Source organism: Acomys minous, assembly GCF_964271855.1.
Source record: "Acomys minous genome assembly, chromosome: 18".
In the NCBI taxonomy this organism is placed as follows: domain Eukaryota; kingdom Metazoa; phylum Chordata; class Mammalia; order Rodentia; family Muridae; genus Acomys; species Acomys minous.
In genome coordinates, this window is record NC_140501.1 from 45,168,472 (window position 1) to 45,312,650 (window position 144,179).

General features: G+C 42.7%; 1 protein-coding gene and 2 pseudogenes across 4 annotated transcripts; 1 reads left to right on the forward strand and 2 right to left on the reverse strand.

Annotated features, from left to right (window-relative positions):
- Nucleotides 1-635: 635 nt before the first annotated feature.
- Nucleotides 636-71,038, reverse strand: HTR2A (5-hydroxytryptamine receptor 2A). 2 transcript variants are annotated; one of them, XM_084767886.1, is made up of 4 exons: nt 71,021-71,038; nt 68,351-69,617; nt 65,414-65,614; nt 636-4,599 (listed from the first exon to the last, which is right to left on the reverse strand). In XM_084767886.1, exons 2-4 carry the CDS (start codon nt 68,760-68,762, stop codon nt 3,794-3,796), a joined length of 1,419 nt encoding a protein of 472 aa, XP_084624012.1. In that variant the 5' UTR covers nt 68,763-69,617; nt 71,021-71,038; the 3' UTR covers nt 636-3,793. The 2 variants fall into 2 exon arrangements, with proteins under 2 accessions (XP_084624012.1, XP_084624013.1); XM_084767887.1 differs by lacking the exon at nt 71,021-71,038 and having other exon boundaries at nt 69,493-69,714.
- Nucleotides 34,567-50,593, forward strand: LOC311589555 (large ribosomal subunit protein uL11-like; annotated as a pseudogene). Its single transcript has 3 exons — nt 34,567-34,629; nt 35,195-35,328; nt 50,128-50,593. The product of its transcript is annotated as a large ribosomal subunit protein uL11-like (transcript).
- A 66,911-nt stretch (nt 71,039-137,949) lies between the features above and the next one.
- On the reverse strand, nt 137,950-139,098 carry LOC311589288 (14-3-3 protein theta-like; annotated as a pseudogene). Its single transcript has one exon. The product of its transcript is annotated as a 14-3-3 protein theta-like (transcript).
- Between the last annotated feature and the right edge of the window lie 5,081 nt (nt 139,099-144,179).

Sequence of the window (144,179 nt, forward strand, 5' to 3'; positions counted from 1 at the left end):
AAAACAGACAGGGTAACACCTGGAATACAGTAGGTAGGTGCTCAACACGAGGTCTAACAGCATGGGGGGGGGGAGCCACCTACTCTCCCTGTTTATAATTACTTCTATGCTTTCTTCATTTCAAAGTTTTTGGACATGGGGTGTCACGTAACTCAGGCTGACCTTGCAGTCTGTAGGCGTCACTCACCCTCCACTCCTGAGTGCTGGGGTTACTGCCTGTACCATAAAGCCCTGCTTTGCTCCTACATTTAAAGGTGAAGAAGTGAATCAGGTGACTTTCTGGTATATTTAATGATGCTATGTCCTTGGTTACCTGTGGCTCCTGTGAGGGAGTGTGTGTGTGTGTTCGTGCATATGTGGCAATGCACCTTGTATATGCACACCTGTGTGCATGCCCCTGTATTTCTTGCCCATATCAATAGGACGCGGAAGACAATACCTGTCTTCTGTACATGACTGGAAGCTGACTCATGACCATTAAGCCAATAAAATGAGTTCTAGCTTTGTGAGATGGCTGAAACCAGAAGCACAGGCTTTTACTACCCTCAACAACTTGAAGACCTAGAAGGTTTGAGGCAATTCCTTTTAGTAAAGACAGCTATCGACTCACTGTTTTTTTTTTTTTAGTATACTTTATTTGCAATTAATCATTCATTCATGAAATATTTCAGAATAGATTAAAATCAGTACATAAAATAAATCTTCACTGTATTTGTTACATATGGCACAGAATAACTTAACACTTTATAAATATGTTTCATCAGTGCACAAAACGGGACAAGAACCCCTTTGCTAAAAGCAGCCCGGTAGCGATTGGATTGGACTACGGTATAGCATTTCTCAAAACTGACCATGAGGTGGCGCTCTGGCCAAATAGATTATGTAAGCTTTAACTGAGTTTTCCTTAATTATGGAAATTATTATTTCCATATCCATTATATCCAATGGGACCCCTTAAGTCTAGAAGACTCTTTGAACTCACAGAAGAGTGAAGTTTGTTACTCTAGAAATGGACTCTTACATCGTGGATCCATAAATCATTCGATGGTTTTCTTCCCCCTAGTGGGGAGAGGACTGTATCTAAAAAGCCATAGAGGTCAGGAGTACCCAGACTAAAGAAAGGCCTAAAGTTACCACTCAATTGAAGACTAAATAAACTGAATACAGACTATTGTTGTCAACGCCCTGATAGAATTGTGTTAAAATTCTTTCCGTATAATTAAAACAACTTCCAGTTTATTTAAAGTGTATCTCTGCTACACAGAAACCTCCTTTGGCAGTCATGGAAGGTCATGGGAATATTAGAGCGTGATTCACATTTAGATCAACATGATTCAAACATGCACACGTCATCGACTTGCTCTTCTTCATATAAATATATAAATATTGAATAAAGTGCATGGGAACATGTCTGTACATATATACAGGGACGCTTTTCCTTATATACACTGTAATAGCTACTTACAGAGAGAAAAACCACATACACACTGGTAATATATGTGTAGTCAGAAGACCCCTTTCAGGCAGCACTCACGTCCATTTCGATGAATGGAGTCCATGGGATAGAAACTGTAATCTTTTCATCAGTACATATTGGCATGTGCAGAGTTTTAAACTAAGGCAAAACACATGAGAGCAGACTTCATAACACCTCCATTTTTTTTTATCAGTCAATATGGTCTAAACAGCAAGGACCAACTTCTTCCAAACATGACCTCAGTATTAGTGACATGTTATAAACTTTAGGTCTGAAACAATGACCATCACTCAATGTGTCTGTAAGGATGCACTTAGGAAGACCTTAACTTCCAGCTTACACAGAGAAGCTTTCCACCTGCTTCAGTTCCCGAACCTGTAACATTTCCCAAAGGCTCACAGCCAAACCCCGTTGTATTATGTAAAAACGCAGCATTTACCCTGTACCTATTGCCTGTTCTGGCTGCAATGTGCAACTCACCCTGTGTATCACAGTGTCAAGGAGGACGGACTAGAGCCGACCTTTGTTAGTCTGTGAAAGTCATTTCTAGAAAACGTTACGGGAACTGATATTCGCTATTCAATTGGGGGCTGGTACTCTGTCTGCCAGAGTAAAATGAATGTGGTTTCAGAGGGAGGAGACAAAAATATCGCTTTAAACCTTGGTAGTCATGAATTGGATTCAGTTTGAGGAGCTTGTTTCTATGCATTAGGCGTGGTCCTTGATCCAATTGCTCTTTTTCCCCATTTTCTTGCTTGCTTCGCATATATATATATCTCCAATGAGAAAAACTGGAAAAAAATTCTCAAGAGTTGATACAAACCCTTTTCTGATTCAGGTAAGAAAGAAATTGAACAAATTGATTCTCAAAATAAATCTGTTCATACTTTTTAACAACAACCAATTAAGTTGTCATTTTTAATGCAGAGATCTTATACATTTATTTTTATATCCCTAATAATTAAGAAACTGCTCCACTCATAAGATACAGTTAACAGATTACTGTGGAACCTAGCTAACCCATTTTTAATAAATAATATAAGCTCCTTAATCTGAAAGTATCATTTTTAAAAGCCTACATTTATTTATTCAGTTTTGGAGACAGGGCTTCATGTAGCCCACATTGTCCTCATACATGATGGATGGCTGAGAATGACTTGGAATTTCTGATCCTCCCACCTGCATCTCCCAAATGCTAGGATTACAAGCATGCACCACCCACGGTGCCCTGTTTATACAGTGCTGGAGATCCAAGCCAGGACTTCCTGTGTGCTAGGCAAGTGCTCCTATCAATGGAGCTACATCCCCAGGCCTGGAACAATATCACTCTTTCCTGATAAATGTCAATAGGAAAGTCACTTGATTTTTTTTTTTTTTTTAACAGAGATAGCCTAAGAAGCTACTGCGAGCAGCGAGAAACCTGAGTTTATTGTTCAGCGGTGACAGTCGACTAACTCATTGTACTGGTCACTGCTCAGAGAGCGCATGCGCAAAGCAGTCGTTCCGTAGTGTGCTACCAAATCCCTCCAGGATGCTGTTTCTTTGAAGCGAGTTCTAGAACCGTACTTGAAAAAAGTGAAATTATGCTTTGATAGTTTACAGAGAAGAAAATATATGAAACAAGACCACATTGCAAATTCAGGTAAAGCCCAAGAAGTAGAAGAGAAAGCAGCATGTTATTGAATAACATTTAAAACCCTCCACATCTGAGAATTAACAACAAATGCAGCAAATGCCAGCGATCTTGTGAACATTTCGAAATGGCATCTATGAAAAAGCAAGAATGAAAAATATTGTCAAGTATTCCAATGAGTTATATTAGCAATACAAATTTCATAATAATGTCTATTTTTTTTTCTTTTCAAAATATATGTCATGGTAAATTTGAAACACTTTTTTTTTTTTAAAAGAGGCTACTCATTATTTCTAGCTATTTTTATATACAACAGTGGGTTACGAACTCACTCCGTGCTACCCATCAACAACATGGCAGCAAGGTTTCTATTTCATAATAGAAGCTAATTACACTGATTTTTATGCCTCATTACAATTGTACAATAAAGGCGCACGATTTTAAAGCTCTCAGTGACAATGTTAAAAATGTCAGAACGCCCCTGTCTCAAATGCTGTCAGGACATTGTCCAAGCTCACACTTTGGGAAACACTGTTTTGCGCGCACAGAACACAACGAGGCCTATAGAGCTTGTTGGCTCACTGCAGTAGTCTAATTTGTTCCAGCCTCCTTAACCGTGCCCGTACACACGCGGGTATAAACTTGGTCGAGCGACCTGGGCAGTTGTCAGAGCATTCAGCTCCTCACACACAGCTAACCTTTTCATTCACGGTTTCAATATTGTCTGTACAAGTCTCTTCTGAGTGTTGTTTTCCTAGTGTAACCATAGAGCAGTCGTTACCCGTCGGCTCAGCGCTTTCCTGGGAATCCTTTTTTTGTCCCGCCTGGAGTTGACCGGACTTGTAGGCCAATGCTGGTATAGTGTTCACTAAAATCAACTGCAGTGGCTTTCTGTTTTCCTTGTACTGACACTGGATGTACCGTGAGAAGGCCGACCTATAAGTCTTATTGAACAGTGTGTAGACCAGTGGATTGACAGCTGAGGAGAGGTAACCGATCCACACGAACACATTGAGCAGGGCTCCGATGACGTCTTCATTGCAGGACTCTTTGCACATGACCGCCATGATATTGGTGATGAAAAATGGGCACCACATGACCACAAACAGGAAGAACACGATGCCCAGCACCTTGCACGCTTTTTGCTCATTGCTGATGGACTGCATCGTCCTCCTGCCTGTGTAGGAGGAGCCTGTCTCCCTGTGGATGGACCGTTGGAAGAGCTTTTCCGATGACAGAGAACTCTGAGGGAGGAAGCTGAAGGAGGTCAGTTTGGCACGAGTGCTCAGGTCACTCACACACAAGGTGGCTTCTTTCTGAAGTGACTTGATAGTGAGGAAGTAGGTGATGACCATGATGGTGAGGGGGATGAAAAACGACACAAAAGAGCCTATGAGGACAAAGTTGTCATCGGCGAGCAGGCAGCTCCCCTCCTTAAAGACCTTCGAATCATCCTGTAGTCCAAAGACCGGGATCGGCATGGATATCCCTGGGAAAGGATGGAAAGCGAAACAGGAGTTGAGTATACAAAGGAGGGAGAGTCACCACTTAATGCTGGCTGGGCAAAGACTTGACACCAGCTTGCTTTAAGAGTTTAAATATATTGCTGCAATGAAAGGTTGGGCTAATTCTTATTCTATGCGGTTTTATTTATTTATTTTTCCTGATTATATTTTACTTAGTAACTGCAGAAAGCACGCACAGAGGCAAAATGAAGCCAATGAAAATGATCACTAGCCACTGTCATCCAGAGATCAGCAGACTAGCCCCGTGGACAGTTGGCGGTGGCCATGGCGCATCTGCGGGGAACGGCATACGAGTGCTTCGCAGATGGGACTGTACTGTGACAAGGCCCTTGGCAAGGACCCGTGGTGAATTTAGTGGCTTCTGTGCTTGTGACCTAGATCGCGTGTGCTGCAAGCTCCCCTTGCTTTTGCTGTGCTGTTTATACTCATAGTGATACAGTGTCACTTTGTGGGTCATGGTCAAGGTCGGGATGACACAGGCTGAAAGCCCTGGGGATGATTCTATGTTTTCTTGATACCTTTTTGAAGGGAAAAACCCTCTTCTCTCTCTCTCTCTCTATGGATCCTCCAGCTGTGACCATTAGTCCTGGGAATCCTGGGACACGAAATCACATCCTTAGAGAAACAGGTGCAGTCACCCTGAGTAAGCTTGTGGCAGTTGTGGAGGGCGAGGGGTCCTGCTTCATGACCGTTCTGTCTGATCGGCAGAGACTTAAACAGCGGGGAGGCTGGGCCTGATCGATGGAGGCTTAGAACATGGCTCTTAGGAAGGTGGTATGAGAAATTGACGGGTGCATGTCAGGAAAGTGTGCTCGGTGCAATGCGCACGTCTCTGTCTATAGTTTAACAAGTCCTGAGGCGGAGGGATGCTATTTGATGAGGGGACTCACAGCCACAAATGGCTAACCTGTCTCTCACCTTGCACCACCATGTGACTGCATTTGTTGCCAGCTGGGTACGTGCTCATGTCCACAGACGTGCCTGGCTAGACACTTATTTTTTTGGCTTGCTGAAATTGTGCTCTGTAGGGCAAAGTATGGTTGGGGGAGTAACCCAGTGGGAGGGGGAAAGGAGCAAGGGAAACTATTGGGGGCTTTTCATAATGAGGGGCTCATGTAGTGGTGATGTTATGATTTCTTTAAGTAAAGTAACCAATGATGTCATCGCTCAGGTGAGCAGGATTGTGACTGTATAAATAAAGACGGCTCGAGCTATCTGAGGCCACTTGTTTGAGAGGCAACAGGTGGTCAGTGTCCTCACTTTACAGTGACACACTGGGAAACAGAACCACGTTCTACTTTATCTTCAGTTTTTTTTAAACTTTCCAAGTTCCATTATACTATCAGCATTCCTTACTTATTTTGTAAAGTTATAAGACTGACATATTGTCTTTGTAGCAAATTTAAAAAAATGTGAAAGAGTAACAATGAATAAAAATCGGATTTACTCTCATTGTCAAGGTGCATAGGCTACTTTTTTTTTATTTAATTAATTTATTCAGATTACAACTCAATTGTTATCCCATCCCTTGTATCCTCCCGTTCCTCCCTCCCTCCCCATTTCACCCGCATAGGCTGCTTTTGTTTATACATACTTCACGTGCAGTTTTGGATTTTCCTACCTTGTTTAATATTCATTTGAAATCATTTGCTTCTTGAGACAGGGTCTTTTTTTTTTTGTCTCCATTTTTATTTCATGTTTCAATGAACCACGCAAAGCTATTCTTGTACACAGTAACTGCTTCTTTCTTTCACCTTTTCTGCTGCATACAATGTGATTGACAAAAAACCTGGATGGCATGTACTTGGTAGAAAATGCCATTTCTTTACAAAAACACACAGGGCTTTTTCTTTATAAAAGAAACATTTTTAAACCCACAGATTGACATTTTCTATCAGTTGCCAATACTTTTTTTTTCCTCACAAAGCCCTGCAATTTCTTTACTACTAAACACAACGGACAAACTGGACTGTTTTGTATAGAATACTGCTTCCAGCTAATAAGCCATCACAAGTGTGTGGAGTTTATATGTACAAGATATTCTCAGAGGTAATGATGCATGAGCTTATTTGATAAACTCTGGACTGTGTATTGCCATGTAAAATATGTACAGTATTAATGTCAACCATCTCTTTAAAAGTCAGCCTATAAATATTGTTGTATAATTTCCTTGGTCAGAAACATTTTGGACTAAGTCAGATCACCTGGGTCAGGATTTTCTTCAGTGCCATTTAGCAAACTGTCTTTAGTCTATGCAACTGGCAAAGTATCTACAGCGTGCCACTGAATGCAGCTTCACTTAAATTTCACCCGCGGGTTCCTCATTATTCTAGAACCCAGACTTGCAAGATTATAGAGGAAAAGACCTAAGGCAATTGAGACAGGGTCTTACTAGCCTCAGAGCCCACATCGTTCCCCCTCCTTCAGCTTCATGAGTGTGTGAGCCACCATGGCGAGTTTTAACGTTGAACGTATTTTAATCTATTTTTGAAAAATATTTTCTAATACTAATTTCAAGTAATCCAAAACAAACTTGGGTTTGTTTGAAAAAGGTTTTTTTTTTTTTTTTTTTTTTGGAGAAATTTTAACCTCTGCAAACCCCCAAAAGAACAAAAGCAAATTCCATCCCAAGGAAGCTTTTTACAATTGTAAATTCAAGACAAATATTGTGTCTTTCAGGTCCTCAACTGGGGCTCCCCTCTTTCTTTCAAAGCAAACCTCAGACATCACACGATTAAACATGTACCCGTCTTATTATGCACATCTCAACGTGACACACTTCCCAGAGACCTGTGATCACGCACTGCCTTACTCCCTAAGAGGGATTTAGAGTGTATCTTCCTTTATATCTGAAATATAGAATTCGTGTTCAGATTTCCATTGTTCCGTAAAAGTCATATATTTTCATAGCAGAACTCCCGCTAGGATGAATTACCCAAAACAAGGCGGCTCTACAGGCTTCTATTGTTAAGTGTGTGAGCTAGATACAGAGTGCTGTAGGGCGTGGGACTCTGAGCTCACAGGCAGTCAGCTGCTGAATACTCAGATTTGGGGCAGCTAGAATGACCCTCCAGGCACTCGCCTCCGGCAGAGGAGTGCAGCGGTGACAAAGTGTCACGGTTGGCTTGGATCGTGCTAAGTTCTCCCAACGGAGATTTTACTCTCCTTAGTGAAGTTTAGCTTGACCATGATGTAAGGCTTTTGTTCCCTTTTTGGAGCTCAGGAGAGACTTGAGGGAGGCCGGCTAGGTCAAAGCAATCGGTGTATCCTTCTTATTCTCGTTGTTTTCTCTGCCACAAAGGCAGAATCAGAAGGGTGGGAAAGGAGAAGGAGCAACTAACTGTACAATGTAGTTCAAGTTCGAGTCTTCCACCGAAGGGTAAACAGAAGGCCTGCGTCCTTCCTACACTTGCCTATATTTTCAGTTTCCTGAGTGGCATGACAGAGGAACCCTGGCAGAGCTTCCGGCTACTCACTCTTTAACTCTTCCCTTGCCACCCAACAGGAAAATAGTTTCCTCTGAGGATGTGTAATACAAATGCTGTTGCTGCTGCAGCAGCAACGACAACAAAAACGAGAGAAAAATAGCCAAACTCTGCTGGTCAGAGCAGGTTGGTGCTCATCAAAACACAGGTGTGACTGCCCTGCCATTCCACTGGTGTGGGCGAAGGTAGCTGGAGCTTAAAGTAACATTGGACAAGAATCTGTCTCTGCTACATACCGCACGCGCATCTGCGTGTGTGTGTGTGTGTGTGTGTGTGTGCATGTGTGTGCATGCATGTGTGTATGTGCATGTACACCGTGCATGCATATGTGTGTGCATGCGTGTGTGTGTGTGTGTGTGTGTGTGTGTGTGTATGTGTGTGTGTGTGTGTGTGAAAGAGAGAGAGAGAGTGAGCTTGCCCACCATCTGGGCCCATATGGGAGCCAGAGGCTGACATCTTCCACCTCTTCTCTATCTTATGTTTTGTGACAGGGTCTCTCACTAAACCAAGATCTTGCTATTTCAGCTAGGCTGGCTATCCAGTGAGCCCCCAGGATCTGTCCTGTCTCCATCTTGCCCTTCTTTCTTGCTGCCATGCCATGCCCAAGATTTTCCATGAGTGCTTAAGATTCAAGGTTGGGCCCTCATGCTTGCTTGGCGTGACCTTTGCCCCGGAGCTGTTTTCCTAGTCGGACAAGACTCTTTCTGAGTGCCCCCTTGCTGATAACTCCACAGGCTTCAGTGATGGCATTTGTAGCTTGTCTATGCAAGGTCATCCCAGCTCTTGGTTTTGTTTTTGTCTTGTGTTTTGAAAGGTGAACATAGATGGCATCAGGGATCCTTTACTGAGGTAAATGACCTTTCATTCCTGTGTGGACCTGCCACACTGTTGAGAACATCCTCTGGGCTAAGAGTCGTGGCTGTAAGGGAGCCATCCTTTGAGACTCTCTGATGCCTCACCAAGTTTCAGTAACTTCAGAAAGCTAACCATAAACAGTAGCCCATGGTTTCTAAGAAGAGTACGTTCTTTTTCTGCCAGTATTTGAACTCATATTGGTGAGAGATGTTTCTTGAACCTCATCCAGCCTTACTCTGCAGGTTTCTTGCGTACTTGATCAGAGTGAATACACTGGACATCCATTTCAGATGAACTTAGATGTGCGTCTTGCCTATGGTTCTGGGCTCCTGGGGTGATGTCCAGTACTTCCATGCTATGAGGCTGGTGCCAACATGCCCCCATGGATGGAGCAAGGATAAAATGGATCAACTGTGCAGACCACCAGCATGGTGCCTGGCGTAACAAATGGCAAGGCAGGTGGGAATAATTTTCTTTGTGGAATTATTAAAAAAAAAAAGAATACCAACATGATTTTATCCTAATCTATTTTGCTCAGTTTCTCTATGCTAGCCTTTATATAATAGAGCTCATAAACCCAAAGGAACAAAATAGTATTTTGGCTGTTCACTATTGGCTACATAACGATGATGTAATTATCAGCTTCCGCCAGGGTCATGGGAGGCCTCAATCAATTTTAATTTGGTACAGCTAGCACTGTTGATTACTCCTCTAATGTGATGGATTATGACCATTACTATTAGTCATGATGCACATAAACAAAATATGAACTGCCCAAAAAGGTGTGTGATTTTGTTATTAAAGTCTTGGATGTTCGTTTTCTTGATTAATACAAAGGAAGTTCCTACCTTGAAAGCTTTTTTCCCCCCCTATTATTTAATTACCTGGTAATTTATAAAGGCTGGTCATTTTTACTTAGCCAGAATGTAGGACAGCCTAAAACACCGAATTCTTCAATCATTTGGAATTTGTAATTATGTCTTGGGTTGGGGAAATGCACACACTATACAACTGCTGTGAGATGCTTTGATTTCTGCAGCCATGGAAGGAAAAGGCACTGAGATTCTCCCTCTAAAAGGCCTGAGATAAAGAACTGCCTGACAGGAGGACATGGCAGGAGGTCATAGGCAGGATCGGTTTGTGCTCAAAGAGGACGCCTTGATTTGAGTGGGAGGAGCATCAAGCTCACGCATGGGTCCTTAAATGGCACCGATCTCCCCGAGTAGCCAAGCTATCTGACTACCTCTGTATACCGTCTGCTTTCAGTCTTTCTTCCTGAGTAAGTGGTCAGCAAATGCTTGTAAAAAGACGGGTGTAGGGAAGCCAAAACAACGCTCTAGAGAGAGGGAAAGAAAGGTATGGAGACAGGGCTTTGTGTGTCCAATAAGGAGTTCAGAAGCACAGTCCTGCCAAGAGAAACGAAGAACGCTGGCTGATAGCCAAGAGTATGGCCACAGTCATCTCAAGTGCATTACTTTTCTGGCACCTCTGTTTGGTAATAGTGGCTTTTGGAGACCTGACATCTTCTCTCGCTTTAATTTCTGCACATTAAGCATTTTGCTTTATGAACACACAGACAGTAGCTTGAACTACATGACTCTGCATTTTGTTTAATAAATTTTTTTTTCCTGAGGAATAGAAGACAACAAATCAAAATTCACTGGATCTCCTGTGCATATTTCTTATTTCTTTGCATTAAAATTCAGACAGTGAAGTGAACGGGGAACCGTGAACACTAAGAACACAAAGGGTTCTGTGGGTGCTCTCCTCGACTCTGCTCTCTGCCTTGCACACAAAGTTCTCACCTCTAGTTAGCACTGTACCGTGGGCTAAAGGGCTTTGTGAACTACCAGCTGTGACAGGCAGCCTTCCGTTTTAGTCCTACACTCTCATGATTTAGGATCTTGGAACTAATGATTCTTTTGTGGCAAGGACTTTCTTTTCTAATGAAGAAGTTTGAAATACTGGGGAGCAAGGGTCTCATGGGAGGTGAAACACTGAGAGTCGCGGTGTGGGGGGCTTTCAGTGGATAGAGAGCAGAGAAGATGGAAACAGATGATTGTAGGACCCTGAGGAAAGTTTTGAGTCATGGGCTTCAGTTTCCCTCAGATTGTTAACCTTTTCTTTGCATTTAAACACTTGCCTTAAAAAAAAAATTATAAGGGGATTTACTAGTGGTTTGACAGAAAGCACCAGATAAGCCAATAATCTTCATGCTGCAGGCAAAGGGGAATTGAAGATAGATAGAAAACAGGAAATAGCACTCACCAACCTGCCAAAGCCAGCACATGGCAACCTTTCAGGTTATTTTACACACAGGCATTCACTCTACATTGATTTTTTCACACATTGGATAAATATTACTCAGATTACCCTAAGGGATGATAAGGGAAACTTGGTCCTAGCAAGCGTATGCAACTTGTTTAGAATTGCACCGACATTTAGGGACAGAATTAAGGAGTATACTACTCTTAATTTTTATAGCTGATAGTTAAGAAAATGATTGTATATTCCTTTTGTAGTAGCTGTAAAAATCTATGACTATATCTGAGCTCATTAATGTTGGTTTCAGAAAGTCCCCAAACCCCTAAACAAATAAATACATATTTGTATACAGTTTATGAGAAAGAGAAAACTTTCCTTAGATTATCTGAAAACTATTAGCAAGCAACATTGCTAATTACCACTGAATTTCACTGATGTTGTACACACATATGCATGCACATATATCACACACCTATATGCATACATACATATTATACATATATACACACACACACACACACACACACACACACACACACACACACACACCCCTCTTCAATGGTTACCTGAACTTTGAATCTTTCTTCATTCTTAATCTCAAAATAAATTTCCTCCAGTGAGACATTGCATTTCAGGGGCTAGAAATTAGAAAGATAATTTAAAGCCCTCTGTCACGTGTCTCAGTCTAAAATGTCTCTTCTGTCACACATGTAACAATTGCTCTCAGTTTTGATTGCACATTAGAATCACCCAGGAAGCTTTTAAAAATTATGGCGCCTGGGCCTCATTCCCAGACTTTAAGAAATATGAATGACCAGGCCCTGTCTTGACGGTGGAACAAAAACCGTATTAGTGACCTCTGAGAGAAGTGGGGTGCAGTGCAGAGGTTAGCACCTACTGCTATAGCATCACAGATTCTTGGCTCAGGGGCTCCTGGAGCTGCTGGCCTCTCTGTAGTGAAGAGTCTGTGCTGGCAAACTCCGTCACAATCTCCCACTGAGAGCGAACGTGGATTCTGACTTGGAAATGCAGTTAGTTGGCTGCCGCTTCAGCACCCAGAAGCCCATCCGCGTGTTTCTTGTTCCAGGAAAGCTTTGTTTACAGTCGCCATTTCTGCCCCTCGACAATGTAAGTGTCTGAATCACAGCAGAGCGTTGAAAACATTGACAATTATTATTAAAAAGTTCATTCATTATTTTTATGGGGAGGGCACATATGTCACATCGTGTGTGTGTGTGTGTGTGTGTGTGTGTGTGTGTGTGTGTGTGTGTGTGGCAATCAGGGAACAATTTTGTGGAGTTGGTTCTCTCCTCACACTGTTCATTCTGGGGACCAAATTTAGGTCTCAGGCTTAGGCAGCAAGCACTTTCACCTGCTGAACCATTCCAGTGTCCCCAAAACAAAGTATTTTAACCTTGTTTTGCTGTTGGAGCCACAAATAATAAAGGGCCTTTGGGTTTTATGTATGTTATCCAGTGCTGCCAATTGTTCTTTTTCTCAGTTCAGTATTAATATTGTTTAGGCAAAGGTCATGCCTGGTTCACATTATTGGACCCCATCTTTTATTATAGCTTCCTAAATTCCTATTGGGGGCAGGTTTCTGGAATACGTTTTGCATGTGATACATCTAGTTTTTGGCAACTCCAGTCTACAAGCTATGGGTAGAAACAGTCCTGGTGTCTGGAAAGCTAGGGAGTGGCAGCCATGTGTTCACACCACCCGGGTCTATGGGAAGTCAAATCAGCCTGTGGGTTAATACACTGGATTACCTATGTTACACTAGAGAGAATCTACAATGTTCTTAGTGCTCAAGCAACTACCAATCAATCATTCAACTCAGCCTAGAAGGCCTTTGCAATTTGGCCTCCGTGTTGTTATTCACCATTCTTAAAATTTTCACATAATCACGTAGCCGTCTCTCCCTGTCTCTTCTTCATCATGTCTTGGAACTCGGAACGGCGTTGTGCACTCTTTGCCTGTTCAGTTAGCAGTATAGCGATCTGAGATGTTTCTGAGACTCCTCCACCCACAAGCGTCTTCTCCCAATCATTTGGTTGATACACTGCAGTGCTCTGCTGTTAGTATGAGATGTCCCTTTTATTGTATCTGGAATCCATTGGAGGGTTGGCTTTCACCCAAATTCAAGTGGCAGTGGCTAGAGGTAGGTCCATGTGGACCTCGGCTGACATGAAAGAGAAGCCACAGGGAATAGCGCTGGGGGTGCCAGTCTGAGAGTAAGATGATAAATATATCCTGGTATGTTATTAAAAGTCTAGAGCATCAAGGGGGCACTGTAAATAGTAACAGAGGATACAGAGACTCATCCCATTTCCTCTCTGATCCAATTCGGATGCTGCCTACTTCCCCAAATGCTTCACAAATGGCCCTTTGTGGGTCCAGGGTTTCTGCTGAGCAGCGACTCGGCGAAGGCAGTGTGTTGGGCATCTGTGGGTGGGTAACCAATCTCATGGCTGCATTTGCATAGAAAGCACATCTTTTACTCTATATGGTTAGCAGATATGCTATTGGGCTGCAGAGGGAGACCGTATCCCAAACTGCCTCCTCCATTTCTTTCCAGGCATTTCTCAAGGCATATCCTTTGTGAAAATTTTTAAATCATTCTCTCTCCAGTAAGAACTCCTTTCCTAACTCTGCACTCGACGTTGACTCTTTAATCATTTACATGGTGTTTCCAACACCTTAGCATATTTTTTTCTCTAGAAATTTCACTCACGGGATGGTAATCTCATTGGGTTTTCTTAAAATTTTATTATAACTTCAGATTTCAGATAAATGTCTATGGGCCTGGGGAGCAAGTGCAGGAAGGGGTCATGGTGGGAGATGAGTTAGGAGCTCCTTGTGGGGCTCCTAAACCCTCTGGGTCCTTCCATCCCCCTATTCTTCCATACCACTCTCCGCACTCCACCTGGAGACCCAGCAGAGAGTCCTAACATCTGTCCTGATTCCCTGCTGGGTGGAGTCTATCAGAAGATGTCTATGTTGAGCTAATATCCACTTATAAGTGAGTATTTACCATGTGTAGCCAATGGACAGTTTATCTCACACGGAGGCAGAGACTGCCTCCGACATGAACTCTGGTGCCCCTGATTTGATTGCTTCCCCTTGGTGGGGAGGCCCAGCGGTGCTCAGAGGAAGGGGAAGCAAGCTATCCAGGTGAGTCCTGATAGCTGTGGTTCTATGGTGGGGGAGGAGGGCACCTTCCGAGGTCTAGGGGAGGGGAATAGGGCCAGAAGAGGGAGGGAGGATGGGAACGGGAAGAGACAAGTGAGAGGGATAACATTCAGGATATAATCTGAATAAATTATAATAAGTTAAAATAAAAAAGAAAAATGAACAAGTTAGTCTCCTGACTGCTCATCACTAGCTGGGTGACCTTAGGCTGCAGAATTTTAATGACTCAACCTGCAAGGTAAGGGGTATAATGGAGAGAGATCCGCCCTAATTTTCATGCAGGACTTTGAGGAGGAAATAGTGATACGCTGGCTTAGAATTATTTTGTAAACTTCTAAGATTTATTTAAATGAAAGCAATTACAATTTGCTTCGTGCTGGGTGGGATTCTGTAGGTAACACAAAGGGCAGACGCGAAGCTTCAGGAAGCCCGAGATCTCACTGGGAAAATTCAATGTGCATACATGATTTATTAAGGAGGCGGCAAAGGAGGAGATGAGATCCAGAGGCAAAGCAGAAGGGCGGGGGATGAGCAAGGCTGAGTGATGGGGGAGTGAGATGCTCAGGGAGAGAGAGAGTTAGGTGGGAAACAGCTGCTGAGCTGGCCCTGTGGCTGTCTAACATCTGGATGGGATTCTGCACCAAGGCAGGAGGATCCAGGAGGGGGGGCGTCTGTGTGCTGAGGAACACCTGGCCCTGTGCATCCCAGGAGGCAAGCACCTGACTGTGTGTATCTTGGAATAGGTGTACCTAGCCTCACTGTGGGCTGAGGTAATCTCCAGTTTACTGTGCAGCTGTAGGCTCAGACGCAAACACGTACATTTCCCTTATTTTGTTTCTGTTTTCTTTCTTTTTTTTGTGCTGGAACCAAACTCAAGAATGTTCCCCTCCCCCTGCCTCCCAGCTACAAACATAGTTCCACACTCACGTCATGTTTTTATTATAGACACTGAGTAGGTCTGCCATCTGGGTCAGCAGTCAGTTCTGGTCATTTATCCATCAATCAAATATTTACTTAAATCCCCACCGAACGAGGTTACTTAGGAATTCAGGAGGAAGAAAGGTCTTTACTATAATCAGTTGCTTTATAATCCAGGACCTTTCCCTGTCATCAGTCCCAAAGAATGCTGTGGCAGGGAGAGGGCAAAGTAGGCAGTGCCAGGGTTACCACCAGTGTCACACTGCTGCTGAAAAAAAATCTCGACACATTCAGGGGAATCTGCACTTAAGTTGAACTCTGTTGTTATTGAAGGGTACTATAATGTACAGTAACAGTAGTTCTGGAATATTCCATTTTAAGACTTGTTAACACATTTAAAAATCACTAAAGGGTTCAGAAAGCTTTTGTTTTGGGGATTTTTAAGTATCTATTGTTTCAGAAATTAAAAAAACATTTTAAATATTAAATATCGAAATATTAAATATTAACATGAGTGGCATATTTTAAACCAAAAAAGCCCTTGCACTTCCCCCAAACAAATGGGAAGTGGCACTGTTTTGTAAGTGGGATCTCTTCACTGTCTGGTTTAATAGGACACAGTGGATTGGCATGGCTCCATCGGCTTCAGTCTTTTTGTTATCACTAATCCTTGTATCTGGAAACTTCACCCTGTCCTCATAAGAGGATAAGAGGGAAGAAGGCAAATGCCATCTTGAAAATATCACTGACCCCTCTAGACTTCCTGAAAGTGTCCCTGGGATTCCCAAAGACCTGCAAGGTGCTCTTGAGAGCCACCAGGGCAAGAGAGAAAGGCAATTAGCTTCTATCAGAAGAGCCCGGTTTGGCTCCCTGTTATTTGAAGCAGGCCTCTTCACTTCTCCGAGTTTCTTCTGCAAAATGAGGGTTGTTCAGTAATGTCCCTTGAAAGGGCTGCCATCAGGAATAGAAATGAGACTCGCTGTGCCATTAGCGGCAATTGTGGTACTGCCTAAGAGCTGGCAAAGAGAAGAATGCTCCATAGCCTCCCTTAATGCTCGGAGTTCTTAATTCTGACTGAGTTCCCTGTGGTAGCCCAAACCTCCAGCTGCCCTTGTTTTGTTCCAATGGGAATGCTGTCTTCCTTACAAGTTAGTTTGGAGATGTGTGCATGGCTTAACTCCCGCTTCTATTAACATCAAACCATTAACCCAAGATCAAGTCCCTGCAGAGCAAGACTGTTGTCTTAGCAGATGTGTTGAACATGATGTCTGGGGTGGGAACAGTGGAGTCAACTGCCAACACTAAACAATGGGTGTAGAAGTGGCTTTAGAGAACACATGAAGATTCCGATTCTCAGAGCAATGGTGAAAGATGTCCACTGTGGCCGTCCTTGGTGGGCCTCAGGACAGCTGAGATTCCTTGACTGGCATTGGAGTTCATGGGAAGTGGTATGAGTGACCCTCTTCCTACCTACGGAGCCCCCCCCCCAATAAAAGGTCTGCACTGTCTTCCCCTCAATAAAAGGTCTGCACTGTCTTCCCCTCAATAAAAGGTCTGCACTGCCTTCTTTGCTAATCATAGTCTTTGGATTTACGAAATGGTAGCTTATCCTGGCTGCTGTAGCAGAATAAAGTGATCCTGAGCATGTCAAAGGATGTTGGAGAGAGCTGGGCTCCAGGCTAAAATCTCAGAAGTAAAATTACACTGCAGATGCAACGGGTAGGGGAAGAGCATTTACTGCTCTTTGCCACTTAGTGCTTATGAGGCCACAGAGTGCCCCTCCTGTCATTGGGCCTTAGGGCTCAGTCCCTGGCAATATGCACCTTCTATGTGTGAACCAATACCAGGTAATAAGTGCGTCAGGCACGTGAACCAGCTAATACCTGGCCGCTTCTTCATCTTGTTGGTTCGCTTCACTCCTTCCCAAGTCAGATTTGACCAGAGCGTTCCTACTGGCTTCAAGTCCAAGTCTTAAGGAAAGTTAGCAATTAGAGTTCTGAGTTTTTTTTGGAATTCTCAAGAACCTCCTGTAAATATTGAAGTCACGGCAAGAGGAGCCATCACTCTGCAGTGCAGGGCTTGGCACCCGCTTTACTCAACACGACGGAAGATATGTGGCTGCTGTAATGGCCCGGTTCGGAAGTGCTGATGCTAAATGTCGGTTGCTCTTCCCCAGCATTTCCCACGTTTGCTGGGTTTTGCACTTAGCATAGGGTCAAGTATTTAATACTTAAAAAAAAAAGATATATATATATATATATATGTGTGTGTGTGTGTGTGTGTGTGTGTGTGTGTGTGTGTGTGTGTGTATTGGACTAGCAAGATGGCTCAGTTGGTAAAGTGCCTACCATACAAGTCTAAGAGCCTGAGTTAAGACACCTAGAGCTCACATGAAATATAGGCACCAGGGCCTCTGCACGTAGGTTACGGTTGTGTAGCTTGATCTTCCTGTGGGACTCCTCACAGTGGGAGCAGGAGCTGCCTCTGAGTCCATTGCCTGCCTTTGGGACACTTTTCCCCTACTGGGTTACCTTGTCCAGCCTTGATAGAAGAGGAGGCTTAGTCTTACTCTTGGTGGGTAAGTATACACCATGGCTGGTGGATACTCATCTAGGCTGGCCCTTTTCTGAAGAGAATCAGAGGAGGGGTGGATTGAGGGGCGTGGTGCATTGGAGGGGAGGCTGGGGGGCGGGCTGGAAGGGGAGGAGAGAGGGGCAACCTGCTGGGACATAAAATAAAATGGAACAAATCAAAAACTAGGCCCGGTGGCATACACCTGTAACCCCAGAACTGGAAGATTGGGCAGAGATGAGAACATCCTTGGAACTCATGGGTCAGGCAGCCTAGCTGAATCTGTGAACTCCAGGTTCAACGAGCGACTCCGGTGGTGGCAGCAGGGGTTGGAGTGGGGTCAGGGGTTGTGGGGGAAGGGTTGATTTTGGATGAAGATCTCAGTTCAATTCTTCAGTCCCCATCTGGAAAGCAGGGCTTGGTCATGCACACCTGTAATGCTGGCACAATATTGAGGATGGAGACAGGAGAATCTCTTGGGCTTTCTGGCCACTAGCCTAGCTTCAGGCTCTGTAAGAGACCTTGTCTCAAAGGAGTAAGGAGGAAACTGAAAAAGCCAGATGTCCAAGGTCCTCCTCTGACTTCTCCATATTCACATGGCATGCATACCTGTACAGACACACACACACACACACACACACACACACACACACACACACACACAAATAAGATGAAGAAAGATCAAAGAGGACACTTGACATAGATCTCTGGCCTCCACAGGCATCTGTACAGACACACACACACACACACACACACACACACACACACACACACACACAAATAAGATGAAGAAAGATCAAAGAGGACACTTGACATAGATCTCTGGCCTCCACAGGCATCTGTACAGACACACACACACACACACACACACACACACACACACACACACACACACACAAATAAGATGAAGAAAGATCAAAGAGGACACTTGACATAGATCTCTGGCCTCCACAGGCATCTGTACAGACATACACACACACATACACACACACATACACACACACATACACACACACACATACACACACACAGGCATATGACACACACACATCAGTCAATCTGGAAAGATAACCCACTTGATGACAACCATGAACTCAAATGCTTATGGAGGCAGTCTTTATATCTCAGCTTTGAGGTCTGTGGAGGATGGCTGGGAGACCAGAGCCTGGTAAAGGATAATAGCTGTACAATCGGGTTCAATTAAAAGGAAAACTGAGACACATTGTACAAGCAAAACAAAATGTGTCTGTGGGCTAGAGACACTTTTCCATTTTGTTATTAGCTTGGCAGGCTTAGAGCTTTAGAGAATTTCTCTTGAGTTCTTTTTTAATTCGCATCCCTCATGGGCTTTTCACCTTGGCCTTACTCTTGGGGGTCATTGTCTCTGTACTGATAAACTGACACCATTTCTACCATGAGGCTCAAAGTGACTTTTTATTTGGTTCCTAAACCCCAAGATCAGCCGGGCTTGTTCTCAGCTTCATTTCAGACTCATGCCCCGGGGCTCAAAAAAACACCACTTTACACAGATAGGTAAATCCTCAATTTGACAGTGCCTTCTGGGGCCATGAGTAGTCACTAACTAGCAACTTCATCTCCTAAGCCCAGCAACACTTCAGTACTTCCCTTCTGCCTTCACCGTGCTTGAGCTCCTAGAAATCCGGAAGCTTCCTTATGATTTCATCTTTCAGCAGCCGTCTAGTTGGCTGAAACCCTCGCATTCTCAATCCAGCTCAGGGAAGCTGAGGCTGAGGAACTCAGAATCCTGCTTGCTCCCAAGTGATACTTGCTGTGAGACGGGCAACAGGAAAGCTGCTACTCAGCAAAGAGTTTACAACCGCTGCCTTCAGACAAAGTTTTACATACCCTGACGTGTTAGCTCAGGCATTTGGAGGGAGAATTATTATTTTTTTTCTAGACCATTCTGGGCTGCTGTCCCTACTTATGCATGCTCTTTCTTCTTTAATCTAGGCATGCCTTTGTGTTTGCAGAGAGAGGAGCCGACTGCAAGTTCAAAGGCACCTTTGATGGAGTTGATTTAGTTGGTACCAAAAAGACCATGTACAGTTTTCTTGTGAAGAGCTCCAGTAGAGCGTGATGGTCACCAGACAAAGCAACTTTCCTTACACCCAAAGCTTCATGCCAATACACACTCAGAGGTAATGGTCTGGGATAGATGATCCAAACGGTCGGTACTAGACTTGTGTAGGTCATCACAGACGGTCTACCTAACAAAGCATGGATAAGGCAGGAGGAACTTTTTCCCAGTTTACAAAGCAAACACAGACGCCAATATAGTCTATGGTTTTCCATCAGCCTTAGAGCTAACAAACGAGTGGGTTAGAACTGCTGGCTAGATCTGATCCTTTTTTTTTTTTTCATAACTCAAGTGGTTTAGGACCTTGGCCTGGTGGATGCTAGTCTTGTCTGGATTAACTAGGCTCTTGTGTTCATAGGCTGATTGGAAGGAGTTTTCATAGGCCCCTTGACAAACTGAGGTTTATTAGCATTTTCATGACTTTCATTTTATAGCCAGTGCTCCTGGGTTGAGGATTGTGAGCATTCACCGTGGGAGCATTGAGATGCATATGGAAATTATTCAAGATCTCATAGTGCTTAAACACGGGTAAAGGAACAGAAAGAAGAGCTAGACAAATAGAAACAAACAAAACCTCCATCCCAAGGGCAGGGCACTGTCACAGTCAGTAAGATGCAAGTATGGAGTGCCTGCTTGGCCTCTCAGCTTTGCATCTGTCTCCTGGGCATCCCTACGTTTGCACAATTATAGCAGTGCTAGAGGCTGCATTCCATCACCTAGTCCCCTTAGCCCAGGAAATGGCATTGCTCTGTGTATACACTCCACTCAAGAACTTAGAGGAACATTTTCATTATGCACCCTGTGAGCATCCTAGGGATGCTAGGGACCTGTAGATACTCTACCCTGCCATGTATGTACCTAATGGCCAAGTCTATCTTTCTTTTCCCATCACTATGCCTGTCCTGCAAGCCCCTTGGACTCATGTTTGATCTTCTCCACTGTTCTTACTGCTTCCTTGGGCCTCCATGGCATGTACCGGCCTTCTTCTCTACCTCAACTACCACCACTCACTGCCTTTTGCAGGACACTAGAGCATCACTGTTAGCTTCTCTCTGTTCTTCAGCCCTATAAACTGCTTACCTCTTTATGGTTGTAGGACTTGCTGGTTGGTCCCACTGCCAGGACCCTTTCTCCACTGACAGTCACATGGCTGTGTACTTATGATTCCATATCCTCATAAGGACCTTCTCATCAGAGGTCCCCTCCTGACCACTTATTCTGAACTGGCCCGAGTCACCCGTGAGCTTGGTTTCTGGCTGGCTTTCCCTTTATCATTTGCCACATTCCGAAGCCACTTTACTGATGTGCTTATTTGCTGGGTGGGTGTCTGTGAGCTCCATTGGAACAGAGACTCTCCTTAAGGTCACGCCCAGCACACAGCACTCAAATAGAGTCTCTGGGATAAGTGACCAAGAAAATGCAGTCAAGCAGTTATGAGTAAATGGTGGACTTTTCATTATCCTAGCGATAGAGATAAGAAATTGCCCATATAGAGGCCATTTGAGGGTTAACAGTTTTGGCAGCTTGGGCTTGATAGAGGATGGAGGTAAAGATACTAATCTGTGAGCCCTCTGTTTGTGCTGTGCCTAATGTTCCAGTTGATAAAATTACCTTAGTGCTTCTGACGTAACATTGCATTGGGAGAAGGGTGTGGTAGGGGTGGTCATAGCAACCACTTCCACACATGAAAACAGAATGGGGGTGACTTAGGGCCCAGCAGGAGAGGACAAAAGACAGGGAAATAGAGGTGAATATGAGAAAAATAAAAAGACATATACATGTACAAAAATGTCATAACAAAACACATTACTTTATATGACTTAAATTAGTAAAAAAAAAAAATCAGATTAGTAGCAAATATTTATACAAAGTTTACTATACTCCATGCAAACTAGGTCACGTATTCCTCACAGTGAGCCTGTGTGATAGCATTATCTCTATTTGCTGGCGAGGAAACGGAGAGACAGAGAGGTCAAGCAACTTGCCCAAGGTCACACAGTGAGTGGTAGAAGTAGAATTTTGACCCACGCTCAATCTGGCTCTGCGGTCTTTGTTCTTCTATGCTGCGTGGCTTCAGGATAACAGCTGAGACACTAGGTGTGTGGCGCCGGGGTCAAGCCTTCTCCCGTTGAAGAGTTGAGCTGGTCAGGCATGGCTCTTGGGTCCTGAATACCCAGGTTATGGGGGCCTAGACGTCATATTGAGCACACATCTTCTTTTATGTGTGTTTGTGCCACGGGGACAATCATTTCAAATATAGAGCCATTAAGATGCAGCTGAGGTGAAAAGAGGCCATGGCTTCCCAGAGGAGACGCATAAAAGTGAAGGGGCCGAGGGATAGCTTCTGGACCTTAGTATGAAGGGATGGATGTCTTTTACTATAAGCCTTTAATGCACAACTTCCAGGCCAACATGTTTTTAAATGATCGTTTCCTCCACTCTTTCTGATTAATTGCTGGCAGTGAATTCCTGAGGATTGATGTCCTAGACCTGTACTGGTGTTGACTGCATGCCACCTTAACCTCCAGCGGATGTCATGGGCAGGGCCACAGAAAGCAGACACCCTTAGAGATGGCTGCAAACATTGATATTTATGTGTCTAAGTTTAGAAGAGCTAGGATCTGCCAGAACTCTAACACATAAGACATTTCAGATCACTGGGCCTAGATGCGCAGTGAATGCAGTGAATATGTGCGTGCTGTGTACACACATGCTCATGCCCGTTGGTATATCAGGCTCCCCAGCTTCCCAGTCCTGCTTTCTCTGGCCAGTGCTTCCCTGAGGATAGTCACAGTCAAAAGCAAGCGAGGCAGACCCTTCACGAGGAGACACAGAGCAGAGCGATGGTGGGAAGCTTCTGAGGGAACATCCCCGACATCCCGGAAGTACATTCGCTGGGTAGCTGTTACAGGTGTACATCAGAGCGCCTGTAAGCCAGGAAGGGCTCTGCCATGTGGGAAATTTGTAGGCTGGGAACAGAAACTTCTAGAAAGTTGCTATAGTTTTTCACTTCGCAGGAGCAGGTTTAGAAAGACACCATCCTTCTAGTGATAATGTATGTGTGTGTGTGTGGTTTGTGTGTATATGTGGTGTGTGTGTGTGTAGTGTGGTGTGTGTGTGTATCTGTGTGTGTGGTGGTGGTGGTGGTGGTGTGTGTATGTTTGGTGTGTGTGTGTAGTGTGGTGTCTGTGTGTATCTGTGTGTGGTATGGTGTGTGTGTATGTATGTGGTATGTGTGTCTATCTGTGTGTGGTGTGGTGTGTGTGTGTATGTATAGTGTGGTGTGTGTGTCTATCTGTGTGTGGTGGTGGTGGTGTGTGTATGTGTGTGTATCTGTGTGTGGTGTGGTGTGTGTGTGTGTGGTGTGGTGTGTGTGTGTATCTGTGTGGTGGTGGTGGTGGTGGTGGTGTGTGTGTGTGTGTGTGTGTGTGTGTGTGTGTGTGTGTGTGTGTGTATCCAGCTGGTCAAGTTGCCAACTTCTCTGTGATGTGCAAGCTAACGTTTAGATTTTATGACAATAATAGGAAATTGTTTAGTTTTCTGCAGCCACTAAACATTTGCACCAGATATATTTTGTGGTAGGCAGAATTATGATGTTCCAAAGATGCCCTTACCAGATGCCTGGCATGCATGACCATGTCCTATGTCATGTTTCACGGTAAAGAGGAATTAAAATGTTGGGCAGGAATAGAGCATCCAGATCAGTTGCTCTTAAAAACAGCTTCCTCTTCCGGGACCACCCAGGTGGGCCCAATGTAGTCACAGGCGTCTTTAGAAGTGAAAGAGGGAGTTGGGAGCATTTGATCAGAGGAGCTCGGGGAGAGGAAGGCCAGCCTGGTCTGACTGGCTTTGCAGACGGAGCAAGTACATTGGAGCAAGTAGCTCTTGTCTCTCCTATGGTTTGAAGGAGGAAGACTGGTTCCAGGGAGAACACTTCTAGCATTACTGCAGGCTAAAAGGTATTGCGTGCCCGTATCCTGCCTGGATATCTTCATGGACATCTGCATGGACTCTGGCGGTAGCTCAAAGCCTCCTAACCCTGTGTTTAGAAGCAAGGGAGAAAGCTCAGAGGCCCGGCTGGTGGCTTGTGTTCCGTTCTGTGCTATCGTTGGTTATTGGATACATGTCGGGACCAACAACCGACTTGAAAAACCCAAGCATCTGCCTGAATCCATGTGGAGTCTGACTCTATATCTTAGGTAAGGCTGAGGGCATGGGCATGGCACGGCTCACAGAGCCCCCCAGGTGATTGCAATGCTGCTTGAGTTGACCTTCTTCATTCCTCCTAGGCTAGAGAAGATGCTGGGCCACCACTGCTCTCTCTGCCGGGGGCAGAAAAGTGGGCAGCCCGTGGCCAGGCAGAGTGGACCCTATACCAGGGCACTGTCTACATTGTGGCTTATTCAGCAGTCCTCTGATCTGGGCTGCCTATGGTTCCTACAGATGGATTAATGATCTCTGGCTGGTGGACATTTCTTTAGTTTTTCTGTTGGCTCTGAGTCTCTCACCTTCCTCCAATTAGGAGGAGTAGTAGTAGTATGTAGTCTGAGCTAGTGTACCTTTAGAACAGGACAAGGAGGGACTCTTTACTTTTTATTTATTTTTCATTTTATATGTATAAGCATTTGTCAACATGTATGTCTGTGTACCACCTGTGTGCCTGATACCTGTAGAAGCCAGAAGAGGTTGTTGTATCCCCTGGGACTGGAGTTACAGATGGTTCTGAGTCATGACGTGGGTTTTGGGTATTGGACCCAGGTCCTCTGGAAGAGAAGCAGTGCTCTTAGCTGCTGAGCCATTGCTCCAGGTTTCCCTCTTGTAATCCTGGGAGAGGGGGAGACTAGCCTGACTCAGCCAGATGGTTGTGTGCCTATAAATGTCTCTGTTCGCTGAGCCAGGCCTCCTGCTCCTCCACACTAGGACATTTTAGTAGACAATGCCAAAATTGGCTTTATTAGAACTCTCTTCTGTTACGGGACCCAAGAAACACATGGCTGAGCCTGTCTAGGCAGTTCATTTGCAGGTTGGACCAGTTTGGGGTTGATTGTTATAGGAAGGCCTTCTAAGAGGGGCTAGAGGAGGATGCCGGAGAAAATATTATCATTCCAGGATGAGTTCTTTCTAGATTAAGAGTTGCCCAAGGCTTTTATGATCCACAGGACTGATAGATGACTCCTGCGCAAGGGGGCAAGGAGCTCTTGGTTATTAGCTTGACACACCTGGGAAGAGTGAGCCTCAGTTGAGGAATTATCTCTGTGGCCTGCGGGCATTTTCTTAATTAGTGATTGATTTGGAAGGGCCCAGCCAGCTGTGGGGCAGTGCCAGCCACGGGCAGGTGGCCTTGGATTGGGATAAGAAAGCAGGAACTACTCCTCATTGGCCTGTGTTCCAGTTCCTTCCTTGACTTCCCTCAATGATGGACTGTAATTTGGAAGCCAAATGAACCCTTTCCCATAAGTTGCTTTTGGCCACGGTGTTTCCTTACAGGACCAAAAGCAAATGAGAACAGTAGTCATAATAATTACCATTCTCCTCACGTTCAAGGCAGCAACGGAATAGTGCTTATGGCCAGATCATCAATCTCGGAAGCTCTGTTCCCAGCTGGGGCTGTCGTGATTGCTACATGTGTTCCATGTCCTAAACCCCAGCAGTGAGTGTGATCTGACTTGGAAATGGACTGTTTGCAGATGACCAGGAGAGTGTGAGGCCATGAAAGTGGTCCCAATCTAGTCTTACTGATGACCTTATAAAATTGGGGTATGTGTGTGGGACGGAGGGGTGTGTTAGGGTTCAGTAAGACCTGCACATGGGGCTAATGCTTTGTGAAAGTGAAGACAGAGATTAGGTGGCGACCTAAAAGCCAAGAGGCATTAAGGATCACCAACATACCTCCAGAATCTAAGTCAGGCCATAGAAAAGACCCCCAAGGAAAGTGGCCTGCCTGCTACCTTGATCCTAGTCTCCTGCTCTCCAGAGCGAGGCAAAGACTATCCTGCAGCCAACCACCCAGGAAGGCCATAGACTCCCCTCCCCCCTTCTCTACCCCTCAGAAGAGAGGCTGTAAATTGATCAAATTAGCTTGTTCAATTCACAGGCTAAAATACAGAAAGACTAACAGCTATTCTGACCTTCAGAAACAGAAGTTTCACAGGACTTAAGGTAGAATATGTTTTAGCAAAGAGATCTTTGCACACGTCTCTTTAGAGGGAGGGATGGGCATGCCTCTTTCAGTTTGCCGCTCCTTGGAGGGTGGGAGAACGGGGAAGGAATCCCCAGTTGGAGACATATTTTTCCTTACACCATTACCACCACCACCACCACTACCACCACCACCACCACGCTTTTGGGATGCTCTTTATTCCACGTAGCCAGCAAACATGTCAACAGAGGCTGAATCCCCAAATCCCTCTCCCTAATGAAGGTGACAGGCAGGCAGGTGGGAATCTATGAGAATTTTTAAGACCAGGAAAAAAAAAAGTATTATCTGACATACAAAAATTTGTCATTTGAGAATGAATACATTTTGATTTCTTTTACAATGCTCCTATCCACTGGACACATCTAATGGTTGAGTACCTATGTTATTTAGCATTGGCACATTAGTGTATACAGCAGGATGTAGGGAGGCTCTCCAGGAGTAAGAGGGGCTTTGTGGCAGCTTATGCACATTGTCTTAGAAAACTGAGCAATTTACCAGTGGGCTGAGAACAAGACTCAGACATTTTTGGGCCCCTGCCAGTACTGTCTCATCCCTTGTCCCGAGTACCCAGTCGAAGATGTTCTCTATAGAAACTCATTAAAATAAAAGCAGAGCACCAGTCCTTCATAGAATTATAATCAAAATAATATGCCATTTAGAAAAGATGAAGACAAAGCTTAGGCGCAGAGTTCTATCTTTCCAATGAAACTTCAATAAATCTAATTACTTTCATAATTTCCTAACAAAGGCAGGTGGGAAGGAAAAATGTTTAAGAAATGTTACTGGAAATGCTATAAGCTTCAGAAATTCAAGAGGTAGAACATACATTATGGTTTCAAGTAGCAAGAGAGCTTTAAAATGGATGTGAGGCTCGTTGTACCCAAGGGGTGTAGAACTGAATGAAAATGGTCCCCGTAGGCTCACAGGGAGTGGCACTACTAGCAGGTGTGGCCTTGTTGCAGGAAGTGTGTCACTGAGGTGGGCTTTGAAGTCTCAAGTGTACAAGCCAGGCCCAGTCTTTCTCTCTCTTTTCCTGCTGCCTGCTGATCCAGATGTAGAACTCTCAGCTCCTTCTCCAGTGCCATGTCTGCCTGCACAGCACCATGCTTCCCGCCATGATGACAATGGAATAAACCTCTGAACTGTAAGCCAGCCCCAACTAAAAGTTTTCCTTTATAAGAATTTGCTGTGGTCATGGTGTCTCTTCGTAGCAATAAAACCCTAGGAGAGACCTGAACATACCTTCAAGTTTGTGGCAGTGAGTTTTGCAAAACCTGTCAGGCTTCTTGAATCAAAATCCCAGATGGAATAGGTCATTAATGCAATCAAGGGCAGTGGTTTTGTACGATTTCACACTTGGATTACATTTCCTCATAACTTAGAGTAGAGACATACTGTTATTCAATTCCATAACTGATTCCTGGAGGATATATCTTACTGAAAGTATGTCAGGCATGAGGGTAAATCCGGAGAGATATAACCTTTGTCCAAAACAGCAACAATCCCTATTTTTAAGCAGCTCACAGGTCAGTATGAGACACTTATGTCACTATGATGAACTCTAGCATGAAGACAGTGCAAGGTATGAGACACTGGTATCTTAGACCCAACAGGCTGCTATGACACAATACTACCAACACGGCCATTTATAAACCATAGACATCTATTTCTTACAGTTGCCTGGTATAGGCTCACTTCCTTATCTATACACAAAAATATATTCATGGCATCTTCACATGGCAGAAGGGCCAAGGCAGCTCTCTGGGGCCCCTTGTATAAAGATGCTAATCCATTCCTGAGAGTTCTGCCCCCAGGATTTAATCAACTCTCACCAGTACATTGGTGATTAGGCTTAAGCACACAGATTGGGAGATACACTCCAACATTCTGACCATATCATGCAGGGAGGGATGCTTGACTTGGATTTGAGAACTGATTAGGAAAGATTTCTGTGGAAAGTGATAGCCAAGCCTTCAAAAACACCAAGACTTTATCCAGACAAATTGGATCAATGCCCCAGAGGCAAGAAAGCTCAGCACACAATCAGAACTGAAAGTAATTCAATATGGAGTAAGGGTGCTCGAGAGGGAGACGGGCTCAGGCTAAGATGCAAGAGGCACATCTTGAAGGGGCTAGCAAGCCACTTAGAGAAAATTTAACTTTATCCTGGGGGCAATGGGTAGCTCTCAAATGAATTCAGGCAGGGAACAGAAATGATGCAATGACTGGCCTGGCCATGTGGAGGCTGGATTTGGACTAGAGCAGGCGAGAGGATGGGCAGTGACAGCAGGGCTGGGAACAGGAAGCAGAGGGTTCCTAAGATGCTGGGAGGTGGGATTGGCCGAGCTTGGTAATCAACTAGGAATAGGTGCTAAGGAAAAGACTGGGGTTTTTTAGCATAAGAACTTGTGAAAGGAGAAACAAAGTTTTAAAGCGAAGGTGTCAGCTCCATATTGTGCATCTTGTGTTGGAAGTAAAGTGTATCTAAATTGATATATGCTGTCTTAATTAGGATTTCTATTGTTACAATGAAAACCATAACCAAGACAACTTGATGAGGAAAGGGTTTATTCAGCTTACACTGCCCCATCTTAGTCCATCACTGGAGGAAGTCAGGACAGGAACTCAAGCCTGGTAAGAACCTGGAGGCAGGAGCTGATGCAGAGGTCATGGAGGGATGCTGCTTACTGGCTTGCTCCTCATGCCTTGCTCAGCCTGCTTTGTTATAGAGCCAGAAGTACCAGCCCAGGGATGGCACCACCCACCATGGGCTGGGTCCTCCCCCATCAATCACAAATTAAGAAAACGTCTCACAGCTGGATCTTATGGAGGCATTTTCCCAGTTAAGGGCCCCTCCTTTCAGATAACTCTAGCTTGTGTCAAGTTGACATAAGACAAGCCAGCGTATGTGCTTACTGAGTCCAGAGCAGGAGGGTGCGGTGCTGGGGATTCTTCTAGAATAGGCTTCTCCCTCAGTCAGCTCTTGGGCCCTCAAGAAACGAGTGCTAGGATGAGTCTTGAAGGATGAATGCTAGTGGGTAGGAGGTTAAGAAAGAAAGGAAGGAAAGAAAACACCCGAGGAAGAAGTGTGTTGATGAAGGAGATCAAATGCCGCCCGGAGCAGGAGGTGATACAGAGGGATAGAGATCCAAGGCAGGGCATTCCTGGTTGGCCTTGTGCATTATAATGTCTGGGGTAGAAAGAGCCAAAGGCCTCAAAGAGGTGTGTGTGTGTGTGTGTGTGTGTGTGTGTGTGTGTGTGTGTGTGTGTATGTGTGTGTTTGTAGGGGTGGGGGGATGGGGGGGGAGAGAGAGAGAAGCATTTGTTTTAGAAATTAGACTAGCACTGATGTGACCTGTCACTGGGAATAAATTTAGACCAATTTAGGGAATATAGTATGGGGACATTCAAAAGATCAACCTTCAAATGGGAGGAAAGGCTAGGGGTTGGAGAGGAAGGAAGGACTTTGAGAGAGATGCAGACAGCAGAAACAACAAATACAGCCTTCCCTGAGGACCGTGTCTGGGCTCTGCTTTGCCCACATGGTAAGAAGGGCCAATACCAGCTGGGGACTAGGGAACCTTAGGTGTAAAGAGTCATGACGGAGCAGTCACAAACCTTGGTATTTCATTTTAGTCTGAAGTCCCTACAAGAAACAGCCATAATCAGTCACTTTCATCTGTACCAAGGAATATGATGTCACTTAGTGCTGCCCCACCCATACCCTCTTTTAGCAGCATTACGATTTAGGAACTTCTCCCATATTTGTGAAATGTCTTTGTTTTTAGGAAGCAGTAGCGCTAGTCAACACTGATGGAATCCCTCTAGGGTTTAGCATTTGCAGTGTACGGTGGTTAAATAACTCAAAAGAACCAGGTGCTTCTCTGTAGCAAAGACTTTTAAGTTTGCTCAAGTCCTTGAGATGCCATATACAGTGGTGGCTCCTCATCTTCTTGTACCTCCTCCTCTTCTTCCTCCTCCTCCTCTTCCTTCTATTCCTCCTCCTCTTCAGAGTCAGTGGATATGGAAATAGGCAACAAAGCCTTTCCAGAAAATTTTCTAGTATGTTCTATCACTGAAGTCGTGACACCACATCCTGTTCATTCATAGCAGCCCACCTCGCCATTTGTTCGCCTGTTCACTGTCTATCTCTCCTGCTATATAAGGTCGTAGGTCGGGGTAGGCGGAGAGCTGTACAGCTTCTTGACCTGGGCATAACCAATAGCAGCATTATGTCTGCTGTGGAACCACTGTTCTGTCAATACTGACTCCTGGAAATCCCTATCTGCGGGCTCCTTTAAACCAACACCACTGTTCTGACCACACTGATGGTTCAACAGCTCGATTGCTTTTGGTTTCCTTATCAGGCACTAAGGAAAGCTCTGGAACCCCCACCCCCCATTACTGATGCGCAGCTCTCCCTCCTTCTGGGAGTCTTTGGATCTTTTTTCCCCAGTAACCCACCACTTAAAGCTCAACAACCAGCTCAAGCCGGCTCTTGTGCTGGTGCTTAAGCTGATGTTTGCTCAAGCTGGTGTCTGTGCTGTACAGGCTCACGTTTTGACCGCCATATCCCTCACTACCTTTACTTTGTTTTGCTGTGGCATGCATGGAAACTTCCACAACAATTAGATCAATAGAAGAAAGGATCCCGAATGTTAACAATGAACAAGCTCACTCACGTTAAAGGAGAACCATAGCGTGGGTTACTGCGTATAGGCTACTGGATAGGCTATGTGTATATGACTGTGACAGCCAGGAAATACGGGCTCTCTGGAGAAAGGGACAGGGGACTGGAAAAAAATCATCATTCTCACTCTGTTCGAATGGAGGACAATGCTTTATTGCTTTCAAAGAAAGTTTAGACTCACTGAAAGGGGTCTGACTTGAACTGTGTTGATTAGGCAGTATAGTCTTAAGTGGGGGATCTTGGATGAGCCCTCCTCTTTAGCTGGCTTAATTGAATTCCAACTGGGTGGGCAGAATGGATTCTTAATCAGAGTACATTTTATTTGCTTAAAATGACTGTTACTGCAGTTACCCCCTATTTATCAACAGAGTGGTCAGGTCATTAAGAGCTATCAGGCGGCTGACCTTGACAGGTTCCATTCCTGAAATAATGAAGCCCCGATGGGTTACTATTGTTTGCTAATGGTTCTCCATTGTAGAGAAAGCATGAAGCTGGGGTGAAGGAGAGCTACTTATTCGGGCATGCTGACCCCAGGGAGAAGGTGAGGGAGGAACTAATGAAAAGCATGGGAGCTTGATGGAAAACAAACGCCTCCCAGGCAGAATGTCTACAAATGAAATGCAAATTCAGATATATATCTTTTAATCACCGGACTGAGAAGGTTGATTACTTAAAATTAGGCTCTCCAGATGTTTTTGTTGGAAGCAGGAATGGGAGGCTGACAATGAGGGAAAGTAAGAATGTCTCTTTGGGAAAAAGCTTTAGTTATTTCATAATAGCCAGTCAGAAACTGAACCGATAAATTGAAAGCATCCAGGCTTAGGGGAGGAAATGAAGGGGAAAACCCCAGAACAAGATGGAAGGGAAAAGCAAGCTGAAATCTGACCATTCCTATCAGCTCTTAGCAGTTCTGAAATCTGGAAGCCTGAGGTGATGGGAAAAGGAAGTGAATTTTTTAGTCCCCCCCCCCAAGGAAGTCATAGGTTAGCAACATCGACCTCACTAACCTGTGTTGAGCTTGTCAAAACTTTCTTTCAGAAGCATGACATTTTCATCACCTTTACATATCTGACCCGTGGAAAATAACCTAAGCTGTTCTCATTTCTTTTTCTTTTTTTTTTTGGGCAAGAGCCAGCAGTGCTCCTGCAATGCAACTCACGAGATGCTGGAAAGGCCTGTTCTAGCTCAGATGTTCCCTTGACCTTGTCACAATTCCCCACCGCACACACATGTCTTCAGACCTGTCAAGCACTTAGCTCTTTCTGCCTTCTCTGGTAAAGCACAACAGCATCTGGAGGAAATAGTGAACTTGCACACCACTTTGCTCTTAGCACATGGAGTTTCAGCCAAAATGGATATCCTGTCAGTACTGAATCATGTACATGAGGTTAGTTTTTGAGTCATTATCATCTGGATGAGAAAAAAAGAAATAGCATTCCCATGGATTGACTGGAGCCACTTGGCCTGACTTATGGTTTGAAGAGGGAAGGAGGGGTCAGGTCAGCTCTGGCCTAGCCAATCGCTACCACCCAGACTTTGTGGCTCAGTGAGTCTCCAGCCGAAGTCAGCCTAGGTGTTTTCATGCCTGTGTGTTGCACTGGAGCCTAAGGCGATGCATACTGAGCACACCCAGGAGCCAGCACACAGTTTACCTAGAAGACAGCAGTGGGGTCTCTCTTGCAACACTTGTCACCCTGAGTCAGTAGTCTAGGTTGTCGGTGATTTCCTACATAAGGAATTAGCTGTGGACCTCAAAATGACCTCTGTTTTAGCATGCAAAATACCAGAGAGGAATAAATTCCTGGCCAGCACTGATCAACTGTGATTATACAATTGCAGTATCATCTGTAAGCATACTTGACCTTGATCACCAGGGCGCAGCATATAGGAAGTGCAGATGCAGTTTTAGACACAACATACTTTGAAAGCAAGTGGCTCCTTTCAAAATACATCTTTCTGTAGATCTCTTTAAATACGGAGTGCTGCTTCTGTTGGTCTCACAACCTATGACTACAAAGATGTTCACCCTGCAGGTTGTAGATCTGCAATATGCAGATGGCTGTGTTATTAGGGGATTTATGCTACATTGCATTATCAAGTTGATTATTTTAATGTTAAAATTAATTTTATGGGTATGGATGTTTGGACTGCATGTGTGTCTGCGCATCATAATGTGCCTGGTGCTGGTGGAGACCACAGAGGGTGTCAGATCCCCTGGAACTGAAGTTGGTTGTGAGTTGCCACGTAGGTGCTGGGAGTTGAACCCAGGTCCTCTGGAAGAGCAGCCAATTCTCTTCACCACGGAGCCATCTCTCCAGCTCCTATAACTATCAAGTTTAATGAAACAACGAAAAAAAAAAAGTAAATTTATTTGGCAGAAAAAAAATTGTAGTAGAATTCTTTTGGTGAGAATGGCTTTTGGAACCTAGTCCCCCCCCATGAGGAGCCTGGGAAACAGAAATTGATGACTCTTATTTGAGTGATAATTAACAGCAACACCTATTGGTTGATACAAAATCTCAGCTTTCACCTCAAAAGGTATTTTATTCTAGAGGCAAATGCACATGATCAGGGCCTGGGGACACAGATTCAGCTCACTCAAACATCATGTTCCAATGTGACAGCAATTGCATGAAGTTTTACAGTGTACCATACCAAAGGGAGGTCATGAAGTGAGATGCTTTTTAAACACAGTGGGGAGTTACAATATAAGAATTACAGTTGAAAGTAAGGGGATTACAGAAAAGTGGGGACATCTCTGTTGTAGGCTCAGTAGCCTAGATCTGCAACATTCCAACTCTTCTCCATCATGAAGCTGTTTGTAATAAATCAGCTTTTTAGAATCTTTTTCCCCCCTTACAAACTACAGTTTATATATTAAATGGACTGTTTGAGACAAAGTAAACATGTATTAGTTAACTTGAAAAATCTTGCCTAGTTTATAATAATAGATCTAGTGATAAAGTATGCCAGTATATAAACTGGGAACCCACACCTGAAGGAAGAGTGAAAAATGAAGCAGATGGTGGGCATGAATAGGAAATTAATTTGAACCTCGAAACAAGAATGATTGGTAATTGGGGAAGTCCCTGCCTGCCTTAAAAGAGGGAGGGGAAGGGGAGAAGAATCTGGGGCTAGGGAAGACCTTTCTAAACCATCCTAAGGGCAAGGAAAGAGTCTGCTTCAAGCAATAGAAGGGTTAAATGAGGTAGACCCCGGCCATATCTCTGAAGTCTACTCAGTTGTCTAAAGAAATGCCTTAGCATCTATATTAATTCCAACATTTAAGTATTCAACTCCAAATTAACTGGGTTAAGTGCATATATGTATTATGCATTTGCATGGTTTGTCTATATTAATGTTATATGTGGTGTGTGTATGTATGTAGGGTTTTTGTTATTGTTGTTTTAATACAGAGTCTTACTATGTAGTCTTGGCTGGCCTGGAACTCACTATGTAGACCAGATAGACCTTGAACTCATGGCAATCCTCCTGCCCCTGCTTCCCGAGTTGCTGGCATCACAGGCATGCACACACCATACCCAGATGTATAGTTGTCTATTTTCTATGATTAGCAGTGGTCACTGCTCTGACCACTGAAGAATGAAATAAAGGAAAAATACACACGCTGCAGCCAACTGGCCCTTGACATGAACGATGGGGTTATTTCTTCAAATCAGAATCTTAATAGGGATTGAAATCGAATTTCCAAACCACATGGTAAGGAGTCTCCCTAAGCTGTAGCAGCAGTCCGCAGGAGCGTAACGTCGTTAAGTGCAGTAGTTTCCCATAACTCAGCGAAGGAAGAAATGAATCTAAAAACAATTAAGTTGCCTGATTCACATAGGACAAATTTACTTAAATATTAATTACCACCTCAGAGCATACAAAGGTATATTTGTGTCACCTACAAAATGAAAAATTTAAGGAAAAAAAAACCAGCATAAAGTGAACTTTGGGGAAAAGAATTGGATGATTGGACTGTGTTCAGGCCCTTGCCAGTCACTTCTAAAGATGTCAGCCATTCACTAAAAATGGGTTAAGCCGGTTCTCATACAAGACAGCTCAAGGACCTCTAGTCACCAATGGGTCTCGAGCTCTTCAGATTCCCAGGCCAGCAGATGTTAATACTGGCAGTGTCTGTATCAAACTACTTCTCCTCCTAAAGCTTACCGGTTTAATCTGGCATACACCCCGTTCTCCCATCCTGTTCTGACCTTGTCTTTACTAAGGTACCGAAACTTTAATTTAAATATAGAGGGTTAATGTTCTGATACTCCCAAAGAGCGAGACCAAGAACGAGGTAGGCTCTTTAAGCTTTGGGAGGCTGGAAACTGTCAGGCAGCGGAGAGAAGGGAGCCTGGTTACAACTGCCGGGGAGAAGGGAGAGCGGAGAGGCTCTGCTGTCCGCAGTTCAAGGTCAGTGAACGTCAGACAGAAAATTAAACACTTCATGGTCCCAAAAGGCAGCGAAAGATGAAGCAACGGCTTACCGTTCACAGAGAGAAAAGAAACAAGAGGAGATGGTGCGCTTCCTTCCTAGCGACAAGCTGTGGCGCTAAATTATGGCTGCATCAGGATGAGATCAGGCCCAACCCAGCCCTTCATGCACATGCCACACCTAAAGTGACATCGATCGATGGCACTTTGCTTTTCCATTTCTTTAGATAGGGTCATGCTAAGTCCTAGAGACCGTCTGGCCTCTAACACTAAGTCTTTCGCTTCAGCCTCCTACATGCTGGGATTATAAGTATGCTCCTCCATGCCTCGATTTCTCTTGGACCTTTAGAAATGAGGGAAGCGTCCCAGTCCTGCTACCAGCCCTGTGCATCAACTTACCACTGGATGTGGCCAGTGTGACTGGAGAATGCTAAAGGCTTAATTTTTTTTTTAAAAAAATAAGTTTTTAATCAGCTTACGTCACAGTACTATACCTGGCGTCTACTTCCTTGGACAGCACAGAATTAGACAATTTAAGGGAAAATTTGAGGGATCACCAGAAGGGAGTGCTTGTGTGGGTGCGGTACATCATCCACCCTGATGGGGGCGCTGCTCAGGGCTGGAGCTCCTGAAGGGCTGAGGTAAGCTCTCCAGGGCTCTTTGCAGCCCAGCCGTGGCCCGAGAACTTTTGCTGTTTTGCTTTCACGTATTCCATTATTTTCAAGTTCTGCTATCTGTATCTAGCCCACATCCTGGGAATCCTAAGAGGATTCATTTGTGAGAGGTCTAGAAAGGGCTTTGTAGATTAAAATTCTGTAGAAAGTGTCTATTACCACTGGCAGTCCTGACTTAGAGAGATTAGACTTCTGACAATTCGCCGGTATAGGGCTCAGAGTGACGAATCCATGTCGTTAACCCGGGAGACAGGGGCCCTTTCAGACACACCCTCAGAGAGAGAGGGTTCTTACTCATAAAGCTACTGGTCCTGTTGCTGCAGCCTGCCTTCACAGTCCCTTACTTTTCTGCCAGTCCCAGGGTCTCTGCTCCCAGACAGAGCTGACTGAACCTGCCTGGGGGCTGTGCCAACAGGTTTGTCTAGGGCCATGTCATCAATCTGTCTGAAGGCAGGGAGGGGTTGGTCACAGCGTTAAGCGTCGCACAGTGGAAACACAGTCACCTTGAAGTCAGATGCCAGGTCTTTGATCTCTAATGCCCCTGAGTTGGCTACGAACGCGTAACTAGGTACATAATCTCTTGGATCCTTAGCATCCTTATTTAACACATTTCAACGACCAGTGACAGGCCAGGTACTAATTCATTGGGGACTAGAGTCTCCAGCGAGCTGGGCGTGGTGGCACACGCCTTTAATCGGGAGGCAGAGGCAGGAGAATTGCTGTGAGGTTGAGGCTAGCCTGGTCTACAAAGGGAGTCTAGGACAGCCAAGGCTACACAGAGAAACCCTGTCTTCGAAAAACAAAAAACAAACTAAAACCAACCAACCAAACAAAAAAGCAAAACAAACACAAACAAAAGAATAGAGTCACTAGCGAACAGGCACCTCATGTAAGTCATGATTCCAGTGGGGGAACTGAAAATAAAATGTAACAAATACTTTATAAACATACTGGGAAGTAACAAGGTAGAGGGAAAATAAACTGCAGGGACGGGTCGGGGTGGGAGAGAGTATCATTTTTGCAGTGGCATCAGGGCAGATCTCTCAGAGACGCAGCAGACCTTAGAGCAAAGGCTGGAAAGGAATGAAGTATAGCCCTATATGGTCAAGTTCTTAAGGAACATAGGCTTGGTTCAGGACAGGACAAGGAAACCTGAGTGTACAGTGTGATTGGTCACTCTCGCTGCTGACAATAGCAGTGACGCTGAAGTGCCTAGCATGTGCTAGATGCCAAATAACTTAAATCTCTCTCTCTCTCTCTCTCTGACTGTCCATCTCTGTCTCTGTCTCTGTCTCCCCTCCATGCCCCCCTTTCTCTCCCCCTCGTTCCCTCTCCTCCCTCTCTTTCTCCTCTCTCCACTCTCTGTCTTTCTGTCTCTCTCGGTTTTGCACGTGTGTGTGTGTGTGTGTGTGTGTGTGTGTGTGTGTGTGTGTGTGTGTGTATGTTAGTTATTGGGAATTAAATCCAGGGCTCTGAACATTCTAGGTACGCATTCTGCCACACACCTAGCTCTAAATACTTCACATCTAAAAGCTGACACCAACTAGTCCTCACCTAGGAAGAGGAAGACAAACTGGAAAACTTCAAATTATCAGTCTCAGGAAATGGATATTTTTCAGCTTGAATCCAACTCCATTTATCACTGGGAATTTATCTCAATATTAAGAAATGGCTAGGTGTGCAGAGACGGGGAACGAAATAAAACCACACGGAGCTGGCTCTCCCTGGGACAGCGAGTTGCTGGGCTTCCCTAATCTTTTCTGAGGATGTTTGTGGAATTCACAGGTTGAAACCCAGATAGTGTCTGTACTTGGAGCAAAGGGCGGGTTTGCTTAGTGTTCATTATGAAAGAGCTGGTTTCCTTAAGCTTAGCTTTCTTTCGTCTAGGGCAGTGGTTTTCAACCTGTGGGTCACAACTGCTTTGGAATCAAATGACCCTTTTGGAGGAGTTGAATGATCCTTTTATGGGGTCACTTAAGTATCAGAAAATACAGCTATTTATATTATGATTCATAACAGTAGCAAAATTATAGTTATGAAATAGTAATGAAATAATTTTATGCTTTGGGGGGTCACTAAAACATGAGGAAAAGTTGAGAACCATTGCTTTAGTATCATCAAGTATTTGTAGTGGTAGGAAGTAAATCTCAGGTGGCCAGTGGGAGCAAGGGGCTACAAGGCTACTAGATGAATCTCTGACCCAAGAGCCAGTGTCTGACACTATGCAAAAAAGAGTGGCGGGCTAGTTCATTCATTAGCTAGTAGAATACAATTTGAAGATATAATCTGGGAACCTTTGCTCTGGATATCTATGTGAATCAGATTTTCAAGAAGAAAATATAATAATTTAAGGAGGAATGATAAAAAAAAACCCTTTATGAACATAATGTATTGAACTCTGAATAATCAATATCCAGATTGTAATGTACATAAGGAAAAATGATGGCTCATTTGTGTAGTTGTGACGAGATGGTTCTTAAGTGGCAGGTTTCTTTAGCCAGTTGGCTATAGAGATGATTTTGTGTCTGTATTAGGCCATTGCTACAGGCTCTGTTTCCATTCTTAAGCATTTACCCCCACTTCTACCATGCTACAGCTATGGGACTGTTGTTTCCCTAAAAGGCCAGACCTTGGGGAACACTGGACATTTGAATGACCCAAGAGTTTATCATCCTTGCTTCTGTAAGCTGCCAGATCAGGTGCAGAGTCAGGCTGAGCAGAGCAGGTGATCCGGATGTGAAACAGACAGCAAAGCCCTGGGGCAGGCTGGGAGCCGAGCCTTAACATTTGTACAAGGTCCTGGAGGGTGCAAGCAGGGGCGAGAACAAATACAGCCACGGAGATAATAGTTTCAGGGACTCCTCCATATGATCAAAAGTAAATGCCAGGGTGCGGGCTCCCACTCCACCCAGAATCCAGAAAAGATCACCGCTGATTTCATTTTCTTTATAGTTAGGGGGATCAGTACCCTACACATGTGCGATGGCTACGTCTAGCTCCTGGCAAGAACCTTTTCATGGGGAGTCCATGTGAATTCCGTATGTTTAACTGGGTTTGTGCTTTATCCTGTGTGAGGCGTGTGCACCGTTTATGTTCAGGTGTTTTCAAAGGAGGTGTGGGGCACAGCTCATTTGCCTCACTCGTGTGAGGCTCTTCGTTCAGTCTCCAGAAGCATGGAGAAGAGTGCAGTATATACTATCCACATTTACCAGTTGTTGAAAAGTCACATTTGAATAAGAATGGCCCTCATAGGCTCATAGATTAGAGTGCTTGGTTACCAGGGAGGGGCGCTATTTGAATGGATTAGGAGCTGTGGCTTTGTTGGAGGAGGTGTGCTATTGGGGCGTGGCCTTTGGAGTTTCAGAAGCCCAAGCTGGGCCCAGAGGCTCTCTTTCTCCTTCTTGCTACCTGTGGACTCAGGTGCAGAAGTGTCGGCTACCTCTCCAGCACCATGTCTGCCAGCATGCCAGCACGTCCCCTGCTCTGATGACAATGAACCAAACCTCTGAAACTATAAGCCAGCCTCAATTAAATGTTTTCTTTGGTAAGAGTTGCCATGGGCATGGTGTCTCTTCGCAGCAATAGAACACCGAATAAGACAGTAAGCAAAGGTTTAGCACTGCTGTTTTATTGTCACACGGGAGACTGTCAAAACTTGGTAAGCAGTTGAAAGAAGCAGTACAAAAATAAAGCCCGTTGAAAGCCCTTAGTTTTAATTCCTTGATATATTGCTTAGTTACAATTCAGTGCAATAGTGACTCAGTGTGTCATAAGGAAGTGGCTTTAGAAAGTCTGAAGAGAGAGAAGGGGAAGTTGAAGCAATAAAGTCAACAAGACACCAAGAGCAAAAGTGGAAGCAGATGCGTTTCTCATTCCCTGGGGACTCCGCCAACCTTGCTTCCCCCCACCCCCCACCCTTTTGTGTCAGCTTCTAATACCTAGAAAAACTTTCTTCCTGGGATCCCCAGTGGCCACACTGAACTTGGACTCAAGTAAGCAATTTCTACTGTCCTGCCTGCCACCCACTATAGTCAGGCTCATCCCTAGCTCTGTACCATACCGCTCGGCAGTCCTCCCACTCTACCTCCATTCCTATGGATCCTCTCAGTGCCTCTTCTGGAACATTCCCATTCCTTTGGGTCATCTGTGACTACCTATAGACTTTGTCTACCTGAGAACCCAGTGGCCACACGGGGCTGGGACTCAGGTAGGGGTCTCCACCCTCATTCCTCTCTTCTGTTTTAATATGTCCAGTCTCATCCCAGCCCTATAAAATACTGACCACTGGGGCCTTTCTTCCTTCTGTTCTTTCATTCCATGCACTCTCCAAATCTAGCATTGAACCCAGCTTTTCCCCCTCTTCCCCCATCCCTTTGTGTCAGAAGAAATACTCCTTACTCAGGACTCCCCCAGTGGTCACATCTGGCAGGGAAGCTGAGCAGAGCAAGTGATACAGATGTGAAACAGACAGCAAAGCCCTGGGGCAAGCTGGGAGCTGAGACTTCGCATTTATTCAAGCTCCTGGAGTGTAAAGGCATGGGCAAGGACAAATACAACCTTCGGGATAATGGTTTCAAAGATAATGGACTGAGAAGTGAATCATATTGTTCTTCCTGGTCTTAGTTATCATCTCTCTTTTCACCCTCAGCCAGGCAACAGCTTTTTTACAGGTGTCCTTCCTCCCACCTCAACTCCATTTACTGGAAACTTCAACTCTTAGATCAGATAGAGGGCCCCCAGCCCGTCAGCCTCAGCTCTCCAGACAATTCTTTGCCTTACTGCAAACTACTTGCAGAATCCTTTCTTCTTACTACATCTCCAACTCCTTGGGGACCCCACCTCTAGGGTGTGAATGTGATCCCTTAGCTCTTTCCTGAAGCTCCTCTCAGCCTTTTCTCCTAACTCACCTTTATTCCTCTCTGCCACTCTCTAATCTGCAGAATCACTCCCTACCAGGGAACCCATAGCCATCACTTTCCTAAGATCCAGGGAGAGCAACAGAAACCAAGGAATGATGCATCCAACCAACAAAAACAAGATAGGAAACGCCACTACATACTGATCAAAGGGGGAAAAAAATCTATCAAGAGGCTATTCCAATTCTTAACATCTGTGCACCAAGCACAAGGGCACCCAAGAAACACAACTACAGTGCAAGTCACAAACTGACCTTTATATAATGATAGTGGGTGATTTCAATACCACACTCTCACCAATAGACAGTTTATCCAGACCCCCCAAAATAAACAAAGACACGATGGAGTTAAGTAATGTCATAAACCCAATGGACCTAGCAGATATTTATAGAACATTGAGTTTGGGTGCAAACTCAAAGGATTATACCATTTTATCAGGAGCTCATGGAATTTTCCTCAAAAGTGACTGTATACTTGGACACAAAGCAAGTCTTAAAGATATAAGAAAACTGAAATAATACCATATATCCTATCTGACTACCATGGACTAAAGCTTGGTATCAACAACAAAAGAAACAACAGAAAGTTTACAAACCCATAGAAACTTAGCTCAATTCTCAATGAAAAATGGGTTAAGACAGAAGTTAAGGAAATTAAAAGCTGGGTGGTGGTGGCACACACCTTTAATCCAAGCACATGGGAGAGGCAGAAGCAGGCAGATCTCTGTGAGTGTAGGACAGCCTGGTCTACAGAGTGAATTCCAGAACAGCCAGGGCTACAGAAAGAAACTCTGTCTTAAAAAAAAAAACCAAAACAAAAAACCAACCCCTTCCAAAAGAAGTTAAACACTTTTAAGAATTTAATGGAGATGAAAACACAGCATAACCCAACCTATGGGACACAGTGAAGGTGGTTCTAAGAAGCAAGTTTATAAAGCCAAGTGCCTATATTAAAAAAAAAAAAAGGGAGGAGGCTGGAGAGATGGCCCAGAGATTAAGGGCTCTGACTACTCTTCCAGAGGTTCTGAGTTCAATTCCCAGCAACCACATGGTGGCTCACAATCATCTATAATGTGATCTGATGCACTCTCCTGGCCTACAGATGAACATTCAGGCAGAACACTGTATAAATAATAATAAATAAAAAAGAATGAAGTAAAACTATATAAAAAAGGAAATCTCTCATGTTAGTAATGTAACAACAGACCTGAAAGCTTTAGAACAAAGAAGAAATCAAACTCAAAAGTAGTTGGCAAAAATTATTCAAACTCAGGGCTGAAGTCAATAAAATATAAACAACAAAACAACAAAGCAATAAATGAATCAGTGAAACAAAGAATTAGACCTTCAAGAAAATAAGCTTGACAAACCCTTAGTCAAATTAACTAAAATACTGAGAGAGAAGATCCAAACAAATAAAGTTAGAGATGAAAAGGGGACATAGACACAGACACTGAGGAAAACCAGAGAATCATCAGGAAAAAGAACATACTTTAAACTATACTCTGCCAAATTGGAAAATCCAACAGAAATGGATAATTTTCTTGATAGATACCACTTACCAAAGTTAAGTCAAGATCAGATAAGCAATTTCAACAGATGTATAGCCTTTAGTGAAATAGGAGCAGTCATTAAAACTCTCCCAACCAGAGGATTGAGTGCAGAATTCTACCAAAGAATTAATGTCAATACTCCTCATATTATTCTAAAATAGAAACAGAAGGAACATTGCCTAGATCTTTTTTATGAACTAACAACCATCCTGATACATAAACAACACAAAGACCCACCACAGAAAGCAAAGTACACACCAGTTTCCTCTGTGGACATAGATGTAAAAATTTCTCAATAAAATACTTGCATCAAACAGATCATCCCCAGGGGTCCCGCTCAAACTATGGCACCAGTCAAGGACAATACAGGCCGTAAACTTCAAACCCCTACCAAGATCTAGCCAATGGACAGGACATTCCCCACAGTTGAGTGGAGAGTGGGGACTGACTTTCACACATACTCTGCTGCCTCATATTTGACCATGTCCCCTGAATGGGGAGACCTGGTGGCACTCAGAGGAAGGATAGCAGGCTACCAAGAAGAGACTCGATACCCTATGAGCATATACAGGGGGAGGAGGTCCCCCTCAGTCACAGTCATAGGGGAGGGGAGTAGGGGGAAAATGGGAGGGAGGGAGGAATGGGAGGATACAAGGGAGGGGATAACCATTGAGATGTAATATGAAAAAAAATAGATCATCCATTGTGATCAAATAGGTTTTATCCCAGAAATGCAGGGATAGCTCAACATATGAAAATCTATCAATGTAATCCACCATATAAAGAAACTGAAAGATAAAAGCACCATGGTCGTCTTATTAAATTCAGAAAAGGCCCTTGAGAAAATCCAACACCCCTTCATGATAAAAGTCCTGGAGAGGTTAGGGATATGAGGGGCATACCTAAACACAGTAAGGCAGTTTATAGCAAGCCCACAGCCAATATCAAATTAAGTGGAGGAATACTCCATTTCCACTAACATCAGGTACAAGACAAGGATGTTACTCTCTCTACCCTTATTCTGTATAGTACTTGAAGTCTTAGCTAGAGCAATAAGACAACTGAAGGAGATCAAGGGGGTAAGAATCTGAGACAACTAGATAGGCCATGGACCTAGAAAAAAACAATTACAATTCTGCTAGAGGAGCATAGCAGTAAAATGAATCCTAAAGGTATTCTGGTTATGGCCATAGATACGTGTCTCTTGTTCAGCTGTCATGAGCTGAACTACATCTTCCTCCTGCAGCAGATGGGAACCAATACAGAGTGTCATAATTGGACAATATGCAGAATGAGAGACCTTGGACCACTCAGTTCTAAATAGGATGTGTCCATCAAATCCTTCCCCTCAATGTTCGGGAAATTATGCAGAAGAGGAGGCAGAGTACAAGAACCAGAGGGGATGGAAGACACCAGCCTCAGGTCCAGACACACCAATTGACACATACATGAACTCAAAGAGACCATGGCAGCATGTGCAGGGCCCCACATAGATCAAAGCCACTCCAGGTCCCAGTGATGAGATGGGAAGTAGGTGAGAACTCCCATCCCTAAACAAAAAGCTCTCCTTGCAAAAGAAAAAATAGTTTCTCTAAGGGAGCCTTTCTGTGTCAATAAACCACACCTAAGGGAGGCTCATGCCTGGTAGTAGATAGCCAATACAAAATGAATGTAAAACATTCTTGAAGAAATTTTTTCCCTTAGAGTTCTTTGTTTGGGCATTTAATAATAATAAAAAACAAAAAGCAAAAAACAAAAAATATTAAAAAAAACCCTACAAAACTTACTGGCCTTTTGCTTGTATATTATGGTTGTACATTTTTGTGTTTTTATGGGTTTTATTTATATGTGTGTCTCTGTGTGTATGTATTTGGCACACTCCTTCTTTGTTTTCTTTTTGTTTGTTGGTTTCTGTTCATTTTGTTTTATTCTTATTTGTTTGCCATTTTAAATTTGCCTGTTGTTGTTTTCTTAACAAAGAGAGAAAGAAGGCATGGAATTGGAAACGCTGGAGGTAAGGAGGATCTGGGAGATAAGGCTGGCAAAATTGTCATCAGAGTATAGTGTATAAAGACACTATTTTCTTTTCTTTTCTTTTTTTTTAAGATTTATTTATTGTGTATACAGATTTCATTATAGATGGTTGTGAGCCACCATGTGGTTGCTGGGAATTGAACTCATGACCTTTGGAAGAGCAGAAAGACACTATTTTCAACTAAGAAGTTTTAAGCATTAAAAATAGAAACAGGGGTATTGAACTCATCTACAGTAGAAACCTTTGTATATCAAAAGACACCGCCATGAACATAAAAAGAGCTTCTAGAATGATGGGTAGGACGAGAGGAAGTATTTGTAAATCATATCAGATGAGATTACTTTCCAGGCTAGATAACGGACAATGAAAACTCAACAAGATGAAGCCATGCAGTAAAGATGGGCAAAGACTTAGACACTTCTGCAGAGAAGACATACAAGTGGCTGATACACGTATGACATGGCGCCAATTCCATCAGTTAGTGGGCAAATACAAATTAGTACCACAAGGGCATAAGAGCTCACATGTAAGTGGTCAGAATAAAAACAATGGGAAATGTGCATGTAGATGAAGGCTTGGAGAAATGACAACCTTTGTACATTGATAGCGGGAGCCCAAAAAGATAGTTGCTTTAGAAAAGACTTTGGCAATTCCTCAAAAAAAAAAAAAAAATCTAAACTTAAATATACTAAGGGGTCCCTTAATCCCTTTCCTGAGCACAGACCTGAAAGATTGAAAAACAAGAATGTAGAGAGTTAGTTTGCAACCATTCGCTTTCCCTGTAATGTCATTCACAGTAAAGGGCATAAAAGCTCAACTATCCATACAACAACAAGCAAGAACCATTACACGGAGTATTATTCAGCAGTAAACAGTAACCTAAGGGTAACAGCTGAACACTGAAGTGGCAAACATTGTGCAATCCCACTTACATAAAATGTGTAGAATGGACAGCCCACTGAAAAATAGGTTGAGGATAACCTAGGAGCTTGTGTGGAGAGGAGAAAAGGTTATTGAATAATGGAAATGCAGGTTCTGTTGAGGAGATGAAGGTTTGGAAATGGTGGTAGCGATAGGTGATATTGTGAGGGCCGTAAACGTAACTCAGTGATAGGCTTAAGAATGGTTAAAATAGCAAATTCAGTGTCAAGAGATTTCACCATGAGATTTGCTTTTAAAATAGGTACATAGCTGGGCGTGGTGGCGCACGCCTTTGATCCCAGCACTCAGGAGGCAGAGGCAGGCGGATCACTGTGAGTTCGAGGCCAGCCTGGTCTACAAAGCGAGTCTAGGACAGCCAAGGCTACACAGAGAAACCCTGTCTCGAAAAAAAAAAAGGAAAAAAAACCCCAAATAAAATAGGCATGTATCTTTATTTGTGATTTTGAAAAATGTGAATTCTAAATTTTATCCAACACAGGTGATAAAACTATTGTAACCCAAACAAATACACCTGAGCTAATGACGAGCAGGTAGAACCGGAAGGGAAGATGTAGACTCCTGTGGGTGAGAATGGGTTGAAACCAGACCTAAGAGGTTGTGCGAACACATTGTTTTTACTTTTGCTGGTTGGCCAGAGGTGGATTGGGAAGGACAGGTAATACACTGCGGTAGGCCAACAGGAGGGAGGGGCTCACAGTGCGGGAGTTACTATGGACCCCAGGGGGGAGAAACAAAGACGTTAGCAACACAAGGCTATGTAGAGGGATCAGGGAGTAGACTGACAGAAGGTGTTCTTGCAACTTTAAGCCACACTACATATGACAGGCAAAACATAAAATGGAAATAGCTGTGCTAGGATTAAAATATTTCACGTGCTGGTGTATTATTCAGGCTTTTAAAACAAAACAAAACAAAACAAAACAAAAGCGAGAAGACAAAGGTTGGCTAACTACCCAGAAGCTCAATAACGACTCAGTGCCTAACTAAATAACTTGGGGCAGGGATTCAGGATAGAACCTCCCTATCCTAGAGTTGATTTGATAAAGTAAAGCCTTCCTCGGCAGATCATGTCTAACTGAGGTGGTGACACTGGAGTGAAACCAATGGTTTAGTTACAGATTTTATAAATTTCACATTGGGTTTTGCTTGAGAGCTCCCTAAATAGCCTGACTGGTAAGACTTCAAGACTCAGTAGCTAAGATTATGGGGCTGGAAATGAGCTCAGGACTTTGGTAGCCCACAGAAGCCCATGTCGCCTGGGCCTTCGTCCCCTACTCACTATGGCAGTGTGACCTCTGATCTGTTCTCAAGTTCTGCATCACTGTAGCAGACACATGACTGCAGGGACCTGTTGCTTGGAGACAACGCTGAATGGTGCCAGCTCATTGTTTTAAACCTGTACTAAAATGACCCACTTGAGCTGGGGCGTTATCTCAGGCAGGAAAGTTGTACAAATGTGAGGACCTGTCTTTGATTCGCATGGGAAAATGCCAGGCGCAGTAGCATGGGCTTATAATCCCGATGCTAGGGATGCAGAGACAGGGGATCCCTGAAGCCAGCTGTCCAGCCAGCTTAGCCGAATCAGGGAGACCCAGGCCAGTGAACCTCTCTGCACAAGCATCAAAGTGGCTAGCTTCGAAACAACCTCTTTGCAGTTGTGTCCTCTGGCCTCCATATGTACCTGGATACATACAGGCATCCCTGTACATGAACATTGAGCATGGACACACAGACTAAAGTAACCAGATTGGTTAACCTGCTGTGCCTTCTCATAAAAGTGATTTCCACTTAGCTATCCTTGGACTCTGACGCACGAAAGAAGCTGAATGTGGTCCTATGAGTACAGCCTGATTTGGATTCCTTATATCTGTCCCCCCAAAATATGTTCCTAGCACATATATTGTTTGGGTTAATTTTGACTCCAAAGATACTGAAAAAGCAAAAAAAAAGAAATCAACGTGGAGGCCTGCCACAACCAGGGCTGCCCTGCAGGCTCGCTTGGAGCAGGAGGTCAGGGCAGAACAGAACCCCTCTAGCCCATCAGCCTTTTCCCAGTCTAATCCCATTGCTGTCCTGTTATTTCAGTTTGATGACCTTGGTGAGGAGGTTAAAGAATCAATGTTCCGCTCTGCATTCAACTATTTTTAGAAAAGAAAAAAGAAAATCACCTTGAAAATGGACTCAGCATCACTCATTCAATAGGGTCTCTTGACAACTTAAAGCCCCCAACAAGGAAAATTGTCTTGAAAATTGTCACATGCTGCTAAACTTTACAGGTAGATGCCTGGAGGCATAGCTGCAGCTAGTAAGAGCACTGAGAGGGTGTAGCATCCTTGCACGTACTGTGACACCTAAATACCTTTGAGTATCCAGAAAATTGCACGGAGGCTTGAGAGCCTGTGCTGTTGGTGTAAAAAAAAAAAATCCCTTTATGAAGCTTGCTGACAGCCTTAGGTGTTGAAACGTGATGGCTAAGATGTAACTAGTATACTGAAAAGGATTACCCAAATGTAGTTCCACTTGAGGTAAATTCCCTGTAAGACTTGTGATGTTCTGAGCCATTTCAGAATGGACCGGGGAAGATATTTGAGTTTCCCTTTTGTTTTTCTGTTACAGGCTAGAAGTACATGTTAATGGAAAATGACATCCTTAAAGCCTGTCATCTTAAATTGCCCTTTCAGATGGAAGGATGTGGAGGAATGTCTTGAGTGGATGTAACAACTGTCAATAAAGCGCTGTTTAGCCAATTAGCTGGGCAGAAGGACAGGAAGTGGAAGGCGGGACTTCCTAGAAATGGAGAAGGAGCCAAGGGTTGACAGTTGTGAGAGGAGAGAGGATGGTTGACAGTTGACAGGACAGGAGGAGAGAGAAGCCTCCAAGGATCAGATTGGCAAGTGCTTGGCCAACATAACATAACATATGTATGTTATGAGGTTTAGAGTACTTTATTTTAGTTTATGAGTAGATTAGTAGCAGTTTAGATTCTGCCTTGCCTAGTGCTTGAAGCTTTAAAGTATGTTTCAGTCTCCGTGTCAGTTATCGGCTTCCTAGGCTAAACAGAGACATTTATTGTAACAGAAGGAGACACTTTCACCTTCTCATCAACTCGGGATGAAAACGACTCCTGAATAACAGACTTCAGGTCAAAGATAACAGGAGGAAATACCAATGAACCTAGGCCAGCACAACTGCTTGAGGAAGTCACGATGGGCTTTTCAAAGGACACCTGAAGAACTGATTAAACACCCCTCGTGTCAGTGCGAGAAGCCCAGTGAGACATATCCTTGTCACGGTGATAGTGAAGGCTTCTAGTCAAGAGAATGGAATCCCTGGCCTGAGTGGAGATCTAATATTGCAGAGGCCAGTCACCTAGCTAAGGGGCTCCCCTGAGGAAGGTGGAGCTTCCTTAAGACCATGCTAAAGAGAAAAGAGGAATAATTATCTCCTTATGAGGTGATGCACCTTTCTGTTCTAGAATTCCCTCTCCTAGTGCAGTTGCTGTAGGGCTACTGTGAGGCTCTGTTGGTCTGTCATGGCTTTGGGCCCTAGAGTAACTTGTGATTCTTTTCTTCCTTCCTTCCTTCCTTCCTTCTTTCCTTTATTCCCTCCATCTTTTAAAATTTGTATTCCTTCCTTCCCTTCTTTCCCTCTCCCTCCCTCCTTCCCTCCCTCCCTCCCTCTCTCCCCCCCACCCCTACCCCCCACCTTTCTGATGCTAGTCAGAGCCTAAGTATGCCTTTTCTGGTACATGGGTCTTGCTTCCTCTCTCTTTCCATGAACCTCCGTGCCTAATTACAAATGCATGGCTTGCTTTCTTCCTCTTACCCATCTCTGTCCTCTGGACAGTTGCTGAGATTAACAGCTTGTCTACATTGGGTTTTCCTTTTAAATGTAATAAAACGGTCCTAAGCTTTCTTCTGAGCCTGCTCTTAAATTATTAACAAGACTAAAAACCCCAACAGGGGACCCTGGTTTCTACTCATATGTAGCAACTCTAGCCAGAGCAATTCTCCAACCTCAATTTTTGATAACATCTCTTGCTCCAGAGAGTTCAAAACTCTCTATTCTGCTCTATAGAGAGAAAGAGGCTAAGTTGCCACTCAGCATATTGCTGCTGGAGGAACTCACATAACAAACACATGGAATGGATGGAAACCCTGTGAGTTTAGAAAGAAGTGCACATGCTGTGTGGCTCACACAAAGCCTGTCTAAAATCTCTAGCCACACGTTTGAGGAGTGACTCTGAGTCTATTCTATCAAAGGCTGCCCCTAAGCTCCTATTGAATCTGGTTCTCTGGGAATGGCCTTTAAGAAAATGCATTTTCCAGTAATTGTTATGCACTTTGCAGAAAAGTCATGCTTCAGAGATATAAAGGTTTTCACCCAAAGGTGTAGAGGTCCTCAGGGGCCATCATTTTTGCATCTATATCCCATTCAGACTTGTCTGGATCTTCAGAAAGTATTCACTTTTATAGTTCTGCCATATTTTCCTATTGAGTCTCTTCTTCAAAATGCTTTATCCAAACTAAAGAAAATGCTTTGAAATGGGCAGGTGACTTTTTTCAGCTTTTGGCTTGGAGGAGGTTATGGTACAACTTCCCTCTGTTGTCCCGAATCTGAGTTCATCTGATACCGGCCACCTCTACCATGCTGCCCAAGTTCAACCCCAAACAAGATCAAAGTTGTGTACTTGAGGTCCACCCCAGGCGAGGTTGGCATCATATCTGCATTGGCCCCCAAGATTGGTCCTCTGGCTCTGTCTCCAAAAAAACGTCGGTAATGACATTGCCAAGGCCACTGGTGACTGGAAAGGCCTGAGGATTATGGCGAAACTGATCATCCAGAACAGACAGGCCCAGATTGAGGCAGTGCCCTGATCATCAATGCCCTCAAGAGAGACAGAAAGAAGCAGAAGAACATTAAACACAGTGGAAACATGACTTTTGATGAGATTGTCAACATTGCCAGGCAGATGTGACACCAGTCTTTAGCAAGGGAACTTTCTGGAACTATTAAGAAGATCCTGGGTACTGCACAGTGTGTAGGCTGCAGTGTGGATGGCTGTCACCCTCATGACATCATGAATAACATCAACAGTGGTGCAGTGGAATTCCTAGCTAGTTAAGAAGCAATGAGAAAATATTTCAGTAAAAGACCATCTGCTAAAAACAAACAAACAAATAGGCAGGCAGGTGAGTGAGCATAACCTAAATTCTTCGTCCCCCTGGGCAACATTCCCTGTGAACCCTGTCTCTGCAATTGCTTCCACTCATAGGAGGAGCTGAAACGGTCAGAAATACAACCTCATTAACACAATAAAAACATTTCTCGGTGGAATTCATATGCCGTTCTCCTGAGGATAAATCTCTAGGTTGCTGAGGAGATGGATGGTGCAAGGAAAAGTGACAGCATGTAGCTCACAGTCTCAGTGCAAAATCCTTATGCTATATGATTTTCAGTCTTGGCTTCTCTCTGCAGCCAGCTTTGCCAAAAACTATCTCCGAGGAAACCAACATTAAATCTGTGAAAATACTGGAAAAGCCACCATGGAGATGCTCATCCAAACTCATTTGTTAGACTTCTCCAAGTAAGGTCCCATACGCACCCAGGCAGGCAGAGGCAGACATTGGACTGTAGAAACAACTTCCTTATCAGGGAAACACACAAGGGCCTCTGGGGAAACACTCTCTTCCTTCTTTCAGCTCTTGGTCGGACCTCTTTATTTTCTCTCCCCTCTTTTCTCATTTGTCATTTATTCAGCAACATGAATGTGCTCCCACTTGCGGTGAAATAGGTACGTGCGTATAATTCTCCTTCTTCCTGTCTCGCTCAGGCCCGTCACACACAGCTTTAAGGGAAGCCAACCAACAGCGCTACTGTGTTTGTGTGTATCTAGGGAACCTATCTATTAAGCAGATAATGATGGGAAGGATTTTCTGTTTTCGTCACTAATGTCCTACACCCCAAAGGGTTGTAGAGATCTCTTCAGTGTGAAGGTGGACTAGAATGCCTGGGAGACTGGGGTAGAGATGACTTAGGGAATTAGGAATAATGGAGAATGCAAAGTCTCCTTGGTACAGCTGTAGTTGACGTTTACCTAGCTCACTGTCCTCTTGCAGTGGACTCAGTAACCATTAAATATCATCATCATCATCATCACCATCATCATCATCATCATCTTCTTCTTCTTCTACTACTACTACTACCATGGATCTTTGATTAACTGAAGAAGCCTCCAACATCTAATACATCATGTGTATGAGGGATTGTGGCCAGATACTTAGAATACTATGCCTAACCAAAAGTAGTAGGCATGAAGTTAGCATGCTCCCAGCATACCTGGTAATTGGCGATCCTCTCTATTTAAGACAAGCTTGAATACCTCTCTTTAGATGAAGCAAAATTTTAGTAAGAGTGCCTACCAATGACAGACAGATGGATGAACTGATCTACGAGAGGGTAGATAGGAGGCAGCTCTTTGGCTCCCGTGTCAAGCTGAGTATGACGAATCTGGTGATACAGGTAGCCTGGGAATGGCCCTGTTAAACAAGACCATTCACATGAATCTTTAGAGTAGTTGATTTGGGACTTTAAAAAGAGCAGCGGTGTGAAAAGGCATCATAGTGAATCAGCTTCCCAGCAGCCATTGAATAACAAAAGACAATTAGCTCACATTTTAAAGAGACCCTAAGAAAGCTAGGATGTTTGTCGCACAGACTTGAAGACCTGAGTTTGGATCTCCAGTATGCATACAAAGCCGGACATTGTAATCCTGTTTGTAATCCAGTGCTCTGTAATTGCGAATGGGAGGTAGAGACAGAAGATTCCCTAGAAACACAGTGACCAGGTACCCTGAGGTACATGGTAATGAACAGCAAGAGACCCCATCTCAAAGAAGGTGGGAGGCAAGAACCAACACTCAAGGTCCTCATAATATGACTACACACACACACACACACACACACACACACACACACACACACCATGCGCACACACAATTTGGTACTACCAAGAGTGGCAAGCATGAGCAGTTTGGACCCTAAAAGTTCTTAAGGACATATTTTAATCTGTTAGGCAACAAGGTTCATCTCTATACCTCATCACAGCCACAGGCCCTAAGTCCTGGAGTCTGATGTTAATAATAAATGAGAAAAGTAAATTTGAGGATTCACTTCCATGTCGCCACCTTTAAAATACGCCATGGTAATTCACACTTCTTATAGTAATACAAAATACAGAGGCCCCAAACCAGGGACCTAGAATGCCTCAGAAAATTGCCTCCTTATGAAAAGCACCCAGAGTTTATCATAAATCAGTGAAAACGTTCATCTGCTGATGTTTTCCTAGAACAGCCTGTCCAGAAGAATTCTGCAAGTTTTCTGATAAAAATATTTCCCTCTCTAGATGTCAGCAAACAGGAATTTACGACGTGACTAGTATTAGCCAGGGTTAATCCTGGAACTGTGATATAAAAATAGCAGATGGTTGGTGCCTGAGATGGACAAGTCTGGCATGCTGGGCATCATCCCTGTGCCTGCCAGGGGAACCATACTCTGGATTTGGATAACTAGGCTCATAAAACCATCCACTGATACCCATGGCAGAGGGCTATAGAATTGTAGCCCTTTATAAAAGACTCCCTTTAAGGGTCTCTAAAAGAGTCTGATTTCTTTATACAATATGTTCTGATGACAGTTTCCCCACCCCCCAACTCTTTCCAGATCCCCCCCCATCAACCCAACTCCCCACCATCCCTTTCTTTCTTTCATAAGAAAATAAACAAGTATCTAATAAAAAAATAATAAAAAATAAAATAAGATAAAAAGGAACAAAATAGAATAGGACAAAATAAATAGGAAGCTGAAAAACACCACAGGAAACATGTATAGATACACACACACACACACACACACACACACACACACACACACACACACATTTGCACACCAAGAAATCTCATAAAAACACAAAACCAGAAACCATCATATATAAGCACAAAGACCAGTAAGGTACAAACAAAATGAGACCCAAAACCTCCCAGAATACCACTGAGCCAATTTCATGTTGGCCATCTGTTGCTGGGCACGGGCCTGCCCTTAAGTGTGGTGTTCTCAGTGAGACTCCTTTGGAGAGAGCTGATTTTTCTTTTTTTGAGACTCTTAGCTCTCTGTTTATGATGCCTTTTTCCCACAGCAGTCTCCTCTGGGAAGTTCTCTCTCTTTGTTCCTTTCACAACACTCTGTTCACCATTCAAGATTCCATTTTAACCCTTCCCTGTTCAGTCAGCTTCTGTGATCCCCAGACCCTGCCAGAGTTTTTGACACATCAATCATAAAGGCAAATTCTGCTTCTTGCTCTATGTGGCTGTTTTGCCACTAGCTATATTTAGTGTGTTTATATATTTACTTAAAAATTTTTAATTAAAAATTAAGTTTTGACAATTGTATACGCATATGCAGTATTTTGCGAACGTATCCACCCTGTGATCCTCTTAGCACCCTCCCATCCCTACAGCTGATTTTTATTTTAAACCAATCTGAGTGTTTCCAAGTCAGACCTGATGAAGGCACATTTGTGTTCCCCCCCACACACATGCTTGTACAGCCCCTGCCCCCCCCCCGCACTTCCTCTTATCTTGCAGTGCTATTTAATATGCCTTTTGAGGGGATTCCCCTTCGAGGAGGGGCACTCAAAGAAGATGAAAGGGCCCAGGAAGATAAGTCCCTGGGACTCCACACTCAAAATAAGGGCATTTAATTGTAAATTGATAGGGAAATTTCCTCGGAATGTGACAACACCTGAATAAAGGAAACAGGCATCAGAAGAGTAAACTAGATGTGGACCCTGGATGCCAGGGCTGTGGGCAGTGGGCAGTGGGCAGTGGACAGTCCCCTACATGGTAGCCAGGTGTTGAGATGCTGCCTGGGAGGACCACGGAGGCTTCCCACAGACACAGAAGCCTGCCTGCTTGCCTTTTCTTCTCTTTTGTGGTCCTCTCCTTACCTGCTTACCCAACTGAAAAATAAACACCCCTTAGAGGGCACTTTGGTTCCAATGTGAGAAATCCCACTTTAGAAAGCAATGACTCCCAAATGCTTTCTGAAGAAATTACAGGACCTCCAACTAAAGCGTCCCGGCGAGTGGGGCAAGTAACAGAGCCAAAACCCCTTCTTTTTTTTCCTGTAATGTTTTTATTTATTTAATTAGTTTATTCAGATTACAACTCAATTGTTATCCCATCACTTGTATCCTCCCATTCCTTCCTCCCTCCCGCTTTCACCCTATTCCCCTCCCCTAGGTCTATGACCGAGGGGGACCTCCTTCCTCACTATATGGTCATAGGCTATCAAGTCTCATCTTGGTGGCCTGCTTATTCTTTCTCTGAGTGCCACCAGGCCTCCCCACCAAGAAGAGGTCGTCAAATATGGGGCACCAGAGTTCATGTCACAGTCAGTCCCCGCTCTCCACATACTTCTTACAAGCCTCCGCTGATTAGGCGTTGTTAATAAGTCTGCCAGGCCGATGCTAAATAGAATGACAAAACAAGTCCTTTCTTGCATGACTATTGGTCTTTATTACTTGAAGTATAAGGGAGACAGTTTAAAAATAGCTCTGCAACAGCACCTAGAAATACAGTTTCTTTCAAAGGCGTCTCAGTGTCAGGCTGAAGAAATTAGTTTTCAGGGGAGAGCTGGCCTAGGTGTTTTCGATTATCATATGGTTTGGGAGCAAGATGAAGTACACTTTACTTTCATTTGTTTTGCTTTCTGTTTCTAGTTCTAGCTTGTGACCTAGCAGGGGAACGGATTACTATCACATAAATGGTATAGGTGAAGAGACAGAGGCGTGGAAGAACCAACACGGGGCGAAGCCTAACTTCTGGAGAGAAGAGAAGCTTGAAGAGGTAGTAGAGAAAAGCAAAGGTCACTTTAGGGGGGTGGGGCACCGCAGACAGCGCTTACTAGATGCTGTGGGAACAATGGCAGCTTATTGTAGCTGAGGACTGAGTTCTGAGAGATACAGCTCCGAGCAGGGCTGATGGACGTTTGCTGGAAAAATGTGAACACTCTGTCCCAGTTGGTGCCCAAGCCAAAAATGAACTCTTTGTTCCTTGCTTTCGGTCATTGTCTCAAGAATTCTCAATGATGCGCAGTTATCGGAAAGACCATTCTGAAGGTATTTTCAGATTCAGCGTCCCTATGAGAGTTCCATGAGCATAAAGGGCAAAACCTGCTGGGCTTTTAAAATTGAAATCATTAGCTGCTATGTAAAGACGTATAGAAGTCTGTATTTGTGGGGTGCCATGATATCTGAATGCATGTATACACTGTGTGGTTAAATACGAAAAGACGCTCAAAATCCATGTGAAAATAACGACAAATTGAAACTTGTTAGATGTAGAGGATGCAGGCTATCCACTGTGAGAGCTGATAGGCTGTGGTCAGATGGTGGGGGAGGAGCACATGAGACCTGATAGGCTGTGGTCAGATGGTGGGGGAGGAGCACATGAGACCTGATAGGCTGTGGTCAGATGGTGGGGGAGGAGCACATGAGACTTGATAGGCTGTGGTCAGATGGTGGGGGAGGAGCACATGAGACCTGATAGGCTGTGATCAGATGGTGGGGGAGGAGCACATGAGACCTGATAGGCTGTGGTCAGATGGTGGGGGAGGAGCACATGAGACCTGATAGGCTGTGGTCAGATGGTGGGGGAGGAGCACATGAGACCTGATAGGCTGTGGTCAGATGGTGGGGGAGGAGTTCCCCCCAGCAGAGGTCTAGGGGAGAGGATACAAGTGAGGGCTTAACAATAGGGATGTAATATGAATAAATTATAATAATCTTTTTTAAAAGAGAAAAAAAAGCAACTTGTGAGATGTATTGTTTTCACTGTCCCTGTGTTGACATCCTGGGAGGGGAGGTCTTCCACCGGCTTAAAGGAAGAGGCTTGAACCAGAGACATGAGCTTCTGGTTTAGGATTATGTGCATGGAATCAAGGCTTCTGAGGAGGAAGGCTTTGGATAAATGTGACCTAGCCTGCCTCTTTGTCTACTACAGAAATAATAACACAAAACTACGTGGTCGTGTTTAGCCTTGAACGGGGCAAATCTTTCTTATTTAGATGCACTTGAAAATCACGCCAGGAGTTGCACGTGCATTTCTGCAATGAAATACTATTTATGGAAAAGGATTTGAAGGGATGTATTTCCTTGTCATCATCATATGACAGTGTGCAAACAGACACTTTCCTTCTTCCTAACCCGTGCTTGTCTTGGCTAATGACACTTGAGATATTAAATAACATATATTTCTTTTCCCTTGGCATCAGGAAGGCAGTCAAGGGGAGAGTTTGCTCACTTTATGCCTTGGAGTGGAGCCAGTTAGCCCTGGTCATGGGAATTAGGCGTGAGAAGACAAATGTAATCCATAGACTGTCCCAGAGTTATTTTATTTTATTTTTTATTTTTTTGGTTTTTCAAGACAGGGTCTCTCTGTGTAGCTTTGGCTGTCCTGGACTCGCTTTGTAAATCAGGCTGGCCTCGAACTCACAGAGATCCGCCTGCCTCTGCCTCCCAAGTGCTGGGGTTAAAGGCGTGCGCCACCACACCCAGGTTCTCAAATGCCTTATTCAGTCACTGTTGCTTCTTCACTCAGAGAAGCTCACGAATAGGACACAGGATCGATTTGTAATTATGCTCCCTTCCTCGGGAGGTGATGGAGGCCTAGACAAGCAAGAAAACAGCCATGCTGGTGGCGGTAAGCAGGGGAGGAACAGCCAGGGCTAGAATTTATTCAGCTCGAGGAAACGGAAGTGCTGCGTGAGCAGGTTGCTGAGGCTGCTGTTTGTAATATGAGCCCTACAGGTTGGCCACCCCCTTCAAGAAGTCTTTCCTGACTCGTCCTGGAATTGTGACATTTCGTTCTTGGTTGTCCAGAGCACCTTGGAAGTAATGGTTGTGGTGACTATAACTGTATAGAAGTGTATGAAGGGAAGACGTGGCATTTCCGCCACTCTTGGAATTTCTGTCTTCGAAAATGTGAAGTCTTTCAACAGCCCCTCAGTTTCACCATGTCTGTCTCCCTATGATTGTGACTAACACCATTGGCATTTAAAAAAAATCACCATCAGTTCCTATTGCATATGCTACCACAACTCGATTTCTGCATTTAACTCCATAGACATGTCTCTTCCGCTTGAATATCCAGTGTCCTAACTCAGTGGTTTTTTTAGAGCTTCAAATTGCTCTGAAACAGAAAACCAACAGACCCAACCTCAGCCAACCTTCTATTTTCACAGTGGTTTAAAAATTTGAGGTACTGAACACTCATACAATTATTTTATTTTTCTAGGAATAAAAAATCCGTCAAACAGGACAGATGTCCACTTTTAATACCTTTGGCTAGGTTGTCCACAAGCTAATACCTTACACTATCACAGTTGGAATATGGGTGTACACGTGGTGAGACACTCACAATGGCATGTGTGAGGGTGGGGGTGGGGCATCTTCAGTCGCTCTATCTGGGTGACCAAGTGAAAAGCCATGCTACACCGCGGCCGTAAGTCATGTCTCCGCAGTCCCCTGAGCCATGTTTCCATGCGCTTAGTGTTTATGGCAAATTATATTCCTGAAAATTGCCTATTTATTTGGTTTATTTCTTTCCTTACTGGACTATTTGTCCTTAAAAAAAAAATCAAGATGTAAATGCATTTTCCCTCTTAAAAGGTACATTTCTTGGTCTGTGATTCTCATAAGTATTCTTGGGTTTGCTCATGATGATTTTAGTCACACCAAACATTTTCAACAGAATTTGCTATGCCTGTATTTATCTTTACAATCCCCACACTTTGTGACCTGTGTTAAAAGTCCTGCTGTACTTCTAGATGAGCTAACAATGCTGAGAGAAAACAAACCATGAGCTGGATACACAGGGCAGATGAGAGAAATCGAGGCTCTTTATGTTCGTTAGTAGAAAGGTTGGTGCAATAAGAGAAATGAGAAGAAAATTTTGGTAGAAATTTGAATAAGTGGGCTAGGGCTAAGGAAATGAAGAAAGCATTTGCAGTTCAGTTAAAAGGGGGAAAGTGGGGTAGCTTGAGAGAATTACAGAAAACAAATGGCAGACACACCACAAAACAGACAACAGGAAAGTAATTATGCTAACTCTCACGGGTGACTGTAGACACAATAAGCTCAGCATTAAAAGGCAGAGACAGTCATGTTTTGAGAAAAAAAATTTGTCTATAAGTTGTGAAATGCATATACGGCAAAGAAACAAATTATGTTAAAATGAAGAGATGGAAAGATACATTGGAGAGAATCAAACAGAAGGAGCCATAGCGGTATTAACGTAGAGTAAAGTGGAAAACCAGTCCCCAAACAGTCTCTGTGAGTGCCGCCCGGGCAGAAGGGAGGGCAGGAGCATCAGGCTATGGGGACCACCTCGTTTCTCAGAACACTCAGAGGCTGAATGCATTTGCAACCATAATATGAGGAAATGAGAGCTGAGGTCAGCGCTCTCAAAGTCAAGACACATCAAGTTTTCACCTGGAACTGTAGAAGGACACAGAAGGAGCCTAAGGACACCACTAGCAACCCGTCAGTTCTTGTGAGATCACTGTTTAAGATAACTAGAGTCTGGTGCCTGCACACGCGCGCGCGCGCGCGCGCGCGCACACACACACACACACACACACACACACACACACACACACCAGGTCTGTTAAGGCCCGTGGATTCCCCTGTGGTGAAAGCCAATATCAACATACTGCCTGGTAGATTTTTACACAAGATAACATGGTACAATTTAAGGAGATCGACTAGGTAGAGCAACTCAAAGAAATGAGGACAGATCGGGAGAAACCCAGGGGTCGGAATCTTCAGATGACTGAGATGCCCAAACACTGGTGAATGGTCTTTGATAGAGGAAGAGGCGGAGACTTACTGCAGAAAACCGAAACCCTGTGAAATAATCACCTGGACAATCTAAGAATCTAGAGGCTGGAGTACGATACGCGAGGGCATTCTAGACAGCTTTGGCAGTAGATTAGAAGTCGCTGATGGCAGGAGGATCTGCGACACAGACTGAAGCCAGAAGAGAACGGGAGGAAGAGAAGTGTGGAAACTGAGCCCCAAGGAGCGTGGCCCAAAGTCTCCATCGGCAGCCTCAGAGTGAGGGCCAAGGGGGAAGGGGCAGGTGTAATAACTGGAAGGCTAATGGAAAAGGAACTTTCCCAAGTGACAACGAGGTGGCATTGAACATCAAATTTAAGAATCCATACAAACCAAGCTCAAGATGAAGACAAAACGAACCCACTTCCAGGCAGCACTTTAGAAAATTGCTAAGATACGGACCAAGATGCTCTAGGAAGCTAGCATAACATGATGCCTCGCTGAACACTGAGAGTTGACCTCTTACAAACAACAAACTGAAATAATCTAGGGTCTCAGAAGGCCATGGGGGAAGTTCTGGAGCAAAGAGACTGATTGTTTCATTTCTATCTGTCTGTCCATCTATCTATCTATCTATCTATCTATCTATCTATCTATCTATCTATCTATCCTTATCTATTGTACTGGGGTTTGAACACAGTGCCTCACACCTGATGAGTGACTGTGCTACCCCTGAGCCACTGACCAAGCTTCTCTTTTATTTCAAGACAAGAGCTCACGAAGTTGCCCAGTTTGGCCTTGAATTCGGGCTCTTCTGACAACAGAGTCTCAAGCAGCTGGCATCGTCAGGTCAGTTTGCATTCTGTACTATACAAAAGTGTGCTTTAGGTGAGGGTAAAATAGAGTGATCTAGAGCAATGAAAAGGGAGAGCAAACAGAAAGCATGACGTTGTAAGGAAGTTCTCAGGAGTGAGGATTATAGACCAGACAGAACTGTAGTATTGAAGAACACAGAACAGTTTGTGGGGAACACACTCCAAGTTCATAGGGCAGCTGGAAAGACACTTTGGGTTTTATTAACCTATGTGTACAAATCAGGAAAGAAAACACAAAGGACCACAGGGTAAATGGGTTAAAATGTTCTCAAAATTTTGCGTTTCCAAGAGGTGTAAAAGAATTTGTTATAAGGCTGTTTATGATTTAAAAAAAAAAAGAGGCATTTGCCATTGCTAAAGGATAATAAGCTTAAAGAATGAAATCTGATCAATCCAAAAGGGGAACAGAAAGAGACTGACTGACATCAACCATAAAAGAACTAAATACTTCAATTAAAAGACAAGGATGGAGGCTGGAGTGATGGCTCAGCTGTTAGGAGCAACTGCTGCAGTTCAGAGGACCCAGGTCCCGTCATCCATGTCAGGCAGCTCACAATTGTTTGTAACTCCAGCTCCAGAGGAATCACACCTCTGGCCCCACAGACACCTGTGCTCACGTGCAAGCACCTACAAGCACACACACACACACACACACACACACACACACACACACACACACACACACTAAAAATAATTTTTTTCTTTTTTTAAAGACAAAGATGGATTGGATTTTTAAAAACTAGGTATCCTTCTATCTTGGTAACACACTTAAAACACAAAGTCACACTTTGACAATAGGATAGAGTGAAATATAGCCAAAAAAGGAAAGAAATCTGGCACAAATACAGTCCCTATGGAGTTGATTTTTTAAGGCAAGAGGCATCACTAGAAATGAAGTGAGCATTTGATAATGAGTAAAAATCAGAATGAAAGATAAAATTTCTATGTAGCTAATAACCATGTATGTGCAGCAAGTGGAATCACTTTTAACCATAAAGAGCCCAAGGCACATTCTTTTATACCTCTTGGAAATTATATATAATATATTAATATACATATAATTATAGGACATATTATAAATTTATTATATATAATACATTAAATGGCACTGTAGAGTAAGGACTAAGTTCTATACAACCCTTTGAAAATACATACTCCTCACTCATGTAAAGACCTCAGAGGAAAAATGGCAGCCTCTGAACTTCATTAAAGGAAGCTAGGAGAAGAAACCACAGAGATGCAAGTTTGACTGTATATTCAAGTTTGGCTCTGTATCCATCAGTTATCAAGAAAACGCAACATTTCAGTAAGCTGAAGAAAAGTTCTGTGATGGATTCCATAAAATGTTTAACTGTCATTGAAAGCAAAGCAGGCAATGTACAAATAGGACTGCCGTAGAAACTATGCGGCCATAGAAACAAACCTGCCCATTTCCAGCAGCATGGATAAGTCTGAAAGGCCTTGCAAGGATAAATGATCCCACTCATACATGGAATTTAAGAAAGGTTGAATTTGATAACAGCTATCAAGAAGAGACTTGATACCCTATGATCATATAGAGGGGGAGGAGGTCCCCCTTAGTCACAGACATAGGGGAGGGGAATAGAGTGAAAGTGGGAGGGAGGGAGGAACGGGAGGATACAAGGGATGGGATAACAATTGAGATATAATATGAATAAATTAATAAAAAAGTAAAAACAAAAAAGAAAGGTTGAATTTATGGAAACCATAGCATGACATTTACTGTTAGCAGGGATTTTAGGGTTAAAAATCTGGCCTCTGGCAGCTCCCAACAAGCCATATGCCAGTTAAAGAGAACTACTCAGAGATGCAGAGGAAGGGGGTTTAATCAGTATGGGCACTTTCTGAAGAACAAAGACTTTCAGTGACCCCCGCCCCCCAAGTCCATCTTTGGACTCCTGACATGAGCCTTAGATTTCAATGGAGGGTAAAAAGTATTGTTAAACAGTCTTGGCCAAAGCATGGTACACTCGGCACTGAGCATCATTGTCCAGGCTCTGGTCTGTCCTGCAAAGTGGGCTGATAAGACATCAGACCAGTGTGAGCTCTCTTTTGGAGATGCATGTCTTTTTCTGCCTGGTACCAGGGCTTCAGTCTTTCCCTTCCCTCAGCATGGGACTCTGGGAAAAATTGATTTCCTGGGCTTCACTGTTTAAATAATCTGTTAACTGGAAGTGAGGGTACAAGCATATCTTCAGGATATTTCTTCTCTGGCAAGAGTGGTTCTATTACCAGAGACAGATGAGCGAATCGGGAGATGCGTTAGTTCAGGGGATCTTGTGAATGGCGTGTGTCGGCATCTGCTAATTTTGAGTTTCACAGCTTGTAGTTTTCTCCATGTTCTGACTGCAGAATAGAAGGCATCTTGGTGAGAGGATGGATGAATTAACTAATTTGATTGTGGTATTTATTTTTACAAAATATTTGTACATTCAATCACCACCGTGTATATCTTGAAATCAGTTGCTTTTGTTGACTATACATGATTAAAACCCACAACAAAACAACGAAAACTGGAAAAAAAAATTCCAGCTGGAATAAGGATCCAAGCATAAAGCCACATGCAGAGCACACTAAAAACCTCAAGGCCAAGCAGAACAGTAGAAACAGGAACAAGAGAAGAAAAGTCAGGAAGAAGTAGAACTGATTTTATTTTTTAGCCTCTCTTGCCTGCTTGCATCTCAGAACTCACCACACAGGTTGTGTGACATCTAGTCTTCTTACTATTCCTCCCTCCCTCCCTCCCTCCCTCCCTCCCTCCCTCCCTCCGTCTCTCTCTCTCTCTCTCTCTCTCTCTCTCTCTCTCTCTCTCTCTCTGTTCATCTGAGTATCAGAACAGAGAGACGATACTTTCTGAATGACTCTTTTTTAATGTGGACCATTGGTCAGCATCCTCCCAACCCATTCCAACCTGTCTCCATCCTGGGATGGCAGCCAGAGGGAGCCAGGGCATCCAGCCTTATTAGGTAATAGATAAAGTCCAGACTTCAGAGCTGGATTGGCCTGAGTTGACTCTTGGCTCTAAGTTCTGCCATCCGGTGTGACGAACTTATCTACAAGGTGACTCAGACATGATTGGGTCTGTGGCAAGGTTCAGCATCTCTAACCTTTGCTACTGGTGCCATCACGAAGCTTGACGGAGATGGGGAGTTGTTGCAGATGAGGGTAAAAGATAACGGACTCTGGGACTGGAGAGATGGCTCAGTGGGTACAAGTCCTTGTAGTACAATAGGAGGACCTGAGTTCGATTCTCAGGGCTTGCGTAAATAATGTTAGGTGGACTACCTGTAACCCCAGCCCTCAGGAGGCAGAGACAGGACTCCTGGAGCAAACCAGCTGGCTAGACTAGTCAAATTGACAAGGCCCTGGGTTCAAGCAAGAGACCCTGCCTCATAAAACATAGATAAACTGAAGAAGATGCTTGGCATCAGCCTTCGGCCACCACATTGAATGTGCACACACACGAACCTCCATAACATACAAACACACATACACACCAAGAAAATGGTGATGGATCATTTCAGTTCTCTGCTTAGCTAATGGGACAGACAGTCTGTGCAGTGAAGGTGGTGTACTGGCTTCATGAGTTGCACCTGACCCTTTGTGCATCTTGTTTCCTTCTCTGGTAATCTGGCTAGTGGCCATCAACCATCACTCTCTCCTAGGAGCACTTAGCCACCTAAGCCTATGGGATCTCCACAGCAGTGACAAGCAGCTTCGATAGGTAGTGAGTCAGACCTGTCTGACCCAGGACACCACAAGTCCTGTGTCCTAAGGATCCCTAACACAGTGGGATTGTCTGGGCTGCTGACCTCAAGGGATAATGTAAGGCTCAAGATGGAAAACAGGAGGCTTTTCCAAAATGTGCAAAGATGCTGTGTAACATCTAATTCGTCGTTGTTACGATCAGAGCCAGAGAGGGTGCTCCTCACTGTGCCCGTGCTCGCAGCACATGTGCACCCCACTTCCTTCTTAGAACATTAATTTCCTTACCTGTAAAATGGAGATCGCGTCACATTAACTCCTGTTATTAGCAGGGAAGAAATCAATGATCACAAACTGTGCTTGCTATTTCTGATAGGCATTTTAAAAGTTGTTTTTATTTCATGTGGAGGGGCATTTTTGCCTACCTACATGTCTGCAGTGTGTGTGTCTTCCTGGTGCTCTCAGAGGTCAGAAAAGGCTGATGAATCTCTTGGATTCAATCATGGCTATGAGCCATGATTGTTAGGTGCTGGCAAGCAAAAAACAGGTCCTTTGCAAGAGCAGCAAGTGCTTGGATGCTGAGCCATCTCTCCAGCCCCATGGATATGTATTTTTATTATAAAGTGGCGAGTTGTATCAAATGAATCCTGAAATTTTAACCTACCATCAAATTTTGCGGTCTCTCCTGAAAGTAGCTATCACATCCCATGGGCCTTAGCAAGCACAGCATTTCTGTCTGAAAAGCTTTGGGACTTACAACAGGTCTCAGGGAAGCTTTGATTACAAACCAAATCTACTGAGGTGACAGGTACAATTGACTTGGCTGCCTGAGAGCTGCCCCTTTAGATCCTATTATGGTGACAGAAGATCAATACTAGGAAGAGGTGAGTGTGTGTAATCGGCCTAACTGAAGTAGGTTGGAATCCTTTGGTGTGGATATTATAGCAGGAAAAAAAAAAAAAAAAAGGCCACAGAGGCACCAGACACCTGAAATGCCCAGCTCTTAAACAATTGTTGCCTCGATCCTCAGCTTCTGCCCTTCTCTGGACCCCCTCCCCGCCCACTCCAAGGCCTATACTGTCTAGGACAAGTGTCCTTGATTCTTCAGCATCCACAAGTCCAGTAATGACAAAACTCAGCCTTCTGGGAGACCCCAGACTTGGAGCACTGAGCTTGGATGTGAGAAAGAACACAGTCAATTTTTACTCAGGCTCTGCGAGGGTGCTTATTCTTACGTGTGAGAAACGATACAAACAGATGCCTGTCAGCCACCGGATTTTCCTTGCCTAAAACAACTCCAGTATTCACGAGGTTGAGCCATACCATGCAACACACGAAACAACAGACTTGGAGCATCAGGTTTCAGCGCAACCAAACAGAACATGTCTCCCGGCAAAGGATGGACTCCCACTTTAGTTTGAAACGCGACCCTATCAGTTGGTCCAGCTTACCTACAGATATGGTCCACACGGCGATGATTTTCAGGAAGGCTTTGGTTCTGGAGTTGAAGCGGCTATGGTGAATGGGGTTCTGGATGGCAACATAGCGGTCCAGTGAGATGGCACAGAGGTGCATGATGGAGGCCGTGGAGAAGAGCACATCCAGGTAAATCCACACTGCACAGAGCTTGCTAGGCAGAGGCCATCGGTACCCTGCGGTGCAGAAGTTTCGCATCAGCAAGCAGCTCCAACGCTTCCTGGCCTGTGTGGTCTGTACCCCGGGACAACTGTTTAAAACTTAGGAATGGGCCTAGGTGACAATGAAGGGAACTACAAGAGACTTTCAACATTTGGACAAATGGCAAGTGTACACCACGGTGGTGCTGATAAGTGCAGGTTTGAATGCCTCTGGCCCATGGAGTTGTATTAGCAAAAAGGGAACTTGCTTGCTTGTTCTTTTTGAATGGGTCTCTTATTCCTGTTCCACCTGGCAAAGCTATTTTTGTTTAACAACTTATCCAGAGGTCTGTTCTGAGTTCTTTAATTGAGGTACCAGTCACATAAGGATATTATTAATCCATGTGATTTTCTCTGGAGTTAAGGCCCCTATGGTTGTTCTGATTTTAGTCATTTTTAGACATGTCCACTCTCACACAGGCAGGCAGTTAGTGGTAGTGTGGCTAAATGGCTTCAAATCTACCTCTAGAATGCCTTTACTTATGACACACAGTCCTCTAATGTTTTATTAAACTCAAAATTGGGGCATATGAGAAAAGGTGAGGACAGTGAAGAAAATCAAGGGTGTCTTCGCAGTTGTCTCCTTAAAATGGGGACCCACCTCTGGCGATTCTGATCCAGTAAGCCTAAGGCAGGCTGGAAGATGCATTTTTCAAACAAAACAAAACAAAACAAAACAAAACAAACCTTAGAAATCATCCTGCTGAGGCTGGTATTGGAACTCCTCCCATTGAGCAGGGAGCTGCTTAGGGCAAAGGTGCAAAGGTGTCCCCTCCCCCATACCCCTCCCCCCATGCCCCATGAACAGCACAATCAGCTGGAAGAGCTTTGGACCAATTAAATCATTCTCTCTGGAGGATGGCTGAAGGTGGGCCCCCAACAGCAAAGAGGTTAGAAACCTCCCAGAGCCTGATACAGGAGGTTTGGCAGGTTCTCTGCTGTCTTAGGAAGATGGAGTATGCCTTGAGGATGTAAACGAATTGTCCTTCTCCTCCCTGTGTGTTTTGGAGAGGACCAAACCCTTGGGTAAACTGTTAGCTAGCTCTGCTAACAAAACGAAGAACGATACTGCATCTGCCTGAAAATAGGAAGGCTGATTAGAGGGATGAGTCATTTCTTTAGGATAGTACCACCGAGCTCAAGCTCAGCAAGCCCTTCTTATGCACAAGTCTTATCTCTACCCTGCTGCCCCCAGGGGTATTCAGAAAAGGAAAGGATGCTGGACCCAAGTCTCACTCCAAGCCTTCTAGTTATCGTCTCATAAACAGCCTATACTGAAAGGCTCTCTTAGCAGTAACTGGCTCTGCTGCTGGAACTGATGTTAGTTTTGGGAGGGATGATGGAAAGCAGATCCTTCTCTCCTCAAAGTGTCCTCCAAGGGATAAGAAGAAAACACTTGTGGAAGACAAATTTGTGACTAGCCCGCTTGGGAAGGTGCAGGACCAGCCTGGTAGGGTCTAGCGGACTCTGGGCGGATGCAGACTGCACACTCAGAAGTTGTCGCTAGGGGGCAGCCTTGTACCCTGAGCTGAAACCAGGGACCTGCTGCACTTCCTACGTGGCCAGGGCTGCCCCTGCTGCCCAGCGGGTCACTCTGCCTTCCTCCTGTGGTTTGGGTTCTTGCAGAGTCACGCCTCCCACCCACAGTAGAGTTTGCCTCTGCGGTCTGGCCAGGGTTTTAGGAAGTGAAAGCCCCTCCCGAGTGGCTGAGAAATGATAAGCAAATTAAATGGAATTATTCGGGTGTGTCATTTGAATGGTCAAGCCCGGCTGGTCTTTACCAATGGATGCTTGCTATTCCTGGCTTGTCTCCTTCCTCCTTGAAGCTTTTCAGGGTTAGGTAGACATGTTCATATTGTAGCCTCTAGGACTTGGCCAGAGCATCCCCCCTTAAAACTGCCCATACCCCTGGTAACTGCTGAGTGCATGTGCCAGCATTCTGACTGAATGAGTATTCGTTCCTTTGCTCTATGTTAGGAGGAGTCTGCCTGTATTACTCATGATTTGAAAGACTATCGCATTCGGCTCTCCCATGAAAGCCGTCCCAGTGTTTGCCGACTTCCTGAGAAGTTTGACACCATCAAACTGGGTTGTGAAGGAAGCAAGACTAAGAGCTTTCAGTTTGTTTTCCACCCTTCCCTAAAACCAGACAGGAGGAGTTTATGTGTATACATTTTTAAAGAGTTGAGGGTGTAATTCAAAGGCTCTCCTTCATATTGGCTTCTTCGGGCTTCGGGGTGGGGGTTGGGCAGTTAAAAACCATAGCAATTCATTTATTCTAATGGAGACTCTGAATATTTTAACATTAAACCCACTCTGCCACTAATGCTCTCTCTGCAAACGTTCCAAGGTAATTGGGAAGGCTTTACCACTCCATTAGAAGTGCTGAGAACTATGTGACAAAAAGATAAAACTGTTCTGTCCCGGGGCTGGCAATGAGCGCAAAAAGCACACAGAATGACAGTTCCGCTATGCTCGCGGAGTATTGGAAATGCAGATGATAAATTTCTCTACCAAAATTTTATCCATTTTAGAGCACAAAACTGAACCAGTGATTATGTTGTCTGATTATTGTTTTTTTTTTCTCAAGTAAAATAGAACTTTAAGACTGAAACAAAGGTGCCTTTCTCTCCCAAGCCCAGGGTCCCTCTGCCAACAGCATGCACATGCTCTTTTGGGGCTATAATGGGGACAGCTGACATGCTAACTCACCGTACAGGATGGTTAACATAGACACCGGCATGACAAGGAAACCCAACAGCATATCAGCTATGGCCAGTGACATCAGGAAATAGTTGGTAGCATTCTGAAGCTTTTTCTCTAGGGACACAGCCATGATGACCAGTATGTTGCCAGCAATGGTTAGAACAATCACGACAGCTGTCAATAAAGCCGACCAGTTCTTTTCCTGGCGATGAAGAATAGACAGGCATGTCGGTGGGAGGTACCCTTCGCAGGAGAAGTTAGTTCTGTTCCCAGCATCAATTGTCCAGTTCGATGCCTCAGAGCTGTTAGCGTCCCTGGAGTTGAAGTCAGGACGGTAGAGCCTCGAATCACCATCTAATTGCATTAAGGAGTTTGGGATTGAGCTCAGAGAAGTGTTGTCTTCGCAAAGAATTTCCATGTCTAAGCCGGAAGTCGTGGCAGACGAAGTGTGCGGAGAGATTAAGCAAGTCACAGCCAGGGCTCACCGTTCATCTTCATGTCCTGGCGCTAGGACGGGGCTGAAGCCGAGACCATGCGTGGTGACTCCTCTCGCTGCCTTTTCCTCTCCCATAGTAAGAGTTACAGGGGTGTGATGGCTCTTGTGTGCCTCCCCTTCACAGTGCTAGGAAGAGTCCACCGCTGGGCGGTAAGTTCTCACGGAAGCAAAGGCAAAAAGGCAGCTTTGAGCATTTACGGTCGCCACTGGGCTCCTGGTTAAGGAAGAAAAGTTTTGCAACCCGTGGAAATCTGTTTGAGCTAATTGTCGGGCTGTAGATGCTGCCTTCACGACTTCAGCCATCACAAAGTTAAAACAGCATGCAATCCAAAATAAGGAGGGAGGGCTGTGTGCCCTCTAGATTAAGGATATCAATTAAAAACCTATGCAGTGTTAATACCATCGTAGTTGGAAATACTCGGGTTAACCCTTCTTAGTCTCAGGCAGAAACCCTGCAGCGGCGGTCAGGAATTTCAGCTTGCATCTCTCTCTCTCTGGTTTAGTTAATGAAAGGAAAACGCGTCCCGAAGAGCAGCAGGGAACTTTCCACACCAGAAATTCTCACGGCAATGACGGCATCCTGACCAAGCGTGACTTTAACCAGAAAGAAAATCCCATAGCAGTAAAAGACAGCAGCAGCCCAAGAACTTACATTCATCGTCGCCAGGGTCCGCTCTTCTGTGACTCGCTTGTCGCCTGGTGACTGAGCCGGTGTGGAATCCCCCTTCTTTGAGCCTCCAGCAGCATCAGATGATAGTAATTTGATTTCTGTCTCTGCTGATTTCAAAAACTGCATACCAGTTCCAGTATGGTTGAGGTCTGTGCTGGCTGTCTCTGCCGCTGCCACTGCTCGACTCCGGGGGTCCTCCCTCCCTTCTTTCCTCCCTCCCTCCCGGAGCGAGCTGCGAGCCTCAGCGAGGAGGGCGCTTGGTGAGGAATCAGTCGCCCGGGAGCCCCTCTCAAAGTCACACAGAAGAGCCGCAGGGAAAGTAGGGAGAATAGCCTGCACCTACAGGCTCCCTGGTTTCCAGGCGAATAAGCAAGCAGCTCCGGGAAGCCTCCTTCCTCACACCTCCCTCTGTCACAGTGTCATACCCTGCAAGGTGGTGAGAGCCAGGAAGGGCGGACCAAACAGCCCCCACCCCATTCCTCCATCTGCTACAGGTTAATTGGGAACTTTTGCTTAAAAAAAAAAAAAAAAAGAGCGAATGGAGAGACAGCCAAGTAAGACAGATTCTTAATAAGGCAAGTGGTCGCAAGGCGGTCAGATTATACGCTGAGGGGGTAAAGAGTGAGGAGAGAAGATAAATAAGGCTAGAAAATGCCCTAGGATTTGGAAGCATCCAGCACTCCTGTCCAAGCCAGGGGTGATGTGTCCAAGAGGGATGGCTGACCTCTGCAACATGAGTTCAGAGGAGCCAGGAAGTCTGTGGCAGTGACTGATAAACTATTAGAATACTTTTCCGTTAGTTAAACGTATTTAACACACACACACACACACACACACACACACACACACACACACACACACACACTATCGCTCTGTGTACGTGTCACTTAGCTAAACTTATTTTTTTCTTCATCTGAAAAAAAAAATCACCAAGAAGTAATTGAAAACTTCATGTTAGAATATGAAGGTTTTTGTTCTAACCCCCATCTCCCCCCACTCTCCCCCCGCTGCTGCCCTCCCCCCCCCCCAGCTAATGGCAAGGTGATTCCTGTGTAAAAGAGGCCCTTTCCACGTGGTTTTTAAGGGAGGTAGATGTGCTTATTACATCTATGGGTAAGACAGTGGGTTATTTCCTGAACACGAGGGGCTATCTGCGGGTTCTGTCTATCCGGTTTTTCTCCTGCGCGTTACACTCTCCAGCCAGCCACGCCCATGCCTTCAATGGGTTGCCCACCAAATCCGCATGGTAGTGAGCTGCCTTCTAGATCCTTCGTCTGTGACCCAGGCGACCTTGTCGCTGTCCATCCTGAGCTGCTCTCTCAGGGCTCATTGCCACACGTCCTCCTGGCTCGTGGAATCATCACTTATGGTTCCCCCCAGCCCTTCCCTCCTCCTCCGTGCCTGTCTCTCTAGGCACCCAGCATTCCCTCTCATCCACGCACACTTCTCAGCTCTCCTCTGCTCAGCCCGCAGTGAGGAGGAGCCCCACATCACTTCTCGGATTGGCTACCTGTCTGTCACTAGGATGCTGGCCTTCTGCGTGGGATGCACGCTTTGTGGGGTCAGCGTTGGACAGAGTTGGTGGGGAGTCACTGTCCGTTGGTTTAGAATCCTAGCGTTGTAACTCTTATAACCTAACGCAGTTGCCTTTGGAACCCAGTGTTCTTCCTTGTCAACCAGGGTGATATTAGCTTCATCACTGGGTCATAGTGAAGCATCAGATGGCATGCACAACTATTTAGCCCATGCCTGGCTTACAGGATGCTCTACATTTCACACTAGCCATTTTATTCCTCTTAAAGTTATTACTGACTGTAGGAAAAATAAATCATTACCACCCTCTTGTCTGTATCCCTTATCACTTCTTTGAGGGGGTACACAACTCTTTTCTTAGTCTGCTCATTTTCAGGGGCTCCTACTTTCAGGTCTAGACTTCCATAGCTTTCCTATGGGCACCCCAGTCTGCAGCCTGATCTTTCATGGTTCTGTTGTTGCTTTTCATGTGTGTGCTTGTGGTTCCTTGAGACTGGAGCCTGGACGGCTCTCCCTCTCTTTCTGTATTCACCTTGTGAATTTCTAAGGTGCAGCTTCCAAGTTGAGAACCCCAGCTTGGCCACTTGTTCCCCCACCCACCCCCCAACCCCCATGACCTTTTGATGAAGCCTCTTTAATCTCCGCACTTGGTTTCCTCATCTGCATGCGAAGGAATAGGATTGGCCGTGCATCTGCTTCAGAATGTTAATCTCGAGCTAAGTACAGTTATAGATTTGCCTGCATATTATAAGCCCACATGCTTTTACTCTTCCTGATGTTACTGACTTTCCTTTTAGGGAGCTTGCACGAACTGTCCTTCCCCAGTGGAGGCAAAGACTTGAGCATCCTCTTCAGTGTTTCGCTTGGATGCTTATCACACGCAGTTCAAGCCCCATAAAGACGAGGGGTGTGTGTATCTTGTTCGTGGTCGGGTACATGGTTTTCCCTTTAGATTCACAAGAAATAAAAGTTTTATTCATGTTTAGTGTGCTTTGAAGGCTTTATGTGACATAGGCCTGTGATCTCAGCTATTTAGGGGGCTTGGCATGTAAGGTGGCAGGTTCAAGGCCAGCCTGGGCAAAAATAAAATATATATATAAAAAAGGATTACTCCCAATTTTTTGCAGTTTTATGGATAAAGCAATATAGACGTGATTGCTAATAATGGGATGTGAATCTGATTGGGAAGGAAGATATTTGTATTCCTACATATTGTACACAACAACAGGACTTCACTATGATGTTTTAATATGAAAGCATATAAATACAGTGTGCTTTGATCATATTCCACCCTACTGAGTCTACATTAGACAGTCCTTCTGAGTTTGCAGTGTGTTGGCTCGGAATGTGCTGTCCAGCACCCCCTGCTGGACTGTAGTGCTCAGTCTTGCTGCTGAGGGAATTTTTAGATGGCTCTCAGCTATGAAAATGACCCTCACCCCAAAAGGCCTCTTCACATGGGGCAATACTACATTTGGTGGGGATGGGGGAGGGGGAAGGGGGGGTGGCAGTTTGGTTGTGATGACACTAGTCTGGAAGTCAGGCTAAGATTTAAGTTTCCTGGTCCTCAAGTGGGTCCTCTAACAACTGAAGTGGGGATTGTGTCTGATTTGGAGTCCGTTGCCTCCTTCTGGATCCTGTTTCCCTAGCAGGGCAGCCTGGTCTTGCATCAGTGGAAGAGGAGGCACTTAGTCCTGATGTGACTTGATGTGCCAGGGTGGGTTGGTGGGGGGTGGGGGTAGGGGTGTGATTGGGATGTAAAATGAACAAGTAAATAAATTAATGAAAAGAAAAGATTTAACTTTCCCAGCTTGTCTGTCTGTTCTTTCTTTCTTTCTTTCTTTCTTCCTTCCTTCCTTCCTTCCTTTCTTTCATTTTCTTTTTTCTCCCCACCCCTATGGAGACCTACAGAGACAGAAAGAGAGTTGTTACTTAAATTAGTGACTGCTTCTTTAGCATAAAACTTCCAGTTATCAATGGTCAGCAGCTGCCTTATTATTGTCAGAAGCATTTAAGGTCAACAGCTCAAATCAATTCATTATTTGAGGCAGAATTCTAAAATATTGGGCCTTACATATGGGGTGCCTTTTATAACTAGTTTATTTTGAACAGGCCAACAGAAATTGGTTGCTTTAAAAAATTGCTGGAGTAAAAAAAAAAAAATATATATATATATAGTTGGAGCAGGATTGGAAGCCCTTGCTGAACTTTTTTTTCTTTTTCATTCTATAGTCACTTGGCTCCTAAAATATTAATGCTTTATAGATGTTAAAATATGTGAAGAAAAAGTTCTGCAAGTAAATAAATCTGGAACATATTGCATCTTTATAGCCTTCTCTTAAAAATGCATTGTGCACATTAGCATTTTAAAGGCTGTGGGAGATCCTGTAATAACGAAATTTGCTTCTATTTATCTCTTTTACCCCTTCTTCCAAAACATTCATTGTAGGTCAATTTTATTTTCTTTCAAAGAATTGAGTTACATTTTACATTCATCAAAATATAAAGATCTTCAATATATAATTCAGTGAGTTTTGAAAAATATATAAACGCACACAACCATCACCCAAATCAGCAAACCTACCATTTCTATATTTCCATTACTTCTGAAATTTCCTTCATAAACATATTTTGACCTCTGCTTCAACCGAAGACTTCTGGTTTCCTTTTATTCCATGGTATGTCTGTAAGTTCTATCCAGTTTGCTACTGTAAAACTGGTGTGTGTGTGTGTGCGTGCGCGCGCATGTGTGTGTGTGTGTATGACACACATACACACACACACACACACACACACACACACACACACAGAGAGAGAGAGAGAGAGAGAGAGAGAGAGAGAGGGAGGGAGGGAGGGAGACTTGCTCTCCTCTCTCTTTTCTATTCTCTTAAGATGGAGTCTATTACTACACCTGGAGTTCACCGTTTTTTTGTTTTTTGTTTTGTTTTTGTTTTTCTGGCTCAGCTGGTTGACCAAAAGGCTCCAATGGTCCCCGATCCATCTCATACCAGCAACAAAGCTAAAAGTCCATGTGGTTTTGCCTACCTTTTATGTATGGGCTGGGAATCTAAACTGAGGTGTTCACACTTACTTAGCGAGGGATTTTAACCACCGAGTCACATCTCCATCACTGTACTTCCTCCATTTAAAAAATAGATGTCAATCCAGTAAGATCTTCAGGAGTCTAGGTATGAACATAGACTGCATCTGTAGTCTGTCCTTTTAAAATCCTACTTTTTCAAGATGGTGCCCATATTAGTCTCTGTTCAAACAACTAAATCTAATATTGTCCTGAATTGGCAGCATGGGATTCTTTTACTCCATGTCCTTCTTTAAGAATGTGTCCCTGAGATTTCTGTGACATGGATTTTACTGCTGATCTGAGGATGAAACAAACAAACAAACAACAAACAACAAAACAAAGCAAACTCCCTCGATATTCACAGTAGATTTCTTCGTGATATTTAATCTTTCACTTCTCCTAGATGCTGCAATTCTCAGGTCTGAAGCAAGCTAGGCTTCTTTTAATTTTTTTCTTTTATTGAAAATAGATTTTAAAGAATTACATATATGCTGATTATGGTTTCTCCTCTCACAATTTCTTTCAGTTCTTCTCTTCTCTCCTCTCATCTGGATCCACAACTTTCCTCTTTCTTTTGTTAGAAAACAAACAGCCACCTATGGAATAACAAAATAAAATAGGATTATAAAAAATAAACAAACCAGAATATGACAAAACAACAAAAGAAGAAAAAGAGCCAAATGGAAAAAAACCCTCACATATAGACACATATAGACACAGAGACACACACGTTTGCATGAAGAAAACCCCTGTAAAACACCCAAATTGGAAACCATAATATATAAGCAAAGGACCTGCAAAGTAAAAAAAAAAAAAAGTCCTGATGTGAGATTTTAAGACAGAGAATCTCCAGTGATGCTGCCATTGAGTTTATTTTGTGTCAGTCGTCAACTGCTATTTCTCCAGGGAGACTCCCTTGTAGAAAACTGATTTTTCATTTCTAAGTGATTATCAATTGCAGGCTGCTTCTGGGTTAGGGATGGGGGCATATGTCCACCTTTCCTTTCAAGTGTAGACTCTGTGCATGATGCCTTGGTCTCTGTGAGTTCCTGTGAATAAGCTAACACTCTTGACCACTGTGTATCTGGAATGTACAACTGCCATTGCATTTACCAAGAGAAAAAATGCTTGAAATTAGTGAATGACCATCACACTTGGAATTTTCTTTGTGGTTATTTAGTTTGCAATGTCTATTAACCAGATTACTGTTGAGTACTGGGTTGACTATGGTTATAGGTGCTAAGTACATCCTTGAAGATAACCAGCTTTTTGCTCAAATACTTGGTTCTAGCATTTATGAGTATGTGATTTGGGGAAGAGAAATAAATTTGGCAATCAGTGACATATTGATGGCATTTAAAGTATGACACTGGGTGAGATCATAGAAGACACTTTGGACAGAGAAAGGAAAAGGGCTGAGGACCAAGCTCTGGATTTTTCCAGTATTGTAAGACAAGGACTGGCAAAAAAAAAAGTTAGTTAAGTAGATTGAGTTTAGATAACACTAAGTCTTTGCATTCACCTAAAGTCAAGGAAAAGTGTACAATGAGGTCAACTTCCTGATGAGTACAAAACATTGCGATGGAATAAACTGGTGAGAATAGTGATTCAGTGACCTTCTTTAAGTGGAGCTCATAGAGCAGAAATTCAACTGAGTGGGTGCAAGAGAAAGTTGGAAGAGATGGAAGGATTGGCAGCAAATGTAGATGACCTTACGGAAGATACCTGGAGAGTACAGCAGAGAACACGGGGGTGGGGGGGCAGGGGGTGAAGGGATGTTGGGTTCGGTAGAGCCTACCTGTTATTCTAGCACCTGGGAGGTGCGGGCAAGAAGATCAGGCAGTTAAGGCAAGCCCGGAGAACATAAGGAGATGGGGAGTTGATACGGAAATGGTGGCAGCAGATATACGCTATGGCAAAGTTCTCAGATGACGAAAAGGGATTGAACACATGCAAAATTGTAGAGCAAGGGAGGTGGGACAGACATGAGGGTGCTGATAGAGATGGTAAAAACCATTTCCAGCTTTTCATTAGCCTGACATTCTAGTTTGGGAGACTGGTAAATGAATGTTCTAACATACTGTATGCATTCTGTGAAGTTAGTTAACAGGATGATGTGCTCAAGTGTTAAGGGTACGGAACAGCTTTTGGTGTGACGGTCTGGGACCATCTTCCCTGAAGGTTACATCTGCAATGAAGTCAGGAGGAGAAAGAGACTGGATGCAGAGTTTCCCAAGCAAAAGGAGTCAAATGTGGTCTTCCCCAAAGGCTAGGCTGCTCTGCAGTAAAGGCAAGATTAATTCTGAGAGCTGAATAGGACTGGAAAGGGAGAGACTGGAGAGGTGAGTTTGGGGAGGAGGGTCATGAGGTTGTTAGTCATCAGTCAGGTCAGCCTTGCTGGGCCGTGATAAATGGCTACATTCTACTTGAAGTGCCATATGAAGTGCCTCTGAGGGTTTTAGGAATGATAAAAGCATAATACTTATCTTACAAAAAGGTTGTTGTGTCTATGATGTGGAGAAAAAGTGACGGTGGGAAGAATAAAAGTAGAGAAAATGACTAAAAGATGCCACATGCTCAGATAGGAGATGCTTGGGGTGTGTCTCTGATGCTGGGTGGGAGAGATGGACAGATGTGTTTGGAACAAGAAGTGCTTCAATCCTGACTAACTATGATTGGGAGACTGCAAGGGGTGGAGGCGCGGGTGAGCTACTAAGGGTGGTAGGGGTCAAGAACCATTTTCTAGTATTTTGGATTGACCATCTAGGTAGATAATATTTTCATTTATGTAATGAGGAAATCTGAAGAGTTGTTTTAGAGAAAAATAAAACCAATACTTCTGTCATGGATATTCTAATTTTATCACCCTAGTTAGACTGAGGTTTAACTGCAGTATTAAACAACAAGGACATTTTCCATCTTTAAATAGACCAGAGCCTCAGGACTGTCACAGCTGAGGCTCTTCCAGCTCGCTGCCCTACCATCCTACAGTGAAGCTTCGTGAGGCAGTTAGGGATGTTTGAGCTCCAGCCATCTTGCTCGTATTCCAGCTAGCAGGAGGGAGAAAACGAACAGTTTCCTTTCTCCTCCAGTGCCAGGCTGCAGAAGGATACATGGTTTGGTTTAGTATCAAATAGCAATTTCATGATGGTGGATAAAGAAAATGGAAGTTGGAGGAAAGCCAGTAAGCCAAGTCACCAAGATCTCGCAGTCACCTGAAGACAGTTGAATGTGTGGAGCAGCAGGCAGAGGAGCAGCCAGGGTAGGGGTTTACACATTGAGTCATCAGCATACAGGGTATTGAAGAGTGTATGCGCTCATGTGTTAGCCCTGTTACAAGTTGCCATAAACTTGATTGCTTACAGCCAAGTTTATTGTAGTTCTGTGGGCTGGAAGTCCCCAGGGATCCAGATCAAACTGTCTTCAAGGTGTCATTGCTCTCCACAGACTCCCAGGGCCTACCATCCAGTCCCTTTTGGTTTATAACGATCACCCACACTGCACGGAATGTTGTCCCTTCCCCCTAAAGCCACCCACTGCAATGGAGTCTTCAGGTTGCCATCTCACTGTGGCCCTCGCATGGATGTGCTCCCTGCTTCTAAAGACTTGTGCAATTTTATTGAGTCACCTTGGGAAATCAGGGAAATCATTTCTTAGTTCTAATAGCACATGTGAAGTGGCTCTTGCTTTGGGCAGTAGCGCATTAACACATATATGCCTTAATCCTTCAAAAGCAAAGTGTGGGCTGGAGAGATGGCTCAGCAGTTAAGAGCACCTGCTGCTTTTGCAGAGGACCTGGATTTGTTTTCTAGAGCCTATGTGGTTCACAGTGTCCTATAACTGCAGTTTTGGGGACCTGATGCCCTCTTTCCCCTGAGACATCTGCACTTACTTGGTACAGATAAACTCATGTAGGCACACACACACACACACACACACACACACACACACACACACACACAGACACACAGACACACACAGACACACACACACACACACACAGACACACAGACACACACAGACACACAGACACACACACACACACACAAAATGCATACAAGTTTAAATAAAGAAGCAAGGCAAAGTTTGTAGTCAAGACAAATGAAGGGTGTGAAGCCCCACAGCATTTAGACTCTGTTATAAAGCTATGTGTACAGGAAGAAGGTCTGCAAAATGCCACAGCTGTGAAAGAGGACTCAGCTTATCAGTGACTTATTTACTGGGAAGGTCTTGGCTGGACCACTGTGGGTCACAAGCTCATCTCTGAGCCCATCATGGCATCCAGGAGAACTGGCTACTCAAATTGTCTGAGCCACTTGCCAATACTGGTGGGGAAGGGCCAGGGGAAAGCAATCGGTCATATCCATTGGAAGAACATGGAGGGCACCTCTCTCCCAAATAGACGCCTGCCCATGCTGGTGTGATGAAAACTGTTCAGTCTACTAGTGGAAGGCGCTGTCCAACTTACTCATTTGTTTTTCAGTGTCTTTACTCAGTCACACTGTCTATATGGCCTGAGTCAGCCTTAGGTTTCAGGAGAAGCACCCCATTTATTTCAGGTCACAGTAAGACCGTTTGCTACTTTCTTCTGCTGGAAGTAAATAGGAGTGACCTAGAAGTAGTGTAGGGTATATTTGCCCAAACGTCTAACTTATTATCAGCCATGACCTTAGCTTGGGAGACGTTAATATGCTATCATTATTTTCTTACATGAAAAACTGAACTATTTGAGGAAAAGATTTGTGCTACTCCCAAAGCATCACTCTTTGAAGACATCTATTGTTTCTTCAAAATTTGAGATTTTCTTACAGGAAGATAATTGTCCAGGATGCTAAGGTTTGTTTAGGTGCCAACTGCTGGGAGCCCTTTACACACTGAAGGGCTATTTGAGATTTGCTTCTAACCAGGGTCTGGAGTGAATAAGAGTTATCCATAGGAGGCGTGAGCTCTATTTTCTGTTCAGTCTCACCGAAACACTTGTTGGACTTTTCCCCCTGAGCCCATCCTGGTTCCCGCTTACTGCTTAGGGGGCTTAAGAGTAATGGCTGAGGTCCCTCCAGAGAAAAGAATTCTCTAGGCCAGCTTTATCAAGCCAGTATCAGGAGAAAAGCAGACTATGGACAGAAAAAGATATACCTAAAGAGAAACACCTCCGTGTACATAGGAGAGCTGTCTCACGTAGAAGGCTGTTTCTCTCCAAAGTATGACCTTGACCTATTTTAGAACTTGCCTTTCTTTGTAGTGGGTGGCACTGTAGTTTAAAGGAAGTCTCAGACTTTTACAGGATTAAATGGGTATGCCCGGTCTCCATTTTTCCAGTAGGTTTACTAATGCGAGTCACCTTGAATACAGGAGCATCGCCTTCCTTGGGAGACACCAAAATATCAGAGAAGTCAAATTTGCACCTTTACAAGGCTGCTTTTCAAATCCAAATGGCTGTTCTTTCTGCCCACCTAATATTGATGATTCATGCAGCTAAGGCCTCAGGGCAGTTTATAAATATCTCAGATGGGGTCCTCAAGAGCACTGAAGTGGATCAGAGCATTACTTCAACTTACTTTCTCCCAAGGCCACAGAAAATCACTCTTTTTGTTCAGTTGTTCTGCTCAAATTAGCTCAGCTCCACTGACCAGGAGGAGGTGGTATGCTTTATTTCAGCATTCCAGCTGCCTTCTGAGACCTGGGGCTAATTTCCTGTGACAAAAATACCAGAGACAAGTGACTTAGAAGCGGGGAAGGTTTATTTTGGCTCATGGTTTCAGATGATTTATTGGGAGTCACTCGGCTCTTCTGCTTTGGGCCTGTGGTGGCTCAGTGCATCATGGTAAGAGTGTGTGTGGATGGAAGGAACTTAAAGCCTCACAGGGCTTCTAGAACATGTCACCAGTGACCTTCAGTTAGCGTTACGAGTCCTACTTCTCAGAAGTACCACTACTTCTCCATAGTGCAATGGCTAAGGGCTGAACCTTTAATGGTTAAGATCCAAGTCATAGCGGACCAGCTCTGTGACAGTGGAGTAAAAAAGGGAGTCCTATACTTTATTTGTAAAAATCAATCATGCCATCTCTTGTCTGTTCTGAAGAAGCCCAATACCCTCACTTTGAAGCCCATTACTGTCCCCACATCTTCTGATGCTGTTGAAGGACTCTAGAGCATTAGACCAAAGAGATTAGTCCTGCTTCAGACCTCATCTGTTGGGGGCGGGGGCAGGGGCGGGGGCAGGGACGAGAATTGAGTGGATCAGGCTAGTGCCTGATGTCACACACTATGCATCTATGGGTCTCTTCTACCTCTTGAGGAAAGTGAACCCTCAGTTGTAGAACTGTTCCTGCGTTAGTCAGGTGGCCAGAACCATTTTAGTTTGTTTTCACGAGATGACCATTGTTCCTGGATTGTCGTTTGGTTACTTACTTTAGGGATCTCCTTGGCAGAAGCACATGCATACAATTTGTCCCCAAGAGGCTGTGAATCTTTAAGTTAGGGGGCTTGAAGAAGATGGCATTGTGTATGTAAGATGTTTTTCAGGGAGATTTTTTCCCAGGATACCAGTTGGCTTTGTTCTTATAGCTTTCCCTACCAACTCTGATGTTGTCTGATTCTGTGAATCTAAGTAAAGGGCAAAAACTGTTGCTGATATCTTATTATTATTATTATTATTTTTTTTTTGGTAAATTCTGAACTACAAAATCCCCGAAAATGCTCATAAGAAGTTGTGCCATTTAGAAGGATCTCTTTTCTAAACATAACCTCATATTTTATATTCCACTAGATGCTTTCCTTGCTCATGTGTTTGCTTGTGTGAAATTACAATATATATAATTTGCATGTGATGTATACATTGTACATAAAATTAGAAATACACATTGATGATGGAATTTTGATGACACTCCAGAATTCACTTACTTGATCTCTTTCTGACAACTAGGCAAAACCCCCCGTCAGCATTGTGGGTACCAAATTTCAAAGATTACTAAGCAGCCGCCTTACATTGTACACCAATGGGCACTCCCACGGGGAGCTTATTGTTATTTTCCTTGCATGTAATAAAGGGCTCTTTATGTGGGCAACCACAGCGCCTTCATACTTTCCTAACAGCCAGTTGGCTACTAAAAATTGTTTCACTGTAAAATCAAAATTTCATTTCTTTTCAGTTGAGACATTCATGAAAAAGTTCCTATGTATGAACTTTCAAGGCATAAAATGTAGCTGGATTTTGGGAAACTGCAGTAGATTCTTCCTTTTCACAGGGAATATGGCTACTTCCCGCTCAAGCTTTTTCTCTTCCACTGTCTTCATCCATGCTCACTCTGACTGCGTGTTTACAACCCGTTTCCTTGACAAAGATCACGAGCGTCTTCCCATGTTGCTTACTCTAAGAAAACTCAGTCTTAATAGTGTTGGGAGAAGATACAAGTTGTCAATAGAATTCTACCTACGGATATGCCATAATTCACTTAGTCAGCCTCCATTTAAATAATTGAGCTAATTAGATAAAGAATTAAACACAATAATTAGGTTAAATAAATGAAAATACAATAATTAAATAAATTATCTTATAAAGCACTAACTTTCCAACATCACGGAATCACTCTCACATATGGTTTTCAAATACCATTTGTCCCATTTGTCCCAGCCACAGCCCAGACTGCGAATTACCCTGAACACGTAACAGGAACAGCCAGAGCTGTGCAGAGCTACGGCCCTCTGCAAGGTCTCTGCAGCCTTTCTGCATCTTAGGTGTGTGCGTACATTTAGCACTTCACAGCTTTAAATGATAGCTGTAAAGAGAAGGAGAGGCACACTCATTGTTAGTTTTTGCAAATTTGTAAGGTATCTGTCATGCCCAAGCTTTACTTTGTGGTAAGAATCTCCACATTGCCTCTAGTCTTTGTCCCGTGATTTGATGCTTAGCAGTATCTATTTTGCCATGGGGTGGCCTATGGTTGATCAAAGGATGTTCTTCATTGGCGTCTTCAAAAGTGCTCATGCTGCTATACTCCCTGAGTGCTCAAAAGCTAAGGGAAATTCATTTGTCGGTAGACACAAGTCAACTGGATAAGTCTAAAACCTTTTGTCACGTTATTATTATTTTTTTTTCTGGAAGAGTGCTGTAGCTATTCAGTTAGTCATCCACTGGGCTTGCGTGTTGCTCTGGAGAAGTTGGGTTTAATGAGGCCACTCATATCTCAAGTAAAACTTTCATCTAGTCAATGGCTCTCAGCCTGTGGGTCAAGACCCCTTTGGGGCATCTAATGACCCTTTCACAGGGGTCACATACCAGGTATCCTGCATATTAGAAAATTATATTATGATTCATAACAGTAGCAACATTGCAGTTATAGAGTGGCAATGAAAATAATTGTATGGTTGTGGGGGGGCGTGACCACAACATGGGGAACTGTATTAAAGGGTCACAACATTGGGAAGGGTGAGAATCACTGGTCTAGATTCTTGAAGGATCTGTTTCCATTTTAGCTTTGTATGTAGCTTTGTAAAAATATAAATATAAAACACACGTACCTTAATTGTCTGTCAGGCTTTCCTAAAACACTGTAAGTTCTTTCTATTAGTATGTTAATTTCATCCTGAAGGTCCCTAAAGTTTTCTCAAATTGGATCTTATTAAGTAAATTTATTAATACTTAGGTTAAGATAAAAAAAAATGGGTTTCATTATGACATTTCACATGTATATCATTGTGCTGTTATAGTATTCCCCACCACCATTTTTGTTGATCCTTCCCCCTTCCTGTTCTCATTGACCTCGGCATAGTCTCCTTTTTCTGTGTGCATCATTCACATATAAATATATTCATATATGCGTATATACATACATATTCATATACATATATATGAATCTCAGAAAATATATTCTGTCTATGTGAAAAATATATTTACTTTTTTCCCTTCTCCATATCCTCCATCATGCTCCCTCCCCTTAGAACCATTTGTCCTCTAATATGGTCCCTTTTATACTTTGATGTCACATACACATGCATGTATATGTACATTCAACTCAAAGTTCTAAATATGAAAGGAAACACATTTTTTCTTTGAACTTGGCTTATTTTAGATAGCACGATTTCTAGTTTTCTTGTCAATGACATGATTTTCTTCTCTTTATGGCTCAACTTAGATTGGTCCCACAACTGAGCTTCTGTGAATAGTACTGCAGTAATACTTGATGTGTTGGCTTGGAGTCTTTCAGGTAAATACATAGGAATGGTATAAGTGGAGCACAGAGAAGAATCTATTTGAACTTCTTGAGAAACCACCAGACTGACTTGCATAGTGGCTATGATAGTTTGCCGTCTAACCAGCACCATGTTGAATAAGACTTATGAGAGTGGATGCTCTTGTTCATTCCCGACTTGAGAGGAAATGCTCCTAGTTTCCCCCACTCAGCATAATGGTAACTATAGGCTTGCCATGTAGTCTCTTTATTATACTGAAGTTTGCTCCTTCTATTCTTAGTTTCCCCAGGTCTTTTATCATGAAGGGATGCTAAACTTTGTCCAGGACCTTTTTGGTATATGATTTATGCTCCTGAGTCTTTGGGTCTGGATGTCTGCATTACATTTACTGACTCATTTATGCTGACATGTCTTTGCATGTCTGGAATAAAACCAATGAAACCAAAGAGACTGTGCATAAAGGTGCCTTTGAATTAGGATGGCAAGGATTTTATTGAGAAATTTGCATCTTTGTTCATTGGGCTCATTGGTATATAAGTCTCTCTCTCTCTCTCTCTCTCTCTCTCTCTCTCTCTCTCCTTCCCTCCCTCCCTCCATCCCTCTCTCTCTCCCTCCCTCTCCCTCTCCCCCTCCCTCTCCCTTCCTCCCTTTCCCCCGCCTCTGTCTTGTCTTTATTTGGTTTTAGTGACAGGGCAATCCTGGTACCATGGAGTGTGTTTGGTAACACCCCTCCTTTCTATTTTACGGGGTCACTGAGGAGCCGTGGTCCTAGTTCTTATTTCAAAATCTAGGAGAATTCAGTAGTGAATCGATCCAGCCTGGGATTCTCTTTGTTGGGAGGCTCTTATCATTGCTTCAGTGTCATTCTTCTCTTTTTCAGATATCTATTAAGTTGCTTCTATCCTCTTGACTTAATTGTGGTAGGTCACCTGTATTTTGGGGTTTATTATTTCTCCTAGGTTTTCCATCTTTTTAGAACATACATTTCCAGAGTATTTTATAATGATCCCCTAAATTCATTGGCACCAACAGGAATCTCTCTCTCTCTCTCTCTCTCTCTCTCTCTCTCTTCTACAATTTTATTAAGTTGTGTTTTTCTCCATCTTTTGGCTAAGCTGGCCAATGGTTTGTTGATTTAAAAGTATATTTATAAATGCTTTGAGAATTTTACATAATGTATATTTTTATCATACACACCTTGATTCTTCAGCTCTTCCTCTCTTGCACCCTCCACTTCACATCATCTTTTGTTAGAGGACACAGCTTGCTGCAAGCAGTTGGTGCAGATGCTTATTATAAACGGGCATTGACAGAGGATGGTCAGTTCTCTGCATTTTCATCAATCGTGACCTATGAAATGGTTTCTTTCTACTGCACACACACAAAGAAAGCTTCTTTGAGAGGCAATAGCTACACTTACCCGTGGACATAAGGAAAACTATTAAGAGTGGAGCTAGCAATTAAGACTGGGTAAGGAAACTGGCAGTAGTGGGTTCTCCTCTGGGTTCCATGGCCTCACCAGCCGTAGGTAGTTGTTTAAGCTTATGGCACCATATATGAACTCTCTCCTAGTAAGCAGGCCTTAAGTCCTATTAAGTGGCTATTGGTTAACCACTGGATATAAATGCCACTATTGCATCTTTCAGAATATCTTACTGCTCTGGTCATTGTGGTTCACAGCCTTTACAGTTGGATAGGATTGCTTATAGTTGGAAGATACATAGGTCCTTCTGATGTGATGCAAGCTATTCCTCAGGGAGAAAGCTTCGAAGTCAGACCATATCCAGATCAATTCCTCCAAGTACTGTGTCTGAAGTGAATAACGTAGTATCTCCAACACTAGGGTCTTACCTGCAACAGCAATAACATATTACTTTTGGGTCTCTTGTACTCTCCTAACCAACAACTTTAAAGGAGGTCTCCTACGCCTGGCACTGGGATTTTTGTTAAATAGTCTATGGTGTTTCGGGGAGCCATATTACACACAAGTGGTGTAAGTTCAATGGAACTTTATGTATACGGACATACATACTTATTATATGTAATTTTTAGTTAACATAAAATGTTCCCTATGACTTTTTCAAACATCCTTAGTGTTATTTATTCTTCCCTCTTCTCTCTATCTTTCCCCTACTCTCCTATTGCCAGATTTGTTGATTTTTAAAAAAATCTTTTTAAAGTACCAACTTTTGCTGACTATTTGTTCTTTCAGTCATTGTATCATTGGTTTTTTTTATTGTGATCTTTATTATTTATTTCAAGCTACTCATCTTTGACTTGGCTTGTATTTATTTTTCTAAGTCTTGAGTTGCAACATTGTTTATTAGAGATATATTAATATATCTCAAAATTAAAATCAATGATGTGTTTATCACATTAAAATTGTGTCCCTGCTGAGCCATTAAAAGAAACTATTATTTTGTTGCTTATAAAAGTTTGTTTTTGTATCAGTTTATAGTGGTTTATCTTTTCCATATACTTCCCATAACAATCATGAGTTTATCTCCAAACTCTTTCCCAGAGCTAGAAAACATCACAGTAGTGAAATCAGCTCAGTTCCTTTTCCTCCCTGCAGTTGCCTCTCCTTATGGCCACTACTGTTCTGCACCAGCTCAAGCATGGGTGTGAATAGCCAAACCGTGATATGAACAGAGATATGACTGGATCCCAGAAACAGAACAAGGTGCCCTAACACTGCAAAAAGTTGTCTTTCCCAGCGTCTAATTTATCAACTGACTTAAAATGATGAGTGGGAATTATGCATATTAATGACTGATACATAATGTTTCGATGCGTGTATATATTTCAGAATGACTAAGTCAGTCTAACCCAAGTCTCTTCATTTTTTTCTCATTTTTTTTTATTCTTTGAGAATTTCATACAATATATCTTGATCATATTAACCCCTCACCCATCTTCTCCCAGATCCATACCCTTATCTACTGCATAGAGACACTTGTTTGATGAGGGTTGACAGATACACTAATCCATGGGTAAAATGATAAATCATTAGGAGTTGGGTTAGCACTATATTCACTCAGTAGAGTAATACTGATCGGTTCTCTCATAGAGCCTAACAGCTGTCTAGCTATAGGTTCTTGGCTCAAGTATCCATACTAGGTATGGGTTTCAACTTGGGGAGCAGGACTTAAATCCAATCAGGAAGTAGTTACTTACTAAACTTCCTGTTTGTGTTGCTGACTTTTCCTTCTGTTTCTGACTTTCATATTTACAAATTGTATTGAATGTCTTATTGTATCCTTCTGCTTATTTCTTTCTTGGAATTATTATTTTTTTTAGCAGTACACTTTGAGTTATTTGTTCAACATTTCAATCAGAACCTTTAGATTTGGCAATTGAAGAGTTCTGATTTTGTTGTTGTTTTGTTTTTCAAGATAGGGTTTCTTGTGTAGTCCTGGCTGTCCTGGAACTTGCTTTGTAGACCAGGCTGGCTTTGAATTAGAGATCTGCCTGCCTCTGCCTCCCAAGTACTGGGAATCCTGGTATCTTTTCTTTTTTAAAATTATTCTCTCATATATTACATCTCAATCACAGTATCCATTCCCCCCGCTTCCCTTCAGAACAGGGCAGGCCCACCAGGGATGTCAATCAAACATGGCATATCAAGAGTAGGCAATAAGACCCGGCATCTCCTCTTCTAATTTGATATAACACAGTCTTTCCCCTCCCAGAACCTTCTACTCCTTTCCTATTCATTAGCTCCTTCCAATCAGGGATTGTCAGATGCGTTTATTCTCTCTGTAGGCCATGCCTTTGGGACTGGGACTTTCCTTGGGTTGGTGCTGGTAGTGGACAGTCCGTGACAGAGGTGACAAGAGGGCACAAGGGGAAGAGGACTGTGCCATGTAGGTTCACTTTGCCAGGCCCAGTGTTTGTCCCACTGATGTATCTCTGGGCTGACCCCTCATTCTTTTTAGAGTGCCCCAGGTCCAGCTGTCCACTTTGTGGATTCTCTGCAATTTCGTCTCGGGGCCACTCCTCATGTGTGTCCTGGTTTTCTAGAGAGAAGGAACAGCTGCTGGGGAGCAGAGCTGCCCTCTTACCCTGCCCTGGCTTCCTGTGCTTGGAACCAGGCAGGGAAGCAGAACCAAGCAAGAGACTGATCCTATCGAGGACCCCAGTGAAGTGACCAAGTATTCCAGCCCTTTCACCTTTTAATGTGAGTGGCTTTAAAAGGAAAAAAACAAAACCAAGCAGTAGCAGCCATACCCTCTTTCTAAAGCAGGGATAAGGTGGTGGTGTTCTGAAATGTAGCTGGTCCTTATAGCTCTGCAATGTTGGACCATAGCACCCTCTGAGCCCACTGTTACTCCTCCGGCTCTCTCCAACAGAATGCAGGCTTTCAGTCCTGGCTCCTTTTTCTGGGCAGCTGTGGTCCCTTGGGGCTTTTCTATAGAACTAGGTCCAGCTGGGCTCTGCGGGGCTGAGAACTACGGCCTGGCTGGCTGGCTGGCCAGCATGGTGCTCCTCCGAACTGTGGTACTGTGATGTAACCAACCACAGTTCAGGGACAGGGACTAAACTGGGCAGGACCCTCCACACTCCGTGTAGGTCCTCCACCCAGAGGCCCACCGGGTTGGTGTCAGGACCCTGTCAGACATGCAGGCCTGTCTGTAGCCTTCAGAGTCAGTGTGGCCCTAGACTGTGGCTTGGGGCTACAGATTGCTGCATGCCCCTACCCGCTTCTGGAATGTACGCTGGTCTTCTGGTGTGATCTAGCTATTCTGTTTGCCTTGGGTCCGGTTTTGTTTTGTTTCATTTTGGTCTTTGGCTTTTTTTTTTTTTTTTTTTTTGCCTGGAGACCTGGAGCATAAGGTAGGTGGGACTTCCAGATAGGCAAGCTCCTCTTGCTCAGTTATGAGGGTCTTTGGACTGACAGTCTAGTGCTAGCTGAAAGGGAGAATAATTACAATCCCCTCCCACCCTTAAGACAACAGACGTTTTGAACAGTAATGGGGAATGAATGCAGTCATTGAATTGTGACTGCAAGAAGACTGTCACCTCCCCATTCTTTGGCCAGAAAGAGCAGTGAACATGTGGACACATGCCTAACCAGACGAAGACCAAGTGTGTCCATAAGAAAGCATCTGCTGGGGCTGGAGAGATGGCTCAGTGGTTAAGAGCACTACCTGCTCTTCCAAAGGACCCGTGCTCAATTTCCAGAACCCGCATGGCAGCTCACGACTGTCTGTAATTTTGGTTCCAAAGGATCTAATGCCCTCAACCAATGCACATAAAACAAAATTAAGTAAATCATGTATTTTTTTTTAAAAGAAAGCATCTGCTTGGGGTTCCCTGTTGTAATGCCAAAGTGTGCCCCAGTATGACTCTCCCACTCTCCCAGACCCTTCTCTGAGGCAATAAAGGTGATGCCTAAGTGCAAAATCAAGGAGCTGAATGAAAATTACCTTTTTGTGAAGTCCTGAGCTCATCTTTGGTAGGTTTCTGAAGTGTGTGGCCAGCTCTCTCTAACATGGTACCTGAGAGAACATGCCAGAAGACAGGCACCAAATATGCACGCCAAAGTGGATGAAGGCTTGACCTCATGGACAGTTCCTTGTGATTTAGAGCTTATTTATTTATTTATTTATTTATTTATTTATTTATATTAATTTTCCATTCCTCTGGCCTTTCTTTCTCTTACCCTGCCATTCTGACACTGATACTTTGCCATATAAATTTCCCTGGTTGGGTTTTTTCTTTTCTAGAAAAAAAAAATGAAAAGACAAACAAGTCAAGGACAGCCTCTACTCCTGGGGGTTCTGGTATCTTAAAAAATATCATGTTATCTTAAAATTTTTTTCTTTTGCATTTTTGGTGTTATGATTGATGCTTCTGTTAGCTTGGATTATTACATTTAGTTTTATTGTGGAATTGTCTTAGTGAACGGCCCCATTTTATTTTTTCTTATTAAGTTTTTATGTTAGCATACAAAGTAATGGGTTCCACAATAACCCTTTATTCACATGTGTCATGCTGTGTCCTCATTTGTCCCCTCCCCATGTCTCTTCCCCCATCCTACCTGGTTCCCGTCCCCTGGCCATCCCTCCTTCCTCTTTCTTAACAGATGTATTCCACTACCCTGTCTCCATTCTCACAGCTCCCCTCACATGTTCACAATACTGCACATACACAAAGCATATATGCATACATGCTTCATTTTATATCTAGACAAGAGAAAACATACGGTATTTATCTTTGACTCCAGCTAATTTCATTTAACATGATGATTTCCAATTATCTGTTTTCTTTTGAATATCATGATTTCAGTTTCTTTGTGGCTTCACAGAACTTCATTTTTGTGTGCATATATGCTCTGTATCTTCTTCAGGTACTCATTTGTTGATAGCCATCTAGGCTGGTTCTGTTTCCTGCTTATTTGGAAATAGTGAGGCAATAAGCACAGATGTAGAAGCATCCCCGGGGGATGTTAACTGAGTCAGTCCTTCAGCGCCCCAGGAGTAGTATAGTGAGCAGCCCATTCACGGTGTCTCAATCCTCAGTCTCCTCAGAGAGGAGATGGGAAATGCTGCAACAGTGACAGAACTCAACCAAAAAGATGCAAAAACACACATTAAAATTGATCGAAGCCAAGTAAAGTCTTACCAATGTCCATAGGACAGCAAGTGGGAAAATTAATTTTGAGTGTTGGGGAAGCTAAAATGTATTTTGGTTTGTGTAGAAATAAACATGAATAGGGTGTCAAGGAAAGTGGAGAAAGCAAAAATCTATAGGGGTAAATAAGGAAAGAAGAATGAGGCTGGAAAAAACCCCATATTTGAACATGTCCCTTGGATGGAGATGCCTGGTGGCACTCAGAGGAAAGATAATAGGTCACCAAGGAGAGACTTGATACCGTATGAGCATATTCAGGGGGAGGAGGTCCCCCTCAGACACAGACTTAGGGGAGGGGAGGGGAGTAGGGGGGAAGTGGGAGGAAGGGAGGAATGGGAGGAAACATGGGATGGGCTAACAACTGAGATGTAATATGAATAAATTAATTAAAAAAAAAGAATGAGGCTGGAGAAGGATGAGAAAAGGGAGATGAACAGGAGGAAAATGTGATTATTCCATAATAAACGTGTGTCAACAAAAATGTAAGGACAGGAATGAAGACATACAATATCATGGCTTTACAAACGGACAAACACTACTGAACATGGAGTTTTAAAGGGAGGGGGGAGAAAAGAGGAAAGTAAGTGCAGGGACACCTTCATTTTGCCTTCTTCTGAACTGGAGTCTGCAAACTGGCTGTGTGGCAGGTAAGGAGCACTCAGGCCATTGGCTAGATCTGGGTAGGGGTTTGAAGTTTACGGCCTGAATTGTCCTTGGCTGGTGCCATAGTTTGAGCAGGACCCCTCGGCCCAAATCTGCCTATCATAATGTTCTTCTTGTAGGTTTCTAGGATCCAGGACATTGTCCACAGTTGAGTAGAGAGCGGGGTCTGACTTTCACACGTACTGTGGTGCCTCATATTTGACCAAGTCCCCTGAATGGGGAGACCTGGTGGCACTCAGAGGAAGGATAGCAGGCTACCAAGAAGAGACTTGATACCCTATGAGCGTATATAGGGGGAGGAGGTCCCCCTCAGTCACAGTAATAGGGGAGGGGAGTAAGGGGAAAATGGGAGGGAGGGAGGAATGGGAGGATACAAAGGAGGGGATAACCATTGAGATGTAATATGAATAAATTAATAAGAATGATAAAAAAAGGAGCACTCAGGCCAAGCTGGAGGCTTGTCTCCTATGGCCTAGTGGTGTCTCTCTGCACACCAGGAGCCCCTGCTGGTCACACTTAGCTTTGCAGTCTGTAGGCTTGTCAGATGCTCCATACCCTGGAGCACTGCATACCTACATACACTGATGCAGCTACTGTCCTAGCAAGGGGTGTCACAAAACATGGAGATGGGGGAAAAGTAAACACAGGCCTAGGATCTGTAAGAGTGGATGGATCCCAGTACTCTGAAGGCCACTCAGCCTTGAATAAATGTCTGCTGGAACCCAGGCTTCTCAGGTCTTGAACCTCAGGGAAAATAGACTTGTTTTGACTTCAAGGTCAGGGGCACGTGACTCCATAGTTCTTATCCTGTGATGAGTTAAATGGCAACCCGTTCATGTTACCCTTCACCTCTCGCCTCCTCAGCCATTTGGCATATGGGTGACTAGTCCTGTCTGTCTTCACAAGTGTCTCCATGGCTGTCTCTTGCGCTGGGGTGATAATGCTTGACTCTGGGTTCCCTAACTTGAGATTTCTTTTTCTTGTTATCAAGTCTTTAGGGTAGCCCAGCCTTAAAAAACAGGGTTCCCTATCACTATTAGCAATCCCCAGAAAATAGAACCAGGCTTCTGAGACATGAGGAATGGCAAAGTGGTTCAGTCTCTACTGGTTCCCATGGCTGAAGGAGACACTGACCAAAGCTCTCAGCTAGATTATGCCTGGCCTGTGGTTTGGGATACCTCTCTCCTTTTACCGGGGTCACCTGGATGACCTTATGGACGAGGCTTATGGCTCCCTTCCCCTACTAGTAGACAGTGTGTCTGGGATCATGTACTAATCTCTCATCTTGGTTGCATCGACCTGTTGTTTCTCCACACCCACCCTCCACCCTTTGTGATTTTGGAGGTTACGTCATTCTGTCTCTTTGGAATCCATCCGATTCTTAATTCTCTTGGCTCTTACCTCTGTACATGGAGGCAGACATCTTCTCAGATTCACACTCTTTAAACAATTTTGATTGTCTTTCTTAAAGACACCAATTATGAACAGTTCTTTTCTTCTCTTTCCTTTAGTCCCCTCAGCCTGTCCTTCTTGTCACTCCCTGTGTGTTAGGGGTATCTGATGTCACGGCTTCACTAAGGCCCACACTTCTGTAACTACCTCTTTCAGAGTTGGATCCTCTTAGGTCTCTCTCTGACGTACCTCTTTAATCCTAGATTTCAACCAAACTTGCGGCTCTCGCATACATGGGAGATGGCTTTGTGAAGGCTTTGGTGGTCTCATCACAATGTTTGATCAAAATTTTAATCTCCATGGAATTGTTTTTGGGAGGATGAAATATTCCTGGTATTCAACTTTTTTTGTTGTGTTTTCCTTCTTACTTACAGAATTTCTTCACAAGAGCAGAGCATGGTCCCATCCAGTGGGTGTATGTCTGGTTTAAACTTTCCTTATTCATCCATATTTATTTTCTCTCTCCCTCTCCTTCCTCACCCCATACCTCCCACTCTTCCTTGTTTCTCCCTCCTCTCTCTCGTTTCTGGTCTCCTATCTGTCTACCCACCTCTTCCATTATCTCTCTCTGTCTTTTCCCTTTCCCCATCTTCCTCCCTTTCTCCTCCTTTCCCTCTATCTCCTCTTTTTCCTTCTCCTTTTCTCCCTCCCTTTCTCTCCCATTTCCTCCATCTCTCCCTCTCACTCTCTGTCTCTCCATCCATCTTTTCTTTCTTTTCTCTCTTTCCCCTCCCCATTCCTTTCTTCTTTCTTCCTCTCCTTTCCTCTCTCTCTCCCCTGTCATCTCTTCCTCTTCCCTCTTTCCTATTCTTCCTCTTCTTTTTCTTTTTTCTTCCCCTTCTCTTCCTTCTTCCCCTCCACTCACTCTTGCTCTCACTCTATCTCACTCTTAGCTGTGTCTGTGGTTTCAGTCCCCCCCAGCTACTGGACACTGATGCTAGAAGACAGTGACCAATGCAGATGCTGTCCTGTTGTCACTCAGTGCGACTTATTGATAGATGCCTTTCAGAGCCTTTTCTGTTTCAAATAGGCCAGGGGAGAGATGGAGGCTGACAGCTTCATCTGAGATTAGCAGTGACAAAGTATGCTTTCAGCCTTGTCCCTTAACACTATCCAGCCTCCTCTGAATCCCGGAGCTCTTTATTGTATATGGCAGGTCCTGCAGAGCAATGTTGAAAATGAAGATTGCATTTCACTCTAACTCATAGCTTTTCTTTTTAATGTTACCACTGAAGGAAGGAAGAAGCATAATGTTCTTGTTTACATGTTTTACATTAGAAGTGTTATTGCGCTGGAATGAATCATGCTCAAATTAGTCCTATAGACTAGACGTTCTTCCCCTAAGAGTTATACTCTGTATCAAGGCTTCTTTTCAGTTATAAGGTTTTGGTATTGTGGTCTTAAAGCATGTGAGAATAAGTGAGATCTGTGTTCAAACATCAAGAAACAGGGTCTTAAAAATTTGAAGAAGACAAATAAACAGTAAATGAATGTGCAGCTTTGAATATTGCCTTGAGGGCAGATTCCTTCCCACAACTAGGATCAATGTGTACTCTGTACAGCAGGGGTCAGCACACGAAGGCCCACAGACTGCTGCTTGCTGTCTGTTTTCTATGTGATGCTTTATTAGAGCCAGACATACATGCTCACTTACACATTCCCCATGGATTCTTTCATGCCATAATGGTGTGACTGAGCCATCATGTGTTGTGTAGCACTTTCCTCCAATATAAAAATCTTCCATCTTAGAGGGAAGCTCCTTAAGACACAGGATGTTCTAAAGGGAGGCGAAATGTTCCATGCCACATGAAATGTGTTAAACTCCAGGAAGTCCCTGAAACTGGCCAGATACACTAGGCACCTTTTCCCCCTAAGCACATGTAAGCAAGAAGGACTTCTGAGTGACCCTGTCAGACTAGCACATCTCTCTGGAGAAGGGACCAGATGAAGAGCGTGGAAAGGACACTCTCCAAAGTGCTGAGCTGCTTGCGGGGTGGGCAGTGTGCACCAGATTTCCAGCTTTCATGTGTTGTAACCCTTGGTGGAGTGGGCTTTGGTGATAAAACTTTTGAGTCACTTCTGCTCTTGTAAGTAGCCCTGCACCCACAGTCCTACAATTCACCACAATAAAACTCACTGTCGCCAAGCTGGACTTTGATGGCATCCTCCTTTGATCTGCCATTGGTTTTTCTATCTGGGGTGAGCAGTTGTTTGTTCATGTCTCTGCAGGAAAAGTGTGACAGAAATCATGTGTTATTAAGCCTTTTTGTAGAAAAGTAACTACTGAACCCTGATTTAGAGTAATTGCCTATCACCTTGAATTCTTTGTATTTTCTTTCCATCAGGGTCTCTCTAGAGCAAATCAGAAACCCTCTGCTACTGGTCTTTCTTCCCAGGAAGTAGCATGTGGGTTAGCATATAAACAGCTCTCTTTTGCCGTTTCTTAGATATACCAAATACCATTTTTGGTAAATGATTATCTTTTGGAGAATGCCCAGTAATTTGAATTTTTAGAGACAGTAAAAAATCTTGTGTGTGATATTTTCTGTGGCACTTTTGTTTAATATCTAGAAGACTCTCCTGTAAATTTGGTCATCAGTCATGATTGTATAACTGTCTCCAGATTTTGTTATCACCCACTTTGAGGGGATCACACTCCATGCCTTCTAGAATCATTTGCTTTTGACCCTAGCAGCCAAAGACTATAAAAAAAAGATAGTGGAGTATAAAACAATTTTATTTATCCACATGCTCTTTTCTCTTCCATTCTGTTTGTTGCTTTATTACCAGACATGCTTTACTCTATAATAAGAAATTATAGCAACTGTATACCAACTATATGCACTACTTGACAATGTAAAGAAAGCTAGTGAACGAGGCATAACTTTTGACCAGAGAAGCCATAATGAAGCCCACAGGCACTGCTGGGAAACATCCTGGAAGAATCATTGTGCTTCATTTTTCTTTTCTTGGTGTGTTTCATTTTTCAACTATGAACTTGTGATTTTTTTTTCCTGCAGTCCTTGATCTTTTGACCCACGCACAAAGATCGTTGTTGAATTTCTCCCGTTTTCCTTTTTTTGTGAATGCTGCCGGTTCATTTTAAGTTTTGCTTTTTTGTCTCAGATTTCAACTCCCTTGAGGAGATCTCTGAGTCTTGTTTCTTCTGGGGCCAGGAGGAGAAATGAGGAGTGTAATGGCAGAAGCTTCAACCCAGTAAATTCCTGGTCACTGTGTTACGGATGCTAATGTACCAGCTTTTCCTGCAGCATTAATCACAAGATGCTTGTAGATGGAAACACGCTCTCTCTGATTGCCGTGCAGCTTGAACCTTTCGATACAGTGACAGGAGTTCTATTTTTCCTGCTGCACTTGAGTCTGGCTGCGGGAGTCTGAGCATCACTCACTCCAGTGACACACATGTTAATGACACTCCACCGAGACAATAGTGCGTCTCTAGGTTGTTAACCACTGTGACACATGGAGGCTTCTTTGAGGATGTCACATTGTGCGTTGTGGATTGGTAGCAGTCAATGCTTGGCAGTCAATGCTTGGCACCATTGCTTACCCACCCCAGAAAAGCATGCAAAAGTAGAAATATCCCAAAACTCTCTGAACCTTCCTAATTCTGAAGTGCAACGGATATTTTATTGGCGCGTGTTTCCCTGTTGGATGACACATTCTTGTGTGCCCTCATTGCTTTAAGGATAGAGCAGTAGGCTTTGTATGAGAGGCGTTCATATCTTGTTCTAGAGTCGAGGGAGGGAGATGCATGGATGCTAATAAGGCCATGCGCTTCAGGATCACAGTACACACTGCTGTTGACAGCTCTGCATGACCTACAAGGGGGAACCTGTGACACAGATGCCTCCTGGAAAGTAAAGAGATATGATCAGGCTAGCATCATGGTCCAGGGCTTGTATTACATCTCAGTGTTTACTTCTGCGCATCTTTCCCTACTATATCATCCTTGATTTGGCCATGCACTTGTACCTTTTACCTATGTCTTTGTTATTGAGATCGCAAGTTATTGTTGCACGGGATGGTGGGTGGTTGACAGGGCCCCATTATGGCAAACTCCCGTAATGTTCTCTTCTATAAGGAAGCTTTGGGCTGATCTTTAGTTTTAGACTAAACAATGTTCCTCATCTCTAGTAAGTCTTGTTCATGCTTAGGCCATTTACCTGGAATAAGGCCCCATTTTTAAAAATTAAACAAAAGACAAAACTTCGTGGATGTTCATGTATACAGTGGAAGTCAACAATCACTGATATTTTTATGACAGAGCAATATAATGTCGCTTAAATATCTTTTGTGCATTTTATGTATAAGAATGAGCTCATAAACATGTACATATGTTACTCAGTGGCACTTTACAATGAATTACACAAACACATTATTTATCTTAGCAAAATAAAATACAATCAGATAAAAACAAAAGCAATCTCATCAACATTAAGCAAAGCAAGTCAACAGAAGGAAAAGAGTCCCAGGAGAAGGCACTGAAGTCAGAGACTCACTCATTCACACATCTGAGAGTCCCGTGAGACTACTAAGTTGAAAGCTATCATACATATGTAGAGGATACAGTGTAGACCTGTGCACATACTTAGCTTGCTGCCTCTGTCTCTGTGAATTTATATGAGATTTACTTCAATTGATTTGGATGGCTTTGCTCTCCAGGTGTCTTCCGTGCCCTCTGGCTCCTTACGCTCTTTCTTCCTGTTCTTCCACAGGCCTCTCTGAGCTCTGGGGTCAGGGTGGGGATTTGATGGAGACATCCCATTTAGAGCTATTACAAACATCATCTGTAGTTACTTTTTATATTTTCTATTTTATCTTTCATATCTAAAAGAGGCATATTTTAAGCTGGTCTGGCCCTGCTCCACCTCTTCTACATGCTCAGCATTCAAGGATGCTTGTGTTTTCATGTAGCAGGTGTCTTAGACCGTGGAACTCAATTTTCATTGTAAGCATGATCCGTTCTCTCAAGGCACCTAAGAAGAAGGCTTGGTCCCCAACTGCCGGTGATACTGAGTGGCTACTGGATCAGAGGGCTCTGATGTCAGCAATAGGTAGCCAATCGATGGGTTCCTTTACCGGGCTATTAGGCAAGAAGGTCTAGTAGCAGGAAGTAGGTCATGGAAGGTATGCCTTTGAAGGGTTTATCTTGTCCCTAGTCCCTTTCTGTCTGTTTCCCAAGCACAACTAAATGAGTAGTCTCCATGGTACCTTTGCCTCACCTCAGGGAGTAAACTTAAGAATTAGTAGGGGGTGCTGAAAAGACTGGGCCCAGAAAGACCCTCCCTTTAAGCTATTGATTTGATTTTTCACGTATCTTGTCACACATAAATAAAGCTGACCCACACAAGATACATAAAATGAAAAAACAAAACGAAACAAACAAGCAAACAAACCCGAAGCCAAACAAAATAAGCAAACCAAATAGGGGTTACCAGAGTTCACGTCAGAGTCAGTCCCCTTGGTGGAGGAGGCCTGGTGACACTCAGAGGATGGGTAAACATGCCGCCAGGATGAGACCTGATAGGCTGTGACCATATGGTGGGGGAGGAGGTCCCCTCTGTCACAGACCTAGGGGAGGGGAATAGGGTGAAAGAAGGAGAATGGGAAGATAAAGTCAGGGGATAACAATCAAGATGGAATGTGAATAAATTACTTGAATAATAATAATTAAAAAAAAAACCCCAACCAACCAACCAAAAAACCAAAACCAAAACAAAACAAAACAAAAAAAACCAAAACAAACAATCAAAAAACCCCAAAACACCCCCCCCCCAAAAAAAGCAAACCAGGAATAAAGCTTATATGTCCTCTGGTGCTGGCTTCTTTGAGCCAATCGCCATTGTATCCATTTTATAAGCACAAGTCAGGCATTTGTTTTGATATATATATATATATATATTTTTTTTTTTTTTAAGGAGAAGTTTTAGCATCTACATCGAATACTTGGGCCTGGCCAAGTATTATTCTAAGTCTCAGTTTTCTCTTGAATAAAATGGGATAGCAATATCATGTAGGTTTTTGTAAAGATTAAATGTGGCACCCAGGAAGTGCCGGTTTCACACATGGCAGGTGGTCGGCCACCAATACATGGAGCAGTGCGGGCTATGATGGTGGCTAACTGTGTGCTTCCAGGACAAAGCAGCTTTGGAGGAAATACTGTGCTGCAGGCAACAGACAACCTTATCAAAATGTCTGTTCCACTCCAATCCTCTTTCCACACCAGGAGAAGCAAGCTGGAATCTTGCCTCATTCACAGAAAATGCCAGAGATAAGGAAGGGTTTTTTAATTTGCCAAGTTAAATACACCAATCTGCCTGAAGACAAAAATTTCTGGGGTCCAGTCATCTTTCTCTCTCAAGAAATGATTAATCTCTCTGCCCTGTTCATAGTTTGTGTAATGTAATGCTCTTGAGTTGGCATGCTCCTATTCAAAAGCCACTTCTATTCGGATGCTACAGAACACATAGTCTCTAGTTTTTAACCAGTGTGGATTTTCAGGATTATTCTTTCATTCCCCACAGAGCCCACTCCTGACATGGCTTGAAAGGAAAAGCATTCTCAGGATGCCTTCGGTATCATGTTGAGAGCTGGAGCTACTTCTCTTAGACTCCTTGCTCCACCTCACACGGATGAGGCCAGACTTGTGCACACAGCCCACCCCATCTCTTAACATTCAGTTGCTACTGTCAGCCACAATTGTCTCAGGACTCAGCTCTTGTTTATAACAAGGGGCAGTCTCTCCTGTGCTTACCTTATCCACTCCACAGCATGCATGTATTCCTGCTCTTTCCCAATGGTTTCAAGTCTATAAAACAGCCATAGACCCACAGACCCACAGAGTAGAGATCCACGGCTGCAGTCAGCCCATGGACTACATAAAATCTCGTGATTGTCAATGAGCAGGAGGGGCCCATGGGAAATCAGAAGATATTATTCTATTTAAAGTAAAACTACTGAATTTACATTTTTAGGGTTTGAGGGTATTGCTTTTAAATAAAATGATTCTTGTAGGATAAGAGGATGTTACGGCCATCTTTTGTATTTGAGACTAGAAGAATATACTAGATCAGGGAGTCAAGGAACCAGATTTCAGGAATGTCCACATAGCCCAGGCATGGAAATTTATTCCAACTCATGGCATCCCTTGAAAAATACTGTTCTTTTAATGTGCACACACCTTTTGTTTCCCTAAGTGTTGAATAAAACCTGCTATAAGGAAAAGTGATAGAGGTCTAAAATGCCTTGGTTCAACTACCAAAAAGTAATTCCACAGATTTGTTTCCCACTGAAAATGGATTAAGCTAATGCATGAGGAGAAATATCCACATTAATCTGGAAAGATGTATTGTTCATAACTATGATCAATAATTATTAATATGAATATTTCTGCACATTTTAAAAACTTCTGCTATATGGACATCGGTGTTTTGAGGGAACCAAAACTGACCTGGATGATTTTTTTTTAAAAGATTGTATATTTTAGAGCAGTTTTAGGTTTTATTGTTTCTTTTAAATAAAAAAATTGTTTCTTTGTGACAATTTAATACATGAACATGATGCATTGCACTTGTATCGATGCCTCCCGTCCTTACCCAGGTACCACCTCTTCCTGGTCTTCTTTCTAGGGACTCTTTCTTCTTACCAAATAGACTCGTTTTTTGACATGATTTCTTTCGGATCCACTGAGTTTACTTATGCTAGTTGCATAAGCATGGGTAGGGGTGCTTGCTGGAGCAGGGACAGTAGCTACATCACTGCAGGGACTGACTTTGTCCCTCAACATGATTCTCTGGAGCTTTTTCATGTTTCATTTTCCTTGTATGTGTTAACAGTTTTTAATAACTAAATTACATATTATAAATAGATATTTATATTATATTAATGTATATAATATATTATATTTTTCACAACTAGATTATATATTGTATTTTTTAAGCTTAGTGAATTAATATAGTGAACTATTTTGATGACATAAATGAAATATCTGTAACTATCAATATGAAGACATTTGCATGAATGTTAATTTTTACTTCTCTGAGATTAATGCCCAGAAACAAAATGGCCGAGTGAAGCCTCCGGCTCTATGGACGGCAGCTGTGCAATTTTCAGTCACATTAGCGCTGCCCAAGAGATGTGGCTTCTCTACATTGTTCCAGCATTTGGTCACTGTTCCTACTTTTTATTTTAGCTGGACAGGTATTTAATGACATGTCTTTATGCTATTAATTTCCAACTTTTAATACCTAGGGATACCACTCTCCTTATTATGTTAACTGAACTATATTTATGTATTTTGCCCATTTTAAAATTAGATTTTCTTAAAATTATTGGGTTTTGAGTGTTGCTTACTCATTTTCTAGATGATGGTTCCATTGCAGTTATGTAGATTAAAATATCTCTTACATTTCTTTTTTATATTTTACATGGAATCTATTTATAGAACAAAATTTTGTGATTTTTGATGGAACCCACCATTCAAAAATCTATGGATCATGATTTTGGCATCATGTTTAAGCATTTTTCATACCTCTGCATAGACCTCAAAGCTTCCCTTCCTATTTTAGGAGGTGTTATAATTTTTTATTTTCCTGTAGGTAGGTTTTGAGCAGTGTGCACACAAGGTGAGATATTTCTTCTGTTCACTTGTTGTCCATCTTTGCAAACAGCAAGTGAACATTACACACACACACACACACACACACACACACACACACACGTGTGTGTACACATATACACACACAAACATGCACACACGCACAGTGTAAGCGTACACATATACACACACACATACATGCACACATGCACACGTGTACACACACATATCTGTATGATGTCATGACTCATCATAGCATCATAGGATACACTTGGCTAGGGAACTTTACCTTCATCATGTAAGCCAGCTAGCCTCTCTTCCTTCTTCCTGGAGCGTTTTGTGGAAGTCATTAGGAGTTCCCATCACACACTCTGCAAGCAGAGATGCTCTTGTCTCTTTATTTTGTTTTCTTGCTGTACTGAGGTGGTTACAGCTTCCAGCACTGCATTGTGTTAGAGTGGGAGAGCAGATACTTTTGCTTTCTATCTGCCGTAATTAAGTATAATGTTAGCTGTAGATGTTTGATAGGTGACCTTTATCAACTCATAGAAGTTGCCTCTACTTCTATGTTTTGAGATATTTTAAGTAATCATGAATGGATGTTGACATTTCTCAAATATTTTTTTTAATCTATTGATATTATTGTATAATTTTCCCCCTCAGCCATTTAATAAGGTAGATTACATACAATTTAAATGCAAGAGGAGTCTGGAGAGATGGTCCAGCAGTTATAAACCTCTTGCTACTCTTGCAAAGAACCTGACATAGTTCTCGGCATTTGCTCACTACCATCTGTAACTCCTGGTCCAGGCTATCGGGTGCCCTCTTCTGTGTACATACATATGTGCAGGCACAGAATAAACACAAGAGAAAAATCTTAAAGAAGAACTCTGCAAGAGTCGGGTATGAAGCTAGCCTCTGAGCTCTGAAATAATTCTAATTTGGTTATGGTGTATAACAGTTTGTGAATTGATGACTTTTATTTGTAAGTTTTATAAAGAATTTTTGTGTTGGTATTCATGATGGCATGCTGTAGGTAGTATTTCATCAGTGCTGGTTCTCTTCTGTCTACTGCTGGCACTGGAAGAATGTTTATAACGAGTGTAGAAGTATCTGTCTGATTCATTGGGACAGATTACACAATACTGATGGTAAGTCTGTCCTCAACAGCTGATTTCTAGAGTTCACCTGTGAAACCATTTAGGATTGAAGATTGCCATTTCAGAGAGTTTTGAAATTAAGAGTTAATTTAACATTAGGTCTACTGGGGTGGTTTGTATTTTTCAAAGAATTGTTGTATTTTAAACTCATAAAACTGTTTACAATTGGCAGTCATTCACATTTCTTCATCATTTGTGTTTTCTTCTTCTTCTTCTTCTTCTTCTTCTTCTTCTTCTTCTTCTTCTTCTTCTTCTTCTTCTTCTTCTTCTTCTTCATCATCTTCATGTTTGCTAGAGGATTGTCATTCTTCAAAAATCTTTTCAAAGAACCTGCACTTTGAATCATGGATTTTTTTCTATATATATATTTTTGTTTAGTTCCTTTGATTTGGGTTCATTATTTCCTTCCTTCAGTTTTCTTTGTGTTTATTTTCTTCCTCTGTCTAGTTTTTTTTTATGTGAGAGCTCATATGAAAACCCTTACCTCTTCCAATGCATGCCCTTAGTACTATGACTCTTCCCTGTTAACATGACTTTGGTTGTATCTCATTATGTATATATGTATATATATATGTATATAAATGCTATGCTGCATTTTCATTCCAAGCAGCTTTACAGGCCTTTTAAAATATGACTTCAGATAACTTCTTTGGACAATAGAATGTTTAGAGGAGTGCATATTTTCTGCTACCTTTCTGTTTTTTATTTCTAGTTTAGTTCCATTGTGATTGTGATGACATGCTCCATGATTTCAGTTCTTGTGAACTGCGGTGAATTTTACAGTCCTATGGCTCATCTTGCCTGCATGTTCCAGAATGCTTGAAAGTCACACAGATTGTGCGATGCATCCTATGTGCCAGTTACAATGTTGGTTGGTGGTTCTGTTGATGTCTTCTGTATCTTTCTGATTACAGTACTTTGAATGAGACACATCTCCCATAGGCTTGTGTATTTGAATAGCTGGTCTCTGGTTGTTGGTGCCGTTCGGGAGGTAATGGAGCCTTTTGCCTTGCTGAAGGAGGTATGTCTTTGAGAGTGAGCTTTCAGAGTGTGTAGCCACATCCTACTTCCTGTTTATTCTTTCTGCTTCCTATGTTGGTGAAGATGCAATCAGCTAGCCTCCTGCTCTTGCTACCATGCCATCCTTCTTTTTTTCCCTTTTTTCTTTTTCCTTCGAGACAGAGTTTCTCTGTGTAGGCGTGGCTATCCTGGACTCACTTTGTAGACCAGTCTGGCCTCGAACTCACAGAGATCTGCCTGCCTCTGCCTCCTGAGTGCTGGGATTAAAGGCATGCGCCACCCCGTTCTTTCAGCCATCCTTCCTTCTTACCATGGACTAGCCCTCTAGAACTGCAAGCCAAAATAACCCTAAGCTGCTTTCAGTCATGGTATTTTAACACAGCGACAGAACAGTAGCTGATGGCATTCATGTACTATGTTCTACAAACTGATGGGGATAACATAAAGTCTCTATCCACAAATGTGGCTTCATTGATTTACCCTTAAGGTCTGTAAGTTTTGTTACACATACTTTGTATCTCTTAATTGGTACACAGATGTGAAATATTTCTGTATCTCTTGGATTATTGACTATTTTATCATTATGTAATGTTATTTTGAAAATCCAAAATTTTCTTTGTTCCCAAATTTGTTACGCAGATAGAATACATCCACTTTTGCTTACCTTTGCTTTATATGAAAGTGACAGTCTTTTTTTATTCCTTTTCACATACCTTGCTTTGATCAGTATATTTGAAGCAAATTTTGTATAGGCAACTTATTGTTTGGGTCATATTTCTCAATTAGCTTTACCAATACTAGTATTTTAATTAGAATATTACATAATTTATAAACACTGTATTATATTTATTGATTTGCAGCACTTTCATCTTCCATGGTTTGGTTTTGTCTTTTCTGTTTTAGCTTTCATTGTTCCTATCTCTCTAAGGATTACTTACATGCTCTTTTGCAGGCTCGTTTTATTTACAGTGCTTATTAAAGTGCTTCTCTTTGGTTCTTTCAGTAGCTACTGAGGCTATTATATTATATCTACATTCTTTGTTACAGTCTGCTGACACCATGATCTCACAAAGCCCAACATATAGAAACTTGTCTTCTATTTATATCCTTGTAGTCTCTTATTTTTTAAACAATTAAAATAAAATATTATAAACATACTAAATATATCTTCTGAGTATATCTATAACCTTAGAAGATAATATATATATATATATATATATATATATATATATATATATATATATATATATATGAGATCTGTTAAACACAATTCAAGAGGAGGAAAGTCTATAGTAGTTACTCATATTCTTGCTTCTTTATTTTTATTTTCCCGATGTTCCAGCTTCATCCTTTATCATTTTTACTCATGTAGACATTTTCTTTTATCCACCCATTTACTGTAGCTCTGTTGGAAACATACTCTTGTGGCTTTCATTCATTTTTTTTAACATGTCTTGTTTCCTTTTGGTAAATCTGAAGGATGGACTTACTGGCCATAAGAATTATACTCCTTTTAAATTAATTAATTAATCCATCTCTCATACAATACATCCTGACTGCAGTCCCCGCCCTCCCAGTCCCCTTCCATCTCTCAGATGCACTCCTCCTGTGTCTCCCTTCAGAAGAGAGTAGATCTCCCAGGGACAACAACCCAACAGGGCGTAGCAAGCCACAAGAAGACTAAACACAAACACTCAGAATGTAGCTTTTGAAGACTGCGGAGCCTTCTAGCATCACTGACTCTGGATGAGAAATGCGCTGTCATCTGAACTGCTCTCCCTTATAGGCAAGGCTGTGCCTTTCTCTGCTGCTTTGGTTAGAACTGCTATGGTGTATCATGGCGTGGATATTATTTGATTTGGGACTTACCTCTTGAACTATAAAAGTTACTGCTCTGCCAAACTTGGGAAAACTTTAACCATTGTATCTTAGATTTTTTTCACCCCATACTTACTTTTATCCTTCTTTCTAACACTCTGAGTGGCAGGGACACTGGCTCTCTTGTTATGGCTTCACAAGTCCAGCATCTCCGTGTGTGTTTTATTGCATGCTTTCTCTTTTCATGCTGAACGGGTTCTCTTCCATCTACTTGATCAGCAATTCTTTATCCATCCTCTCCAACCTGCTTTTGAGGCCATTCACTACATTTAAAAGTTTGGCTATGGTTAATCTTCTCTCCTCCTCCTCCTCCTCCTCCTCTTCCTCCTCCTCCTTCTTTTTTGAGACATGGTTTCTATGCATAGCTCTTGCTGTCCTGGAACTTGCTCTGTAGACCCGGCAGGCATCAAATTCAGAGATCGATCTGCCTCTTCCTCTTGAGTGCTGGAATTAAATGTGTGAGCCACCACTGACCTAGCTTCATTCTTTAAGCCCTCTTCTCCTTTCTCTTGACTTAATATAATTTTTATTCATGTGCTTATATTTTCTCCTTATAATATCCATATGTTGGCAGCTTTAAAAGCACTGCTCATAATTCTAAATATCTGATCTTGTGTTTTCTGTGCCTTCTATTCACTCTGAACTCACATGTAGGAAGATGAGGTTTTTTAAGATTTGAAAACTGTTATTTATATATTTTATTATGAGATTTGAGGTCTTGTTTAAGTCTATTGTTGGCTTCTATGGCATTGTCCTGCAGTGGAAGATATGTATGTGATACTTTTTATCATCATGTGGGGAATAAATGAACAGACTCTCCACTGGACCACCACTGACCATTAGGGGTGAGGCTCCTGTGAGAGGTGATATTTCTGGCTGTTCTGTCAACTTCCACTGGCTTCTTTTTGTGTGGCCCTCTCATCCATCCATCCACTCACCCATCCATCCATCCACTCATCCATCCATCCATCCACTCATCCATCCACTCATCCATCCATCCATCCATCCCTACACCCATTTATGCTCTTCTTTGCATTTCTCCATTGAACCATGGGAATATGGCCACACTGCAGGCAGCCTTGAGCTTTTGGCTATTCACTTTAACATGACATATTGGGAAGTGCTACGTAGAAGCCTAGACTCCTCTTGTATTTTCCACTGACACTGATATTTGTTGCTTATGTTCATCAGTGGTAATCACCATGGAAAACTTGTAGACCTTCTTGGATCTCACCCTGATAGGGCTTTGGGTGCCCCGGTTTTCTCAGGAAGGGTAGTATTGTAGGGTGTACAGGAAGAGTGTACACCTACTGGGTGTGTACTTGGTGGTGGTGGGCTTATTCACTGGCATTTGACTCCAAGAGAACAGTTATTAAGATTTTTTGCTTTCCTATTGTCTTAGTCACTTTCTCGTAGCTGTGCTAAAATACCTGACCAAAGCAAGTTAAAGGAGAAAGTGTTTGCTTTGGTTCCATAGTTACAAGGTGTGGTCTATTGTGGCAGAGACTTCAAGGCTGTAGAAGCTTGAAGCAGCTGGTCATATCACATTCACAGTCAGACGAGATAGTAGAGAAGGCTAGCTTTTTCCTTTTTATACCATCCAGGATCCAGGCCATGGGCATAGTGTTGGTTTTCCTGCCTGAGTAAACCTAGCCAACATAGTCTTCACAACTATCCCCAGAAGCTTGCCTTCTAGATGACTCCAGGTCCAGTTAGGTGGCAACCACTGACTGTCACACCTAGTGTGTGACTTTGCTGGCCCTTTGTCGGGAAGAAACTTTGGTGGGGGTGGTTTTTTTTTTTTAAAAAAAATCTGTTCTTCCTTCGGTTTCTCAGTTGCTGTCTTCCAACATACCCATTCAGGGATACATGAGGCCAGAATAAACCCTAGAGAAATCACACTCTGTTGTTTCTTGACTGAAGACAACTCAAGCAGTTTTGGGCTTTCTCATCACCTCCCAGAGTTATATCACATTCTATGTATGCACTTGCACACACACACACACACACACACACACACACACACACACACACGAGTTAGGATAAGTACATCTCTACTCTGTATTTTGTAAAGTACAAGTGATTTTTCTGGAGGCTTGTGAAGACCATTTCATAGTCAAGGACAGAGACTGAGGAACTCACTTACGGTGAGTGGTGCACTTGCTTGTCCACAAGGAGGGCATCAGGGCTGTGGACATTTACCATGTCAGCTGGGATGCTGGAAACAGACCCATCAGGACGGAGTTTGCCAGGCAGGGCTTCAAGATGACGGTTTATTATCTAGACTCCCACAATTTCTAAGAACAATTTCCTAGTTCTGATTCATTTGTGGAACAAAGACACCAAAGATTTATTTCTACAATATTCAGGTGTTTTGAACACCATGCGAATGAACAAATTAAACATGAACAGAGGTGGGAAAATAGAATGAATGCTTCTCAGAAGTTTATGACAAAATTTTAAATTATAAATAATGGAGAGCAATAAGCTTCCATGGTAAGTGAGGAGAGGAGAAATACCATTTAAAATGAATTTATAAAGATAACTGAAAACATTTAAATTCTATATGCATTACTTACATGGTAATTTGAGGTACAATTTATTAATCGTAGTCAACTCAGTCATAAGATGTTCATTACATATTCCTGACAAACTTTCAACTGTCATTTTCTTGTCAAGAAGCCTGACGTTCCCTACAGTGTTTGCTGTACCTTTTAATGGCATTAAAAAAAAACCAGATTCTTGTGAACATAATTAGGTTAGAGATGTTCTGTCTCTGATAAAAACTCTCAGATTGAATAGAGGGTTATTTTCTGTAACCTCTCTGCATTTCTAGTTACCCTGAAAGTTTTATTTATTTTTTTTTATGACACCCTCCCCAACTAGTTTCTCTTAAATTTCCTCTGGCATTTCCTCATTCATTAACAATTTATTCAGGGTCTCCCATTATGCAGACTCTAGTTGCTGGTAGACAGATGTGAGCAGCACGGAGTTAAGCATCTTCTGTGCAGTTTCCATCCCATTTGGGGAAAGAATAGGTCATAAACAAATATGCAAAGTAATATCCAGGATTTGGCCAAATGATGCAGAGTTCTTAGCGAAGCAATAGCCAAGGGGAAGAGGATAGAGGACAACGGGTGGTGAGGGATAGGAGGACATGGGACCCCGAGAGAGACATTTCTGAACAGCTGATGCTACAACTAAAGGATCTAATAGCAAGGAGCCTGTGAGGACTAGGGTAAGGCTTTCCCCGGCAGAGTCAAAATGAAGTGCAAAGGTGTTTTTGATAAACTTGGGATATTGATGGAACAGCAGACAGCCTCGGTAGCTGGGTTGGAGCAGGTGACGGAACGTGGTAGATGAGGCTGCAGAAACTGGTACCCCACAAAAAGACATTAGTAAAGAAATGTGTTGGTTTCACCCCTGACTTTTCTCCCCTCATATTTCTGTATTTGCCCCCATGTAGTCATGCTTGCTGTCTGTTGGCATTCATATTTTGGTCTTACCGTTTGAATCCATGTAAAATAATTGGGTCTGAAGGACTGCATGTCAGGTTGTGTCTGCTTGCTGTGTGCACTGGCGTTCGTCTTAGTGACCCACCCTGGTATCTTCTCATGAAACTGAAGAGGAGCCTTCTGCTGATGAGAACAAGATTTTTTTTTTTATCCACAGTGTTGGACACTAGTGTTGGAATGCACACATTGGCAGCAGCATGAAGTACACACAAAAACCAACTTCCCTTTTGCCTTCTCCATAAAAAGATTACCATGGTGACCTGGTTCTAAGTCCTGGCACCTTTTCTCTGGATGAAGAGATCTACAGAACGGGATGGGTGATATGTAGCCTCTGATTCTATTTTCCACCCATTACAGAGTTCTGAGGACCCCAGAAATTTCCCCTGGAGGCCTTAGGGTTTGGCAGACTTTATGTGTGTGAAGGGCTGTGGTGGCCATGTGAGGTGACCGTTCCTAGCCTCTTCATGGCTGTGGGGAAACTGTTCTCTGCTATTGGAATGCAGCATGCACGCTCAGAGGCCCGATTGCTCCAAAACTCTACAAGAAGCAATAGCAAGCTTGTTAGGTTGTGCTTTAACATATAGCTAGCTGTCTTTTTCCTCCCGACATGCTAACTTTCTATGTCCATTTTCCACTGCAGCCTGCCCCCTTCCTGAAAACCAGTCTAAATGGCCAGGATATGGGACAGTTTCAATAGAATGTATATTTTATCTTTCTTCTAAAAACAACAACAACAACAACAACAACAACAACAACAACAACAACAACAACAACAACAACAACAACAAGTAATTGTTCTTTGGGGTAAATGTGTTTCCACCGGCAGACTGAAACGACCTTATTGAATCTGGACTGATCAGATGTAGTCTGTGAAGCGATGCTATGCAAGTTCGAGGTCTGGCCACTAGGGGGCTGCAGCTCCTGAGGATTGTTTCTCTGAACCAGTGGTTCTCAACCTTTCTAATGCTAAGACCCTTTAATACAGTTCCTCATGTTGTGGTGACCTCCAACCATAAAATTATCTTCATTGTTACTTCATAGCGGTAATTTTGCTACTGGTATGAATCGTAATGCAAACATCTGTGTTTTCCGATGGTCCTTGGGTGCGTCGTGGTCTACTGGTTGAGAACCGCTCAGGCAGTCTTACACTGTCTTGGAGCCTGCGACCAGCCGCCATGTAGAGCCTAATTGTCTTACTGGGACAATTAGCCTGGAGAGAGACTCTGAGACTATATAGAGAAATCAAGGGTCCTAATTGCACCCAGCTTTCTAGCCACCCTTACTAAAGCCACAGGAAGCTGGGTATAGACATTTTGGGACCTTCAGCCTGAATCAGAACGGCAGCTAATTGAGATTGAAGGACGATCATGGGTGCCAGAGCATGGGGCATACAAGAAATATCCAAGAAGCTGAGTGCAGTGGCACTCAGAAGGTGGACACAGGACTACCATGCGGTCAACCCTAGACAGAGCTTGTGTAGTGAGACCTAGTATCACTGTCTCTTTAGCCCCTGCCACCCTCATCACCTTATCTGAAAAAAAATTGTTTTAAAAGATAAGACCAGCAAAATAGAATGAAAAGTCACATAAGAAGCCATTTTAAGGCTGTACGCAGCAGTTGGTAGATAAGTAAATAGCTCTGATGACTTTGAAGAAACTATGTCCCTCTTTGAGACTTTTTGGTTTTGAGAGCAAGTAGAATTTTAGACAAGATAACAGCTTGTAGGAATCTCTGAAGAGAGGAATCAAGACCCACAGGGCAGAGTCTGGATCCTTTCTATTTTTATTTATTTATTTATTTTGGCTTTTCAAGATAGGGTTTCTCTGTGTAGCCTTGGCTGTCCTGGACTCACTTTGTAGACCAGGTTAGCCCCGAACTCACAGCGATCCGCCTGCCTCTGCTTCCCGAGTGCTGGGATTAAAGGCGTGCGCCACCCTACCCTGCTTCGAGACCCTTTCTTAAGGCTGTCTGAAGAAATCAGGGGTGGAGGGCTGAGGGGGGGGGCGGGGAATGGCAATCAGAAATCTTTCACAGTCCAAGCCTGCGTTAGGAAGCAGGAAAGAGGGTGGGGAGCTGGCCCAATATGCTCTGTTTCCTGCTGCCATCTTGTCTTTGTCACTTTCCCATACCAACCTCCGCCAGCCCCCCAAAATAACCCTTTACCCCATGGCTTGTGTGAGTATACTTTTCAGGGAAGGAGAACTGGATGAGAGAGCTACACCATAACCAGCATGGCCCCAGATAGCCAACGTTTCCTGTAGACCTCTGTCCTCTGCCTTTCTCACCCACCCACCCTGTCCTCCACCTTTCTATAATCCTTGCTTTACCCACAGGAGTTCAGCTAATCCCCTCAGCACTGAACCACTGGGCTCCCAGAAAAAGGACTCTTGTCTTAACATGTGGCTTGCAAGAGAAGAGGGGGAAAGGGGCATTGTTCAAGGAAGGACTGCACAACAGCTACTGTTTTGCTTTTGTTTTTCCTTTCGGGACTTCCCTTTTGACTTAGATTCCTGGTTCAGCCTCGCTTCCTCTCTTCCATCCATGTCCCCAGATCCTTCAGGGTCAAACATGGTTATGCTAAGACAGTCAGTCTCTCAGGTGAGTCCTTCCTCAGCCGTGTGTACACATGCTCTTGACCCTATGACCTTCTAGAACAGTGCAAGCAGACAAGTGCCCTGGGGTGGGCAACAGCCTGGATTGCTTGAGAGATGAGGTATTTGTGAATAAGTGTTGCCAGGTCAACTTCACTTGAACTAGCATGTGAACAGTAGCCTGTCTGGGCTGCCTTTTGTGTTTTCATCAGAATTTAGTCTGGCCAGTGTATCTGTTATGGTTTGAACACGTCTGCTCAGCCCTAAACCCACCTGTTGATATCTTAACCCTCAAAGTGATACCAAGAGATGGAGTTTGCTGTGTGGCGACTTGGCTCAGTGGTTATTGGTTTTTGCAGAAGACCTGCGTTTGATTTCAGCTTCCACACGGCAGCTTGGAGCCGTTGGTAACTTCATGGGATCCAGCGCCTTCTTCTGGCCTCTGTAGTCACTAGAAAAGTACATGGTGGATTTGCCTCTGTGCAGGTAAAACACTCATACTCTATTACCCTGGCAAGCAAAAGGAACATTGAGTGGATAGTCCCTGTGCTAGGGTCCTGTACATGATAGGGGCTGGATAGTGGCGATCAGCACCACAGAGAGGCTGAGAGACCCGTAGCAGCCCATTCCACCAAGCTGGATAGCCAGGAAGACCAATCTGGTGCTGGAAGCACTGATGATTCCTGGAGAGTTACCAGTTTTTAGTCTATATTGAAGGCCAAAGTAGCTTCAGCAAAAGATGGCGGCGGTGGCTGGGGTGGGACACACTCATTTGCACCACATAAAGGAAGACGACAAGAAAGTGAGGTGCTGTTTCCTAGACCTCTTTATATTCAGGCAACTCACTGGAAGGTGCTGCCTACTCTGAGAGAGAACCTTCTCTCCTTTCTTATTACTTCCTGGACACGCCCCCACAGACCTACCTAGAAGCATGTCTCTTGTGTGATTTCGTATCCCATCAGCTGACAATCATGACTAAGCATGACAGTCCCCCACTGAGCAACTCCAGTGACCCACTCAGGACCTTCTGCCAGGGAAAATGATCCTTCTCCTTACAATAGAAACAGCTGTTTCAGTCTTCCAGCATTCTAGATGATTCCATCATTGACCCAGTGTTAGTCCCACATTAGTTAAATAAGAAGGAACTTAAGTTGGCACCAAATTGGTAACACTTTTGCCATTTTCCACTGACTATGTCACAACAAAGTATATTATGAAGCCTCATATCCCCTCTGACTCTAGGTCGGTCTTGAGGGCTTTTGTCACTACATTTGGCAATAAAGGGCCGAGTCACTTCTGCTGCATCTCTGGTTTTCTGAGACAACATTCATCTTGCCTGGTCTACTGAGGACAGGCAGCTCTTCCCTCTGCTTTCCTGAGTGCTTCTGCTCTGCCTTCACAAGCATGCTCCTGAGTCCTTCCATATTCTATAGACTACGCTACATTGAGATTCACATGGAGTCTTTAAGATGTTGCCAATATGGCTGGCAACTTACATATTAGACCATGCATCTGACTTTGTATCCAGAATACTTAAATATTAATCTTTATAGCATATCCCTCCCGTTTTAATGCTGATGATTAGTCTCACGGGATCCATTTGACTTGGAAGTGACATTCAAGGAGTCATTATGACTTGAGGTCAACTGGACTCCTGGGTGTTCTGGGCTTATCTGTTTGGCAGTAATAGTGGAGATTTATTTTTGGCTAAGTGAGATCTGCCTAGATCATAGCCTACTGAACCATGGCCAGATCGATGATAGAAAACAGTGTCCTTAGAAATAAGAACTGGCTGACCCAATACAGAGAATCTCTGAGCCAGCCCGGGAGCCTTTCAGAGGAGAAAACTATCTGAAGAAGAGAGATAATAAATTTAAGGACAAAGGAGAAGCATAAAATGAGTGTAAATATACAACATGGAGAAAAGGGAAAGCAGGGTGTGGGATTCTCAGGCATTGTTCTACCCATAGCCAGAATAGCTGGCTGAGCATCCCCAAAAGGCTAAAGGGAAAGGCATGATCCCCTCTCTGCAGTGCTTTTGGGAGGTAGTGGGGTGTTTAAGAGGAGGAACCTAGTGTGATGTCTTCTGGTCATTGAGGGCATGCCCTTGATGTTAGAGCACCAGCTGGGCCTTCTGCAGTGTTGTGAACTGAATGGGCTTCCTTCATAATGGCCCCCTGACACCCAGTTTTGAGCTTTTCCCTATCCTACAGCAATGAAACTAATCAGTTAAGAATGGGACCATCCAAAATCGTGAGCCAAAGTAAACCTTCCCTCTTTGTAAGTTGATTATTGCAAGAGTTTTCCCACAGTAATGGAAAGTTAATAGGCTAAAAGGGTGAAAAAAGTAAGATATAAAGTTATGTAGCTTTGTCGTAGAAAGTGATCTCTATTGCTGAGTCTTTTTAAGCTTTAGTGTTGAGTGAATTAAGTAAGATCACGACTGTTGAGGACTCTGTATGGTGCCTGGCATATGGTTCCTGCCCTGTTTGAGTTCCTGTCCTGATGTGGAGGTTTAAGCTGAATAAATCCTTTCCTCCTCAAGTTGCTTTTTGGTCTCCTGGTAGTAGCAATAGTAACTCTAACTAAGGCAAGTTGGTACCAGGATAGTGGGGGTATTGCTGTGACAGACCTGACCATACAGTTTTTGGGAGGATTGTGAAAGGACTTTGAAACTTTGGGCTAGAAAAGCCAGGGAATGTTAACACTTGGTGAGCTGTTCGGTGAGAGCTGGGAAGAGGAAAATGTTGAGAGCAGTGCAGAAGGCGGAGGCCTGACTTGTAAAGTTTCAGAGGGAAACAAGGCCTGTACCAGGGCCATTTGTGTGAAGACTCTGTGGTTCTGGTCAGCTGGGGCTGAAAAGTCAGCATGATTAACAAGAAAACAGAGTCGCTAACGTGAAACCTTTGTTTTGTCGGGACATTGGTAATGCTGGTCAGCCAGGGCTGAAGAATCAACTGTCATTAAGAAGAGACAGACCAGCATTGCTGAGGTGAAAGCTTCTGGGAAGTGTTTCCTGAGAAGCGTTGCTTCTCCTTGTGGATGTAGCTGAGCTTGAAGAATCACACAGATGGTACTAGATAGTTCTGAGGCATGAATAAGTCACAGAGAGACGTTGAAGCTTGGCACCATGAAGCGAGCCCAGGAGATGCTATTGGTGAAAGCGCAGCCCATTTGCAGCAGAAGACTCCAGCAGTTTTGGAGATGCCGGTAACCTTGGGATGACCACCAAGAACAGCAGCAGCAGAAGAGTGGAGCCAGCCTGAGCCAGAAGACAAGCAGTATGCGCTATAGAGGGCAGAGCTGGAGAAGTGACCCAAGCCCTTAGGCGGAGCCCAGAAGACTGTAAGTCCTAGATATTGAGCATTGCTTTGATATGATTGTGTCTGTGCCTTGGCATTTCCTTCTTGAAGTAAGGAAGTATTTAACTTCTTCTTCTTCTTCTCCTTCTTCTTCTTCTTCTTCTTCTTCTTCTTCTTCTTCTTCTTCTTCTTCTTCTTCTTCTTCTTCTTCTTATTATTATTATTATTATTATTAACTTCACAGGAGCCCGCAGTTGAGAGACTTAATTTTAAAAGGGATTGTAGGTTTTGACAGAAACGTTGGATTGCTAAAGTGATTGGATTTAAAGTGTTCACATTTATAAAGACTGGGAATTTTTAAGTCTGTCAGATTTTATATTGTGGCATTATTAATGTGCGATCTTGGGGATGAGCAAGATAGAAAAGGTTGTGGCTTAACAGTGATGTGTTTGTATGTCAAGTTGACAAGGGGTCAAAAGTGTTGGATAGTTTTAGGTCACCTTGACACAAACTAGAATTTTCTGAAAGGAGGGAATCTCAACTGAGAAAACACCTCATATGACCCAGATGCAAGGCATTCTTTTATTTTTAATTAATTAATTAGTTAATTTACTGTACATGCCAATTACAGCCCACTCCCTCCTCTCTCCCAGTCCCACCCTCTCTTCCTCTTCCCCATGGTCCCCCCTCTTCTACCCCTCAGAAAAGGTGAGCCCTTCCTCACCTACTCATCCCAGAACATCAAGTCCCACCAGGGCTGACCACATCCTCTACCATGTTGGCCTGGCAAGGGAGCCCCGCCAGGGGGAAGTGATGAAAAGAACATGCAAGAAAGTCCTTGTCAGAGACAGCCCGCACTCCCCTTACTAGGGGACCCACAGAAGATCAAGCTGATAAACATTTTCTTAATGAAAGAAAGGGAAACGGTGGTTGAGTTTGGAGTTTATGTCTGAGGGGGTTCTAGCCTGCACTAGAACTAATTGGTGGCCATGGATATAGGCATACTAGCCTGTGAAGTACTTCTTTTCTATAAAATGGATATTATAATATTCAGACCCAAAGTAAGCATTGATATTATTTCATAAATGAAAATGACAATATGATTTTTTATAAAGAGACAAAGTGAGCCATCAAGACCTTGCTTATAAAGGGTATTTAAGTACAAAGTCTGTTTTCTTGCCTAAAATGGTTTCCTTCTGAAGATTTTAGAGAGAATGTTGAGAGTGTACAATATCAGTTACTGTATGGAAGTCAAAGGTGCTGCTCTCTCTGTTAGGAGTCAAGAACATTATGACATTATTAATGACGACATTAATTAGCATCTGATTTCTTCTTCAGAACTCAAGTCCCTCAGAAAACTCAGAACCTTATATTCTTAACCAGCCAACCATAAACCACTGCACAGTGCACAGCTGTGTACTGAATATACACATCCTTAGCAAGTTCTCTGCTATCGGGTACATGGAGACCTGCCTTATTTTGCTGTCTGCAGAGAAAGCCCCTCCGTGGAGATGAATGTGAGGAATCTTGCATGTAACCCATACTCAGCCTAGGCTGGAGCTAAGAATCCTATGGGGAGTTTCTATAAAATCTAGCTGCCTGGATCACATGATACTCTGGACCATGGAATATCTGGGACATTGGAATATCTGGGAAGTTTAAAACCTACTAATTTATTTACATGTTTTGATATAGAGCTGTTTTTTAAAATCTTATTTTTTTTTAAAAGTCCCCAAGCAAAATCTCCAGTGTCAGGAATGGGTTATGTGCCATTGAGTCACTGGACAGAGGGGTCCCATGGAACCTCTCAAACGTCACAGTCTATTGATGAGGCTGTTAGTTGCTCTCTACAACCTGATGGTGGGACCTTATTGCTGGGGACCTTATTTATGTCATTGAACCCAGAGAAGCCAAGCTTATGTGTAAGCAGAAGCTTCACTTCCACCAACCAGAACTCCTAGTGCCAGACGGTGGTCATCAATCCAGCTGCAAACCCTGTGACCTACAACAGCAGCCTGCCTGCAGGAAATGCCGGTGCAATACTGGTACAAAGGTCATGTGACTGAAGACTCACTCCATGAGATGGAACCCATACCTAACATTGCTTACGTAGCCAAGAGCCTGACATGAGACAGATCATGAGCCTCAGGGAAAACCTAAATACCATTGTTCTGCTAAGGAACATAGAAACAAAATGATTCTTAATGACATAGACCAGTCAACCCACATCAAAAATGCTTCTTTCAGTAGATGGGAGTTAACACAGAGACTCACAACTGGGCAATGTGAGAGAGATCCTTGGAAACACTCAGTCTTGATGGGATGCTTTCATCAAATGCCTATGCAGAAGATTCTAAGAGCCAGAGGTGATAAGCAGTCAAGAGCTACAGAGTTTCAAGCAAGACGCGGTTCCAGCACTGAGAGTGAGAATTTGACATGGGATCCTTGCTATCGGCATCTGATACCTGCTGGCAAAAGAAAAATCAGCTTTCCACAGTAGAGCCTGACAGGGTGTGTCAGCCATAGTCCAGGGCAGGCCCTGTGCCAGGATAGCTCGGCCAGTACAAATTGAGCCCAAAATGTCTTGTGGACATTTTGTTTTGTTTTGTTATATTTTGCCTTATTAGTTTTTCCTCCACTTTGATGCTAATTTCTGTGATTTTTTTTTCTAATAGAGTCAGAAAGAAGAAAGAAACAACATAAAATTGGGGTGGTGAGGTGGGGAGGATCTGGGAGGAGTTGGGGGAAAGAAAGAGCATGCTCAAAATATATTGCCTGCAAAAATTTTAATTAAAAAATAAACATTATAAGAAAACATTATATCCAGTTGTTTCTTTTTAACCTCTTTCATTCATGATCCTAAAATTCTACAAAGTTGGGGAACAACTTTCATAAGCAAAATGAATTAGAATCTGAATGTTACAAAATTTAGAATGTAAACATTATTTACCAATTAAAAAGGTTTAAAGTGTGTGTTCTGAACCCTATATGTGGCATGCTCTGACTCAGTGATGCTGGGGTTGGTGCCCATAAGTTTGTGTTTGTGGTTTATTCCTGAAGATAGAATTTCTGCGGCTGATGGTTTGGGCCTCTGGGATGGTACTCTCTGTATTTTCTTCTTGATCCCAAAGTTTTAAATGTAGCTCTTGGCCAAATCTTTTAGCCTTGCCTCAATTTTGCTTGGAGATGGAGCAGAAAGAGTCTATGCTTTGCCCAAGGCTAGACCATAAGAGGAGCAGAGTGGAGCTGTAAATAGTAGAAAGGTAGTTATGAAGCTGATGACCGTCCTCTTTCCCCTTGATTTTCAGCATTAGCAATGAGAGGCTGAGGTTTGATTTTAAGAGATGTAATGACTGTGCCTTACCATAAACACTGGCATTTAAGACTATAAATAAAATGACTTTGAAGAGAGCTCCGCATATCGGTGTTCTGCCTGCTGTATACTTGCACACCACGTGCATGCTGGTGACTTGCTGAGGGCACTGGATCCTTGCAAGTGGAGTTGGAGTTCTGAGATGCCATATGGGTGAAAATAAAGAACCTGGGTCCTCTGCAAGAGCCCCCCATGTTCTACACTGCAGAGCCATCTCTCCAGCCCCCAGATGTATTTCAAAGAAAACAATCTAAATCTTATACCTAAAAAATGATCCTTCTCAAAATATGCACATTAAAATGACAATTAGATGTTTGAGAGAAATTAGAAACAAGTCCAAATCTTCTTTTCTCATTCCCTTTACGTAATTGCGATTGGAATTTAGTTGATAGATTATGTAATGTTTTCATGACATTTGCAGTGTAATGTTTAAAAAACAGTGCATTTGTGACACAGTGATACATAAAACTTAAATATATAGACTAAAGTATTAAGCTGAATTACATGCTAGCCTATGTTAGAGTGACAAAAGAGTACAGCGAATCTAAACTCAGTTTTAAATATTCAACATCGGGATTTATGTGCTATTAGGAGTTCCACTGTATTTGTAAGTTCGGAAGTGTTAAAAAGAAAATCTGAAACATCATGTCATTTCACACTTTCGTATGTCTTTGTGGATCTCTAAAAGTAATGTTACTTGTTCTGTAACTACAAAGACATCATAATACTCAATATAATGACAGATAATTATTTAATAACGTCTAATACCATTATCTCAAAACTTGTCTCCTGTCTTTCTTTACCTTTCAAGGCAGGAACCCAGCAGTGATTTTGCCTTGGTTCTGTGATTGTGTTTCCTCTGATTCTTCTCATCTCTATTAGCTTCCTCCCCATTTTAAGTACCCTTCCCTCCCCTCCCCTGCCCTCCCCCCCTCTCTCCCTCCCTCCCTGGATCACATTGTACTCCAGACCAGTATGTATGACTGCACATTGAAATATCTGGAAAGTTTAAAAGCTACTAACTTATTTACATGCTTATGTGATATAGAGCTGTTTTTTAACATCTTATTTTTTTTTAAAAAAAGTCCCCAAGTTCCTTCCTCTCTCCTCCCTCCCTTTCTCCTTCCCTCCCTTCCCTCCCTCTCCTCTTCTTCTTCTTCTTCTTCTTCTTCTTCTTCTTCTTCTTCTTCTTCTTCTTTTCTCTCTCTCTCTCTCTCTCTCTCTCTCTCTCTCAATCTCTCTTCCCTGAAAATGACAATTAATGTGAGATAATTTATTTTATTCTGGTGCTGCTGTTTTAGTCCTTGGGATATTGAAAGTTAAATCTTTCCCCTCTAAACCCCCCATGACTACCTTGTCAAATGGGCTGTTAATAGTTGGCTCCTGGATCAGTTATTTCACATAGGGGCTCCCTAGCCACTCATTCCTAAGCTCACTCTTCTTTCTTCATGGCTTGGCTGATATACTTTTGATTTTAAAGATTTTCATTCTCAACTGGGCTTGAGCTACTTAGAAGAGAAGGCTGGATGGCCATTTAACTCTGTATTCTTAGTTTCTAGTCAGTAGCTTCCAGAGTAAGACATTCATATTGTTTTCTTCCAAGGCTTGCCAAGGATGTCTTTTGCTGTTTTCTCTTTTGTAATCAACAGTATTCACGGGTGCTGACATATTGCTTTACTTAGCTATACCAACCCTTTTGATGAACTCTTCCACCTTCTTGACACAGCCCCATTGTCTTTGATGACCTTCTCCTGACCTGCACATACTGTCAGTGCATGTGGGAGATACAAGAGAGATGTGTTTCAGGAAGCTTTCGTTGACTGTGAGGAGGCGCTGAGTTTGATGGCACTCATTTTGTTTAAAGAAGGCGAGTGGAGAAGCCCAGAACATGGGCACTCTGTGCGCAGAATGAATGTTTCTGTGGCTAATAAAATCTGTCTTTGAGATAATTTAAAACAACAATAACAGAGTTCTAAAAAATGTTTGTTTAATCTGAAGCTCAGAAATGATAAACTTTACTATTTTGGTAACTGTATGTAAAAGTTATATCTTGGCGCCCCTTAAAGAATTCCAGCCATGAGTACTTTTGTCTTGAGTTTCTCTTCATTTTGATTATTACACTTGCTATGGACTGAGTATTTGTGCTACCTAAAAGTCCATGTGCTGAAGAGAAATCCCTGATGTGATGACATTTGGAGGCAGGGGCTTGGTGTGTCTTTAGGTCCTGAGCACTTAAGAGTAAGAACATAAAAAGAAGGAAGTGGATTTTACTCTCTTTGTGAAGATACAATGGGAAGACAGATACCTCCAGGCCAGGAAGTTTTAGATGGCTCATATTTTATTAAAAATTACCTACCATTCAAAGAATCAGGAGTTTCTCATTCCCCATAGGAATAGACAACTACAGATGTTGACTCTGAGATGAAATTGTGTCTTGCCAGACATTGTGTCTGCCAGTTAGTTCCTTGGGTGTGGATGCCCTTCTCTAGAGCTAGAAAAAATAGACATCTCTTTCTTTAGCCGTGTAACCCGTGGTGATTGGTTACACCAGCCCAGCCTGAGAGAGTTCGTTTAGGTGTAAAATTTTCATTTTGTTCTCTTTTGTGCATCTCATTTATTTTCGAAGACTTTTGCTTCTTCTACTCGTTTGAAGGTTTACAAATGGTAGGTCACTTTTTCATAACAGCTAAAGTCCTTGTGGATTATCCTAGCACACAATTTCAACAGCAATTCCTGGCCATTTGGTAAGTAATTTCTTAATGGTGTAATTATTTTTTTTTCTTTTACAGAAAATGGATTTTTTAAATTTAATAATGTTTTGATTACAGTTTCCTCTCCTATATTTCCTAACTCTTCCCACATCCCCTTCTATCCAGATCCACTGCTCTCGTGTCTCTCATTAGAAAGTAAATATGCACGTAAGTAATAACATATACTATGATATACTATGATATACTATAATAAATATAATATATCTGTAAAACTAAAACAAGTACTTTGAACTAGGACAAAACACACAAACAGTAGGAAGAGTCCCAGAAAAAGGCACAAGAAATAAGTGTCTAGATGAAGATATCCTCTTATTTGTAGATTCAGGAATCCCATAAAAACCCAAACTGGAAGCCAAAATATATACACAAAGCACCTGTAGGATTTTTTAAAAAAGTAAAAATGAAAAATATATTTTAAAAGCCCTGACATGATATGAGAGAAGGAACCCCCAACGCCGCCGCTGAGCTTATTATTCTGTGGGCCACGTTACTGCGGGGCATGCGGCCTACCCTCAAGAGTAGTTTGTTTCCCTAGTCAGACTACCTCAGGGAAAACTAAATTACCCTTTGCAAGTGGTTGTCAATTTGAGATTCCTTCTGGGTTAGAGATGGGGGCTTGTACCCACTTCTCCTTTCCGCTCTAAGACCCCATCGGGTGTAGACCGTGCTGAACTGCGTGTGCTGCCTCAGTCTCTGTGAGCTCATACCTGTATCAGTACTGTTAGTTTTAGAAGGTTTTGTTGCCTTGGTGTCCTCCATACTCTCTGGCTTTTACAATCTCTTTCATAGGGGAGGGGATTTGGGGAAGACATTCCATTTAGGGCAGAGTGTTCCAAGATCTCTCACATTCTGGGTATTTTTTTTTTCTGTCTGTGGGTCTCTATAATTGTTCCCATCTGCTGTAGGAGGAAGCTTCTCTGATTATGGCTGAGCAAGGCAAGGTAGAGCAGAGTCACTAGGAGTCACTTTTTGCTATGTTACTTTAGTAGAGCAGTAATAATTCCATTTTACCCTAGGTCTCCATGCTATCTAGGCTCAGGTCCTTGGTCACCCAAGCAGTGTTGGATATGAGTTACATCTTGTGGAGTCGGCCATGAGTGAAATCAGACATTGCTTGATTACTCCCACAAGCTTTCTGCCACTACTACATTAGCATAGCTTGCAGGCAGGACAAGTGTTGGAGATGGAAGGGTTTGTAGCTGGGATGGTGTTTATGCTCCTCCTTTGGAAGCATGCAGAGTACCATCCAGTACCAAGAACACTAAGCAGTGAGGGTAAAGGCTCTAGGTAGGCTCAACTTCTCCACATGCAGTGAATTGTGTGGTTTTCCTCTTCTGCAATAGTGTTCTGCTGTCAGTTTATGGAAAGCAATAGCCTGGTTTCTCTGGGGGTTTCCCATGGGACCCCTTTGGCTAATGACTCAATTAGATAGAACTAATTTCCAATACTGGAAGCTTCATTTGGTGACAAGAGATGCACAGTTGAGGTTCCGTCTCTCCCATCATTTGGGCATTTCATTTAGATCACCTCTGTATATGTATATATTTTAGGAAGCTTCTAGTGTATCAAGTTTCCATTCTATGCCTCAAATGGCCATGTCTCTTCCCATATTCCCTTCCTTATCTTCCTCTTCCCTCCTTCTCCCCAGATCACCCTCCTGTTCCATCCCTTCCACATATCTATAACTATCTCATGTATTTCTTCTTCCTAGGGAGACCTGTCTGTCCCCCTGTAGTTTCTTACCCTATATCTACCCTCTGTGGTTCTCTGGGTTATAACTTGCTTGTTATTGACTTAACAGCTAATAGATAAGTGAATACATACCATATTTATCTTTCTGGCTCTGGGCTCCCTCACTCAGGATTTACCTGCGAAGGTCACTATTTCAGTTTTTAAACACCTGAGTAATAGCTCACTGTGTAAATGTACTACATTTTCTTTATCCATTCATTTGTTTAGGGACACTTTTTTCCCCCCAATTTCTGGCTATTAAAAATAGAGAGCAATGAATATGGCTGAGCAAGTGTCTCTGTGGCAGGATGAAGCATCCTTTGGGTATATGCCCAAGAGTGGTACAGCTGGATCTGGAGGTATATCTGCTCTCATCTTCCTGAATAACAGCCACGCTGATTTCCAGAGTAGCTATAGAAATTCGCAATCCCACCTTCAATGAATTAAGGTTCTTCCTACTCTACATCCTCACCAGCGTAGCTGTTATTTGTTTTATTGATCTTGGCCATTATGATTTTGTAAGATGAAACCTCAAAGCAGTTTTGTTCTGCATTTCCCTGATGCCTAAGGATGTTGAAGATTTCTTTAAATGCTTCTCAGCCATTTGAGTTTCTTCTTTGAGAATTCTCTGTTTAGATCTGTACCCTATTTTAAAATTGGGTTAAGTGCTTTTTGATATTCAGTTTTTTGAATTCTTTATATATTTTGGATATTATTTCTTTATCCCTTGTGTAGTTGCTAAAAATCCTTTCCTATTCTGTAGGCTGCTGCTTTGTCTGAATGATGATGTCCTTTGCATATAGATTTTCAGTTTCACAAAGCTCCATTTATTAATTGTTGTTCTTAGTGCCTTGCTAATGGTTTTCTGTTCAGAAAGTATTTTCCTATGACGCTGACTTTAAGGCCATTCCTCTTCTATCAGGCTTAGTGTATCTGGTTTTATGTTGCTGTCTTTGATTCACTTGGAGTTGGTTTTCATGCAGGGTGAGAGATATTGCTCTAGCTTTGGACTCTTATGCATGTAGCCTCTCAGTTTGCCCAGAACCATTTGTTGAAGATGCTATCTTTTTTCCCCAGGGTGTTTTTCTGACTTCCTTATCAAAAGACCAGATGTCACTATGTGTGAGGGTTTATGTCTGGGTATTCAGTTAAATTCCATTGCTCATTGTGTCTGCATTTGTGTCAGTACCATGCTGTTTTTATTACTGTAGCTCTGTAGCATAGTTTGAGTTTGGGGATGGTAGGTATCTCCAGCCTTTCTTTTATTATTCAGTATTATTTAAGCTACCGTGGACTTTTGGGTTTTCATATGAAGCTGAAAATTGCCCTTTCAAGTTCTGTAAATAATTGTGTTGGGATTTTGATGGGGATTGGACTGAATCTGTGGATGGCCATTTTTACTATATCAATTCTACTGATCCATGAGCATGGGAGATCTTTTCCACTTTCTGATATATTCTTCAATGTATTCCTTCAATGTCATAAAGTTTGTTTTTTTATCATACAAGTTTGTCACTTGCTTGATTACAGTTACCCCATTATTTTTTGGGGGGGAGAAGGGGTATTATGAGAGGTGTTATTTCCCTGATTTCTTTCTCAGTTACTTTGTAATTTGTATATAGGAAGGGTACTGATATTTGTGAGTTAATTTTGTGTCTGGCTAACTTGCTGATACTCTTTATCAGCTATAGGAGTTTTCTTGTTGATTTTTAGGATTATTAATATGTTCTATCATATCATATCATATCATATCATATCATATCATATCATATCATATCATATGCAAGTAACAATTCTTTGACTTCTCCCTTTCCAATTTTCATCCCCTTAATCTTCTTTAATTGTCCTGTTGCTCTAGCTAAGACCCCTGCTACTACACTTAATAGGTAGGGAAGAGTGGACAACTTTGTTTTGTTCCTGATTTTAGTGAAATTGCTTTAAGTTTCTCTCCACTTAATTTGATGTTGGCTGTGGGCTTGCTGTAAACTGCCTTTATTTTGTTGCAGCGTATCCCTTATATCCTTAATCTCTCTGGGACATTTATCCTGAAGGGCTGTTAGATTTTGCCAAAGGCCTTTTCTGCATCTAATGAGAAGACCGTGTGGGTTTTGTCTTTCAGGCTGTTTATAAGGCAGATTACATTTCTTAGTTTACTTATGCTGAGTCGTCCCTGCATCTCTGGATGATCATTTTGATCTGTTCTTGGATTTTATTCTACAAGTATTTTATTGACAATTCTCATAAAGGAAATTGATGTGCAATTCTCTTTCTTGTAGATTCCTTATGTGGCTTAGATACCAGAGTAACTGTGGCCATGAAAACCAAATTAGGAAGGTTTCTTTGGGTCTGTTTTCTGAAATAATTTGGGGGGCACTGGCATTAACTCTTCTTTGAATGCCTGGTAGAATTCTGTGCTATAAAACTTCTGGCCCTGGTACGTTTGCATAGAAGACTTTTAATTTCAGCTTCTATTTCACTAGGGATTAAAGTACTGTTTAAGTTGCTTTTCCAACTTTGGTTTATCTCTGGTAAGTGGTATATGCCAAGAAAATATCCTTTTCTTTTGAATTTCCCAATATGGTTGAGTGCAGGTTTTTAAAGTATTACTTTATGATTCTCTGGATTTCTTCAGGGTCTGTTGTTATGTTCCCCTTTTCATCTTTAATTTTGCTAATTTAAATCTTTTCTCTCTGCCTTTTAGTTAATTTGGCTAAAGATTCGTCAATCTTATGGATTTTCTAAAATAACTAACTTAGTTTTTATTGATTTTTTTTGTATTTTTTGTTTTTATTTTATAGATTTCAGCCCTCAATCTGATTATTTCTTGGTGTCAACTTTTGTGGAGTATAATTTTCTCTTTTTGCTCTATAGATTTTTAGATGTGCTTTTAAGTTACTAATACAATATTTCTTTAGTTTTTTTTAAATTTAAGCACTCTTTGCTATGAACTTGCCTCTTAGAACTTCGTTATGGTTTATATGTTGTGTGCTCATTTTCGTCAAATACTAAAAAATCTCAATTTATTTCTTATTTTCTGTCTTACCCATTTTTCATTCAATAGTGAGTTGTTCCCTTTCCATGAGTTTGTAAGCTTTCTGTTGTTGTTGGTATCCAGTTTTTTTCCATGGTGGTCAGATAGGATGCAGGGTGTTATTTCTAATCTCTTGTAGCTGTTGAGACTTGCTTTGTATCCCCCTTTTCCCCTCTATCTTTTTTCTTTCCTATTTAGTGTTAGGGATTTGAAACGGAAGAAGAAAGGGCATGGAGAAGGGTGGAAGAGACAAAGAAGCACCCACAAAGTAGCAAATGTCAGTTGTGTGTGTGTGTGTGTGTGTGTGTGTGTGTGTGTGTGTGTGTCTGTCTGTCTGTCTGTCTGTCTGTCTGTCTGCATGTGCCTGTGTCTGTGTCTGTGTCTGTGTCTGTGTCTGTGTCTGTGTCTGTGTGTTTCCTCCCCCTTCTGACTTGCTGCTCTAGGATTATTTATTTCTTGTGCTTTTTTTGAGGTGTAGTTAACGTCTTCAGGTTAAAGTTTTCCTTCTGGTACCTTCTGTAGGCCTGGATTTATAGATAAATACTGTGTTGTGGTTAATTTAATAGTAAGGCCTAATAAATACTTATTATTATGCTTTAGTTATGATTTCAGTATTATCTAACTCACTTTTACGATTAGTAAAGACAAGACGCCTGATATATTTTAGACTAAGCCTTTCCCTGGGGCAAGGCAGATGTTACCTCCTAAGCTAGCCTCCATTGTCCCCAGTCTCCATCCCATTCCATCTGCCTCTATTAATTTCTATTTGGGTTACCTCCCCTTTATAATCCCAAAATAATTGGCCATCTCCTTCCATGAGAAACTTCACAGTTCCTCCTCTGGGCGCACATGGCTCTTTTCCTATCACATAGCAATTCTCCTCCTCCTTCCTCCTCTGTCCTGTCTCTATTTCCCAAGATCTTCTCTGTCCTCAAAGGCCCGTGAACATTAGCCACACCTATCCCATTTGGCTACCCAGGTGTGGGTCAGCCTTTTATTGGTCAAATAGGAATAAGTTTTAAAGCAAGGTTATATAGCAATACTTGGGGCACATTAAGAGACAACAAACCATAATCAGCATCAAAATACATCAGACCAACCTCCAACAATACTACTTTGTTTTGGTTTTATCATTGAATGTCTTTTTTCTCCTATTATGACTGAATGTTTTGCTGAGTATGGTAGTTTGATCTGGCATCTGTGGGCTCTTAGAATTTGTGAAATGTTTGTCTAGGACCTTTTGGCCTTTAGAGTCTCTACTGAAAATTTGGCTAAGATTCTAACAGATCTGCCTTTATATGTTACTTGGTCTTTTCCCTGGCAGCTTTTAATATTTTTTGTTCTACATGATTATTATTATTAATTATTATTATTATTATTATTATTATTATTATTATTATTATTATTATTCAGTCTATTTGGTGTGCAGTAGGCTTCACATATCTTGAAGAAAGGCATCTCCTTTTGGATAGGGAAATTTTCTTCTATGGCAAATTTCTTCTAAGAAAATATATTGTTGAAAATATTTTCTGTAACTTTGAATTGGGTTTCTCCTGCTTCCTACTTCCTCTGGTCCTATTAGTCATCTGTTTGGTCTTTTTTTGGTGTACCATATTTCCTGGATGTTTTGTCCTGGAGATTTTTAGATTTAATATTTTTCTTTGCCCAAAGTATCCATTTCTTCCATCATGTCTTCAATGCCTGAGATTCTTTCTTATATTTTGTTGGTGAGGCTTGCCTATGACATTTCTGTTCAAGTTCCTAAAATTTTCATATCCAGATTTATCTCAGTTTGGGTTTGATTCATTGATTCTATTTCCCTTTTAAGTATTGGGTTGTTTTACTCATTTCACCACACTGCATTTTGGGTTCCATAAGATCCCTTATTTCATAGATGAAGGATTTAGTAATTTCCTCTGTAAGGACCTCTATCTTTTTTTTTTACAGGCTATTTTGAGATCCTTGTTGAGTGTTCCAGCTATGTTGCATTTATCAGGGCCTACTGTAGCAGGGTTGCTGGGCTCTAGTGGAGACATATTGTCCTGGATGATATTAATTGTGCTTTTATGCTAATGTCTAGGCATTTGGGCTTGGGATGACTCTAATTCCAGGTGCTAATATCTGGTCCTGACTTTGTTGGGTGGATGTTTTGATCCTTGGCTTCTGTTGCCCTCTTGTGAGGTAAGCACACTAGAGATCTCCACATGGACACTTTCAAAGCTGAATAGAAGTCTTTATGGCTGGCCAGCAGGTGTATGGGGACCAATTCCCGAATCATGCAGCCCCAAGGCTTACAATTCTTTGCCTTTTATGGGCAAAAGTTATTCTGGTTGGCACACTTCAGTCAATAATAAGAAGAAGACTACAAAATCCAAAAATGAAGGTCAATATATTTAGGGACTTTTTACTGGGAAATTTTCCAAGGCACACTCTAGAACCACCAACTTAGCCTTAGTCCACTTGGCAAGTGTACTAGCTCCTTGTTTTTATTTTTGAAGGTTCTGATGTCTCCATGCTGGGTTTCAAGGTCTGATGGGGCCTAAGTCCTTTGTTCAGTGGTGAGACCCTATAGAAATTTGTTTCTATTCCTGTTGTTCTGACCCTGTTTAAGTAGCCACTTTCAAAGGGACAGTTTCACAGTAGCCTTGCTGGCTCTTCCGTAATGTCCCCTAAGAGATAGATACGAGAGCTGATGTAGATATATCCACTGGGGCTAGGCTCCTCACAACCCACTGATTTCTGCATTGTGTAAAGTTTGGGCCTTCTGTGATGGTCTCTATTTACTGTATTTATTAAGGATTGTTTTGTGACCCAGAATATGGTCTATTTCAGAGACGCTTCCATGTGGTGCTGAGTCGAATGTGTATTCTTTGGTGACTGAGTGGAGTATTTTGCCCATTTGCTGTAAGACATTATTTAATTCTGAGGTTTCTGATTACTCCTTTTGTCTGATGGTCTAGCTATTAGAGAAAGCTGGTTTTTGAAATCACCTACAGTGATTGGGTTTGTGTTCATCTAAGTCTTGATTTCTGTTAAAGAGTTTTTCATGAAATTGGGTGAGCCAGATTTGGGGTACGCATGGTTACTATTGTGATATTTTCCTTATTAATTGATCCATTGATTGGAATGCAGCACTTCTTTTGTCTCTTCTGGTTAGGCTTGATTTAAAGTTTATTTAGTCAGATACGAAGATGGCAATCCCTGCTTGCTTTATCATTCTGTTTTGTTTTTTGGAATATTTCTTTCCATCCTTTCATTTTAAGGTGGTGCCTATCCTTAAAGCTAAGATTAGTTTCTTGTAGACAGCAGATAGATGGTTTTGTTTCTTAATCCATTCAGCTAGCTTATGTACACTGATTTTTTTATATGATATATTTTTAGGCTTTTTGGATCCTTTAACTACATCAGATAGTTTCCCAAGGTACAGTGATCTACATTGGCAGTTGTAGTCTTTTAGAATGTGGAGCATATTGCTCCCAGCTCTTCTGGATTTCAATTTCCATTGAGTTTTCTTATGATGTGTTTTATATGTAATTTGTGCTTCTTGTTTTTTATTTCCCTCTTAAGGAGTTTTTGTTTGTAGCATGTATTTGGTATTTTTTAACTATGATATGCTGTGGGGTTTTTATTTTTGCTGCATTATTTGTTTGTTTTGTCTTGCCTAGTTGGGGTTCTGTAAGATTCTTGTGTTTGGATGATCATGTCTTTCTTCAGTTTGGTGAGGCTTTCTTCTATGATCTTAATAAAGATATGGTCTACACTATTGACCCCATTGTGATCTTAATTCACATTTCCTCGATGTATATAGTATAGGCCTTTTGACTGATCTCTTTAGAGCAGTGCCTGTTCAAGTTCTTGGCCCATTTTAAAGTAGGGTTACTAATCCTTTATCTTTGGGGTTGTAGGAGATCCTTTCATATTTTGACTGCTAACCGTTTATAGGATGGATTGTTAATCTTTCATAAGATGCATAGTTTACAAGTGCTTTCCCCACTGTTGCATTGCTTTTCACTGTATTGATTATTTTTCCCTTTGGTTTTGTAAGAAGCTTTTTAGTTTGACACATACAGTTTTTGATGCCACAATCATATAATCACTGCCAATATTATGCAACTTCCATTCTATGTTTTCTTGTAGGAGTCAGAGACTTGGGAACCTTGAATCTTGAATTGGATTTAAAACTTGGCTAATTTTAAGTTCATTTTCATGCATAGCAAAGGGCAGTTTAGTTCCAAAATCTTTTCAGTACTGATAAGAAGTAATTAAGATCTTGTCCCCATGTTTGGCTCACAAGTAAATCCAGAAGTAAATAAAATTGTGGAGGTTCCTTTTACAAGTTGTTGTTGTTGTTTTTTTTTTAAATCTCTACAAAGTCTCCAAAGCCTTATAGCTTTTTTTGTGAACTCTTTATTTCCCCTTATACCCCTTAAGAGAAACATGAAGGTTTGGCACGCTGCTCAGCTTTGGGCTTCTGCAGCTGTAACTGTATATAGGGTTAAATAATAGAGTTCTGATGGAGTGAAGAAAACAGTAAAATAGGCCCTGCTGCTTCCAGGCTTGCTGTATACAGAATCCCTGCACCCAGGAGCTGATGCAGGAGGATCACTGGGAGTTTTCCCTAATCCATCTGCCATTATTTATTTTTCAGAATCTTCCAATAGTTTCCGCATACATTCTGTCCGTGTTTTCTAACTACATTTAGTGGTGGAGCCAGCAGGAAGTACAGTTCCGACATCTTGCCTACAATTAGAAACTTTGGCTTAAAATATAAATCACAGGCTGGTATTTTTTTCCCCTATGATGAGCCAGATAGTAAATATTTTTTAGAATGGTAGGTTTTATGGTTTCTGATTAAATTACTCAACTCTCCTGTATTAGTTTGAAAGCAGGTGTTAGCAGTATATAAACGAACGAATTTATTTTGGAAAACAGGTGGCGGGCCTGTGGAGAATAGTTTGCCAGTGTCTGTAGAAGACAGTGGAGGAGCAGGGATGTGGAAAGACAGCAGGGAGCTGAGGCAGGTTGTGCCTTTCTTCTTGCTGTGGAACTATAACAGGGCTAAGAACACTGGCGAAGTACGTTTCTGCTCCAGCCGAGCACTGAGTGGCTCCCCCAGGTCGCACTCTACTCGGCATTTAAGCTGTATAGTTTTACTCTCTAAACTGGGGGCCGCGGTAGTTTTACACTTTTCCTGCTGATGAGCGTTTTGCTTTGCTCTTATGCGACAATCCTTTTTTAACTAAAGCTTTATCACCTATGTCTTTTTCAGTGCTGGGTTTTTGACAGGTCTAGGGAGGAAAAAGCTCCGTGGCTCATTATCCAGCCTGGATGCATAAACATACTTGAAAGCATTGTTTTCTCTTTAGGTGTCAGCCAAGAAGCTGATGGATAAGGAGACCGCATTAATAATGGAAGGCTGACATTTCTAACTGACTCATGTGGGCAGAGGAGCAGAGCATTTGCTATTTATCATAGGAAAGGTTGCTGCTATTAGTCCAGGGTAAACAGAAACGTTCTCTGCTACCTGGTCCCCAGGCCAACCAAATCGATTAGAAGCATGTCTTATTAAAGACCCTGAAAGTGTGTGAAGCAAACGTGTATGGTGAATTGACCTGGGGGAACCACTCATAGCCTAGATGTATTCTGGTGATTTCATTTCTTTGCTTAGTGGAAACACAAAGAAACAATTTCCTTGGAAATTGCAAGAAGAAAGTACTGGAAGATATATGTATTGTCTCGGTTTCGAGCTCAATTGGATAACTTCATCGTGTGCTGCGAAGAACGACTACTCCCCTGCAATGCCCTGGAAGATGTTCGAGCCCCTAAGAGTTAAAATCTGTTGCAAGCTGAAGGAGGCTGTTTTCTGAAGTTCTTGTTCACATCTCTAATGACCCCAACTCTGCTCTTTGCAGCTGTCCCTGAAAAACAGTGTGCTGGGTCCATGATCTTCTCTGGGTAAGGACTGACAGTGAGAGGGAAGGAAGGAGAAATAGAATGAAGAACAGGAGCGAAGGCACTGAAAAGCAAAATTTGTTGTAAAATAACTTTCCATTTAGTCTCTACGAGCATCTATGAGCCTCCCTGCAGAGAAATGGGTTGAAGAGGAATTTTTCTTTTTTTTTTCTTTCTTTTTTTCTTTTGGCTAGGTTTCTCTGTGTAACAGCCCTGGCTGACCTGTACTCACTTTGTAGACCAGCCTGGCCTTGAACTCACAGAGATCTGCCTGACTCCGCCTCCTGAGTGCTGTGGGATTTCTTGAACTTTGGTGCTGGTGATCTCAAGTGGTAGGTGGAAACGTGGAGGGACGGATTATGGGTACATTAAGCTCATCACAGAAAACTACAATAAAATTGGGTCTGTGTGCCTTGGGGATGAGGCAATCTTCGTGAGCATCTAGCACAGATTATCCCCAGGTTTACAAATATATGAGGCGATTTGAATAAGAATGGCCCCCCATAGGTTCTTACAGTTAAACATTTAGGGAAAGATTTAGGAGGTGTGTCCACCTTGGAGGAAGTGTGTCACTGGGGCTGGGATGTGAGGTTTCAAAAGCTCAAGCCAGGCCTGGTGTTGCTCTTTCTGCTGCCTAGGGGTCTGGATGTGGAGCTCTTAGCTCTTTCTTCAGCATCATGTCTGCCTGCCATGCTGATAATGAACTAGCCCAATGGATTGTTTTCTTTTATAAAAGTTGCTGTGGCCTTGGACTCTATTCACAGCACTAGAGCACTCATCAGGATAGTGGAGTATACTGGTGAAACTTGTGCTGATAGAAGAGTGAGTCAACACGGGAGGGGTGGGCTCAGGGGGAAGATCACTGAGGCTTATCTGTGTTGGGAGTAGTTACGCGAACTTGGTGAGGCCAGACCTAGTTGGTTCCATGGGCTTCTTCTTATCCTGAAGGAGAACTTGTGACAGATCCAATTTTCCCATGCAAGGACATAAGGTATCATGCTTGGGTGAGAAGCCATCTGTTTTTAGGCTATAATAAACTTGATAATCATTGATGATTTTAAAGGTTAGTCCTAGAATGTAATGAAATGGGCAGCGTCTTGTCAAAGAACTCCCCAAAAGCATGGTTTCCAATGTGCACGGAGATGTGCCTTAGGTTTGGGAGTGACACAAGACCTCAAGAGTGCCCCTGAGAAGAACGTTAGCCTGGTCTGTTGTGTTCTCTGGAATTTAGTAAGGGGCCTTGCTAAGACCTGACTGGCTCTTTTTACCCTTCCTAATGATTGGGAATGCTTTGCGGAATGTAATTGCTGCAGATTTGGTCCAGTCTTTACTTATTAGCAGGCAATTTCTTGACTCTGTTCAACAGTCTACCATGTAAATCTAGAGGGATATACCAACCGCCTCCATTCCTCTGGTCCATCCTAAGATGAGGAGCCTTGCCAGCATGGGACTGATGGATTTCACTCATATGTCCTCACCTAATATCTTTGTAGACACTTTTCCTAGTTAGACCAAGAAGGCCTAGGAGGGCACAGGGGCACTTCAGAAATAGTAGCCTGTGTTGATGCCCCTTTCTCTCAGCAGTTAGATAATACCCCATCTTTCATCTCACAAAAAAACTCACAAGGGATGAGTGAATATTTGGAGTACCTGAGAAAGGAGCGGATATTATGAGAATGTTTTTACAGGGATTGCAGATAGTGATCATACATGGAGAGAGAGAGAGAGAGAGAGAGAGAGAGAGAGAGAGAGAGAGAGAGAGAGAGAAAGAGAGAGAGAGAGAGAGAGAGAGAGAGAGAGAGAGAGAGATCCCTGATTTCAGGAGAGACATGTTGAGCAATAGAAGGGCTTGAGCAATAGAAGGGCTTATCCTAGACTATAAGATACTTGGGTGTGATGATCCAGGAATGCTAATAGAAAGGTTGAGCTTGTAGTTTGAATAGTAATGTTAGAACTTAGTTCTGCCAAGGTATTATCCTAGAAGTAGAGTCGGACATTTAGGCAATATTAGGAATGGAGGTAAAGATATGTTTCTCTAAGGGGTATACTAGAAGGATGTGGAGTGACTTTGCTGAGATTGCCTGTTAATCCCAACACCCAACAAGGAGACTCAAGAACCAATCTGTGAGTTCAAGGAAGCTGATTAAGGTAGAATAAGTGGCCTCTGTAGGTTAAAAATTGAATTCTAGTACTTGAACATGCAAAGCCACCTGGGGTTCTTCCATAGAGACAGGCAGTATAAGAGCCTGAACAGCTTCCTTGACTGCCTATGGAGCTGGGCAAGGCTCTTCTCTTCCATGGAATTTTCATAATCCAGGAAGGGAGGCACTGGTAACTGTTGAGCCCCACAGGTAGAGAGTGACCCTAGGACTTGGTGTACTTGGGTGACTCTCCCATTTGAGAAAGTGACGGTCAGTCTTGTTTCTAGTGTCTCTTTTGTTTGTGTGAAGTGGGCACATGATGATGGTGGGTGATGGGGTTTGACAGTCGTGACAACATCTTGGCTACAGATGGAACATACACAGGGCATATGTATATTATGGAGGGAGGTACCCAAGGGTGCTCCAGCTGTGGCAGCAGTGGAGCTTATGTGATCTATTGCTTTTCACATTCTATTCTTTGCTTTCCTTTAAAAAATTTTAATTTTTAATTTTTAAAATTAAAATTTATTTTTATTTCATGTGTATTGTATGCCTGTCTGTGTGAGGGTGTCAGTTCCCTTGGAACTGGAATTTCAAACAGTGGTGAGCTGCCATGTGGTTGGTGGGAAGTGAACCTGGGTCCTCTGGAAGAGCAGCCTGTGCTCTTAACCATGGAGCCTTCCCTCCAGTTCATTTGCTTTCTTGTCATGTCATTGAGGACTCCTCCTGGTTTTCTAAGCTTGGAAATCAATAGCTTATAAAGTGAAAAAGAGACTCTTGTTTAACTTTGGTTTTGGCTGATGTCTAGAGAGGCCTGGGCCATAAAATAAATTCGAAGGATGGCAAACCCTTCTTTGCATGCACGTTGGGTCGGGTATGATAGCCTCAGCCAGTCTGGGTATCACAGGGCTGGACTTTGAATAGAACTTTGACTTATCTCTCTTTGTTTGGTGTAATGAACGCATTTGATTATTGCTATTTTCACATATTTTAATAATTATAAAAATATGTAACTATGGCACTCTTTCCCAAAATCTGTATCCTAATAGGTCTACCTAAGTCCTTTTAAGGAACCATATCACTCCCAGAGGGGCCTTGCATGGTGTTCAAGCATGGACCTTGTCAGGACATTGCTGAGCCAGTGATAAAATGCAGGCCATTTCTTTAGGTACAGCATGAAGAAGAAGAATAGATAGACTGCCAGGTTATGTCACGGGAGCTAGTAAGAGCCTATACATTTTTAGTGGAGATGAAAGAGTCTTAGCTAGGACCCTAGTTTTGCTTCCATCTTGAGTCAAAATCTCTCTATTTGAGGGTGCTTTCTTCATTAGGCTTGTATTGGAGACTTGGTTTTTTTTTTCCTGGTCTCTCAGTCATGGCCTTCATTATATACTTACCTTACATAGTTTTAAATGTTAATTAAACAGTGGGTATAATGCTTAGCATATAGGAGATCTGTATTTTATCTATCTAAAAAAGTGTAAAGTGTAAAGTGGGTGGGCAACTTCCTGGGCATCCTAAAAAGAAGGGTATCAATAGAGAGGGAAAATGATTTTGTAAGGCAACATAAAGTCAGAATTTATAAATTTGGTTTATATAATTTTCTGGGGTGATGTAAGGTTTCTTTAAGGATCTTCCTGAGAAAGTCTTACTGAAAGAGGTCACATTTGGATCCAGGGTGGTGTATGCTGGGGCTCTAATGAGCAATATTAAGAAGCTATGTGCATAATCCTAGGGCCATGTTGGTGCTTAAGAGCACAGTGTGCAGTATGTTGTCAGTTGACATGGACTTTGACCCACATAAGGGTACAGGGATAAGGAATTACATGAATGTATACAGGTAGAATTTGAAACGTAACACTCATGGTATTTTGCTAATAAAAAATATTGATTAGTATTTATCCCCAAACAAAACTTCTAAGCCTTTGGAATCTCGTGAGGTAGTGTCTTATGTTGCAGAAATATCTTTTGTTATTCATACCATGCCCTTTAAAACATTCTGAGTTTACATCATGAGGTGGTTTCTGGTCCAGCTTCAGGTAGCTTTGGAAGACACTGATTAGAAGCTTGGGGCTCAAAGTTCAACACCCCAACCTCCAGGGAGGTAGGAGTAGATGGTGCTGTGTTCAGTCAGCAATGATTATAGTGACACCTCCATATACCTTGGGGTGGAGGCAGGTTGGGGACACTTACAAGTAGGTGTACATGTTGAAGTGATGCTGGCAATGCTAGGGAAGCTGTGTCTTCTTCTATCTCTTGCCTTATGCATCTCTGTAAGTTTTCCATAGCTTTTGCTTTATAATAAAGAAGTAATATTGAGTTGCCTGCCCGAGTCATATGGACCACGGCTCTCCTCTCTGATGGGAAGATGTTATATCTAGAGCTCGCTAAGCAACCTTTGAATAGACTGTTCACCCTTTACAAGATGAGATTCTCAAGTGACAAACCTTTATCCTGTATGTTTGTTAACTCCAGGAGCTGGTGTCAGAGTTTCTGGGTGAATTTCAAATACTCAGTTGGTGGCAGAGAATGATGAGCTAGTCACTCAGTCAGAGAAATACTTATTGTTGGGACAGGATCCAATCCTATGGTTAAGGGAGTTGACTGTCTTTGACCAAGGCACAGGGCCCCTGATAGTCTCTCAGAGCTTTGACTGTTCAAGGCATGTGCTTAATTACAATGATTTTTAAAAGGAAGGAAAGCATTGCTATTTGACATTATTGTAAGAAGAGTTGAGGATCCCAGACTGAGCCAACAAATAACGTTTGGGCTCAGTTTTCCACATTTATGCCACTTTTTCATTTTTCACTCATTCTGTAAAATATATTGGTTTTTAAAAATAGAGCAATGCTAGACAGAGCTCTAGATTTTAGATCACGTATTATACAGCAAAATAGAAAAGACATTGAACTAAGGGTGAAACAAATGAAGAACTGGTGGGGATTAAGAACTGCTTTATAAATGGAAAAGTGACAGGACCTGTTATGAACTTGTAAAAGGGAGATTCAATTTTAGAGTCAAAGAGACTTGTAATGTACAGTGACTCAGAACTGTCCTGCATTTTGTGATGTATTCCCTTTCATGAATGATTTAATTCCCTTGCTAACACAATCCCTTTGAAAGAGTCAGAACAGGAGCGAGGTGGGCAAGGCTTCACAGAGGTACCTGGTGCTCCGAGGAAGCCCAGCATTAACAGTCCCTCCCGGGGTATGTGGTAGGAGTGACACCCCGGGGACAGATGTTTGAGTGCTGCTCTTAGAAATATCTTTGTGTTGAAGAGTCACAATGCATAGTCTGCCTTAAAATGTCCAGTGTGTCACTAAGACGGAGTTTAATTTCTGAGATATTACAAGGCACCGTCCGTTTCGGAAGCAGGCCTTTATTTTTATTAAAAATTCATACAATGAATGCTAATTAATCATTTCCCCTTCCTCCAGCTTCTCTCAGATCCCTTCTACACCGCTACCCACCCACCTTTATATTCTTTTTATCTTTCAAAACACTCAAAACAAACAAAAGATCCTCCAGAAAGAAGCAAAAATGAAGCAAAACCCCTCACAAAACAAGAAACACACACACACACACACACACACACACAGAGCTTTTACAGTAGTAGTTTTTTTTGTAAAGATTTTTCAAATGGCCTTTCGTGTTAGCTGCCCCTCCCCATATTCTACCTTTCCACCCTTTTCTCCAAACACCCTCCATATTTAATCCTCCGTTACCTGTCCAACACACTATATTCTATTTCCTCTTCCTTGGGAGATTCTACTCTCCCCTTTGGCCCCTATCTAGGCATCTAATTTCTGGATTTATTCAGATTATAGCACATTTTTCAAAAGCGTAAAAGATGACATGTTATGTTTTCTAAGAGAAAACATATAATATTCATCTTTTTGTGTTTGAGTCACCTCACTCAGGATGATTTCCTCCCCCCTAGGTCCACCAATTTACTTGCAAATTTGATTTTCTTAACAACTGACTAATGTGCCACTGTGTAAATGTACCACACTTTCATTCTCCATTCATCAGTTGATGGGCAACTAGGCTGTGCCCAATTCTTGACTATTATGAATAGTGCAGCAATGAATACAGATGAACAAATGCCTCCATAGTAGAGTGTAGAGCCCACTGGGTATATGCCCAAGTCTGGTATAGCTGGATTTTATGGTAGATTGAGTCCCAGCTTCTTAAAGAGCCACCCATTGATTTCCATAGAGGCTATATAAGTTTATATTTCCACCAGCAATGAATGAGTGTTCCCTGTATCCCATATCCTCGCCAGTGTTAAGTTGTCATTTGTTTTATTGACCTTGGCCATTCTGACTTGTATAGGATAAAATATCAAAGTGGTGTTGATATGCATTTCCCTGACGATTAAGGATGTTGAACATCGCTTCAAGTGTTTGCAACCGTTTGTGTTTTATCTTTTGAGAATTTTCTCCTTAGTTTTTTTCTCTCTTTTTTTTTTGAAGTGTAAGTGAATTTTTATTGGGAAGGAAGGTATCAATTTAAACAGCAGCAAATGAAGAATGCATAAGGAAACTCCCTGTTGTCACAGATAGATGTAACCTCCAGAACATGTGACATAGGAGACATTTTAATCTGTGCCTCCAAGGCCAGACTCCAAGGCGAAGCATTAAGCGCTTTCCCATTCAGACACTTCTGAATTCCTACTGAGAAGGAATGTGTAATAAGAGTATGGAACAGTTGCTTCCTAAAGGAAAATCCCAAAGAAGGGTCAGGGCAGGAATGGAGAAATCAAGTCATTACTACAATCACTTTAAACTGATTAATGCAATACATTTCCACATCTTCACAGTGATACCAAACACAGTCACTTGCAGAACTGGTTCAGATTACTCAAATGCCAACTGTGGTGTCAGTCCTCTACACACGTGTCTGGAAGTCACTCATATTTACATGAACTGAAGCTATTGATACGTTTCTACAGCAGTAACTGCACACCAGGAAGGCCGAGAAAACACAAACCAAGGGATGGAGTTTTCCAAAAAGCTGCAGTGTGAAAAGACTATGAACAGTTGATCCCGTACGCGTGAATTGGGCTTCCTTGCTAGAGGAAATCCAAGTGGAATAAGGAATGGAGATGGAAAAAGGTTTTCTTGAGGAGAAGGAGGAAGGTGCCCCGGATGCCTTTAGTTTTCGGCCCCCTCTGCTGCATCACATTCTTTGCCTGCACTGTCTGATGTCCAGAGTGTTGTCTCTAAGTAGCTGCATGCTGAGGGTGCTGTCACTGTAGGAGCCTTCGTTTAGTGTGCATTGAGCTCTGCGATGCCTTCATCAAAAGCCGTGTTAGCTGGAGTGCAGGCAAGCTGTAGATTGCTAAGGATCTCATAGGAAAACCCAGAAACGTCAAGAGGCAGCCCCAGGCAGACTGGGCATGCACCTTGCCTCGCTTTTTTGCTTATATCAAATGCTTCTTGGGAGGCTCCTTGTGAATTATCTATCGTCAGTTTTCGATCATCACCACAAGCTACTTCAGCAAGATACCGGAAGTAATCTCTCTTCATTTTCAGATCGAAGACCTTACCCTCTGGATTAGTTTGCCTTGGCTGTTAAATACTTATCCAACAATTCCAGGACGATACCAGACGGACCTCAGCTCCGACTTCACTTTCTCCAAGCAGTCCTCGATTGGCAGCAACTTCTTGTTGGAGGTGTCGGTCATCTGCTCGACGCTCGAGATGACGACCTTCCAGGAGGACCTGTGGCCCCCGAGCACGTTCTCGTAGGCCACCAACAGCAAGTTGTGCTCCTTGTTGGCTCCGTCACAGTTGTCAAGAAGGTGGCCATGTTGTCGTAGCACTCGGCCTGCTCCACCATCTTGGACTTCTGAATCAGCTCGGTCTTCTCTGTGGGGAGTGAGGATGAGCGGATCCGAAGTCCTCCTAGTCTCCAGGGCCACGACACGACTCCCACCATTTTGATGTCTTTGGGCTTTAGCCGAGGACCCTCCTGTCTCAGCCTAACAGAGTCGACCAGCCTTTTCTATTGGTTTTGTAACACAATTTTAATTTTTTTTTTGAAGTATAGCTTTTTTGGTTCTTTATATATTTTAGATCTTAACCCTCTATTAGATGTGTAATTGGTAAAGATCTTTTCATCCTGTAGTCTGCTGTTTTGTCCAAATGATGGTGACCTTTCTAGTACAAAGCTTTTTTCAGCTTTCTGAGGTTGTGTCTGTTAATTGCTGATCTTAGCTCCTGTGATCTTTGTGGTCTCTTCAGGATCCGTGTTTTTTGGATCGTTGAGCTCAAGCCTATTCCCTGCTTTCTCTTATATCACATTCAGAGCCTTGACGTTGAGGTTCTTGATCCACCTGGAGTTGAGTTTGCTATGGGGTGATAATTACGGATCTGTTTGTGTTCTTCTACACATTGCCACCCAGCATGCCCAGCATCATTTGTTGAAGATGCTTTCTTTTCTACTTTGTCCAAAACCAGGTGTCCATAGACTATATCTGTGTATTCAGTTGGATTCATTGATTAGGGTATCTATTTTTTTTTTTAATGCCAACACCATATGCTTTAAAATTTTTTTTATTACTATAGTTCCTTCTGTAGAGCTGGATTGGTAGTTAGATACTGCTTAAATTTGGCTTTGTGGTGGAATTTTTCCCCCCTTGATTTTGATTGGTAGTTTACGGGCCACAGTAGTCTCAGATGTCTTCTGTGGTTCTTCAGAGTTTGTAGAACGTCGTCTAGGCCCTTCTGGCTTTAAGAGTCTCCATTCTGGAAGCCAGTTGTTATTCTTATGCCTACCTTTATTTATATGTGATTCAGTTTTTACCCTTGTAGTTTTTAGTATTTTGTGTTGAATTTATTTTTTGATCCTGTCTGTTTGGTGTTCTGTAGGGTTCCTGTATCTTGATAGGCATCTCCCTCTTGTTTAGGTTGAGGAAATTTTCTACCATGGTTTCTGTGTTTCTAACCTGGGTTTTTCTCTTTTCTCTATATCTGTTATTCATACATTTATCCTTTTTACTGGATCACAGATATTTTGTATGTTTTGTGCCTTGATTTTTAAATTTGTTCTTGTTTTAGAGTTAACATTTTCTTTGACTGAGATATCTATTTCTTTAACTGTGCCTTCATCTTTTCATGTCATGTATTGGCAAAACAATTCCCTGACTTTAAAAAAAACTAATCAATTTTTTATATCCTAAGTTTTCCATTTCCATTTTTTATTTGAGTTCTGCTTTTCTTATTCAGTTTTTACTTTTATGTTTTGAAATTTTTATTATTTCATTTAACTATTTATGCTTTCACCTGCTTCATAAAGGCTTTTACTTATCCCCTGTTTAAGGTCATTGAACACATTCACAATCATTATTTTAAGTTATTGTCTTGTGCTTCAGCTGTATTGTAGTTACCAGGGCCTATTGCAGTAGTGCTGCTGGCTTCTGGAGGAAGCATACTGTCTTGACTGCTTACGCTTGTGTTTTGTGCTGCCATCTTGGTATTTGAAGTTATGGTGTTTCTTGGTGTACTCATCTGGTTTTGGTGAGTGGATGCTCTGTTCTTTGGTTGATGTTTCCTACTCTGGATCCTAGACAAGTGTCGTGGCTGTGGAATCCCTGGTAGAGAGAGCTTCTACAGGTCAACAGGTGACACAAAGAAAGAGCTAAAAGGGCTAAAAGGAAAGACTGGAAGGGGCAGAAGGAGAAAGCTAGGGGGAGCAGGATCTGTACTAAAAGATGGAGTCACCAGGTGATAGAGGTCAAGTGAGAGGAGAGGCTCCTGCAGGCAGGCTACAGCAGGGCAAAGGCCGAGTCTTGCGAGGTTGGATTGGTGACTAGAAAGGACAGTAAAAATCACCTTTCTGTGTCTACGCTCAGTGTGGCCACTGAGGGTCCCTGGTAGAAATAAATCTGAGTGTAAGCAGCTGATAGAAAGGAGCAGAGATGGGTTAGAAGGGAAGGCTGAGATTGAGGATGGGGTGGGAAATGGCCAGGGGGAGCCCTGGGCTCTACAGCAGGAGGTTGAATACACAGGAAATGGGGAGAGGAAGGATTCCTGCAGGCAAGCTACAGCAAATCCAGAGACAGTAGAATGAAAGAGCCAAGGGGAAGGACCCCTTTAAAATTTCACCCATTACTAAATTTAATCCAAGGCTCATGGTCTTTTGCTGACTTTCTTCCCATACTTGCAATGCAGTATTTCTTATGAATAAGCATGTGCTCCATTAATATTCTTCAAATATGATAGAAACAACAAAAACTAGAGCTGACCATAGCCATCACTGAATCCTCATGGTTTCAAAGACCTACCACCCGTATCCTTGGGGGAAGATAATCCTAGATCAGAAAAGAAACAGCAGATGCGATTATTTAGTAACCTTTCAAGTCTTAAAATGACAAAAATACTAAACAACAAAACCCGAATTAAAACAAAACAAAAAAACCCTAACACTCTCAAAGCTTACTGGACTCCTTGGTGGAGGCACTCCTAAGAGGAGACTCATTTCCATGGCCTGATACACCCTCCCCAGCTCTTATTTTGGCACAAAATACCAACATAAAGTAATAGGTTAATTACTTACATCTTCACCTGATACATCTCTTCACACATCTGGAACGCAGTTTTTAGGCTGCTGAACTCTGAGCCTGTAGCAATTTCTGGCTGCTTTTTAAAGACGGAACCCTGGGATCAGAAAATGATAGAACTGCATGCTTTGCATGGAAATCTAACATGCCCCATTGCAGTCTTTGCATTAAACATAGGAAAAACGAAGATAAATCAAGTAGTAGATATTGAAATTTGATAGCTGTCAGTGTGTACAGAGCTAAGGGATGAGGGAAGGGTGGGGGTGGGGGCGTGTCACACAGACATTTGCTTAGTGTTCTATTGCCCAGATAAGCTCACCTTTAATTACAGGTTTCTAGAATTCTAATACTGTACATCAAGAATAACGAGGCTCCATTGACTTAAAACTGTGTTTATTTGTACTAGACTAAAACGATGAATTTTTTCTCAGACAGTTTAGATAGCAGTGGCAGCAGCCAGTGGAGGGTCTGTGGCAGTTTGTGTGTAGGAAGGAGAACATTCCTTTGAAAAGGGGCCAGCTTTCTAGTCCCAGCCTCGACGTGCTACTTCACACTTGCTTCTGAGCGCTTATTCTGATTGATGCTGCCCTTTCATGCCTTTTTCTTATCATCTTTATAACATGCTTAACGCACTTCAGAAATAGTTCTCGTATCTTTTTGAACATGGTGTTCTGGCACGCACTTTCTAGCAGTTCAAACAATTTGACCATAAAGAAGCCTTGTGCTCCACGAGCTCCCGTTCTAAAATGGGGAAAGCAATTCTGATTCTTCTACGACTGATTCCAAATGCTAGCATAAATGTTAACTTTCGCGGCTGTGCAAACCACCCCGTGAAGCTAACGGAACCATCACTGTAGTCTCCAAGTCTGTCAAACCCACCAGCTCCCCACACTCCCCAGCTCACCTGACAAGTGCTCAGAAGCCAATTTCTGGTCATGTTGACCTTGACCCCGTGATTAGGCAGATTGCTTAATCCTTTCCCTTTTAGAAACATTAACTTAGTATAGAAACTTCATTTCTTTTCTGTATTTCTATATGAAATTATTCTTAATGGAGAGAGGATTAAGATGAGTTTGTTTCATACCCCAAAGCCAGTTCTACTGTTTTGTACAGAATTGAAAGTGTGATGATTTACTTTCTAAGATTCCCCGCCCCTCCCCATCCCCCCCCCCCCCCCGGCCCCACCGCACCGCTCCACTATGTTGTCTTCTCTAATAATCCCAAATTTATACAGAATTTCTCTTTCTTTTGTTGTCCTTGTCCTGTCAACTTGAATTTCTCCCCTGGCATTTTGCCTTCAGGGTCAAGCTTCACCCGGGAGGGAGCACAGATTGCTCAGGTCCCTCCCACGCTTGCTTCAGAGCCCTGTCCTCAGCCAAGAGTGACCACATAAATCTCCACGCAGTGCGGCCTCCCTGGATCACACTGCCTCTGTGAGCTTTCCAGTCCGTTCCTGCTGGCTCTTTTAGGGTTCTTAGATGACCACAGGCTTCTTGCTTCACTGTGCTTTCCCTGGCACAGATGCTACGTGTGTTGTAGCCACCTCAGCCTTATCCACTTTCTGGGGCACATGGTCGCTTGTCACTGAAGGTACCTGAGGATACTGAGAGTCTGTTTTAGCTTGTTCCTCAAGTTGTCTGCCTGCTTTTTTTTTTAACAGCAAGAATGAAGGAAATTTGAAAGTTAAGCTGCCTCTGTCTTCATCTTCCCTATATAAAATATATATTTTGTTCAAAAATATATATTGAGGCTGATGATGCATCTCAGTAGGAAAAAGGTGCTTGCCATCAAGTCGGATGACCTGATTGCAGTTCCTTGTGCTCATGTGCTGGGAGGATACAGCCGACTCCATGAGTTGACCTCTGACCCCCCTCACATATGCCATGGCATGTGCATTTATATGCGCATGCACAATAAATATAAATATTTAAAAAATATAAAAAAGGTAAATATTGAAACAAGCCATGTGTCATTCATGGAACTTGTTTTTAGCAAACAGGTAGTTTTGTAGGAACTATTCTTACAATTCAGGAGGACTTAGGGAGTTCTTTCCGGTAGGACTGATCTATGAGACACCATGTCTAATCCCACTGTTTGGTGCCTTTCTTGCCAGTAGACCCTCCAAACAGCTAGTCTCTGTAGCCTTTCAAAGAAGTAAGTGGCTGCCAGTTCTCCATACTGAATACTTTGATGCTCCACTACTACTGAAATCCTTTTCTCAAAATCATGAACTAGGTCCTAGTTCCAGATTCTTTTTACTCCTGAGATATATATTTTTTTTATTTTTTAAAAAGAAATTATTCTAACACTATTTTCAGTTTGCTATCTATAAATATTCCTTGGCCATATAAGCAATGTGGAATCTTTAAATTTTATTCTCATTGAAAGATCTCTTTTCTGAACTGCTGAGATCTTAATGTCAGTATAGGAGAGTATAGGAGAAAACCTTAGTGGTTTATGAAA

Excerpts from the sequence above, each read along its gene's own strand:
- HTR2A (XM_084767886.1), bottom strand. The coding sequence starts at position 68,762 with ATGGAAATTCTTTGCGAAGACAACACTTCTCTGAGCTCAATCCCAAAC. Across the intron at positions 65,615-68,350 it reads TATGTTAACCATCCTGTACG|GGTACCGATGGCCTCTGCCT; the intron begins GTGAGTTAGCAT and ends TCTGCACCGCAG. Across the intron at positions 4,600-65,413 it reads CGTGTGGACCATATCTGTAG|GGATATCCATGCCGATCCCG; the intron begins GTAAGCTGGACC and ends ATCCTTTCCCAG.